The sequence below is a fragment of the Bos javanicus genome, chromosome 5 (assembly GCF_032452875.1).
Source record: "Bos javanicus breed banteng chromosome 5, ARS-OSU_banteng_1.0, whole genome shotgun sequence".
Lineage (NCBI taxonomy): Eukaryota > Metazoa > Chordata > Mammalia > Artiodactyla > Bovidae > Bos > Bos javanicus.
Window position 1 is genome coordinate 109,929,223 of NC_083872.1, and position 128,051 is coordinate 110,057,273.

The following is a 128,051-nucleotide window of genomic DNA, read 5'->3' on the forward strand; positions in this document are numbered from 1 at the left end:
CCAGCTGCTGCAGACACTGAAGGGGAGGCCCCTGGCCACTCACGACTTCCTCTTGGTGCGTTCAGCCCTGAAAGCACAGCTGCAGTGCAGCACCAACCGGAGGCCCCTGCCTCGGCTTCTCCCTCTCGCCAGAGGCTGCTCCCAGGGCGCAGGCGCCACCAACCGCAGCCTCTTTCCTGCAGGGGCCTCCTGCCATTGCCCGGGATAGCACACTCCCCCTGTGTTTTCGGGGTGTTTCTCTTCACGGGGAGGCTGGGGTCCCGGCCTGGGGCGTGGCTTAGAGACTGGCAGCTGAGGGAGCCAACCAACGTGCAGCAGAGCCATTGAAAGGCACCCGATGGTAGGGAGCCCTCCGCGCTCTGCTCGCAGACATCTGGGGCAGCCTGCTCGCCACTTCTCTTTCCTAGAAGATGGTAGGAGTTCTGCTTTGAAGACTCGAGTTTTCACTTTTGTGTAACCCAGTGTTTCCCAAGTCTGAATTTGGGCGCTGAACACCGTCCTGTGGATACTGCTGGGAAGGGCTGGAGGCCAGTCCAGCCTGTGTGCTCTTTTCCATCCAGCGAATGAGGGCTGTTCTCTGCGCCAGCCAACACTAATCGCGCAGGGCAAGGGTTTCTCCACGGGGAGGGCGTGCTGTCGGCACAGGAGAGGGAGCAAGGCCTCTGAGTCCGCATCTCCAGCTCCTCACCATCAGGAGCCTCCTGTCGGATCTGCTCGATGTGACCACCATCCCACCTCTGGGCCTGCAGACACCCTGATCTCAGGCTCCTGGCTTCCTTCCTGTTCGCCTCCCTACACTCTGGGCAGGAGTCTGCCTAAACACTTAAATGATGCCTCGGAAAGATAATCTCTCCTTGGAATGTTCTTATAAGAAGAATGTTATTCTTTTACATGAGACAAAACCCTGCTCCCTGTAGCATGCCCCTAGGGTCCCAGAAACTCCCTCTAGGAGCATGTGTTCCCCAGGCCGTGGAAGGGTTGTTGTGGGCCTGGGCGCCAGCGTGACTGCCAGCTGGGAGCCTGGGAGCTCTGGCTGGCTGTGTGACTTTGAAGAAGGTGCTTCCCTCTGTGGCCTTTAGGTTCCTTGTTTGAAAAGGTGGGAGGGACCCAGTGAGCTGTAAGGCCCCTCTGAAGAATCCTTGGGCCAAAGGGCCCCCCGGCTGTCGACTTGCAGTGACCACAGGGACAAGATCTGTTCAGTCTTTTAGACCACCCTTCCCTGATCCAGTCTATCCATCCAGCTGTCCGTCTGTCCATCCCGCCAAGTACCTCCTGAACAGCCCTGTCCTCAGACCCCTGAGCCAGGAGCATGGCCACCAGAAGCTGGAGGTGGACGGGAGGTGCTCCACGAGCTTGCATCTGTCTGAGGGGCCAGCAGGGGTGCTCTACTCAGAGGAGAGGACCCTTTGCCTCCACCACCTGTTGCATCATCCTCAAATACAGGGTGTCAATCTAGACAGGTCCAGAGCCTCTGGAGCCCTCGGGCTGGGAGAGAGGGACACAAGAAAGTGTTCTCTGTCTCCTCAAGGATGACCCCCACCTCCACCCCAGGAGCAGTGGGACTTCCCAGGCCTCGAAGCCACACTTCCACTTCTGTTTGTGCCGCTGGAGGCAGCTGCTTTCCTAAGAGCAAGCACAGGACACTGCTCATCCCTTCATAGCAGCCAAGAGAGACAGAGGCCGCCACTCACCCAGAGAGCGTGTTTCTGCTGTTCCTGATGCCCCTGCCCCCATCCTCCACAGGCCTCCTGGCAGGGTTCCAGGCCAGCAAGGTAGATAAGAGGGGAGCCGGCCTAACCTGGTGCTGCCTGAGGCCTGGAGCAAGCAGTCCCTCCCTCCAGCCCCGTGAAAATAAGAGGGCACATGTTAGGGCCCAAGTGTGACCAGCAGTCCTGGGAAGTGACCACCCTGACTGCACATTACCACCCTCCTCGCCCCCCCGGCAGGTGCTGTCCCCCAGGGCCAGGGTTGAGGGCACACGCTCTCCAGGGCTGTCAGGACTGTGGTGTGTCCCTGCCCCAGCTCCACCCAGGATTTCCTGGTAAGTCCTTTTGGCTTGAGGGCGTTTTTGGAGCCACAGAAATGACTGCCACCCGCCTAGCTGCTTCAGGCAGAAGCCTCCACATGAAGGGCAGCACCAATCCGGCCACAAACACTTTGTCAAGTGTCTAAAAGGGGATGTTTTTGCTCGGTTCTGCGGCCCCACCGCTGACCCCTGCTACCACCACCTCGACGCCAGCCGCTGGCCTCCCTGCCCACATCCTGCTGGAGCTTCAGCAGTGGGCGCTTCCCAGGCCGTTGCAGGTTTTTGCAGACAATCTGCACTGAAGCTGCTGGGCCTCCTGAAGCAGCCACGGGGATTAAGGTGGGAGGCGGGGGCGGGCAGGGCCCAGCATTTCTGGAGTCCAGGCAGTGCCATCTGGCGCAGCAGAGCAAGTGGCTGTTTTGGAGCCTGTCAGATTTGCTTCCTAACTTGGCTTCTACCATTTAGCCGGCCAGAGACGTGGGCCAGGAGCCTGGGTCTACTCACCTATAAAACCCCACGATCCCAACCTCACTGGAGAAGGTGCTAGAGTATCTGACAATAAGTGCCATTGTCCCCATGTAGCAGGACACAGAGGGCAAGGGGCAGCTGAGGCAGGAATGGGGGTTAAAGGATCTTTCCGTTCCTGACTTTGCAGGCTGAATAATAAACAGGGTCAGGCACTGTCTTAAGCATTTTACATATCAATTTATTTAACACAACACCCTATCAGGTAGATGCTATTGTTATCCTCAAGTGAGCAAGTGAACTGCCTCAGCTCAGGTCACCCTGCTAGTGAGAGGCTGAGCCCAGCTAGCCAGCTCTGTCTACACCAGTAAGCTCTGCTCCTGCTGTCTCTTTGGGCTGGAAATAAATGTCCATTGATGCAATGTCTTCACTTGCCATTCACGTTAACTGTTTGTTGAGCTCCTGTGACTGTGGCACATTGTTCAGCCCCTGAATTCAGCGTGACCCAGACAAGACGCAGGCCCTCATCGGGAGGACACTCAGCAAGTCATTGGCTGGTGACCTCTTTGGTCCCACATATGCAGTTCTAAAACTATGATCTCAACATTCACTGATTGAGATCTCTGTGTCTGAAAGTCTCTGATGACAACATCCTTCAAAGGAACAGCTTATGCTCCAACTACAAGGGCTTCAAACCTTTATATGAGTGTTGATGATCTGAGTGTGCTCAGGCTTAATTATATCCTAAAATATACCCCTTACCCAGCTAAAAGGTATGGCAGTGCCACCCAGGCTGGACACAGAGGAGCCAGGTGCCCTTCCTGCAAAGGCTCTTGGGTTTGGTTGGAGGGAAGTCTGAAGCCCAGAGGGGCGGCCCAGAGTTCAGGTGGCCTGATTATGTGGCTCAGTTGTCTCCACAGCAGCTGCTGCTACAGTCCACATGGACTGAACCCTCCTTAAGCTGGAGCTGGGGGCTCAGGCTCAGGCAAAACTAGGAAGGACAGAGGTACAAGCCAGGACTTGCCCTCAAGGCCCTTCAGAACAGCTGGGGAAGTGATCAAGTCCAGGCCAGTATGGTCTGGGCCAAAGGCAAGGCTGGAACAGGGTGGGGACCCCACGTAGCCTGGAAATTTCCCAGATGCCAGGACAGTGGCACCTGGTGTCACGTTGCTGCCTCAGGAGTCTTCTGTTTCCTAATTCTGCACACAGCTGGTTGCGACAATTGCAGAGACAGGGGAAACTGAGTCACCATGAAGTCCAGTGGCGAAGGTGGAGAGGCTAGAACTAGAACCCAGACATTGCAAAAAGCAGCCCCACATCTTAAGAAGCCAAGTCTACATTGGACCCTGATGTCTCTTTCCATCAAGGCATTCATCAAGCCCCGCCTTCCTCAAGAATCCCCTCCTGGGGGGCCTTCCAGCTGGGAGAAGGGAAGTGGGCAAGGAAACCTAGCCTGGGATTGATCCCGTCATCCTGGCCTGGGCCTTTGATCCAACAACCTCCCAACTTCTGGCCAGGATTCCACATTCAGCTTCCCTTTGCAGCCCCTCCACACCCCGCTAGGGCCTGCCTGCTCTCCCTTCGAAGAGTGGAGGGGCAGCCAGTGTCCAGCGCACGCCCACTGTGTGCCAGGGCCCATGCTGGGCACTGGGAATGTGTTAAGATGTCCAAATCGGAGGCTCTACTCTAGAAGTCCCCAGTCTGCCGACTCATACACAGCAGTAGGTGCTCGAGTAACCCTCAAAGTGAACTGGAGCTCTAACGAGGCAAAGAGCAGTGAGTGAACCAGGACTCTATCTCAGGCCCCCCCGCCCCCCACCCTCGGAGCTCCTGATGCCCAAGGGGTGCAGAGGTTCAGAGTAAGGAGAGCCTGCTGCTACTGCTGCTAAGTCGCTTCAGTCGTGTCTGACCCTGTGCGACCCCATAGACAGCAGCCCATCAGGCTCTCCCGTCCCTGGGATTCTCCAGGCAAGAACATTGGAGTGGGTTGCCATTTCCTCCTCCAATGCATGAAAATGAAAAGTGAAAGTGAAGTCGCTCAGTCATGTCCGACTCTTAGCGACCCCATGGACTGTAGCCTACCAGGCTCCTCTGTTCATGGGATTTTCCAGGCAAGAGTACTGGAGTGGGTTGCCATTGCCTTCTCCGAAGGAGAGCCTACTGTTTCCCAAAGACTCTCATCTTGAGTTTACTAGCAGTTATGGAGCATCTCCCTGGAGAAGGACACGGCAACCCACTCCAGTATTCTTGCCTGGAGAATCTCATGGACAGAGGAGCCTGGTGGGCTACAGTCCATTGGGTTGCAAACAGTTGGACACGACTGAAAAGTGACTGAGCACGCACGCATGGAGCATCTACTATATGTCCAAGTCTGTTTTGGGTGGAGGCTCAAAGAAATAACTACTACTGAGTTTGGGGAGGTCAGAGCATCAGCCACATCACTGCCTCACAAGAAGTTAGGGCAGGGACTGAGGAAGTCCTCCCAGTGAAGGGATTTCATAGATGGAGAAAACTCCATGTGAGGCCAGAAGAGAGCAGGGTGGTAGGGAGCTGCTCTGGGAAGGTCTGCCATGGCTGAAGGAAGGTGAGTACCCCCATGAAAGGGGTGATGCGAGCAGAAACGAGTGCTACAGGAGCAGGCAGGGGTATCTCGTCCACTCTTCCAGGTGGGCAGGGTCGGGACAGCTGCCCACAGGCCTTTAGAGGCAGTGAGGCCAGAGTTCCAGGGACTTGTCCCAAGGCACACTGGCAGCCAGGTGGCCCAGGACGCCAAAGCAGCCAGCCAATCATCTTCCAGCAGGGCCGAGGAGGCTGACCTTTGGCTCCAGGTGGCCAGGGGGTCCTTTGGGAAATGAGGGGCAGGACAGCATCCTTCTGGGAAGCCCGGATGGACCTGTTCTTGGCCTCTGACTCCTAAGTATGGAAGCCTGTGTCTCCTTTAAGAGGGTGCTGAGGTTATTTATACCTTGGCCCGCAGGCCAGTGGGTGGGGCAGGAACCCAGGAAGCCAAGCCGGGCAGGCGCTGTGGCTGGAACGGGCTTACCTGCTTCCCGCCACCGGGGCTGGGCGGGGCGGAGCGGGGAGGAGGGGCCGCGCACACAACCTGTGAATCGCCGGACGGCCGGCGGACCCACACTCGCCGGCACCGGCGCAGGGCGAGGCGGGGGCTGCAGGGGCCCGGAAGACGCGAAAAGAGCGAGAAAACAAACTTGGGAGAGAGGAGTGACCTGGGGGCCGGGGGCGGAGTCGCCAGCGGGGGAGGAGAGAGCGAGCCGCAGCGAGAGCGCGGCTGGCCCAGGAAGCGAGGAGCGCCGCCCACCCATCCGGGGCGAGAGAGGCGCCGCGGGCCGAGGCAGGCTGGGCCGGGGGCTGCCCGGCCCTCGACCCCCACCGTGACCCCGCGGCCTCCAGCCTGCCCCCAAGATGATGAAGAGGCAGCTGCATCGCATGCGGCAGCTGGCCCACACGGGCAGCCTGGGACGGTGAGTGTCAACTCCTTCCTCCCAGCCCCATCCTCACCCTGGCAGGACCCTGGGGAGGCCAAGGACAGCTGGACAGCCACCTTAAGACTGGCCACCTCTCCTCCTTCCCCGGAAAGCCACCCCCACCTCCAAAGCAGGAGGAGCAGGCCCTGGCCTTTGGGGCAGGGGAACCCCCAGCTCTCATTGGAGGGTGGGTGGAGGATCAAGGATATTGGGCCTTCTCTGTCTCTAGGAGCCCCCGAGTGGATGGTCCTCCCCCACCTCACTTGTCCCCTCTGTACAATGGGGGTGTTAACCATCCCTGGTTGCCTGGGGGAGGTGATGGTCGCTTAGGGACCCAGACCTCGGGGGAGCAGAAGACACGGGGTCCAGGCAGCGATGGAAGGAGGGGCTTGCCCTTGTCGTGCCCCTCACCTCTTCCTGCCACCGCCAGCCCCAAGGCCTCCTGCTTCTCTGTCTTGCTTCTGCTTTTCGTAGCCTCAGGTGGAAACATCCCCAAGTCCACAAACCTCTGGGCTGGTGGGGTGGAGGCCGGAAATGTAGGGAGCTCCCGGAGCCTGCCTTCTCTCCTCTTACCCCTGCGCTGGGCCCAGGGAAGGGGTCTAGGTGTCCACAGACCCCCACCTATGCAAGCGTGGGCAGCTAGACCACCTTTCTCTGAGCCTCAGTGTCCACCCATGTCCTGGGCCCCTGCCGGCCACCACAGTCCAGAATCCTGTGTGACCAGCAGCTTGGGAGTCTGAGCTTGCACACTTCCCGTTCTTGGGGCCAGCCCAACCCTCCTTTCCCTGGGTCAGCAGAAGACAGAGACTCCTGAAGTCACCACTTCAGTTTCGTCCGCCCTGTCTCAGGACACAGCCCTGGGTGGAGGAGGAAAAGGCCCAGTATCCCATTCCCGCCCCCACGGAATGTGTTCCGACTGGGATTGAGCGGGCGGGCCACCCAGGGCGGCCTGACTGGGAGGGGCATTGGGAGGAACTGGGGTTCAGGTGCCCTGATTGGGGAGGAGCAGCAGGAGGAGGCAGGGGGTTTCCTAACTTGGTCCTGCTCAGCAGAAGCTCTCTCCCCACCACAGCACCCCGGAGACTGCAGAGTTCCTGGGTGAGGACCTGCAGCAGGTACGTGCCTGGGCCGGCAGCGGGTGGCAGGGCAGGTCCGTACAGGCTGTCCGTGGAGGCCCGGGCGGGGATGCCAGTGGGGGCCCTGAGTTGAGTCATTCCCACGCTGTTGGCCATGGGGTCCCCAGGAGTAGCGAGAGAAAGATAGTTTCTGCTCTGGGGGAGAAGAAGGCAGTGGGGCATGGGGGATGACAACCCCCCATGATCTACAGATTATAGATCTATAGATAGGTTATAGGTTATAACCCCCGGACCCCCTCCCAGGTGGAGCAGCGGCTGGAGCCAGCTAAGCGAGCAGCCCACAATGTCCACAAACGGCTGCAGGCCTGTCTGCAGGGCCAGAGCGGGGCGGACATGGACAAACGGGTGGTAAGTGGGGATCCCAGGGAGGAGGGGCCTGGGCAGGACATCTCGGTCCAGTGGGACAGTGAGGTCGGGGCTGGGGTCTCCCTGCTAGTCTGAGTCTCTGGCACCAAGGGGGTGGAGGTTGCTCCGTCCCAAGGCCCTTCCGGACCCTCATTCATGAGGTCCTATTTCTTCCCCTCCCCTTCTTGACCCCGCCCCCTCAGCGCCAATCCTCTGCACCAAAGCCAGGCCCCTGACCACCTGAACGTCTCTGTCCAGTCAGCACCCAGAGCAGGTGCTTTCAACTCAGCAGCCTGTGAGGGCTTCCTGAAGGAAGCGGCATTTGAACTGGATTTTGTGTTACTCACTAGTATTAATCTGCAGCCAGTATTTATGGACTGATTACGGCTAGTCTGTTGCTAAGATATGTCTATGCCTTGCCTCATTGAATGCTGACAACAGCCGTGGGAGGAGGCTGCCTTTATTAGCACTGTCTGCAGCAGGAAATGGAGATGGAGAGGTAGAGTGACTCGTTCAAGGTCACACAGCTAGTACGTGGCAAAACCGAAATTTGAATTCTGGTCTCCCTGACCTAAACTGGTGCTCTCCACAATACTAGCTAGGGACATGGGAGGCATGTTTTATAATCAGACAACCGTTCAGGACGGCCAGAGCAATAGGGAGCCACAGGGGGTTTTGAATTCCTCAGAAGCTAGGTCAGCTACAGAGGCCCTGCGGCAGGGGTAAGGGTCTACTCCAAGGCTGTCTTCCTGGCTCCCCACTCTCCCTCTAACTGTGCACGGACCTCAGGCAAGCTCCATGCACCCTGTTTTTAGTGTTCCATTCAGTGAAGGTCTTTCCTTTCTGCCCATTCAAGTGGCTTCTGGGAGAGGGCAAGGGGGCCTCGGATGGGTCGGGACTCTGTGCATGGTCACGCCGAGATGTCACCTCCACTGTGCCTTGTCTTATCTCGCTTCTACTCTCACCTGTGACCGTGGCCCTCCTGGGTTCCTGCCACTCGTGTCCAAGCCCAAGGCCTTGTTGGGGTTCTACCACCAAGAGACTGGCCATGTGCTCAGACCAGTGGGGTGGGGAAGGGTTGAGGGAAGCCCAGCAGGCAGATGTGCACACCCATGCTCATGGCCACCCCTGCCCCTCCCTGCAGAAGAAGCTTCCCCTCATGGCTCTGTCCACCACGATGGCCGAGAGTTTTAAGGAGTTGGACCCCGATTCCAGCATGGGGTGAGCATGGACAGGGCCCTCAGCCCTCACCTGGAGATGCCGAGGAGGGATCTGGGCTGGGAGAGGGTCCCGATCAGAGAGGGCACCCACTGTGGAAGGATGACCAGGCTGGGAAGAAGGCCTGGGCTGGGAACAGTGTCCAGAGGTCAGTGAGGGCAGCCAGGCCTGGGAGGGCATTGGGCTCGGTGAAGATGAAGGAGAGACAGAACAGACAGGAGGTTGGGACTTCCCTGATAGTCCAGTAGTTAAGACTCCATACTGCCCATGCAGGAGATGCGGGTTCGATCCCTGGTCTGAGAACTAAGATCCTGTCATGCACATAGTCAAAGGAACTTTGGAAAAAAGAAGAGACAGGAGGTGATAGGGAGGGAGGAGGCCCTCAGTCTCTCCAGAGAGGGGGTGAGGGGCTGTGGGAGCCCGGGCCCACTGGGTGCTATGTCCACAGGAAGGCCCTGGAGATGAGCTGTGCCATTCAGAACCAGCTGGCCCGCATCCTGGCCGAGTTTGAGATGACTCTGGAGAGGGATGTACTGCAACCGCTCAACCGGCTGAGCGAGGTGACCCCCCCCCACCTTCTGCCCCCAGCTCCCCCAGCCCCCACCTCTGCAGCCCGCTGACCCCCACCCCCACCTCCTACCCACGCCTACCCCCAGGAGGAGCTGCCAGCCATCCTCAAGCACAAGAAAAGCCTGCAGAAGCTGGTGTCTGACTGGAACACGCTCAAGAGCAGGTGGGAGCCACAGCCTCTAGGGGGGTGGTTCACACCTAGGTCAGCCCATGGATGTGGCCACAGAGCTTCGAGACCCCTGCCCCACTAGGAGGATGCTGCAGGGTTCTTAGGGGTATAGTGTGTGTGCTTGTGCACACACCTGGGGCTTAGGAAGACCTATGGTAATGGTGCATACGACGGGGCCTCTGTGCACATGCTTGTGCCAGCTGGAGGTAACCCCAAAACCTGGGAGAGCCATCAACAACCCTCCAAGAACCCTGGAGGGCCCCCACCCTCCACTCTGGAGGTGGATGGCTAGGATCACCGAGCCCGCCACCAGGGGAGCGCCCCAAAGCACTGCCCACGCCAAGCCGAGACCCCAGACCTGTGCCACCCTGGGATTTATGTCTATCAACCCCCAGAATCCTATGGGGTCAGGTCGATGGAGGGGCACTTGGCTCTGGACATGCCATGGGGACAGTGACCACCCCACCTTGGGACGATCCTCAGGCTCAGTCAGGCAGCTAAGAACTCCGGCAGCGGTCAGGGCCTGGGCGGTGGCCCGGGCAGCCACACCGCCACAGCCAACAAGGTGGAGACGCTGAAGGAGGAGGAGGAGGAGCTGAAGAGGAAGGTGGAGCAGTGCAAGGTGAGGGGCACTGGCGGCTTCCTGGGGGCAGGGGTGGCGGGGGTGGGCGCCGTCCCTACTGCACAGGCCACGTGGCTAGGAAGCAGCCGAGCCAGGATTTGAATCCGGGCTGCCAGGCTCCAGGGTCTGTGTACTCAGCCGTTACCTGGTAGCTGCTTCTGTCTGTATCATACCCGTAACACCTGGGCAGGAGGGACGGGGAGGAGGGCGGGAGGGGAGAATCTTGGCGTGTCGGCTGAGTGAATGAATGAAGGGTGAGTGAATGAAAGAGTGGTGAGTGATACAGAGCACTGGGTTGAGGATATGTGGACACAGAGGAGAGGAACAGAAGAGCCCCTCAAGAGCTTGGAGGGGTTCCCGTGGGCTGGCCCAGGAGCAAACCCTGGCAGAGTGAGAGCAGAGTGGACTCCGGCCCTCCCATACCACTTGGGCAGACCTCTCCCCGCTCCAAGCCTCCCAGCAGGCCGCAGCCTCCCTGGTGCAAGCCCTGCTCTGTTTGTCCCCAAGGACGAGTACTTGGCCGACCTGTACCACTTTGCCACTAAGGAGGACACCTATGCCAACTACTTCATCCACGTGAGTCCAAGAGCGGGCTCCACCACCCGGAGCTCGGGGGCCACTGAGGTCCCCTGCGAGGTGGTGGGAGGGAAGGGTCTGCGTGTGGCCCTGGGGGAGACTCAACTGCCCTCACTTTCCGCCCCCGGGGGGTGCCCCCTTGTCCCCACAGCTCATGGAGATTCAGGCCGATTACCATCGCAAGTCTCTGAGCTCGCTGGACACAGCCCTGGCTGAGCTAAGGGAGAACCACAGCCAAACAGGTGGGGACCTGACCCCCACCCCTGTCCCCCACCCTGCTCAGGGCCTGTTAAGAAGCTTGCACTCCATCCCGAAAGGCACTGGGGAGCCCGGGACGAGTTCTGTCCAGGGGAGGGCTCAATGAGATTTGTGATGGAGAGAGTGCTCTGGCAGCTGCAGGCAGGATAGAATTAAGAGGCAGGATGGAGACCTGTTAGGAGGCAGAAGGGAAGTGACGGAGGCCCGGGCTGGGGTGGAGGCAGTGGAGGTGGGCGGATTGGAGACATGTGTGGGATGGTTTCAGGATGTGTCCTGTGGGTGGTCAGGAGGGAGGTGGAAGCCCCCTGACCTGGCTGCTCAGAGGTGGGAGGACCCCGGGCCGCTGATCTGTCTCGTCCCTGCAGACCCCTCCCCCTCGATGACGGCCGCCCCCTTCTCCAGGGTGTATGGGGTGCCTCTGGGAATCCACCTGCGAGAGCTGGGCCGGGACATCGCCCTGCCCATCGAGGCGTGCGTCATGATGCTGCTCTCTGAGGGCATGAAGGAAGAGGTGGGGCTCGCTGGGGCAGGTGGGGCAGGAGCACGGGCCTCTCATCCGGTCCCACCCCTCCCACCCATGCCTGTGCTGGGGTGTAATCCCACCATTAGTGCCCAGGTGCCAAGAGAAGGCGTGGCCTCCTGCGGTTGAACTGATGCCACCTCCCCCTTAGTGATGCTCACGTGGACCAGGCCCTGTGCTATCAACCCTTTGTACTCCTTGCTCCGTTGCATTACCCCAGGAAACCTTGCAGGGAGCTCTCCATTTTTGCAAGCCTCACCTCTTGCAAAATCGGCTCCATTTTGCAAGAGGTAGACAGAGGCCAGTGGGTAGGTGTGCCCAGTGGCAGGTGAGAAGGTTGGTGGAGAAGCTGCGGAAGCCACGTGAGGCACGGCCCATGCTGCCCTCATCCATCCTGTGCACCTCGGTCCTGCTAGCACATCGGCTGCTTTCCTGAGGACAGGCCTTTAGGAGGTGGATCACACTTCAAAGACAGACCTAGGCTTCGGGACAGTCCTGCGGGGCCTCTTGTCTCTCCTCCACTCCTGTCCAGACTCCAGTCTCCTCATGACTTTTCCCAGCTCCTCCCAGGCTTCTCGTTTTGCTCAGAATCCTAGACCTTGAGAGTCGAGAGGAGCCATGGACACGGTGGTATTCACTCTGCCCACCAGCCCCGAAGCCCCCCTTCCCCTGGGCTCATGAGTGGGCCAGGGCCTCCCAGGCAGGGGGTCCTTCCCCCACCCTGACCCCTCCATGGCCCCCACCCTGACCCCTCCGTGACCCCCACTCGCCTCCTCTCGCCCCTCAGGGCCTCTTCCGTCTGGCCGCCGGAGCATCAGTGCTGAAGCGCCTCAAGCAGACCATGGCCTCAGACCCCCGCAGCCTGCAGGAGTTCTGCTCTGACCCCCACGCTGTGGCAGGTACCTGCACCGAGGAGCCCTGGGTGGAGGGCCTTCCCCCAGGGCCCTAGCCTGAAGCTGCCTGAAACGGTCCCACAGTAGTTTAGCTTAAGGCCTGATACTCTGCCAAGAAGACACTTGAGGAGGCATAGGGGTCCTGAACATGGGGTCCATTGTCAGCCCCCCCAAACGTGTACGTTTTTCTGGGGACAAGATCACTAGTCTTCATCGATTTCTCAACAGCTTGTGACCCAAAGAAACGATTCAGTTCAGTTCAGTCGCTCAGTCATGTCCGATTCCTGTGACCCCATAGACTGCAGCACGCCAGGCCTCCCTATCCATTGCCAACTCCCGGAGTTTACTCTAACTCATGTCCACTGAGTCGGTGATGCCATCCAACCATCTCATCCTCTGTTGTCCCCTTCTCCTGCCTTCAGTCTTTCCCAGCATCAGGGTCTTTTCAAATGAGTCAGTTCTCCGCATCAGGTGGCCAAAGTATTGGACACCTAGACATGTTAATATGAACAAGAGCTACAGGTTCCTAACATGGAGAGAGCCAGGCACTGGGGGTAAAGGTGGCGGCCCTGGTAGCTGAGTCTAATTCCCTGCCAACATTCCAGGTGCCCTTAAGTCCTACCTGCGGGAGCTGCCAGAGCCCCTGATGACCTTTGACCTCTATGACGATTGGATGAGGGCAGCCAGGTGAGGATGAGGGGCATGTGCTGGGGAGGACTAGGCTGCAGATAGGCCGCCCAGGACAGCTCACCCGGTCTTTCCTCCTCCCCAGCCTGAAGGAGCCGGGAGCCCGACTGGAGGCCCTCCAGGAGGTGTGCAGCCGTCTGCCCCACGAGAACCTCAGCAACCTCAGGTAAGCACCCAGCCCACCCCCCACCCTACCACCCCCACCACCCCCTCTGCCCTGGCCTCCCCAGCCAAAGCCCAGCTGGCCCTTCAGGGCCCTGGGCTGGAGTCCTCCCACCTTGTACTAGGCAGTATTTCTGAAAATACCTCTTTGATGTATTAGCCATGTGTTTCTAATACTAGACGTTGAACTGAATATATAGCTTGAACCCTGAAGCCATTCCACCCAGTGGCTTTAGATCACTCCTCTGCCACTCTGTGGTCCCCAGCTAGCAATTTAACTCTCTGTGCCTTGGCGCCCTCACGTGGAAGACATGGAACATAACAGTCCCAGTCCTGTAGGGCGGCTGGGGGGTTCGCAACTTAGTGCCCGCCATGGAGGTGGCGTTCAGTAGGTCAGCTAATGTAACTAGTGAAAAAAATGTTTAAATGTCCCATGTGGTGTCTTTGGTGCTCTTTGGAAACCCTGGGCTGGGAAGGTCTCAGGTCTTGGGGGCATCCATGGGTATTCATGGCCTAAGATATCCGGCCGCTGGTCCAAACCTCCTTCCCACCCCCCAGGTATCTGATGAAGTTCCTAGCGCAGCTGGCCGAGGAGCAGGAGGTGAACAAGATGACACCCAGCAACATTGCCATTGTCCTGGGTCCCAACCTGCTGTGGCCCCCTGAGAAAGACGGGTGAGGGTCTGTGGGTTAGGGGAAGGTGGCAGTCTTGCCCCCTATTTCAACATCTGCTTATTTTCCCCCTGGGCCCCAGTTTCTCCATCCTTGGAATGGGTTGAGCAGCTTCTATTGTCGAGGCTGCTATGAGGATCATGGGATCATGGACCCCACAGGGCTTCAAAGATAGACATTCTGGGTAACGGCTTTAATGGGATGCTTGGTGGCCTGTTGCAGGAGCCAGAAATCTGGTTCCAGCCTCACCCCTCCAACCTTCCAGGGATGAACCTTATAAAGTCACTCTGGACCTTCATTTCTTTATTTGTAAGTTGGAGAGAAACTAGACAGACATTGAGAATTTTTGCTTTGGGCATTTGATGAGCTAATAAATAGAGAAATGTGTTATAAACTGTAAAATGAGATGATATGTGAGGGGTTGTAATTCACCTGGCCACGGATGACAGAAGGATTGATCCTTGTGTCCCCAGCACCCAGCACAGGCCCAGGGAGCTGGGGTCACTAGACTTTGCTAAATGATGACTCACTTTGGCTCTCTTTTTGTCCCAGGGACCTGGCCCAGCTGGACGCAGCCTCGGTCTCATCCATCCAGGTGGTAGGCGTGGTCGAGGCTCTGATACAGAACACTGACACCCTCTTTCCTGGAGGTAAAACTCCTGTCTTTATGAACGATCCACCCAACTTGGTGCCCTCCAGACTCAGTTTCAGTCCCTGGTAGCCCCGCAAACTCACCAGGAGGCCTGGAGGAAATGGCTTCTCCCCGCTAGCCTCAGTTTCTCATCTGTAAAATGGGGATGATTGTGCCTGCTTTGTGGGATTGCCGTGAGGCCCACCTGGGAGTGGGAAGGTGAAACACAGCCTAGATAATGTCAGGAGAAAGGGAAAGTGGTCCTGACGCCTGGTGAGGCGGGGAGGCCGGTGGAAGCTCTGAAAGTTCATACCTGCGCCCTCTGTCTGCAGATATCAACTTCAACGTGTCGGGCCTGTTCTCAGCACCTGCCCCCCAGGACAAGGTCAGCGACAGGCCGGCTTCTGAGGAGCTTCCATCGATTCCCACACCTACCCCGGCCACTGTCCCGGCTCTCGGTCTGGCCCCTGCCCCGGCCTCAGTGGCTACCAAGGAAAGGTAAGGACTGATAGGTATGAAGGGCCCCTCCCTGGCCCCAAGATGCCCAGCCAGAGGCACTATCTCTCAGGGCATCCAAGAGCATTTTAGGAAATTTATTATATTTTCCTCCAAATACCAGATTTCCCAGTTGGGAGTGGGTGGGACTCAGGCATATTCTTCTCAGCTTCTGATATGTTCCCTGCTGTGTTCTATAGCTCTTTACTGAGCACCTACTCTGTGCCAGGCACTGATTCAGGCCCTGGAGATTTAGGGAACTGAGCATTTTGGAATTTGTAAATACTGTACTTTCCAGCCTTCTCTTTGATCCTTTAAACTGAAAGAAGGGCTGCGTGGTACCATACCGTCTCCTTAGCTAGTGGGTGTTGTTCAGTTATCATAGACTGCTGGGGCCCAGAACATGAATTTCCTTAGATGAAGAAGACAGACACATGCTGCCCTTAGGGCTTACATTCCACAGGGTGGGAGACAGAATCAACCAGAACACCAATATAATGTCAGCCAGTTATGTGTGCTATGAAGAACAGAAGAACAGGGCTGGGTGGTTGAGTAGGGAACAGGGATCAAGAAAGTGGGGGTCAGGAAGGGCCTCCCCAAGGAGTAGCCAATAAAGCAGAGCCAGGAATGAGCCATGGCTTCCTCCTCTGCTTCTCATCCGCTCTGTGGCTTCTAGTGGTCGAAACATCCCATAAAGATCCCATGGAGGCTGGGACTTCCCTAGTAGTCCAGTGGTTAAGAATCCACCTTGAAATGCATGGGACATGGGTTCAATCCCTGGTCAGGGAACTAAGATCCCACATGCCACAGACTGAGCCTGTGAGCCACAACTCGAGAGTCTGTGCACCACCACGAAAGACCCCGAGTGCCACAACTAAGATCCGACCCAGCCAAATTAATTACTTTTAAAAGCAGGTCGCATGGAGGCTGAGAGCTGAGACTTTCTGCCCCCATCCTGGCCACGTGGGGGACCATGGACACTCACAGTAGCACACGGCAGCCAGGGCTCAGTGGACGCAAACTCTGGCCAATGCTAGAGGGTCTTGTCAGACCCCAGGCCCGGCCACAAGGTGGTGGGGAACAGCTCCAGGAGGACCCAGACTCAGCCTGTTGGCTGGGAGTCTCCCCGGATGCCTGGAGACCTCTGGGAGATGCCATGGCTGACCCTGACCCTCTCCTTCCCTTGCAGGGCAGAGTCCGAGGCACCCCACAGACCAACCTCCCCCAAGGTCAGTCGGAGCCCCCCGGAGGCAGCCGCCCCAGCAGAGGAGACGGCTCGGAGGAGTGAGTTGGCCGTGGGAGGAGAAGGGGCAGAGGGTGGGCAGGGAGAGGGATCAATAATCCCATACTGCCCCATGTTTTCAGACACCCAGGGGAGGCATGGAATCCAGGGGGCTAAGGGCCTGGGTTTGCTGCCTGACACTCTGGGATCAGATTCCAGCTCTGTGACCTTGGACAGGCGACTTCCCCTGTCTGTGCCTCAGCTTCTTCCTCTGTATAATGGGACAATAACCGCATCTACCATGAAGCTATTTAGATAATTAAATAGGGCTGCCTAGCCCATACTCAGCACCCAGTAAATGCTCCATAAAAGTCAGTGACTGTGAGTGTTGAGGGCAGTGGAGTCCAGTCCCTCAGGAAGCCCTGGAATCACGAAGTACAGAGGGAGGTGGGGTCTTCAAAGCACAGTGAATGAAGGGGTGGCAGTGGTGGTGGTTAGGTGGTCTCTTTCTGTGCCTCTTTGGTACAATTACATGTTGAAGTGGCCTAAAGTCAGGCAGGTGAGAAGGTCAAGGGTTCAAGTGGAGAATCTGCCAGGGTGACTAGGACACTTGAAAGGCCCAGCCCAGGAGGCGCTAGAGTTTTCCACCTGGATGGAGCAGGAAGCTCTGGACCGGCCAGAGCTGGCAGGTCGCACAGGGACCTTCTTACAGGAGGGGGCGTCTAGCTACTTCTCCTGGAAGGGGTGGGGACAGATGGGATGTTAGCTCACCAGAGGACAAGATAAAGGACTGTCACCTGGGCTTATCCTCATGGCAGCCCTGGGAAGTCAAAGCTGTCACCCCATCTCAGCAATGAAGCAACTGAGGCTCCAGGGGCCAAATCCCCCAGTGGGTGGAGGCAGAGCTTGGAGCAGAGCCCAGCTGTCCTGGCCCCACCCAGGCCCTCGGCTGCCTTGTGAGGCTGGACCGTGCAGACGACTCCGAGGTGGAGCAGCCCTAGTGGGCTTCTGAGCAGGGGGTGAGAAGGACCCAGCTGGCCGGTGGGACAGGTGGCATTTCTTTATTCAAGAAATATGTATTGAGTGCCTACTCTGTGCCACCCATGTGCTGTGCCAGCCAGCTGGACGGAAGATGGCCTCACTTAGTTTGCGTTCTAGTCAGGGAGACAAGAAGTAAGGGAGCAAAATTGAAACTGACAAGATCACTTCAGAGAACATGAAGTCCCCCATGAAGAAAATGTGACTGGAAGATATGACAGTAACTGGGGCCAGGTCAGGGAGGGGCCCTCGAGCTGAGGACAAATGTGGACAGAGGCCTGAATGGTGAGCAGCCCGTGTGGACCCTGTTCCCGGCAGAAGGGACAGCAGATAAAAGTTCTTGCGGTGGCATCAAGCTTGGGGGTTTGCCCCAGGCAGTACAGACACCTAACCACCCCTTTCCTTCCTCCACAGCCAAGCGCCCAGCACCCGCCAGGCCCACCATGCCGCCCCCCCAGGTCTCCGGCACCCGCAGCTCCCCTCCAGCACCACTGCCGCCCCCTGGCTCTGGCAGCCCTGTGACCCCTCGGGCTCTGCCCCGCCGTCTGGTTGGCAGCAGCCTCCGGGCCCCCACGGTGCCACCCCCGTTGCCTCCCACTGCCCCCCAGCCTGCCCGGCGTCAGAGCCGCCACTCACCAGCTTCCCCCAGCCCGGCCTCCCCAGGTCTGGCCTCTCTCAGCCCAGTCACTCTGAGCTCACCTACACGTGTGGACCTGGGGGCGGCCACTGAGGAGGGAGAGGGCCCTGAGGCTGCAGGCAGGGCCCCCACTGCCCCAGTCATCCCCCCTCAGGCCCGGCCCAGGAGCCTCGCCTCAGAGACCAACTGAGCCCACAGCTCCTCCCCGACACCCCTCAGCACCCCTTCCCTCCCGCCTCGTCCTCCCAGGACACAGCCCTCACCCCTCCCAATTAGGCGGGAGCCTCCAGCCTTTGCCTAAAGTGCCTTGGTGCCCGCTGGGTCGGCCCCCACGGCAAGAAGGACTCAGGACAGTCCTCCACTTCCAGACCTTTTCCTCTTGGATCACCCTGGGCCTCAGGGGCCCCTCAGCCACCTCTCTGCTCTCTGGCAGGATCCCAGGGGAGCTGCCAGAAGGAAGCAGAGGCTTGCCTGCTCCCACAGGACTTTTTTTTTTCTCTTGCCAACATTTTTTTTTTTGTAAGGCTAGCAAATAAATTATTTTGGACAAAACTGGAGCAGCTACCCAAATGATAGTTTTCTTTTCTATCCTTGAAATAAAGAAGCCACTTTGATAAAAGGGGGAAAAAGTTACTTATTCTTTGCCTTTTTTTTTTTTTGTCTTATCTGAAATAGTAACAGCCAACATTTTTAGCGCTTACTCTTTGCTACACGTTGTACTTTTCTATGCATGAGTTCCATTTAATCCACTTTCAGGGAAGTAAATCCCATTACCTCTTACAGGTGAGGAGACTGAAACTCAGAAAGTGACCAAGGTCACATGGCGAGTGAGACATGGACCTGGCCCACATCTGCTTGATTCCAGAATCTGTCCCTCACATCCTGAGCAATTGGAGTTTCCTTTTCTTCAAATGTGAAATCACTTTAACAGCTTTCACCACAGAAATGTTGTTGTGAGGATGAAATGAGACGCTTGTAAAGACCAAAGCACTGCCCTTGCACACAGAAGTAAGTGTGCAAGGGCAGTGTGAGTGATGGCTGCCGTCGCTGTGTTCCCCCACCTGTGGTCTCTGTTCCCAGGGAAGGCTCCCCGGGGAGCAAGGATGAACTGTCTTCAAACATTCTCTGACCATACTCTGTACCAGACTCTGAGCGAGGTCCCCACTCAGCCCTAGGCCCAGGGAGCTCCTGGGGAAGGGCAGGAGAACTGACAGAATCATGTATCATGGGAGTTTCCTGGTCCAGTGGTTAGGACTCCTATTTCACTGCCAAGGGTGCAGGTTCAATCCCTGGTCGGGGAACTAAGATCCTGCAAGCTGTGTGACAGGGGGGAAAAAAAAAGGTCAGGAGCAAAAGCCCAGGGCAATGAGAAGCAGAAAATATAAGCCCCAGAGGCCGAGGGTGTGCCTTTTCTCAGGTCTTTGAAGCTCCAGTTGCTCCTGGGGGTCAGACCAGTCTTCAGAGTCTTCTCAGAGGTTGGCAGACAACCTTAGATTTGGGACACATGCCTCACCAAGTAGGCACCAAGCTGCCTCTAGCCCAGTGTCTCTACATTCTGGCCTCACAGTAGAATCCCTGGGTGGTTAAAAAACAAATCAAAAAAGTCAGGACTCACCCAAAGGAATTAAAATCAGAATTTCTGGGGTCCTATCACACGTTTTAAAAAACGTTTATCGAAGTATACACTTAAGATCCACACATCTTACTGTATATAAATTATATAATTTTAAAAATCTGTTTCCTTGGGAACTCTACTGCGCAGACAGGGTGGAAAACCACTGGTCCAGGCCAAGGGCTCCAGCGTCTCAGGGGACACCCTGTGCCTCTCTCCCCAATCACAACCACACTGCATCCCAGAACTTCTTCCCAGGACTCCGCTCGAAACTGGAGTGTCTAGGGTTAGGAAGGCAGTGAGATTTGACCCAAAGATAACATCTCCTTTAATATTTGTTTTCCTCCTAGCAACCATCTGTCTTAAGCTTGTGATTGGCTGGGGAACGAGGAACGGGCCTTGTTGTTCCATTCGTAACTCCTTATTGGTCAAAAAGGTCAGTCCCTCTCCCGGCAGGCCGCTGAAGCTCTGCGGCTACTGGTCCAGAGGAGCTGAGAGGCGGGACAAAGGACCAGGCTAGGTCTTCATTGGTCCCCCTTCCCTTGGTGGAGCTCGAGATTCTACCCTTTTCGCCAGGCTCCTGTAGCTCCCAGCCCCGCCGCCGCTCCTCTCCGAGACTCTCCCTCCCATTGGCTGCAGGTCAGGCCGTGGCCCCGCCCCCTAGCCCTTCAGGCGCGCCGATTGGCCGCTGCCCGCGACAGGCCTTCTGCGGGCGAGCGCGCTGTGCCCGCGGGAAGAGAGCGGCGCGGCTCCGGTGTGCGGGCAGCCAGCCGGCTGCATGGCGCGCTGCGAGCGGCTGCGCGGCGCGGCCCTGCGCGACGTGGTGGGCCGGGCGCAGGGGGTCCTGTTCGACTGCGACGGGGTGCTGTGGAACGGCGAGCGCGCAGTGCCGGGCGCCCCCGAGCTCCTGGAGAGACTGGCTCAGGCTGGCAAGGCGGCGCTCTTCGTGAGCAACAACAGCCGGCGCGCGCGGCCCGAGCTGGCCCTCCGCTTCGCGCGTCTTGGCTTCGGGGGGCTGCGCTCCGAGCAGCTCTTCAGCTCCGCGCTGTGCGCCGCGCGCTTGCTGCGCCAGCGCCTGCTCGGACCTCCGGACACTCAGGGCGCGGTGTTCGTGCTGGGCGGTGAAGGGCTGCGGGCCGAGCTGCGCGCCGCCGGGCTGCGCCTGGCGGGGGACCCCAGCGAGGACCCGGGCGCGGCCCCGCGCGTGCGCGCCGTGCTTGTGGGCTACGACGAGCACTTCTCCTTCGCCAAGCTGAGCGAGGCCTGCGCGCACTTGCGCGACCCCGACTGCCTGCTGGTAGCCACCGACCGCGACCCGTGGCACCCTCTCAGCGACGGCAGCCGGACCCCCGGTGAGCGCGGGGAAACAGCTGGCGGGGGGGGGGCGGGGGGGGGCGGCCTGCGCTTTCAGCTCCATGCCTGGGGGTGAAGGCTGGGGAAGGGGCGTCTCCAGGCGATAGGAGGGGTACTGGAGGGATGTACGGGCGGTTCCCACCCAGCAACAGCCCAGCATGTCTTCATGGCGACATCTGGTATTTCTTGCAGCTTTCTTGCAGCTGCCACCCTGTGAGGGGCAGAAGTAGGGTCCGGTTGGACAGATGAGGACACTGTGGCTCGGGGAGTCACAGGTGCAATCCAGGGCCCTGACTCCCAACCCTAGCCTTCCTGAACCAGCCTGCATGACTCCTGTCATTTTCCCCACCCGCCATCGGAGTGAGGTGGGAGAGTTGGGGACAAAGCCTGCTCCCCTGCCCCGAGGGTTGGAACAGGCGTTTCTGGCGGCAGATTGAAGGCAGGTGTGCGGAGAGAACGGGCGGTGGATGGAGTTTGACCTGAGTTCCAGCTGCAGGGCTCTGTAATCTTGTTAAATTACATAACCGTGGAGCATCTCCTCCTTGGGGGTAAAATGGGAATACTAACCATGTCAGTTTAAGTTTCGCTGAGGAGAGAGTGATCAGGGCAAATGCTTGCTCTGTAATAGGTGCTCAGATGATGTAAATTGTATCTGAGCCCTCTCCTGTTACAGAGCTTTATGAAGCACCTTGGTGTGTTATTTAGTTTCAGAATTATTCTGGAGATGGAAGTTATTGTTCCATTTCCAAGTTAAAGCAACTGAGGCTAAGAGAAGGGACATGAGCTACCCAAAAGCAAGAAGACCTGAACTTGGCACTTGAGACCACCTTATCCCCAGCCTCTAAACCCCACCCCTGCCATCCAGGGCACTCTTTGCTGCTGTCATTTAGGAATTTCACATCTGCAGAGGAGGCAGGAGCAAAGGAGGCTCCTATATCTTGGAGGGTTCGCATTAGACAAGAGCAGAGGGTAGCAAAGGCTAACCGACAGCAGGGACAACCCGTCAGTCGGCTGAGGGAGGGACAGATCTCCATCACTTTCTCCCTGCTGGCCACTGACTGTATTGATTCCAGATCCTAGGAGGGCAGGGTGAAACTGATGGAGTAGACAGAGTATTTTGATGGGTGACAGGGAGGGCCTAGAGCTGAGGAGACCTGGGAAGGCTTCCTGGAGGAGGCATCTTGCAGGACAGGGCTCTCAGGAATGGAACAGGGCTTGGGCCATGGCAGAATCAGTTCCAAGCTGGGAATCTTAATAGTTCTAGGCCTATCTTGGCTTTGCCGCAGACCTACTTGCTGCATGACCACTTCAGTGTCCCCATAAATCCAAGGGGAGAGCGCTGCTCAGGGCTCCCAGCTGCCAGTGGCTCCTGCCTGCCTGAGGCCGTGCTGTGAAAAGTGAGTTTCTCCAGAAGCCTCACAGCTCAGGTGAAGGCTGTGGGTTCCGAAGCTCGCCCAAGGGCTCAGGAGAGATGGTGTGGAGCTGCTGGGGAGAGACCAGGCCCTGCCCAGGTGTGCCCCTTGAATCTCAGCACCCACTTGGCTTTGCCCACCAGCTCTGCTGGTCATTCCCACAGCCAAGAGGGGGAGACAGAGCTCAGCAAATACACCACTGCTGTCCTGTTTGAATCGTGCAGCTTTGTAAGAGGAATAACATTTTAAGTAAAGACCCCAGTATGCATAAAATCTGAAATAATGTGAATTTCACCCCAGTTCCCCCTCCCATCCCTATGGGTCCGCTTAATTGTGTGTTTATCTTGTTACCACGTGGCAGTCACTTGAGTCGGCAAATAGAAAGGCCTGCTGTCTTAGGAATACGTCACCAGCAGAATATTCAGGACTCTTGGATGACAGGATGTGGAGAAAACTGGGATATGAAGGTCTGAGGGCAGAGTTGCGTTCAGACTCCCCTGCTGGGATGTTTGCTCCCCCAGAATATGATCTCAGTTTCCTTCACTGCTCTATCCCTGGTGCCTGGCACATAGTTGGGCCTCAGTAATACTGGCTGAGTGAGGTGGGACACGAGGGGCCAAGAGTGATAGGCTCAGACCTGGTAGGAAAGGAAGACGCTGACAGAGCGATGGTCCTGGAGCCGAGACAATCCCTTTGGGATGACTCAGTTGAGCCCTTTCCATTCTGGAAGGAATTCCTAAACAAAGGGTAAATGGCTTTTCCTTCTGACTGAGTTCTTAGGAAACCGTGTGGGCAAGTTCTAGGTCAGAAGTCAGGGAGACCTGCCCCACTGGGTCACTCTGGGCCGGCTCTGCCTTGATCCCAGGGAAGTTCCTCCTCCTCATCTCGGGGCTGCAAGGCTGAAGACACTTGCTGTTTGTGCACCTTCTGTGCCTTTGGCTTAATCATGTTGAATGTCATTCATTGTGAGAAGGGAGACAGGAGGCCCGGAGTGTTTGGAGTCAGACCAGTGGTATACTGATAAATCTTTAAGAACCGGAAGAGCCTTGATTTACACTTTTGCCAGTTTCTGTGGTGGTAGTACTCTCCCTGGTGGCCGAGTTCAGCCTACCAACATGAGGTCACTTCCCATCGTGGGCTTGGGAAGGAAAGTAAGTCCACACCATTCTGTAATATTTCCATCATTGCAGATATAAATAACCTCAAGAGCATAGATAATGGTAAAATAATTAGGCAGCGATGAGTTTTGAGAATTTATTACCTTTGTTTTAAACATTTTATTTAAGTTCATATGAGTTGACTTTAAACAGTGGCTTTGTTTAACTACCAGCTCACAGAATTCCTGAAAAGGAAACATTCAGCACTCTGGAGCCAGTACAGGCCGGCCCTCGTGTGTCTGAGTCAGACTTACTTGAATGCATATCCTTTATCTGCCACTTCCTAAGCTGTGCAACCCTGGACAAGTTACTTAACAACACTGAACATCGTCTGTAAAATGGGTATTCACGAGCTCCTGCACAACCCCTGGTACTTTAGAATGTGCTTAGTAAATTGTGATCATCATCATCATCTGTTCCAGGACATTAGTGTGAAGGTAGAACATTCTGGCACAAAGACATACCGCTGGGACGGGCACAGTGGACTCATTGTATGGGGCAGGATGGTACTGGGCTGAGAATCAGAACCGTCCTTTTCTCAACAGCCCTCCTATTGTTCAATACTTGGGTGCATTCCACAATTCTGCTTATTATAGTTACTGCAGCCACGGACATCTTCAAGCATGTAGCTTTTGTCTCCAGTTTGAATTCTCGCCTTGTGATCACTCCCAGCGGAGGCAGACTGGGTCAGAGGTGCAAACATTTCTGTGCCCTGCTGTGTTCCAAAAGAGCTGGTGCCAGTTTCCGACAGAACACATTCTTGTCGCAATAACCACAACTGCTGTTGGTTAAGTGCTTTTCCATTTCCAAAGCACTTGCCCCTGTGGTGCCCACAGCACCTCTTTGAAGGCAGGCATCACTTGGACCCCCCTTTCCAGTGAGTCCAAGGAAACTCAGAGAGATTGGCTTGCCCAGAGATGTACGGCTGCCAGGGTGAAATAGTGAACCACAGGCAGGACTGACTGAGCCAGGCCTGGTTATGTGCAGTGGCTCCATATTCGAGATGGGAAAACTGAGGCACAGGGAGGTTAATAGCTTGCCCAAGAAAAGTGGAGACGGAATGTGAATGCAGGCAGCTGGTTGCAGAATCTATGCCCTTAAGGCCCACACTAAGACTGGGAAGCAGGCGGCCTTTTCACTCATTTCAGCCTGATTTAACCCCCGTGCCAAGCTGCCTCTGAGGATTCCAGTTCCCAGGCCTGGATGGATGCCTTCCCCGCTGCCTCCCGCACTGACCAAGTGTCCATGTCCCTGCAGGCACCGGGAGCTTGGCTGCTGCTGTGGAGACAGCCTCGGGCCGCCAGGCCCTGGTGGTGGGCAAGCCCAGCCCCTACATGTTCGAGTGCATCACAGAGCACTTCAGCGTGGACCCCGGCCGCACGCTGATGGTGGGCGACCGCCTGGAGACTGACATCCTCTTCGGCCACCGCTGTGGTATGACCACCGTGCTCACGCTCACAGGCGTCTCCAGCCTGGAGGAGGCCCAGGCCTACCTGGCGGCCGGCCAGCACGACCTCGTGCCCCATTACTACGTGGAGAGCATCGCGGACTTGATGGAGGGGTTGGAGGACTGACCCACTGATGCAAGCGCAGCCACAACCCTCCCTTAGCCTGTTCCCGTAGGTGGAGGTGATGGGCCAAGAGCTGCATTAAGGGCTACCGGCTCCCGCACCCCAGTTTCTACCCGGGTGGGACTGGAACCCAGGGAAGGAGTCAAGGTCCCCACACCCACTCCCAGCAGTGGCTGGGCACTCTTTGCTATCCCAGAAGCTGCCCCCTCCCCTCTTACTGGTTCACCCCGGCCTGACCCAGCCAGGTAGCCTTATATCCTGCCCTGTGACCTCCCCTTGTTTCAGTCTGGGCCCTGCTGCCTTGTGATCTCCCCAACCCTGAGCACTTCCGCCCTGGGGCCGCTAGAGCTTTTCCTGGGTCCTGGCGTGGGGTGCCTGTTGACCAATCAGAGGTCTAGGTAACCAGGAATCATTATTGCCCTGAGCCCTGAATGGACCAATCAGAAGGCTAAGTGATAGTGATGCATTGCTGTTGGGTCCTGAGTGGACCAGTTGGGAGCCTAAGTGACAGTGACCTTCTCAGTTCCTAGGTCCTGGGTAGACCAATCAGGACCCCAGCTAGTAATTAGCCATTAGTCTCTTGGATCCTAAATAGAACAATCTAGAAGTCTGAGAGACAGTGGCCTCTCGACTATCTGGGTCTGACTGGACCAGCCAGGGGTCCAGATTTCTGTTCATAAATAAGGGTCCAAGTGCTGAAGACACCGCTGCTCCACAAAGGGGGCCCTTAGTGACTCTGGAGGCTTCTGTAGTGAGGGCCCCACCCCTCCCTGATCACGGTATCAGACCAGTGCTGATGGTGGCCACAGCTTGGGAGTGGGGCTTTTGTGCCCCCGCCTTGCTATCAGTGTTTGCTGTGCCACCTCTCCCGTGCCCACCCCAGTTATTTATTATCGTGTGCCACTGATGGTGGGGGTGGGGGCTGAGCCTCCCCCCGCCACCTCCACCCCTGTTGTAACTGGTCCTCCCGTACTTAATAAAGTGCGAGTAGGAGTGTCTGTGGGTTCAAGTCTGTGTCCAGGGTGGGATGGGGGGAAGAGCCCCTGCCTGAGCCTGTTCTCCCCAAAACTGGCCCATTCCCTCTGTGAAATGATCCACCCCAGTTCCAGCGTGTTCTCTGTGTAGAGTGGTACCTTAGCTTAATAGCACTTTATGCCTCACCGAGTCTTTTTTTAAAAACATTTTTGGCCATGCCACATAGCATGTGGAATCTAGTTCCCCAACCAGGGGTTGAACCTCCGCCCCCTGCACTGGAAGTGCAGAGTCTTAACCACTGGACCACCAGGAAGGGTCCTCCTCACTGAGTCTTTATATAATATGTTTCAGTCCTTCAGGAAATCCAGCAAGCTTGCATTACTCATTCCACTTTACTCCTTGCGGAACGAGGATCAAAAAGGTGATGTTAGCTTACACAAGGGCACACACCTAGAAAGTGTGACCCCCTGAGTGGGGCCGAAACTTGTGTTGACTCTGGGAGGCTGCAGCCCCGCTTTGTAGAGACTGAAGGGGGAGACAGGTCCTCGCCCTCCTCCAGGAGCTCAGGAGAGATACAGTGCACACCCCTCCACTGGATTTCAGGCATCCTTCACACCTGGGCTGCTGCTGTGACTGCCCTGCTGGCCTTGAGCTTCCCCAGGGCCTCCTGCAGAGCAGGTGCCCAGCTGGAAGCTGGTTGATGGGCAGGCCTGACTCACTGATGCACTTGTCACTTGAGCTTGCACAAGCCCCTGCCTGCTCAGCCTGTTTCCTCATCTGTAAAGTGAGGGATGGGACTCCGAGGTCTGGAAAATTCTCTTCAGTGTGGTTCTTGGGAAGATGGAGTGCTTGACTGAGTCTGGCTGCATCAGGAGGTAAGAGCAAATGTGCTTTTCTGGTGACTTTTGGTTAAGGCATAAAGGAGTTTATTGGCTGCCCCATGAAGTGGTCCAACACCCTCCAGGTGCATCTCTCTCATCCTGTCACTCTTACGGGCTTTGGATGTGGAAGTGGTTGCAGCCATTATGTGATCACAAGGCATGGCCTGGTATATTTCTCTGCTCTGTGACTCTGCTTCAGAAAAATGGGAAGCACTTGGGGGTATTTTCCCTAGACCTCTAAAAGTTGCAAACCATCAGAAAAAGTCTAAGAACAGCACAATGAATACCATATGGTCTTCACTAGATTTCTAGCTAATATTTCAGGCAACCGATGACACCAATTGACGAAACAACTCCTTCACATTATACCTCCTGATTTCAATAGGTTCCTAGTTTTGCCTCACCCCACCTCCACCCCTGCCTGTTGACTACTTTCTTGGTGAACAGAAACCTGAGAGGTACTTTCTGTTGTTCCTGCCATAATTTTTCCCTCTGGGAGTGGCTTTGAGTTAGGGGCCAAAGCTTAGACTTGCTGAAATAAATCTGAGCTTAGTCTAGCATCAGAGTCCCACAGAGCACTCCCTTTTGATTTCATTTTATCTATTACAGATAATCATAACTACAGGTCTGTGAATTTTACTTTTTTCGCAATTCCTTATGCATCCATTTAGCCAACTCCCCAGGACTTGGAGCCATGTCTAAATTCCACTGGTAACATTTACCTTTATTAAATTTTTTTTCAGAATGCACATAATTTTTTTGCTTTTTGCCAAGCTGCGTGGCTGGCAGGACCTTAGTTACTCAGTCAGGGACTGAACCCAGGTCCTGGGCCATGAAATTGTGCGTCCTAACCACTGCAGCACCAGAGAATTCTCCTAGGCCTACCTTTAGAGGCAATGCAGCACTGCTGCTCGGACCATGGGTGACCACGTGACCACCTAGGACTCAAAGGTTCCTCACCCCTGCCCTTTCATACTTTCTCTTTTCAACCCACACATTTCTATGAGCCACGGCCTTTGTAGCAAATCCCACTTCTCTGACACACACTGAAAGGGGAAACTGTTTACCCACAGGATACAGTACTTTTGACGCCACAATGTGCGAGGTTTCTACATCAAGCAATTCTCCAGTTTTCTGCGAATACCACCTGGGTGTCCTACAACCTAATTCAATTTCGACACTACCTGGAGTCAGTGCAGACCCCACAGGTTAAGGGCTCAGCCCCCCTAGACTTTCCCCTACTTCAGTGCCAGGCCCAAATGCCAGGTCGTTACCTGTACTCTGATCCACTGGCTATAAATCAGAGGTTCCCACAACCCCCTTCTCAGGTTTGATCATTTGTTACAACGGTTCACAAAACTCAGGGAAACTATGATTATGGGTTTATTCTACAATAAAGGATACGACAAAGCATACCAGTGAACAGCAAGATGAAGACATACACAGGGCGAGGCCCTGGAGGGTACTAAGAGAAGAGTTGCTGTCCCAGTGGGCTTAGGCTGTGCCACCCTGCCAACATGTGGGCGTGTTCACCAACCTGGGTGATCTCCAAACTGTGTAGCTTGGGGATTCCTATGGAGGGGGTTTATCACGTTGGCATGATAGATCATTAGTCTCTAGCTCCTCTCCCCTTCTTGGAAGATGGGTGGCAGAGCCGAAAGTTCCAAGCTTCTGATCACTGCTTGATCTTTCTGGTGACCAGCCCCCACCTTGAAGCCATCCAAGTGCCCACCAAGAGTTACCTCATCAGAACAAAAAATGCTCCTATCACTCAGGAAATGCCACAGGATTTAGAAGCTCTATGTCAGGAACCAGGGTCATAAACCAGATACACATTTCTTACTATGTCACACTCCCTCAGTTATTTATTTTTTATGTTTTGACTGCACCAGCTCTTACTTGCGGCATGCAGGATCTTAAGTTCAGCATGTGAACTCTTAGTTGTGGCACGTGGGATCTAGTTCCCTGACCAGGGATAGAACCCAGGCTCCCGGCATTGGGAGTGCAGAGTCTTAGCCACTGGACCACCAGGAAAGTCCCTAATTTATAAAAGTTTCAAACCAACAGAAAAGGTGTAAGTGAAAGTGAAGTCACTCAGTCGTGTCCAGCTCTTCGAGACCCCATGGACTGCAGCCTACCAGGCTCCTCCGTCCATGGGATTTTCCAGGCGAGAGTACTGGAGTGGGGTGCCATTGCTTCTCCTAGAAAAGGTGTAAGAATGGCACAATGAACACTCATGCCCTTCATCTACATTCCCAGTTGTTTTCTATTTGTCCAATTTGCTTAGTTGCTCTGTATGTATACTGACATTTTTAAACTGGCTTGTTTGAGAGTATGTTACAGGTATGTTACAGGTATGAAGACTGCTGCTGCTGCTGCTGCTGCTAAGTCGCTTCAGTCGTGTCCGACTCTGTGTGACCCCATAGATGGCAGCCCACCAGGCTCCCCCGTCCCTGAGATTCTCCAGGCAAGAACATTGGCGTGGGTTGCCATTTCCTTCTCCAATGCATGAAAGTGAAAAGTGAAAGTGAAGTCGCTCAGTCGTGCCCGACTCTTAGCGACCCCATGGACTGCAGCCTACCAGGCTCCTCTGTCCATGGGATTTTCCAGGCAAGAATACTGGAGTGGGGTGCCATTGCCTTCTCCAGGTATGAAGACAGTTCATCTCAAATCGTTTACACTGTCTGTCCTAAAAGCAGGGGCTAACCGTGGATTGTGGTTGTGCAGAAGAGTGAGGACTGTCTATCTGGCCATAATCCATGATCATACAGGAACCCAGATCTTTTATGATTTCATTGAGCCACTGAATCAATCTGCTATGGAAACCTCCTAGCTCCAGACTGCTTGGTATGTGAATTTTTCTTAATTTTAAAGCAGTTTTTCTTGAGTTTTCTGTTACTTGCAGCCCCAAACTCTCCTGATACACAGGTCCCAAGCACATTATAGAAAACATTAAAATGCATCCACAGCCCCCATTAAATATATTTATGGGGGGGGTACTATACATATCTCCAAGGATTTTTATACTTTCATTTTAGACATTATTTAGCTATGGGGATCTAATGTAAGAGTGACCAATCTCTAGGAAGGCTTGGACATGCTTTTGAAGAAGAAAATTCCACCCACAAAATTGCTTTCAAAGGCAATAGTTTTTATGACTAGCAAGGGTTAGGTTTGACCAAAGTAAACATTTATTAACTTCAGTTCTGCAGTCTTAGTATTTGGGGGCCAACACATTTTTTTTCCTTCAAGTCTCAAATATTTTCTAAGCTCTTAAAAAGCTCTTAGCTTCCTCTGAGTCTATAATTATGTCACCCCCCTCCCCACGTACACACACATACCAGAGAACCATTAAAAAAAAATAAAGACTCATGCCTGAGCCCTGGAGGATAATGAAGGACAGGGTCTGGACCTCACCTAGACCTCATGAGAGGAGTGGTGATTCTCCAAAGGCAAGCTGGGGCCTGTGTTCAGAGAGGGACAAACACTAGGTGGGAAGGCAAAGTGACAGAGGCCCCTGTGTTTGGGGAGACGGCTGGCTGAGCACATGCAGCAGCGCAAGCAAAGGCAGGGAGGTGAGAAAGGATGAGCAGGTAAATGAGGAGGTGGGCTCCAGCACAATCTGCTTGGGAAAGTATCTGAAGTTGGGGGCATCCTCCCACTAGTCCTTTCCGACCCTTCATGGAACAGGGGGAAAAGATCACTTCTGAGGTCCAAGAATCCCAGCATCACACTGTTCTTCCCTTGGCTCAGCAGATGAAAGCACTGCAGCCCAAGCTCCCCGTGTGACCCTGGCCAAATGGCCACCCTCCCTGGGTGGTCTCCACATTATTAAATGAAGGAGCTCTGGAGCTGGCTCTGGCCACGCCCACCCTCCCCAGCTGGGCCGGCCAGGCTGCCTGGGGGTGCAGAGGGTACCTCAGGGGGTCTGGTAGCCCTCCCCACCACGGCCAGCTGGAGGAACCACAGCCTTCCTGGGGGCTGGGTGGGAGCCGGCAGCCTGGGAAGAGCCATGCTGGCCTGGATCTCATGTCTGGACAAGCTCAACTCATTTCTCACAGCAGCAGCCAAGGTCCAGCCCGTAGGGCCAGCCTGCAGGATGGAGGAATTCCAGACAGCTGGCTGCCTCCACTGCAGTGAGGCACAGGAGAGTCTCTGGGTGGGGAGGGGCTTGGCTTTGAGGAGTGCAGGAGAGAAAGCTGACTTTCAGACCCTCTCACCTCACTCCTATAACCCTCCAGGCAGATGGGTAACATCCCCACTTTCCAGGCCTGGATACAGGTTCAGGGAGGACAAGGATCTTGGCTGGAGTTACAGCCCGGTAGCCCCCAAATCAGGACTTGCCCCTCCTCTCCGATTCTGATGTCAGCTTGGCTTCAGGGCCCCAGAGCAGCTTCCCTGTGCAGAAGTTCGACCCAGGTGGCTGCTTCAGGAGGGAGGTGAAGATGAAATGAGATAATGGATGAAAGCAAGGCGCCGGGCACAGGGCCTGACAGATAAGTGCCGCCACCAGCAGAAGGCCCTGAGACTGTGTGTGTGGGGGGTTTAATGCAGCTTGTCCTTGCCCTCCACCTCCAGAAAAACACGGTCCTTCTTATTTATAGGGGACACTGGACTCTGTAGAGACTCCCCACCAGAGCCTGGGGATGGGGGGACTACCTAGGGATGACGTGGGGGTGAGAGGGTGGCCTCCCAGAAGTGTTGACCCAGGAAGGTGCACTCAGTCTGGAAGAAGATAAAAGAAGACAGCAAAAACCTTCTGAGACTCTATGAACAAAAGAATCATCTATTAAGGATATACAACAGACCTGAACTCTACCTTGCGCTAAGCTTGTGCAAGAGAGCAGGCCTGCTCATGCCCAATTCACAGACAGGCCAACCGAGGCAATCAGGCAGGCCAAATGCCACAGAGGACTAAAGCAGCCCTCATCCAACAACATACACTTCCTGGTGCCAAACTCCATCTTCCAGGATGTGGGGGAAATGAAGGAGCAGCTCCTGAGGCTCTAAGAGCCCCACCACTGGGGAGTAGCCAGCCAGGCCCACCTGATGGCCGTCACAGCAGGGACTGCATCTGAAGCATCTCTGGCTTTGGTCCAGGGCTCCTCCTGAAATACCCTCATTCCTTGTCCAGGCAGAGAGGATGTCTGTGGGCCTCAGAGGGCAAGCGCAGAGGAGAGGCAGTGGAACTGGGCACCACCCACCCCTCCCTAATGCGGAGGTTTGGAGGAAGGCCCTGGAGGAAAAAGGGAAGCACTTTTGCTGGTTGGTTTCTGAGGCAGCTGGCTTGGTCTAGGAGGAGGGGTGAGGGGCTCACAGGGGGTGCCACCCCAACCTCTCTGGGCCTGCCTTTCAGCCCCGTGCCCTCACCCCTCCTCCTGTGCCAATGTGGGCCTCAGTCTCTGGAGGAAGATGGGGGATGGGGAGGCAGCGAGCTCGGGGCAGGGCCTCTAGATGTGAGTCACCCGTGGTCCACATCTTCTTAGCTCTTCAGTGCTGGTGATTTCAGAAGGGGGACACTGATGTGAAGGAGGTCCTGTTGATACCTCTCTTAGCAAGCCCCCAACCCCACCCACCCAGGGCTCCCCATGCTCCTCTCCCTACTTGGTTTCTGAATGTGAGGTGAGCACCCCTTGAACCCACCCTCAAGTCTGTTGCTACAGTGATTTTTCCTGCAGTCTAAATCTGGCCTCACTACTCAATCTTCATGTAACTTTCTGTGGCCTCCCCAGCACCCTCAGATCAAACAATGCCCACACCCCTCCGTGAGGCCCTTCATGATCCAGTACCATTGGCCTCCCAGCCTCATAACCCCATCTTTCCCCAGCACCCCCCTAAACTCCAGCCACGCCCAGATGCTCACAGTTGCCCAGATGCTCACGGTTCCCCAGACGTGTGCTGTCTCATTTCTGTGCCCATGCTGGAATGCCAGTCCCTGTTTCTTCACCCATCCTTGAAGATCGACCTTCTAGGACTTCCCTGGCAGTCCAGTGGTTAAGACTCTGCCCTTCCACTGCAGTTGGCACACGTTCAATCCTTGGTCAGGGAACTAAGATCCCGCATGCCATGTGGGGTGGCCAAAAAAAGAAAAGACCCACATTCTTCCCATTCTGGACCACCCCACCACAGTGCTTGCTCATGACTTCTCTCAGAGCCAGCATTGTGCTACTTCTTAATTAGGTTCACAGTCAAATTCTGCCCCCAACAGAGAGCTACTTGAGAGCAGGTACTGAGGGCTTCATCTTTGAATCCTCTGAGGCCAGCTCAGGGCCAGGCACATAATAGGTGCTCAGTAAAATACCTGCTAAACGGATGGGGAAAAGAAGTTGTGCCTGGCGTCAGAGGGAGAAAGAATGGAGGCGGGTGCACAGACCGGGGACCCCAGCCTTTTATGGCCTGGCTCACCCTGGGCCTCCTTCCAGGCTTGACCCTCTTGGACAGGCCAGAAGCTGTTAGGCAGGGGCTCCTGGAGGATCTGCAGCAGGGCCCTCGGGAGGGCCAAAGCCTGCGGCCTGAGTCCCGAGCCTGGGCGGCAGCCTCAACCCTGACACCAGCCCAGTCTTTCTTTAGCGCTAGTGAAGAGCAGAGCAGCAGCCGCAATCCCTGTTTCCGGGGGAGGCAGGGCTTGGTTAATGGGTCCTGCGCCCTCTGCAGAGGCGCCCAGAGCGGGCCACGCCCTTGCCCCTGCCAAGGAACAGAGCCTCTCGAATCTCAGATCTAATTCTCGAGGGACCCTGCACCCCTTCAGCTGCCTTCTCTGGGTATCCCCCCAGCTCAGCCAGCTAGCCCTGGCCCTCTTCCAGCTAACTCTTGGACCTAATTCATCCTCAAACTATTTTCCACTGGCTTCCCCCAATCCTTGCCACAGCACAATTTTGGGAAGGGGTTGGAGAATTGGGAGGTGGAGCCTGGGCCTTGTGGGAGTGGCTAAGAAGGAATGGGGGGGGCATCTCCACTCCGATTGGTCATCTCTGCTCCACAACGGGCTTCAAAATTCCATTCACTCCGCCTCCTGTGGCCCCCATCCCCTTCCTGAGTTACAATTGGCTCAGCATCCAGGGGGCGGGACTCACCGGGGTCTGGTCCACTTAAAAGGGTGGGAGCGGCCCAAAGCTCATTTCTCCTGCAGAGTCTTCAGACAGCTGGTGCCGAAGTTTCAGGAACATCCTCCTCTCTCCAATCATGGCTTGTGTGAGTATGGGGACCCCCCCAACCCTAAGGCCCAGAGATGGTCTGGGGGCTCAGCCAGGGAGAGCGAGGGTAGATCAGGATCTGGGTTCTAATTCCCGTGGTGCGGCCTTGAACAAGTGTCTTTTCTGGGCCTCAGTGGCCGTGTCTGTAAAATGAGGGTAGGGCCACAGTCCCCCAAGGCCTTCTCTGGCTTAAGAAATTTCTGGATTCCCCCAGAGTCTGATAGCAGAATTATTTCCGCCAAGGTCTGACTTTTCTGCAGCTCTCTTGAGAAGTGGGAGTGGAAAGGGTGTGGCCGACTGGACATGGGGGCGGGAGGAGCATTTTCTTAGTGCCCAGGACACTGTCCCTTCCCCCTCCTCCACCTAATAGAAACTGCTCTCCCTTCCCCCCCTGCAGCTGTCCCCAGTCCCTGGGCCAGGGCAGAGTCACCCTGTGCTCCAGAGAGCTCTGAAAAGTCGCCAGGATCTGAGCCACGCTGCCTGGGGGTAGCCTGCATAGGTTAGCCCGCTGCAGTGAGTGATTCTGTCCAAGGTGGTCAGATGAAGGTTGGGGGAGAGTGCGCTACAACCCTTTCCTCCAGGCTAGGAGGGGTGTGTATGTGTGATAAGGGATATCAAGGAGCAAGCTAGAATATTCTGCAGGCCCCGAGGGACAGGATTCAAGTTTCTGGCAGGAGGAACCACTCACACCAGTTAAGCTTTGCACTTGAATTGTTAACCCTGAACCAGCCAGGATGCAGGCTCCTACCCCGGGGCCCATTCTCCCTTCTTAGAGGGGTCTAACTGTGCTCCTTAGGGGACTCCCCTCCAGCCCCTGTCCCTCTCTGCACAGAGGGGCTTGAAGGGGATGGTGGACACCGCCCAGCTCCAGGCCTCTTCCTCTCCAGCAGATGTACAGACAGCCTCACTTACCCTCCTTTGCCCCCCAACTCGCAGAGACCCATGTGGAGGCGGGCTCTCTCCATCTATTCAGCGAGGCAGGCAATGGAGCAGACAGCACTCCACCTCCCAGGCTAGACATTGCATCTAAAATCCCCAGGCTAAATCGCAGAAACTTCTAGATCCTGTCTTCTTAGAATCTCAGTCATGTTACAGACAAGAAATTGACTCAGCTGGGAGTAGGGACTTGCCCAGAACCACACAAAGAAGGAGAGCCTAGAACTTGCAGCCGGGTTCCTCAGGCTTCAGGTCGGCCTGGTCAGAGCACCCTAAAAAGGGGACGACCCCACCCCTTCATCCCCACCCACACCTCTAGACGCCCCATCCCGACCCCGCCATTGCGTCCTCTAACCCTTCTGGGCGGGGTCTCGTCTGGCAGGGTCTGGTCGCCAGCAACCTGAATCTCAAACCTGGGGAGTGCCTCAGAGTGCGGGGCGAGGTGGCCGCAGACGCCAAGAGGTGAGGGGGATGAGGGCTGGGGCGGCGGGCGGCGGGCGGCAGGGGCGGCGGGCGGCAGGGGCGGCGGGCGGCAGGGGCGGCGGGCGGCAGGGGCGGCGGGCGGCAGGGGCGGCGGGCGGCAGGGGCGGGGGCTCAGCTCGAGGGAGGAGCCGGGCCCGGCCCCTCCCTCCCGCGGGGGCAGGTTTCAGGTCCGCGGCCGCTGAGGCAGTGTCTTCTGGATGAGTCACTTCTTCCGCGGGGTCTGGACGCCCCTACCATTGTCGCACCCTTAAACTGAACCAGCTGCGGCCTCGTCATCTACCTCGGCTGGCCTTCCTCTCGCCCCTTGCTGTGGGCGGGGCCTGAGGGGGCGGAGAGAAGGGATGAAAGGGCGTCACCCTTGCTGCCCGCCTTCGAGATCCGTTTTTTTTTTCTTTCACTCCTTCCTGAACTCATCATTCATTCGGCCAGCTGGCCTAGTTTCTCCGGAGTCTTGTGACCTTGGGTCAGTCAACCCCCCCGCCTTGAGCCTTATTTGTTAATCAGTTCGTGGAGGGGGAAGTTGCTGTGTGAAAGTGCAGTGCTGGATCTCTCGGTGACGATGATGACCAGCTGACCGTATTAAAAGAGCCGCAGGTTTCACGCGTACCACTTGTGCCATTCTTTCCAAACCCTCAGAGGTAGGCATTGCTGTTAGCTCCACTCAGCAAATGTATTATTGTTATTCGTTCATGAGCCCCGCAGTTATTGAGCACCTACCTGCTGTGTGTCACGCATCGTGCTGGGCACCAGGGCTACAGATAGACAAGACGGCCAGGACAGTTGCCTTCCCAGAGGACGCCATCTGGAGGGAGTCTCTGACCTTGATCAAAGGGGCTGGGACACAAATTCATGTCTGCAAGAGTCCTGGCTGTCAGCACAGCAAGACCCTTAAGAGATCCTCTTGGTGCAGCCTCCGCTGTGTAGATATGGATACTGAGATCCAGAGAGGGGCAGGGACTTGCTCAGGGGCGCACAGCAAGGAGGAGGCAGGGACACAGCTGGAATCCAGGTTTCCTGCTTCTCGCAGTGAGTTCCGCCAGCGAGGTGCATTCACACGGACTGGGTGGCACAGACTAGAGGGCCTGAGGGGGCTATGGCCGGTGGGGGTGGCCTCAAGCCCACCTGTTACCCTCTAGCTTCTTGCTGAACCTGGGCAAAGACGACAACAACCTGTGCCTCCACTTCAACCCTCGTTTCAACGCGCATGGGGACGTCAACACCATCGTGTGTAACAGCAAGGACGCTGGGGCCTGGGGGGCCGAGCAGAGGGAATCTGCCTTCCCCTTCCAGCCTGGAAGTGTCGTGGAGGTGGGCTGGGGTCTGGGGGCGGCGGGGGATCAGGGCACTGGGTGGGCTGGGGCAGAGCTGGGTTGAGTGGCTAGAAATCTAGGGCCCAACCCTCCAACCTCGCTCCCCCTTCCTCTACCTTCCCATCTCCCTGCCCTTCCCTCACCAGTTGGGTGATCCTCGGTGAGCAATATCCCCTTCTCCCAACCTCAGGGCCTCACCCATGAAGCAGGGCTGTTGTCAGGGCCGAGTGAGGAAAGAGCTCTGCGAGGGCCTAGGACCTGCATGCTGCAGCTGTGGCCATGGAGTCAAGGGTCTCTGTGGGGTCCACATGCTCACTGCCTTTCTGCACCCCTAGGTATGCATCTCCTTCAACCAGACGGACCTAACCATCAAGCTGCCTGATGGATACGAATTCAAGTTCCCCAACCGCCTCAACCTGGAGGCCATCAACTACCTGTCTGCAGGTGGTGACTTCAAGATCAAATGTGTGGCCTTTGAGTGACATATGGGCCAGCCAGCCCATGGCCCCCAATAAAGGCAGCTGCCTGTGCTCCCCCTGATCTAGCCTCCTGTGTGTGTGGGTGTGGAAGAGGAGGGTTCCACCAACTGCCCCAAGCCCTGTCTCTGCCCTTTCCTTCACTTTCATTCACTACCTTGATGCATACCTTTTTGGGGGGTGGGGCTGCGCTATGTGGCTCGTGGAATCTGAGTTCCCTGACCAGGGATGGAACCCAGGCCCATGGCAGTGAAAGCATCTAACCATTGGACCCGACAGGGAACTCCCTTGATGTTATACCTCTTAAGTGGGCTTCCAATCCACTCCATTATTCTTGCCTGGAAAATCCCGTGGGCAGAGGAACCTGGCAGACTACAGTCCATAGGGTCGCAAAGAGTCAAACACAACTGAAGTGCAGGCATACCTCTTACGTGCCACTGACATCTTCTTCCCCTGGGTCCCCTGGGCTGAACAGAAAGCTCGGTACCCAGTAGAGAGCTCAATACTAAATAAGCCCCAGTCACTACCCTCAAACAGTTGCCAACTCAGTGGACCCCAGCACGCAGTAGATGCTCAAAAGGTATTGAATAAATGAAAACAGGGAGAGTCAAGAACAGGCTGATTCATGCCATGGTATCTGGAGCAGCACAGAGGGAGGTAGAGGGAAGAATACCTGGGGCCCCTCATTTGTTTTCATGAGCTAGGAAGCTGTCCGATTTCAGACAGGGAAAAGCTGTGTGCCCTTCTGGGCCTTAATTGACCTCACTGAGCCTGTTTAATTCATGCATATAACGGGGAGGATAGCACGGAGCCTCTCATGGGATTGCTGTGAGGATGAGGTGAGGTATGTGAAGGAGGACAAGCATAGGGCTGGCACATGACAACCACGCAGTGGGTAGAATATCCGTCCCTGCCCTACTATCGCTTGAGATCTTATCCCCTGAATCTGAAGGGGAGGAAACAGGCTCCGGGTGGTGACTCCCTGGTCTGTACCAGGCCCAGCTGAGCCTTCTGGGCCTCCCCAATCACCCCAGCTTTGTGGTGCCTGGCCACACCCCTGAATGCTGGAGTGTAAGGGCAACCAGGGTGCCAGTCTGGAAACTCAGGACCCTTAACCCAACAATGGGAAGATGGGCTTGGGCGATGGCCCTGGCACCACCTGCTGGCCCATTTCTGATAGGAGGAATGGGGGAGAGGGGATGCTAGCCCCTGCAGAGAGCCTAGAAATAGAGGCAGGTGGGCCTCCTGCTGCACACAGCCTCTTCTTCCCTGCAGAGCAGAGGATTGCAGGGGACTCACACAGCTCTCCACGAGCCCCTCTGCTGGTTTCCAGAGGATGTGCTTTCCAAGGCCAGCCAGGCTGTGTTACTCTGGAGGGCAAGGCTTCACCCAGCTCCATCATGCTCATTTGTCACAAGAGATGGGACATGAGCTGACTGCTGGGCAACCCTGCACACTGACCACGCCTCTGCCCCCTTTCCTTTCTGCTCCCTCCTGTAGGGCTCCTACCTCCCTGGGAAACAGCCCCTGGGAACTGAGCCAGTGTTCCCAAAAGGCTTAGAATCAGAACCCCAGCAGGCAACCCCCAAACCCCAGGGAAGCCTCCTGAGGTGTGTGTGGGGTGGGAGCTTGGCTAATTTCAGTCTCCAGAACAGCTAGCATCAGCTGTGAAACACTGGATAGGTCTCTTTCCCCCAGCCTTAGTTTTCTCACCTGTAAAATGCGGGCTGTTATTTTCAACTGGCCCCTTTGGGTGGATCACTCCCATCTCAGTGGGTCCGCTGCAGGATACATCTCTATGTGGGCCTCGGAGGATGGAGAACACAGGCTGGGAGCTGCCTTGAGCCACACCCAATCTCCAGGCTCTCTTGGGGCACCCAAGTGGCCACCCAGAGAGAGACAGCTTTGGAAGTCTGGCTGTGGGTGGGGCGCCCTCTGCTGGACATCGGAGAAAGTGTCTTCTTGACTGCCTTTTTCTCGCCCTACTTACTCTCCCTACACTGGCTGAACACACAATATACCAGGACTGGGACTACAACCAGGCAGAGGAAAGCTCCTGGGGCAGATTAGGAGAGAGATCACTGACTGTGGAGGAAAGAAACTCGGCTTGGAGTCAGATAGACCTGTGTTCAAACCCCAGTTCCATCACTGTGTGCCCTTGGACCAGTTACATAACTCCTCTGAACCTGTTTCCTCACCTATCAAATTGCATTAATACTAGAATCCACCTTGTGTGACTGTTGCAAGGATTAGCTGAGATAATGTGGAGAACTGCATTGTGCCTAGCACATAGTAGGGGCTCGGTAAACATTGGTTCCCTTCACCTCTTTTCAGACCCCGTGTGTCCCAAGAGCCTATGAAACTGGGTCCAGAGAAACAATAAGTAGAGTTCTGTCTTTAGATGACAGGGCTCTGCCCTCAGCACCTGCTCTTCTTGTCTGTGTGACCTTGGGTAAGTGACCACACCTCTCTCAGCCTCATTAAAATGGGACTCATATCTCAAAAAAGATAATCATTTAGGGACCATGGCGATCCAGTGGTCCACACTTTCACTCTAGGGGACATCTTGGGTTGGAGGACTAAAGATCCCACATGCTACATGGCACAGCCAAAAAAAAAGATAATCGTGCAAAGAACTAAATGGCAGCTGCTGTTAATTCTTTGGCTTATTACCTTCATCATCATTTCTATTAAGAAAATGTGCCATCTCTTGCTGTGCCTGAACATAAAAATATGCTCAATGAACATAAAAATAATTTCAAGGAGAAAGTGATCCTAAAGGGAAGTGTGTTAAGACTGTGAGCTAACTGCAGCAAAGGGCTCTCAAGCTTTTGGAGTCTGGGTGGGGTTGCCAGTCCCACATCTATTTCCCTGGAGTAAAGGGGACCTGGAACTCCCAGGGAAGAGTTTGGAACAACGGCACCTGCCCGGGGTGGCGTGATTCACTCTGCGCTGGGAACTTTCGCAGATGTGGCCTCTTTGAGCCCCTCGTGGGCTGGCAGCTCCAACTGGATGGGCTGCGAGGGCCGACTGCACAGAGATTCCCCACAGAGCAGCTGTCTTCTTACTCTGCACCTGACCGTACGTTCCAGGAGGGCAGAACCACTCCACACACAGGGCAGCAATCGGGGGTGACGCTGCACACCACTTAAGAACGAGCTGACTTTAAGTTACTTCCCCTGAGCCTCCACGGAAGGCCGCTCGCCGGGCATCTTGCTGGGGGTAAGGCGGGGCGCAACACTGCAGCCAAGGCAATGCTTCTACCCAGTCGGGTGCCAAGGATGGCAAGCGGCTTGGCCACTAGTGGCGGTGCAGGGCCAGAGAGACAGTTGTTCATCACCTTGTTCAGCTGCGGGGAGTGGGGAGCGTAGGGGCGGGGGCAGAGATCCCGCCTGTTATACACGAAATAGAGAGGGACGGGAGGAACGCAGGGCGGCCCCTTTAAAAGGCGGGGTCCGGCGAGCGGAACGGCAGAGCGTCGCTGCGGAGCACTTCCGGGAGGCTGCCCGTTCTACAGCCGGAAGTGTCTTTGGTGCGCGGAATCCGCGCCGCCGGAGAGTTCCTGCTATGGGCCGCAACAAGAAGAAGAAGCGAGATGGTGACGACCGGCGGCAGCGGCTCATCCTGAGCTTCGACGAGGAGAAGCGGCGGTGAGTGCCAAGGCTGAGCGGATCTCGTTCGGGCCGCCGGGCAAGGCCGAGGCCGGGTATGTCCGCACACGCTCACGCGGAGGGCCCTTCCGGTCCCGCCCTCTCGGCGTGGTGCGGCGCCCTGGCTGGTGGAAGCCGCGGCTCTGGGCCCCCTCAGCCCGGAGGGATGGAATCGCCCGCCCCGCCCTCGCGTCGCTTCTTTGCTCCCCAAGCCGCCTTGTGATGCTGTGTGCGCGGCCCGAGAGCGGGCTTCACCCTCCCCAGCCTGGCGGTCTCGCTCGCAGTTGTGTTGTTCAGACTATGAGTCCTGTCGGACTCTCTGCGATCCCATGGACTCACAGTAGACTCAGCTGTTTTGGATGAAAATGATTAGTGAATGAATCATTAGTGAAAATCATTAGTGAATGAATTAGTGGTCTAGCACCACTCAGAGTGCCACCGGGACCTATGGTAGTGGGTCAGCGAAAAGCCTGGTGTTGGGCTCCAGAACAGATAGGAATGGTGCGGCCAGACCTAGGAAGATGAGAGGGACTGAGATAAGATGGAGCGTGGGGAAGGAAGTGCTGGGGCATCGTCAGGAAACTCAGGGAGGCATCAACAAGACCTACAGACGAGTCGAGGGGCAGAGTCCTGGGGAAATGGGTGTTGGTCCAATGGACAGTTTGTGGAGGTCTGGGTGAGGGTGGTCTTGAAAGCCCCACTTGAAGCGGCCTAATTCACTGAGGAATAGAGTTTGCCAGTGAAGAAGGGACCCTCACCTGCTCTAGGTTCAAAGGCTCTCAGCCTATGTCCACCACCTGGCCCTATTGCTGGCAACTAAGAGCCCAGGAGGGTAGTGAGTGGGGAAAGAGGCAGCATCTCCCTCTCTTTCCCTAACCTTACACTCTCTGACCCCCTTGGGCAAGTCATCTTACCTTTCTCTGCCTCAGTGTCTCCCATCTGTAAATTGGGAATGGGTGCCTGATTGAGGACAGGGGAAAAGGGGGTGACAGAGGATGAGACGGTTAGATGACATCATTGACTCAATGGATCTGAGTTTGAGCAAAGTCCAGGAGATAGTGAAGGACAGGTCATGCTGCAGTCCATGGGGTCACAAAGAGTCAGGCGTGACTGAGCAACTGAACAACAATAACCACCCAATATGCATGCTGTTAAGATTACATGAGTTAACACGTTTACATTTTTGGAATGGTGCTTAGCACATGGTGAGTGCAGTATTAGCTTTTTTCCCCACCTTTTCCTGGAGTGAGCCCTTCTTCCCTTGTGTCTTGTTTCTCTTGCCTCTTTGCTGTAGGGAGTACCTGACAGGCTTCCACAAGAGGAAGGTAGAGCGGAAGAAGGCAGCCATTGAGGAGATCAAGCAGCGCCTGAAGGAGGAGCAGAAGAAGCTCCGGGAAGAGGTGCAGAGGGAGAGGGCAGCAGAGTGTCTCTGACTCCCAGGGACTCTGCAGCCTCCCTGGCCCGAATAGCGGCACCTGCAGGGCTGAGGGGAGGGGGCGGGCAGGCCTGGCGTGCAGTTTATGCAGATAGAGATGCCGTGGTCCAGGTGTGGGGAAGGTTCAGGGTAAGATCTCTTGATCTTTCCCTCCAAGCCATGGTCTTACTCATCCTGGAGGGGAGCAGTGTCTGGGCTGAGAGGCCATACTCACATGTTGCCTTCCCTTCGGTTTCAGCGCCACCAGGAATACTTGAAGATGCTGGCAGAGAGAGAGGAGGCTCTGGGTAAGTCCAGTCCTTGACCTGACCTGGAGAATAGCCAGTCGGTTGAGTTTGTTTATCCCTTGGTGGGTGGAAGGGAAGGGGTACAAGGACTGCAGAGAAGCTGACATCCCTAGCTTTAGGGATCTTGGTGGTGCCCTAGGAGCCAGGGGTGTCCTCAGGTACCTCTAAATGTCAGTGGATCAGAGACCAGGAGGAGACCCAGACCTCTTGGCAAATGGATCCTGAGCAGAAAGCCCAGTTTCTGAGGCCTGGAGGGACTGGGGGTGGCAGCAGCTCCTGGGGTCCTGGTGGGGGCCAGGTGGTCTGGGGTGTCCCTGGAGCATGAAGGGAGGAGTTGGGTCATTTCCAGCACTTGTCTGCAGGCCAGGCTCTGGAGCCAGTGACTTCCTGGGTGCCACTCTATAGAGTAGAGGGGGCCATTACATTCCAGGGCTGGAGTCGGGTGGGGTGTGTGCTGGAGCCTGCTTGCTTGTGTCCTGGGCTGAGGCCTGGTCCTGTACCCACCCTGCACAGAGGAGGCTGACGAGTTAGACCGGCTGGTGACAGCAAAGACAGAGTCGGTGCAGTACGACCACCCCAACCACACAGTCACCGTGACCACCATCAGCGACCTGGACCTCTCAGGGGCACGGCTGCTCGGCCTGCCCACGCCTGAGGTGGGGCTCCCTCCCAGCCTGGGGGAAGAAGGGACACAGGGTCAGCCTGGCTTATCAAGCGGGTCAGTAAGCGCTGGTCCATGTCAAGGATTCCAGTACAAGGGGCTCTTTGCTCTGGGTAACCCTCCAGGGCCTGGACCAAAGCCCTGAACCCTGGGGCTTCAGAGGTCAGCTCTACCATGAGCAGCTGTGGGAGCTTGGGCAGGTTTCTCTGCCTCGCCTGCTTCTTCCTTTCACCAGTACACTGGGGGTCACTGATGATAGCAGCTGCCTTGCTGGGTCGCTGTGAGGATAAGGGTGGTCTGTCCACTAGAAGCCCTCGAGAGCGGCTGGTTGTGCTTGCTACCCCTGCAAGACACGTCTCTCTGCTCTGACCTGTGAGGTGTGAGTCATAGCAAGTTCCGACCAGCATTAAAAAAAAAAAAAAAGGAAACAATATCAAAAGTATCAGAAAGCATCCCAGCAGGTGTTGTCTTAGGAAACCTATGTTTCAGTTAAGCTTGTGTCTGGGTTGTGTAGGGATTTATGCACATGTATGTGTATAGTTTGGAGAAGGAAATGGCAACCCACTCCAGTATTCTTGCCTGGAAAATCACATGGATGGAGGAGCCTGGCGGGCTACACCCCATAGAGTCGCAGAGAGTTGAACGTGACTGAGTGACTAACACACACACGTGTATAGTTAGTTACCACGTAAACCACATCCCCTTGCGTGGGTTATAGTGTCTTTAAGTTCTAGAGCCACTGCTTTATTATATCCTTTCTGAGCTCACACTCGCTTTGTGTTTGATGCTTATTCTTCTGTTGTGAAAGTTGCTCAGTCGTGTCTGACTCTTTGAGACCCCATGGACTATAGCCTGCCAGGCTCCTCTGTCCATGAGATTCTCTAGGCAAGAATACTGGAGTGGGTAGCCATTCCCTTCTCCAGGGGATCTTCCCAACCCAGGAATTGAACCCAGGTCTCCCGCATTGCAGGCAGATTCTTTACCGTCTGAGCCACCAGGGAAGCCCTTTCTTCTGTCTGGTCTGATGCAAAGACCAGTCTTGTCTCCATTTTAGAATTCTTCCATTTGCGAGTGTTGGAGTGTGCCCACTGTGGGCCGTGGTGGTGGAGGACTTCAGAACCCAGCTCTGCCCCATGTCATTCCTGCTTCAGGGCACATGTGGCCTTTCGCCACCTAGAGCCACCTTCTGAGCCCCGAGCAGGCGTGGGAGGCAGCAGAGTGGTGACTGTTCAGGAGGCTCAGGCCTGTTGATCCGCCACTCCTGTTCTGTGCTTCTTTAGCAAGGGGCTGGGTCTGGGCCTGAGGAGGAGGTGTCATCCATGGAGAAGCCGACCAGAGCCTTACCCAGGAAGTCCAGGGACCCTCTGCTGTCCCAGCGGTGAGCCCTGGCCTGTCCTCTCCTGTGAGCCTGTTCCTGTGGCTGGTGGTGTGACAGTCACCTCCCGCTGGCCCATGGTGGGTGGTGTAGGGCAGAGTGCCTGGGGTAAAGGACCTTTGTCGCTGTGAGCTGAGGAGCTGGCAGGCCCTCTGGGACAGAGCATGCTGCCTGTAGAATGGCATTTGGGGCCTGTCCTGACTTCCCCTGCATGAGCTGGGCTGTCAGGCACCCCCCGACCCACCCTTCCACCCATACCTTATTCCCCAGGGTAAACTGAGGCCCAGGCCTCACCAGCATTCCTCCCATAGGATCTCCTCTCTCACGGCCTCACTGCATGCACACAGTCGCAAGAAGGTCAAGAAGAAACGTCTTCGCCGGGCCCAGGACACCACCAAGAAGCCCCCGAGCGCCACTCGTACCAGCAAGACACGGCGCCGCCGGCTGACAGGCAAAGCCCGGCACAGCGGGGAGTGAGCTCGGAGACCCTGGCCAGGCACCAGCCTTGTCAGCAAGGACCTGTCCTGTCTCAGCTGGGCTGTCTCATAACCCAGCCTGCACCCAGGCAATGACTACAGCCCAAGCTTGGGAGGCCAGCACCCCTCCAGCCTGGGGTTTGGACTCCAGAAGGTGCGGGCAGCTGAGAGCCGGCCTCCCCCAGGAGGAGCCTCCGGGGGCCAAGTGTGGGGCGTCTGGCCAAATGTGAACCTCCCTGGACCTTCATCAGATTTGTGAAACTAAGCACACGTGTGGTTGGTTTGTCCCTGACCCTGATGCCGCACACCAAGGGCAGGCATCTGGGGACGTGGGTCACCCTCGCTGTCCAGCAGTTCTCCCTCTGGGTATGTAAAAGTGGTGCTAGGCCTGGGCCCCCTGATGGGCTGAAGCCCGGCGCCACCCCTGGCAGACACAGAGTCTGCCTGCAGCCCTGGAACGCCGGCCCGTGGGTGAGCAGGGATAGCCTCTGCCTTTTCCCAGCTGGGAGTTGGGCTTGTGCCTCCCCTTGGCCGTGCTGGTCTCCTCAGCTGACATCGAAGGAGTGGAGATGGGGGGTCCTGGAGTATTCTCACCCCCAAACGTGGGCAGCTTCTGTAGGCTTCCAGCAGCTCCCAGACAGCCCAACAAAAAAAGAGTGATTAGTCGTTTGTAAAGAAAATCTCTCTCCTCACTGAAAGCGTGGCTGGCGGGTGCTTGGTGAGGGCTGCCGATTCTTTACACTTCTTCCAGGTGCGGCTTCAGAGCCGATGGAAACCAGCCTTGTTGCAGCAGGTGAATGACCTGTGTCACTCACACTCCCCGCTCTAATGACGGACCTGGGCTGGTGGCAGGGTGTAGGTCCGCCTGCCGCAGGTGGGTGTGGTGCGAGGGTGGGCAGCCGGAGCACCTGTTCTGGAGATTCAGACCCTGCTTGCGCTGACTGGTTCCTGTGGCTGTGGACCAGGGCCCAGGAATTTCGGGTGCTGCCCTGATTCGGGGAGCCGTGCCCAGCCCTGACACCAGGACTGCAGAGGGGTGAAGGGTGAGCTCTCGGCCCCTGTGAAGCTGGTGGGCTATTGAGTGTGTGTGAAGGGAATGCAGGTTCCACCCCTGCACTCGGGGGCTCCTGGAGCCAAGGGGGCAGGGATCTGGGGTCTGCAGGGCAGGCCTTCCCCTTCATTCACCGTGGAGGGCCTGCTGGACACAGTCCTGGCCCTGCATTGGGCAGGCGCTCTCCCATCACCATCAAAACCCACCATCTGGGGCTTCCCTGGTGGCTCAGGGGTAAAGAATCCACCTGCCAGTGCTGGGGACATACGTTCGATTCCTGGTCCGGGAAGATCACACATGCCACAGAGCAACTAGGCCTGTGTGCCACAACTGCTGAGCCCCTGCTCTAGAGCCTGCTTGCTGCAACTAAAAAGCCTGCGCAGCAGTGAAGACCCAGTAGAGCCAAAAAAACCCACCCCATCTGGTGCTGGCTGTGCATATCTGAAGGCCACACCTGGCCGTGGGAATGTGAAGCTCAGGGTTTATGGCTGGGAGGCCCTGTGACCTGGCTTCTCTGGCTCCTTCCACCTGATCTCCCTGCTGCCTTCCTGTTGTCCTCCCCATGTGGCTTAGGGTGGGGCCACTCGCCTCACTTGGCTGCCTCCATCCATGGCAGATGGTAGGGTCTGTTACTGGGCCATCTAGATGGTTCTGGTACTTGACCCAGGGCAGTGAGTCTCCTGACGCCCTCATGAGCAGGAGCAGAGATGAGCCCGGGGTCTGCACACGTGGCCGGGCTGGGATTTGAGTCATAGTTCTACTGCTGGCCCACTGTGTGAGCCCACTGCTGCTGACCTCCTGGAACTGTTACCCCACATGTAAAGTGTCATAAGACACCTACCTCGCAGGCCTGCCCGGAGGCTGAAGTGAGGCCACGTGCATGAACCACTTCCCACGGCTCCTGACATTTTGGGTGCACCTTCCGTGTGCACAGCTGCTTCTCACACACCTGACCATGCTCTCCGTCCCCAGTGCCATAGGGTCTTTTCACAACTTAAAATCTATATTTGTAACGTTGATCTGTATTAAATTCTCATCTGTCTCTCTCCCACCTGTGCCCTTTTTTCATCCAGCAGACCAAGAAAGTTGAATCATGGTAATCTTTGTCAATCCTAAGATCAAAAGTGCTGGAGTGAGAACCCTCTGGAGAACTTTCCATGTTCTACCTGAATTCTTCCTGTCACTGTCCATCCGTCAGGCCCTGCGGTTTGGGGCCTTTAGGAGCTTAATCAGGAAAGATTAGATTTAGCTACATATAATGTGAAACAAGATTTTAAAATAACTGGCTTATATAAAGCTAGAGTTTTCAGGTTAACAGAAATGGAAGGCAGCGAGCCTGAAGCTGAGAGGGCAGGCTTTTAGCTTTTCGTTTTGTGTCGTTTTAAACACAGGTTCTACCTCGTGGTCCAAGATGGCTGCCTGAGCCTCAGCCATCGTATCTGCCTCTCAGTTACAGAAAGGAAGAAGGAATGAAAGTCAGGTCCCTCCTTTTAGAAACACATGATGCTGGTGCTATTACGCAGGCAGCAAAGGCTTTAGGGCAGGAGGAAGAAGGAACTTCTACCTGTCAGGAAGGCTGAGGAGCGTGGCTTGTTCTGGAGAACCATGTACCCATCTAGGAATTGGGGAGTGTGTTGCGGATGAGGGAATTGGTATTTGGGTGCAAGCAGCAGATTCTCCCACAGGAGCCAGAAATGTTAAAGGGCTGTCTGGAGGGGATCCAACCGTGGAACTAAAGCCATAGCAGAGGCTTATCCGTTCCTGTTACTACACAAGTTTCCTGATGGGTCAGGCCTGTGCTAGTAAAACAAAGCCATGGCCATAGTTACTGGGAGCCAGGCCTCAGCTCAGTAGTAGGCTCTGGTTTTGGGGTAGCCTGATTCTCCCTGGGAGCTTAGGGTGAGGAGGCCAGGTGGAGCCGCCCTGTGGGTCTGGAACTGAGGAGGAGAGGGACTGGATGTCAGGCAAGCCTTAGCTTCCTGTTCCAAAATCCTCTGGATCCTGGGACTTCTCTGGAGGTCCAGTGGCTAAGGCTCCGTGACCCCAATTCAGGGGGCCCAGTTTCAATCCCTGGTCAGGGAACGAGATTCTGCATGCTGCAACCAAAACCCCGTGCAGCCAACTAAATAAATATGAAAAAAAAAATCCCCTTGACCTTGATGTTCCCTAGACTTGAGCTGTTGCCCTCCCTTTGGCTATGTGGATGGTTCTGGGGAGAGGTTCCCAATTCATCCTAGTGTGGGGAGCTCACTCCCTGCGCTCGTGAGCAGGTCCATCTTAGCAAAGTCCTGTTCTGAACAAGCATCTGCCTCCTTCAGACGCTATAGAAGCCCTCCCTTTAGGTGCTCACAGGCTACCCTCAGCCTGCCCTGCTCTCCTTGGCTCTCAGTTGCCTCCTCTGGGAAGCCTTCCCGACCCCTGGGAATCAGTCATTTCTTCATCTGGGCTCCAGGTACACTTTGTGTTTCTTCCTTTTAAACACTGATCATGTTCTCACTAGGTTCCCTCTCTCCCCCGGCCAGGCCCTGAGCAGAGTGGGAAGTTTGTGTCGGTCATTTCTGTGTGTCTACCCCCACACAGGACTGGAGCCCCTAGGTTTTCAGCCAGTTCTGGCTAGATTACACTGAAGTCAGTCCCCCTCCCCACCAGTGTTCTCATATAATCCTTGAAATAATCTTTCTGAGAATGTTCTTGGCCCTAGTGCCATGCTTGCCTGTCTGCAAGTTTCTAAATCTAGTTTTTGCACCTCACCACAATCATCTCCCTCAGGCCTTTGCTGAAACCTTCCCTGTCCAGTGAACTTTGCTGTCTCCCTTCCCTCTTAGTCACCATGACTGGCAAATAATCAGCTGAAGGAGGATAGGAAACAAATTTATCAAGCGCCTCCAATGTGCTAGTGACATTATCAACTCACAACAGTATTGTGTCGTGGGTACTAGCTCCATTTGACAGATGAGAAGACTGAGTCTCAGATTAAGTACATCAAAAGTTACTGTTAGAACTAATAAGACATGACCCTCAGACATCTCATGGGAGAGACAGACACATGGAGTTCACCCTGGAGGTCAGGGTTTGATGTATAGGCCCAGGGGTGGGGCACAGAACAGTGAAGAGGTGACGTTGACATGAGTCTTGAAAGATGGTTTGGCCAGGTGGGTGGGAGAGGGGATGGGCAGGCAGGCAGAGAGCCCTTGGGGAGCAGAGGTTGGGGAGGGGTGGTCAGAGGAGAGGAGAAATCTGCAGAGGCCTGAAGGGACCAGAACCTTAAGGGTCTCAGGTGTTGAGCTAAGGATCTGGACCCTTATCCGGTGGCCAGCAGGAGTCCCTGAGTTGGGGGGGCAGGGGTTTAGCCTGAGGAGAGTCAAAGTCAGGGATTCATTTGAGAGCAATCTCCCTGATGGCATGGTCAGGGAACACTGAGGGTGTGAGAAAGACTGGAACCAAGTATTTACTGAGCACCATTAAGGAAGTGCTTAGTAAAGTATTACATGCTTCAGTTCAGTTCACTCGCTCAGTCGCGTCCAACTCTGCGACCCCAGGAATTGCAGCACGCCAGGCCTCCCTGTCCATCACCAACTCCTGGAGTTCACTCAGACTCACGTCTATCGAGTCAGTGATGCCATCCAGCCATCTCATCCTCTGTCATCCCCTTCTCCTCCTGCCCCCAATCCCTCCCAGCATCAGAGTCTTTTCCAATGAGTCAACTCTTCACATGAGGTGGCCAAAGTACTGGAGTTTCAGCTTTAGCATCATTCCTTCCAAAGAAATCCCAAAGGCTGATCTCCTTCAGAATGGAGTGGTTGGATCTCCTTTGCAGTCCAAGGGACTCTCAAGAGTCTTCTCCAACACCATAGTTCAAAAGCATCAATTCTTTGGTGCTCAGCTTTCTTCACAGTCTAACTCTCACATCCATACACAACCACTGGAAAAACCATAGCCTTGACTAGATGGACCTTTGTTGGCAAAGTAATGTCTCTGCTTTTGAATATGCTATCTAGGTTGGTCATAACTTTTCTTCCAAGGAGTAAGCATCTTTTAATTTCATGGCCGCAGTCACCATCTGCAGTGATTTTGGAGCCCCCCAAAATAAAGTCTGACATTGTTTCCACTGTTTCCCCATCTATTTCCCATGAAGTGATGGGACCAGATGCCATAATCTTAGTTTTCTGAATGTTGAGCTTTAAGCCAACTTTTTACTCTCATCAAGAGGCTCTTTAGTTCCTCTTCACTTTCTGCCATAAGGGTGGTGTCATCTGCATAATCTGAGGTTATTGATATTTCTCCCAGCAATCTTGATTCCAGCTTGTGCTTCTTCCAGCCCAGCATTTCTTACATGCTTAGCACTGAGCAAAACAGGGTGGTCCCTGCCCTCCAGGGACTTACATTCCCTGAACTGTATCTATGGGGATGGAGAGGAGGAGACTTGAAGAGAGATAATAACATTTATTGAGGTACTCACTGTTTACCAGTCCCTCTTTACCTGGTTTAACTCACTGAGTTCTCATGGTAACCCCACAGGGTAGGCAATTCCACTGAGCCCATTTTGCAGGTGAGGCGGATTTAGGTGACCCTCACCCCACCCTGATGTGTGCCAGGACATGCCTTTAGCTGAATTCTAACTATTCACTGTCTCTCTGAGCTGGGATTTAAGCTGTAGGTGGTCTCTGGCTGGGCACATGTACATCTCCAGGGAAAGACCCAGAACATAAGTATGCCCAAGTCGTGGGTCCTTCCTCACATAGGTGATACTCTACTTACATACACTAACACTGCCAGACTGGCTGAAGAAGGCCTGAGAAATGGATCTTACCTCCAGGGGGCGCCACTCACGAGGTCGACAATGTGAAAGACATCCTAGGAACAACGGGAGTCATGCCCAAGATCCTGACAGAGGGAGCCCTCCCTCAAGTATAGGATGACCAGGGAGGGCGTCCTGCAGGGGGTGGCATTTAAATCATCACTTCTTGTTGTTGTTTAGTCGTTAGGTCGTGTCCGACTCGTTTGAGACCCCATGGACTGTAACCCACCAGGCTCCTCTGTCCATGAGATTTCCCAGGCAAGAATATTGGAGTGGGTTGCCATTTCTTTCTCCAGGGGATCTTCCCAACCCAGGAATTGAACCCATGTCTCCTGCATTGCCCACTCCATCCTGAGCCAGGATCACCTGTTCAGGGGATCTTTACCGCTGAGACGTCAGGGAAGTCCTGAGTCATTGCTGCTGCTGCTGCTAAGTCACTTCAGTTGTGTCTGACTCTGTGCGACCCCATAGACGGCAGCCCACCAGGCTTCGCCATCCCTGGGATTCTCTAGGCAAGAACACTGGAGTGGGTTGCCATTTCCTTCTCCAATGCATGAAAGTGAAAAGTGAAAGTGAAGTCGCTCAGTCGTATCCGACTCTTCACGACCCCATGGTCTGCAGCCTACTAGGCTGCTCTGTCCATGGATGACAATCTGTGATTTACCATTCCAGAGACACTGCATGAAAGAGAAGTCCTGAGGATTCATTTGGTTACTCACACAGTGTTTAAAAGCAATTTGACTTAGCCATATTTTAAAAATTTGAGGTTTCATCTAAATGTTCAGATTTTCAGCTTCTCCAGTAAAAACAAGCCTGGTGGCTTTGAATCACCACTTACTTCACAGGGTAGCCTTAGGCTGGAGCCTGCCCTGATGACCCCTTCAGAGATTCATGCCTTCCTGCCCATGCTCAGTTGGGTCACAGCCCCCTTCATCTCTATCTTGCCTGCCGAGACCACGTGATTCTCCAACAGGCTGATGAGCCAGGAGGCCTGGGATGACCATTCCTGCTTGAATAGTGAGGAAACTGAGGCTCAGAGGGATAGAAGGGATTAGAACTGTCACTTACTGTTCTACTTCCCCAGATCTCTGAAGAGGTTATCTTGGCCCAGGGGAATGGTGTGAACAGAGGGGTGGAGGCGAGCAGGCACAGACACTTTAGGGATCTGAAAGAGGAATGGGAGACTGGGGCGAAATGGTGACAAGAGGTGATGCTGTCTGGCTGAGACACCATCATGCCCTGAGCCACCCCACAGAACTCAGAGTGTTTTTAGACCAGGCACTGTCATCGAGGAGCTGAGTCGGAGTTTCCCATCTATATAATGGGGCTGTAGCTGGCCTTCCCATATCAGGGCTGAAACTACCACTGTCCCCTACAGGAGGGGGCTTCCTCAAACAGCCCCCTTCACTCCTCCCGACACACCCTTGGCTCCCCAGCCCCTCCTCCTGCCTCCTTCAGGACCCTGACTGCTGCCCGACCCCCCACGGTTTCCCCTGCCTTGGAGAAGTACAACCAGGCAGGCTCCAGAGATGCAGAGAGCCCCTCAGAACAGCCCACCAGCCCTGCCCCCTGATTCTCCCCCTCACCCCCTTATTCTTTCCACTCCAGCCTTGCTGCTTCTGTCCCCGCAGCCTGAAATACTCTTCCCTGGGACCTGCAGGCTCACTCTGCCTTGTCTTCTCCAGGTCTTAGCTAAAAGGTCACCATCTCAGAGCGGCCTTCCACGACCACCTTATCTAAGAAGTGATGCCCTGGGTGGGAGGGAAGTTCAAGAGGGAGGAGATGTGTCTGATTCGTGATGTATGGCAGAAACCAATACAACACTATAAAGCAATTATCCTCCAGTTAAAAAAAAAAAAGGATAAAAATAAAAGTCTTCCCCCAAAAAAGAAGTGACTCCCTCCCCACACCAGCCACTTCCACCCCCACCCCCACCCAGCTTCATTTTTCTCCTTAGCACTACCACCAGCCAGTACACTCCATGTATTGCTTATTTATCTTGTTTGAGATCTGTTTGTCTCCACTAGAATGTAAGTGCCCTGAAAACAGGAGATTTGCTCTTTTGTGCACTGATGAGTCCTCAGCATATACAACTGACAACGCAGGGGCTCCGTAAGTATTGAACGAATTGAAGTGTCGGTAGTGCCACCCTGAGTTGGGTCCTGATTTTACTGCTTGATGGTGGGTAGAGGGCCATACCTGAGCTTCAAACTCAAACCAAGCAACCACCTCACCCCCAGCTCAGAGAGATCAAGTAACTGTCTCAAGGTCACACAGCCAAGAAGTGCTAAAGGCCGACTACTCCCTGTTTTGCTTACAGTAATTGGGGTTGAGGAGAAAGATCATTATCCTTGTTATGAGATGTGCTTTCCACTTACTCCATCCTGAGCCAGGATGACCTGTTCAGAGGTCCGTCTCTCCCAATAGACAGTGGGTGTGCCCTTTCAGAAGGAGCCACCCTTTGTTCACATTACCATTTCCCTGGTGCCCAGCACAGGCCTGGCATGTACCAGGTACCTGTAAGTGTCTGAAAGAATTAATGACTGAAGATGCTCTGTAGTGACCAGCAGAGTCCAGACACACCAGGATTTTAGTCTTGGCTCTGCCACTTACTAGCTGGGTGACGCTGATGAGATAGTTAATTTCTCTGATCCTAGTTGCTGTGAAATGAGGACCTTGGCACTGAATCCTTCAGGTTACTACATCCTCACAGATGTAAAGATTTTGGAACAGGAGCTGGCACACAGTTCAGGGTGTCAGCTTAAAAAAGAAGGCATATTTTTTAAAAAAGGAGGAGCTGGGCATTTTATGAGTGAGCGCCACATCAATGGAAGTGTGCAAATGAATGTGCAAATAGTTGAAAACTCCTGGGCTTTTCATTTTGTCCTCAACAGTTACTATTTCCATTTTATAGATTAGAAAATTGAGGCACAGAGAGATTAAGTCTCTAGCCCAAGGTATGGGCTAAAGCCAGACTAGGGAACTGCGGCGGGAATGAACCGAAGGGAAAGAGATTAGAAAGATCCAGACTTGCCAGTGCCAGCCGCCCCTAGAGCCTCCTGGGAACCTTGACGCGGCTGTTCAGGCTAAACGTGCGGCGGGTCCCGCACTCGGAGACTTCTGGGCGCCGCCCGCCTCCGCCCCGCCTTCTCCCCGCCCCTTGCCCTCGGGTTGTCCAATCCCACACTCTTCATGTAAATGAAGCACCTAGGGAGAACCTATGCGAGAGCGGCAGAGGCGTGGTCTTCGCCCACCTCCCGGGCAACGTTCTGATTCATTGTTAAAATAGAGAGGCTGTGACCCTTGGCACCCCACCCCGGCACCCACTGTGTGTGGAAACCCGAGCCGACGTTAGTACCGCGAGCGGAAAGGTGAGAAGGGAGGGGAGGCTAGTGAGGAAAGGTAGAGGAGTGAGGGACACGGGGAGGGACTGTCTGACTAGCTGGATGGAGAGAGGTCCAGGGATCCATTCTCCGGGTGGGGCATGCATGTCCGCTGAAGGTTTCTCATTGTATCCACATCTAAAGTGCATTTTAGAGAAGGGTTCTTAATTGGTTGGGGGTGGGAGGAGGAAGCAGGATCGGTGAAGGGCACGTGTAGCTGAGCACCCCACACTCGCCCGCAGGGAAATAAGCAGCGTTCTCGTCTGAGGCTCCTTTATGTGGCGGGATCAGGAAGGAACCGCCCAGACTGGGCAAGACCGATGCGTTCCCCCCACCCCCCACCACTGGGAGCAGGGAAGGACAAGGAGAGATAACGGCCCTGGGTGGATTAGAGTCCCCGGGGCTACCGAAGGGCCAGTGGGTGCTCCCTAGCCCCCTCAGTACCCATCTACTTCCCCAGGTCTGATGGTCAAGGAGCCAGGAATCTTCTCCCTGGTTGCCCCAGGGGAGGATGTGAAATCCCCCAGGTCTCCGCTGAGATTGGCAACTAAGGCCAGATCCCCTGGGACACTTTGGAGGAAACTTGACAGGTATGAGCTGCTGACCAGGGGGCAGGTAAAGTGCATGTGTGCTTGGGGATATGGATTACTCTCATTCCACCCTCCTTGATGGGGGTGAGAAGAGCATCTTCAAGTCACACTCTTCTAGTGGGGCTCCCCTGCCCACCCCACCCCCCCAGGGCATGGGGTTGGAGCCCTCAGTGGAGCCCAACAGGGAAAGCCCGGTGCTCCTCACAACTCCAGGGTTTCTGTTTGGCTGAGCTCTGCCAGACTTGCTGTGTGACCTTATGTTGTCCACTTTCATCCATGATTTTGTCCTCAACTCTGAAAATACCTGGCTGGCCACTTGCCTCTCTTCCCAGGGTTTCCCAGGGGATCTGTGTGAGTGGACATTGTGATCCAGTGTCCCTCATGCCCACCTCTGAGAGTGCAGGGAGACACACAGCCTGGGTTTGAATCCAGTTCAGCCACTGAGACTTTAAGTGAGTTATGGAATCTCTGTGAGACTTAGCTGCCTCATCTGAAATTGGCATTCATTTTATCTACAATGCATGTTAACTGTAAGTCAAGGGCACCGAAACTTCGGGGTGCATAGGAATCACCTAGGAGACTTGTATAAAATGCATTGTATAAATGCCTTGTGTAAGTGTCTTATCTCCAGAGATGGAAGGAACTGGGAATATGCATTTTATAAGCAGCTCAGCTGAGTCTAACGCAGGGTCCTCAAAATACACTTCAAGCAACACTGCAGTAATGAGTAGAAATCACATGTCAAATGCTTGGCAGAGTGCCTGGTGCTTAGGAGGTGCTTAATGAGTGTTTGTTGAGTGAATAAACGAACAGATGAAAGAATTGATGGATAACCTCATTTCCTTGGTCCTTGGCTGTCTGGGATTAAACCGGGGCTGGAGTTCAGGTCAGCTGGTTTTTGCCTCCCCCTGCCATTCTTCCCAGGCCCCACCATCGAACTGAAGGAGCTGCCTTGGCCTGACTCAACTGATATGGAGGGGGTGGCTGGAAATGCCCCCTGTGAACACTTTGAAGCTGATGTGTTGGCCCAGAGCTGCTGTCAGGACTGCTGCCACCCTGAGGAGGCCCACAGAGCAAGGCACCAGGTGGGTAGGCTTCCTGGAGTGGTTGGGGTGGTTTGGGACAAGGGAGTCTATGATGTGGGTGCTTGGCCGGGCTACTAACTTGCAGCTGAGCCCAGACACTGACCTTCCTTGTGGTCAGAACCTCAGTTTCCCCAGTCTGTACAATGAGGTGGTAGAACCACGTTCATGTTTCCCAAATGCCAGTCATTCTCCTCCTGCTCTTACCATTTTTTGCCAAGCCTCATATAACCTATTTCTTGCTGTGTTGTCGCTTCAGTTGTGTCTGACTCTTTGCAACTGTGGACTGTAGTTCGCCAGGCTCTTCTGTGCATGGGGATTTTCCAGGCAAGAATACTGGAGTGGGTTGCCATGCTCTCCTGTAGGGGATCTTCCTGACCCAGGAATCAAGTCTGCGTCTTTTATGTCTCCTGCGTTGGCAGGCGTGTTCTTTACCACTAACGCTACCCGGGAAGCCCATTACTTGTGGTATTATTCTTTAAATCCATGCCCTTTTTTAAACTTATACTAAAACAAAAGTTTACATCACCACCACAAATAGAAAACTAGGATCATGTCCTTCATATAGAAGGTTAAAAGGAAAGAAAGGAAAAGGAAAAAGAAAGTCAGAAATGTCATTAAATTCTAACCAGGAAGTATTGTTATAGGCTAAAGGCTCTGAGCTTGGGACTTCCCCAGCAGTCTTGTGGTTAAGACTCTGTGCTTCCACTGCAGAGGGTGCTGGTTTGATCTCTGGTCGGGGAACTAAGATCCCACATGCCAAGTAGGGTGACCAAAAATTTTTTAAAAAAAGGGGTTCTGAGCCTGGGTCCTGCTGTCTGTCTATTAAAAGGGAGACTGGTAGGTGTTAGGCATTATAGATATCCCATACCCACTGAGGGCTTTCTCCTTGAAGGTACTGGAGGAGTGAAAGGGGAGGCATTTTCTCACTTTGTGATGGATGAAGTTTTAGGCTCAGCCCTGGTCTGTGTAAACCTGGGGCTAAAAGAAGCATGGGACCGTGACTCTTCAAGAGTGTTTGCTGCTGACCTCCTAATGACTCTGCCATTCCCAGTGCCCCTCTTGAGCCTGGTGGCCATCTCCATGCAAGCGTTAGGCTCTGAGAAGTGGTCATTATAAGGGAATTGCTATTCCGCTTTGGAGCCAGGCAGACCAGAGTCCCAGTCCTGGTTTGCCATTTGTGTCACCATGAGTCACTGACCTCTCTGGTTTCACTCTCCTGATGGGTAAGGTGGGGCAACAAATGCTCTCCCTCAGGGCATCCAGCCCTCGTAGCCCGAGTCATGTGTGGCTAATTCAGTACACACTAGCTTCCTTTCTTCCATCTTCCCAACCAGAAAAATAAACCTGGGAGATTCTTTTCTACCTGTCCTGATACTGCCAAAAATAGCTCCCCAGCCCTCAGCCCCAAGTTCAGGAAGCAGATGCTTGAAAGCCCTCTGAGTCCATCTCCCCTGCAGATGACCTTCTCCCAGTGGGTGGGGGGATGGCAAACTTGGAACAGAAGGAACCTGGGTTCAGACACGTCAAGTGCTAGTCTCAGTCCCACTCCTTCCCAGATGAAACCATGGGCCACCTTGTGTGTTCACATGTGTTGAAGAGGTGCTTTTTTCCTTCTTTTTCTTTTTTAATTTTATGGATGTACCACATGGTATGTGGGATCTTAGTTCCCTGACCAGGAATCAAACCCTTGCCTCCTGCAGTGAAAGCATGGAGTCTTAACCACTGTACTGCCAGGGAAGTCCTGCAGAGGTGCTGAAAATGTGTCAGGCATTATGCTAGATTTGGGGAAACAGTGCTAAATAGAACAGACAGAGTTTCTGGTTCATGAGGTTTGTAGTCAAGCAAGAGAAATGGAGACAAAGTAATCAGGCAAATAATTCATTATGGTTGAGATAAATGTTGTAAAGGAAGAGCAAGTGGCATGAGGATAAATGGTGGGGTACTGGGGAGTGTTACTCCAAGTGAATCATATTTTAGCCGCCTGCTGAGGACTATGAGGGCATGGCCAGCAAAGTTGGGGGAAGAGGAGGGAAACAGTGTGTGCAAAGGCCCTGAGGCAAAAAGTAGGAGGCACACTTGAGAAGGGAGAGAAGCCAAGGATGGAGAATGGAGTGCGGAGCTGGTCTCATCAGCCTTGTGGGGACGTTAGACTTTTCCCTGAGAGGCATGGGGAACCACTAAAGATTTTAAACACGGGAGCGATGTGATCAGATTTGCATTTTCAAAAGTCACTATGACTGCAGGACAGCAGAGAGTGTGAGTGAACCAGGTGACCAAAGAGGAAAAGTGCGATTACTCATATCAGAGATGACAGAGATTTGGGGATGGAGACAAATGGACACATTTCAAAACTAACTGAATAGGAGCATGTAAAGGATTTGGTCACTGAGTAACGTGAGGGGCCAGAGCATGGCTGACTGCTAAGTTTTTTTTCCTGGGGCAGGGTTCCTGGGATAAGAGGTTTGTTTGGAGTTGTTTGGGGTGGTGAGTGCGAGGTGCCTGGGGGACACAGTGAGGATGAGGGGGGTTTACTTACTATAACGAGCTCAGGAACCAGACTCAGAGGAAGATAGAGGCTTTCGAGTCATCAGGATCTAGCACTGATGAAAGCCCTGCTCACAGATGAACAGGTTCAAACATGTGGAGTCACGAAATCTGTGGTTAAAAAAGCACCCCCGGCATGGATGGAGCTGTGCATTTCCCAGCGGGATCCTTAATTACACTGCGGAGCAAACTCATCCCTGAGGGGACTGATACATGTATCACTTGGGGTTAGAGCCAGTTCTGATGTCTTCACCTATGTTAGAAAATGCAGGGACTCCCCTGAAAGTCCAATCGTTAAGACACCAAGCTTCCAAGGCAGGAGGCATGGGGTCTGATCCCTGGTGGGGAACTAAAGATCCCATATGCCATGGGGCATGGCCAAAAATAGATACATTAAAAAAAAATTGAGTTTTTTTTTTTTTTTTAAAGGAAATGCAGAAATGGCCCCAGGCCCCAGAGCAACCCTTTCCCAGAAGCTTACTTCAGCTCCCCTAGGCTCCTAGGCTCTGGATGCATCTCTGCTCTGCTCTCAGCTGAGTCTCCCTGGGTGGGAGGTGCAGGAGGGCTTATCCCTGGGAATCACACAGTCTTGACCAGGTCATGGCCAGGTTCTGGATGGAGGGGTGAGGGGCTGAATGGGAGGGTCTTGCTGTACGTCAGACTCCACACATTCCTTTTCAATGCATCTATTCTTAAGTGTATTTAACATATCCTTGATTTAACGCTAATAAAATTCCATTGAATGTTTTTACATTGTTTATGATATTTAATATGTACAGACCAGGCAGTGTTATAAGCCTTTTACTCATATTAACTGATATAATTCTTGTAACACCCCTAGGAGGGTCCATTAATTACCTCCACTTTATAGATGAGCAAACCAGGCTCAGAGAGGGAAGTCACTAGGCCGAGGTCACTCAGCTGGGAAGTGGAGGCGCCAGGATTGGGCCTGATGTCGGTCTGAGGCCAGAGCCCGTGCCGACCCGCCAGACAGGAAATCAGAGCTGGGGACTAGCTGCTGGGCCTACTCGTGTGGGTGAGGGGTAGTGATGGGGCTGGAGGTAAAAGCAGGGAGCAGGTACCATGACAAACTGGGGGTCCTGGTGGCCCCAGCTGGGCTGGGACCCCTTGACGATTCCCCGAGAGCCGCTCCCTCTTCATTCACGTGGCAAGGTCCCCAGGGCAGCCAAGGCGCCAGGCTGGGCTGCAGTTCTGACACCTCCCGCCACCGGGCGCTGATCAGAATCTGGCTCCGGGGCAGGGGGTGAAACTGAACCCAGCCGGGCGTTCTCTGGCTCAGCTTGGCTCAGCAGACACTCCAGCCCACTCCTTGGCACTGCCCAGGTCCCCGAGGGGTGGCCTCCCTGGAAGCTGGAGACTCTGTGCCCACCCTGGGGCTGTGGCCTCCGCCCTGGTTCTGGGCTCCAGGGTCCCCAGGGAGCCCGTGCCCAGGCCCCCCCGCCCGCCCCTGCTCTCAGGTGAGCCGTGAGGATCGGGTTCCTGCGGTTTCAGGTCCTGCATTGTTCTTGGCTGGGCCCCTGCTTATGAAACAATAATGAGGGGCCCCTGCTCCCGCAGCTGGGCCCTCTAAGGTTTCCGCTGCCTCTGCCGCCGCCGCCACGGCCCAGAGTCAGGGCCTGGGAGGGCGGCAGCGCGGGGGCCTGAGCCGGAGCCCCCCGGGGACAAAGGTGCTGACAGCCGACAGCCGCCACCGCCGGAGCCCGCCGCCCAGGTAACCCGAGAGGAGGCGGGGTGCAGAGTGCCACGGCCGCTGTCCCCCCTACTGAGGGAGGGCCCTGCCACCCCAGGAGATGGGGAAAAATGGGGGGGCCGTCCCAGAGGTGAGCAGCCGTTCCCCCCGGATGAACCCAGCACCTGCCTTCGCAGGTGTGGCCCTGCTCAAGGCTGCAGGCAGCGAGGAGCCGGCAGTCGGCTCAGCGGCCCCGTCCCCACTCCTGGGACCCTGACCTTCCAGCCCTGGAGCCCCAGACTCTCCTTTTGGAGGGTGTATCTCTCCTTTTCTCCAAGGTCTCCTTTCCCATCTCTTCCTCCCTTAGACATTTTCCTACATTCTCCGGTCAACTTGATCCTCCCCCTCGGTCCTCATCCATGTCTCTTGGTGACAGAAGACCCTTTGGGATCCTTTTGTGCGCTTCACATCCTCAGGCACACACTCACACATGTGTGCCAACACACAGGCTTGCTTGTGTACACAAATCAAGTGGGTATGTTGATGCATGTGTTTATATAAACAAACGTATATGCAGTCTGCAAACAGACGCACCAACGTACCCACTGGCCATGCACACGTACGTGCACACGCAAATCCTTGCACACACTGCAGGAATTTACACGAACACATACCTACATACGTGTGCACATGCACACACCCTGTACCTCTGCCAGTCCCCAGCTTGGGTCCCCAGGGGCGCTTCGAGTCTGACGGACAGCTCTCTTTGAGAAGCGGAGATCCCCGAGGAGGAGCTGTCTGGAGACTTCCACACCAGCTGGTGGGGGGAGGGGTGGCGCAGGGGGAGGGGAGCCCCCACGTGGGCCGTGAGCTGCCTCCTCTCCAACTCTGTCTTAGGAGCCTGGGAGGCCTGAGAGTGCTGAGGTGCCCTACTGCGACCTGCCCCGCCGCCGGCCTGCCCCTGAGGACTCGCTTGGCACCCCGACCTCCAGCTGCCAGTCTGTGGTGGGTCCAGGCCGTGGGCCAGAGCCTGAGAGGTGGGTAGGACCCTGGGGCCTGAGGAGGGGTTCCCGGGGTAGGATGCCCTCACCCATCCCTCCCCACACCCCTTCATGATGGCAGCCTGTGATGGCTGCTGGCGTGGGTCACATGGTGCATCCACTTGGCCTGGGCATAGGAGCAGTGGGCACGTTCCTTTCAGGGATGGAGCAGCCGTGTACCCACCCTGCATGGGCATGGCCCAGAGCCTGCTCACATTTCCTGGTTCCTTTTGCTTTAAAAGATTAAACAGTCTCACACCCAGGGGCACTTTTTATCACGCACCTACCTGACCATACACCGCTCCAGGCTGTCTCCATTCCGGGGCCTCCGTTGGACTGAAGTCCCTCTTTGGGGCCATGGTGCCTTGGAGGGCACGGCCGAGAGCCTTGAAACCTGAGTTCTAGCTTCAGCTCCCTCCCCGATGGGCTGTGGGAACTTAAAAGCAAGTTTTGGCCTCTTTTTATACCTCAGTTTCCCTGTTTTGTTTTGTTTTTTAAAGAGTTATTGAATCACATCAGCATTGTTTTGGGACTGTGTGTTCCTATTTAAAAACAAAACAGTGCTGAATTCAAATGTTTCAGAAAGTCTGGGATAAACAAATTTGAATATCTTTTTTTGCAGGACTTGTCAGAGGTTTTAGTTTGCTAGCATGCATTGTACTTTTGGGTGGGGAAGGAAGAAGTATGTAATATATTTCAAACTTATTTGATCACAGGCCTCTTTTAAGGGTCATCACCCTTTTCTATCTCACAGGCTGATCTGTGGGTCACTCTTTGGGGATAAAGCTAGCTCTAACCTACTGGCTTCTTTAAAGCAGGGCTTTCTTTACAGCCCCCTCCCTGATATCCAGACTGGTGGCCCTGTCACTTCCCCTGGAGCCCTGCTACCTCTCAAAGCCCCCCATTAGCCCAGCACTATTCTGTCTTCTTAGTCTTACCGAGCTTGGGATTCTCTCTTCTGCTCCAGGGACATGGTTAGGGCTGGGGCCACAGCCCTGAGTCACAATGCTTTTCTGCCTTTTCCTAGCTCTGTGACCTTGGCCAGTCCCTTGACTTCTGTGAGCCTCAGTTTCTTCATCTGTAAAATGGGAATCATTACACTCACTTAAAAGAGAGGCTTTTGGAGCTAAACGAGATAGGCCCTGTGAAGGGCAGAGCACAGACAGCCCTTGGTGTTAGCTTTCTCCTCCGCCCAAATATGGGCTGTGTGTGTACCTGAGCGGTGGTGGGGTGTTACTCCTTAACTCCTATTACTTTGAGGGAAAAAGTCATGAGTCTGTCTCCTCTCCCAGGGGCCCGCCAGCAGGGCTCCTGGCAGAGGGCTTCACAGCTGCCTCCAGGAGCCGGGAACCTGAGGCAGCTCCCTACCTGGAGGGCCTGGCCTCCTCCCCGTGTGGCAGCTTCAACGAGAGCCCTGACTCTGGCACCAGTGAAGCCCCTGATGATACCAGCGACTCATCATTGGTGGTGAGATGGGGGTGGGAGGCTAGGGCAAGAGCAGGTGTCAGCCCTGGGCCAGCCCTGGGATCCCACCCAAGCCTCCAGACAGGGCTGAGCCTCTCACACCAGGGAAGGGAGCCCAGGTCCTCTGCAGACTTAGCCAGCATATTGGGCTGCCCATGGAGGGGCGGGGACTCTGCAGGGCCTGCCCAGGGGGGCTGAAGATCTGGCTATGACAAGATGGAAGCAGGCATTTCAGCTCCCGGTGAATCACCAACGGGCTCCGGCTGCCAAAATCTCTCAGTTCACAGAGGCTGGGATGTTGGGTGTGGTGCCCAGAGCAAGAGTGAGACTGGCCCTGGGCCCTGCCCTGGTCACACTGCTCAGACCCATAACCAGCCCTGGCATAAATCTCCAAGGATCAGAGGAAAGAGAGCAGGCTGGGGGGCCTGGCAAGGGCAGCGAGGGCGGGGCAGGGGGGGGCGGCCATTTAGCTGGGAAAAGAGGAGACTCAGGGGAACTTCCTGGGACATTCAACCCTCAAAGGTCTGTCCTGGGCCAGAAGAGGCAAACTATCCATGAGAACATAAGGGAAAGTGAGAAGATTCAGAATAAAACATCCCAGCCTGTGGGCAATGTCTTGGAAAGTCTTACCACCCCTCTCTGAGGTAGAGACTTTTATGGCCCTGACTTGGGGCAGGAAATCTGAGTCTCAGAGAAGAGAATCGTATTACTTGAGGCCATGCATCTGGGAAGCAGTGGGGCTAGATTTTGAACACCTACTTCTATGGGCACTCTGGAATGTCTCTGGGGTGGGGCCCCTATACCAAGGCCCTGCTGTTACATGGAGTCTGACTGCCCTGGGTACGAGTCTCCTCCCATATAAACCATTTCTCAGCTGAGTGACTTTGGGCAAAGTCTTAGCGCCAGTGAACGTACCTACTGCACAGGGTCAATTGAAGATCCCAGCACAGTCTTGAGTATACAGCAGGTGCTCTTTCAATGTCAGTTCCTCTCCCTTCCTTCTACCCATCTCACGCGGGGAGTGCAGGCCCTGGGCTCTCTCTTTTTGCATTCCAAACAGACTTTCTCCTCCCCTTCTCTGGCAGGACTGGGACACTGTTGAGAGACGGGAGGAGGCCCCCAGTGGGGACAACTTCACCGTGATGATCCCACGGAAGTTGCAGGAGGTGCCAAGGGCTGACGGTGCCCGCAAGGCTCCTCCTCTCCTCACCCAGTCCCCTGTGGGAGGAGGAGACACTGCAGGCCAGAAAAAGGAGGGTAAGTACCTTTTGCCAGGCCAGGTTGGTCCTTAGGACCACAGGTGTGGTGATGGCCCGGGAACTTGGAGCCAGATAGCCAGGTTTCTGGTCACATGGGCCCCTGGGTACGTCTTATTTTGACAGCTTAGATCAATAACAGTAACAGTTCCCATATAATTATGGAGCAGACATAATGTGCCATGCAACTTGCTTTAAATACATCATCTCACAACTGGTGGGTCAGGGTCTTCAGGTTGTAAGTGACAGAAACTGACTGAGTTAACGTCTAGGGGAATGACTTCAGGTTTGGCTGGATCCAGGTGTTCAGACAGCATCAGAAATCTGGTCTCTGCTCTGCTTACTTCTGTGTGGGCTTCATTCTCAGCCATATCCTCCCCTGATGATGACAAGCTGAGCTGCAGCAGTGGCAGGCTATATCCTACCTAATTTCCAACTCCCACAGTAAAAGGGTACAGTCTTCCCTACTGATGTAGCTGTGGTCCCAGGAAGGGTTCTCCCTGGACCCAGCATGGTTCTTGTGCCCAAACTGGTGACCAGGGATGGGATCGGCCCCCTGTGCAAACCTCATGGTCTGAGAGTCAGGGAGAGGAGATGGCCTGGAGGAAATTAAGGTGATGTTTCCAGAGAAAAACAAAAGACGCTGGTCAGGCCAAGCCCACTGATGCCTGTGACACTGGTCAGCCCAGGATGCTGGGCCCTCCATCACTACTGCACTGTGTTGCTTCCGGGCCTGTGTCTTCAGCATCACGAGGATTTGGAAATGTGAGATGGGGCACCCATGTCCTAACCCCACGGGGCAGTCTGGGCTTCCCACGGCCCCTGTAGCATTCAGACATCAAACACATGAGCACTAACTGTGTGTAAGACCTTATGCTAGACACCTTGGGTGTTCAGGGGGAGATAGGCATGGTCTCTGTCCCAGAAAGCTCATCATTCAGTAAAGCAAACAGACAGGAGATCAGAAGCCCAGGACACAGGAAGAGCAGAAACAGCTGCAGAAACAGAGGCAGAGCAGAAAGAGCTTCATTCCAGCCGGGGAAGGACTCAGAGGAACGCCTTCTGGACGTGGCGCTCTAGTTGAGGAAACTGCTGAGTACAGTCTAGGAGTGTGACGCGGGAGTATCCTGGTATGCACAGCTTCAGCAAAGAGCGGGGTGTATAGTTGGGCCAAACCATGCAGGCCTCGAATCCAGCCAAGGGGTTTGGACTTTCTTCTTCTCTCTGTCTTTTTTTAAAGTGTCTCTATGTCCTTCTTTATTTTTTCTTTCTTTTTTATTTATCTGACGGTGTCGGGTCTTAGTTGCAGTACGTGGGTTCTTCATTGCATTGTCATGCAGGATCTTTCATTGTGGCACACGGACTCTAGTTGTGGCAATCAGCTTCAGGAGTTGCGACATGCAAGCTTAGTTACTCCAAGGCATGTGGGATATCAGTTGCCTGAGCAGGGATTGATCCCCCATCCCCTGCATTGAAAGGCAGATTCTTAACCATTGGATCACCAGAAAAGTCCCTGGACTTTCTCCTTTAAGTAGTAGGGAGCCATGGAAGGTTTTTGAGAAGGGGAGTGATGTCCTGAGCCTTAAAAGAGTTTCACTAGGGCAAGGATGCAAAGGATTCAGGGTGAGGCTGCAGGATGAGAAACCAGTTAAAGAGAGTATCGCAGCCACTGTAGTAATACCTGGTTCAGGCACAAATCACCAGCAGATGCTAAATTCCTGCATGAAGGGTTGTTGGGGAACAGGATATTCACATGGCCTCAAAGTATCACCCCTCAGATTACACATTGGTTATGAAGGGAATAGGCATCCTTAGGATGGGAGATCTGGCAGACACCAGCTTAACCAAGTGGTCGCTCAGCATCCTAGAATGGGGCAAATTGGCTGGGTGCCCCTGCGTGACGCACAGGGGAGGGCACAGCATCTTTTCCCAGTTTGGCTGCTAAAAAAAAAAGAATCTATCTCCTGCCTCTAATCCCAACAGAACATCAGACAAACCCAAACAGGGATATTCTGCAAACTAACTGACAGGATTCTTCATGAAAGACCAAAAAGGACTGAGGAGCTGTTCTTGAATAAAAGAGTCAGGGAAGTGAAACGCCATGTGTATCCGGGCTTGGGTCCGGGATAGGAAAATAAAGAGCTATGAAAGACATGACTGGGATATGGGGAAGTTTGAATGTGGACTGTATGTATTGTATCCATGCTGTGCTTCCTGAGCGTGAGGACAGAAGCAGACCGTCCTCACTCAGGAGGTGCACATGGAGGGGCTCTTTGGTGGCTCAGACAGTAAAGAATCTGCTTGCAGTGCAGGAGACCCAGGTTTGATCCCTGGGTCGGGAAGATCCCCTGGAGAAGGGAATGGCTACCCACTCTAGTCTTCTTGCCTGGAGAATTCCATGGACAGAGGAGCCTGGTGGGCTAAAGTCCATGGGGTCGCAAAGAATTGGATGTGACTGAGTGACTAACACTTTTCATGGATGGCTTAGAGGTGAATTGTCATGAGGTCTTTTTTAAAAACTTATTTATTTATTTGGCTACGTGGGTCTTGCAGCACAGAGGATCTTCAGTCTTCACTGCAGCACGCAGGATCCTTCAGTTGTGGCATGTGGGATCTAGTTCCCTGACCAGGGATTGAACCCGGGCCCCCTGCATTGGGAGCTCAGAGTCTTAGCCACTGGACCAACACAGAAGTCCCTCCTTACACTTTATGTGCAATCAGCAGCAGTTCTGGTCAGCACCTCCAAAACACATTCCAAAATATGTCTCCTTTTTGCCGTCTCTGCCACTGCTCCCTGATCAAACTAGGGGTTATTGCTGGAGCCTCCTTCAGTCTCCGGCTTTGCCAGGCCACTTCAGTCCATTCTCCCTCCAGCAGCTGAGCCATCTTTAAAAACATTCATCAGATCTTGTCAGCACCTCACCCCCACTGCCCTGCCCTCTCAGGCCCTGGGGAGAGGGCGTGTGGAAAGAAGTGCCTCCCCAGTGTGAATGGCCTGATCGTGGTGGGATTTTGTACTAGACATCTGCTTTCTTGCTCTTAAACACAGGGTAGGGGGGTGGGGGGGGAACCCTCACTATGTGACCTGCTTGATGAAAGGCAGTCACCGCTGTCTACCTGGTGGCAAGCTCCCAAATTGCAGCAGGAGGCCACGGCCTGGGAGGAATCAGCCAGGTGCGAGATGCTGGGAACACTTTGACATCCCTCTAGGGCTCCTCCCAGTTTGCAGACACACTGGATGGAGCAGGGTGTGCCGAGCCCTGGCTGGCTGAGGGACAAAACACAGATGCCCTGAACATCTGCCTAGTCTGCCCCGTGTGCTCAATAAAGGGGCTGCAGGAATGAAGTCAGATCCTGGTTGGGCCAGGCTCAAAGGATGCACTGGTGAGGGGAAAGGGAAGGAACTGGGCCTGGGGTGCTGACCCAGCTGTGAGCCTCTGGGAGGGGCGGGAAATTCCATCTCAGCCAGCACCCAGGCTCACTGGGAGGTAAGACTCCAGGACGAGGCAGAGCTCAGAGCTGGAAGGTGGTGGGGCAACATTACTGCTCACTTATGGTGTGCTAGGCACAGGAGGCACAGCTGTAAGTGAGAAGGTGAGGCCCCTGCCCACAGGGACCTCGGAGGCCAGCGGAGGCGGGCAGAGCCTTGCTGGCCATGGGAAATGCCTGGGTTTTATTCCAAGTGCAGTTGGGAGCCCTGAAAGTGGTTTGTGTGCTTGTTTTTAAATCTTTTAGAATAGTTGCAAAAATGGTACAGAGAATTTCGATTACACTCTTCACTCGGGTTCCTCCGGTGTTGACATCTTACATAATTATAGCCCGATTATCAAAATTAAGAAATTAACACCGATAACAATACTGTTAACTAAACTACACTGTTTTTGTTGTTTTTAATGTTTATGTGTTTATTTGGTTGTGCCGGGTCTTAGTTGCCGCACATGGAGTCTTTTAGTTGAGGCGTGTGAACTCTTAGCTACAGCACGTGGGATCTAGTTCCCTGACCAGGGATCGAACCTGGGCCCTCTGAATTGGGAGTGTGGAGTCTTAGCCACTGGACCGGCAGGGAATTCCCACTACAGACTTTCTTTGGATTCACGTTTTCCTCCACAAATGTCTCTTTTCTGTTGCAGGACCCGATCCAGAATCCCACGTTGCATTTAATCATCATGTCTTGTGAACTTTCTCCCCTCTGAGATAGCTCTCAGTCTCCTTGTAAGCCGGGGTGGTCTAGCTAGGTTTGCTTTTCGAAAGGATCTCCCTGGGTAGATGATGACCTTGTGCCCAGAGTGTACGTGTTAGAGGGCTATTGTGAAAAACGAGGGAGGCTGAGAGCGGGGAGGTGGGAAGAGGTAGATGAGAGAAGCTGGCAGATTTGGAATGTCATGGGACATCAGTCCATCAGGCAACAATAGGCAAAAAAATTTTCTCCTCGGGGGCAGTGCTATGCCAGCTTCCAGGATCCTAGTTCCCCGACCAAGGGCGGAACCCGGGCCCTGGCAGTGAAAATGCCAAGTCCCAACCACTGGGCCACCAGGGAATTCCCAACAATGAAAACTTTGTCATTCTGTGTGTGGTTCCAGTCCCCTGAAGGGTACTAGAGACTCAGGGTTCAGTAATACCAGCTCAGAGAGCTTGGAGGAGGCAGAAGTTTCAAAGTAGAAGAGGGATTCCTTTTTTGTTCTTTGGCCAAGCCATGCAGCTTGTGGGATCTCAGTTCCCCCACCAGAGACTGAACCCTGGGCCAAGGCAGTAAATTCCAGCCACTGGGCCACCAGGGAACTTCCCAGAAAAGAGGGACTCTGAAGCATGGCCTTTAATGAAGGCAGTCATGGCCCCGTCAAGATGAGGCCACAATAGCCTTTACTTCTCTTCTGAAGCACCAACCCAGGGACGTACGTGCACAGGGCTGGTGGCTACCATATGCTTGGGGACCAAGGGACTGAGGGGGTGGAGGGTGACACCACTGTCATGCTGCCCTTCATGGGGATGGGGGTTGTGAGGGTGTCCCTCCCTGAATAGGGAAGTTACACGAATCCCTTAGATCAAAGCTTCTTCAACTGTGGCGTGCGTGCAGATAGCCTAGGAATCTTATTAAAATGTGGATTCTGATGCAATGTGCCCAGTGCGGGTAGTGGTGATGAGAGTCTGCATTTCTAGCAAGCCCTTCAGGTGAGGCCATTGCTGCCTGTTCACAAAAGGAAATTTCTAGAGCTATCACACAGGAGTCTCACTGGAAGGGAGGGAGGGAGTTCTGGGAATCCAATTGCAGGAAGTAGAACAGAAATGGAAAATTGTTGGTAGCTGCTATGAGATTCAGCTCTTCCTCTCTGGGCTCACAGAGGCGGTTTTCAAAACTGCTCTTGAAGAGTTTGCTTCTTTTCTGAAGGTCACTATGTGACCTTTGGCTCTGCCACCCACCCCACTTTGACCAAGTCCGCCTGGTTTTCAATTTCAAATTCCTGACTTCAGCCTGAGAGGGGCACCTAAGCCCTCCTGCAGTCTGCTTGCTCCTAGGGGCAGAGGTGTGTGAGGACCTCCAAGAAGATGGTGTGGGGTCTGCCCCAGTCATCCATCTTAGGGGACCAGGAAAAGTAGGCTGTGGGAGCCGCCTGGACCTCTCCGCTTGCCTTGAACCTGCCTCCTCTCTCTAGGCTCTGGAGGTGGGAACCGAAGCGCCGGACAGCACTGGGCCAAGCTCCGGGGAGAAAGCGGGTACTTCTCCTTGGAGCGGTCCCGGTCGGTGCCGACCCCGGCCTCCCCCGCGACGCCACAGAGTGGTCCTCGAAGTGCCACCTCCCAGGCTTCCTCTCTCCATCGCTCTGCCCCAAGGAATGCTGTCCAGGCTGCTTCCCCACAACACGGGGCCTCCCGAGCCTCCTCTCCCCACCGAATCATCCAACGGGACAATGCCGGAACCTCATCTACTCAACAGGATGCCCCCAAGACCTCTTCCACACAGCGGGACACCCCCAGAGCAACCTCTCCTTCAAGAGTTGCCCCACGAGACAACCCCAGAACCTTGTCTTCCCAACAGGACACCCCCAAGACCTCTTCCACACAGCGGGACACCCCCAGAGCAACCTCTCCTTCAAGAGCTGCCCCACGAGACAACCTCAGAACCTTGTCCGCCCAACAGGATGCCCCCAAGACCTCTTCCACACAGCGGAACACCCCCAGAGCAACCTCTCCTTCAAGAGCTGCCCCACGAGACAACCTCAGAACCTCATCCACCCAACAGGACGCCCCCAAGACCTCTTCCACACAGCGGAACACCCCCAGAGCAACCTCTCCTTCAAGAGTTGTCCCACGAGACAACCTCAGAACCTCATCCACCCAACAGGACGCCCCCAAGACCTCTTCCACACAGCGGAACACCCCCAGAGCAACCTCTCCTTCAAGAGTTGTCCCACGAGACAACCTCAGAACCTCATCCACCCAACAGGACGCCCCCAAGACCTCTTCCACACAGCGGAACACCCCCAGAGCAACCTCTCCTTCAAGAGTTGTCCCACGAGACAACCTCAGAACCTCATCCACCCAACAGGACACCCCCAAGACCTCTTCCACACAGCAGAACACCCCCAGAGCAACCTCTCCTTCAAGAGTTGTCCCACGAGACAGCCCCAGAACCTCATCCACCCAACGAAATAATCCTTGGGTTTCCTCTCCCCCCAGAGCCACCCAACAAGACACCTCCAGAGCCTCTTACACCCAACAGGACAACCCTCAAGCTCCTGTTCCAACTTGTACTCCCCAGCAGGGCAACCCCAGACCTTCTTGTGTTCCACAGAACACACCTAGAAGCTCTTCTGCCCAAAGGGACAACCCTAAAACCTCTTGTACCCAACAGGACAATCCCCAATTCTCTTCCTCACGGCGGGGAAACCCCGGAAGCACCTCCTGTCAGGGCTGCACCCAACAAGACCATCCCAGAGCATCTTCTCCCCATCGCTCCTCTCAGCGGAACAACCCCCGGAACGCCTCTCCCCACCGTACTAACAAAGACATCCCATGGGCCTCCTTTCCCCTCCGGCCAACGCAGAGTGATGGCCCCCGATCCTCTTCCCCATCTCGCTCCAAGCAAAGTGAGGTTCCCTGGGCATCCATTGCCCTCCGGCCAACGCAGAGCGACCGGCCTCAGACCTCATCTCCTGCTAGATCAGCTCAGCGGGACTCACCCCAGTCTTCCTCTGGACCCACCCAGCACAACTCACCATTCCGGGCCACTGCCACCTCCCATAACCCAGGCCACCATGGGGCCTCCAGGACCTCCTCGCCTCTGCATCCCACTCCCCGTGGTGCACCCCAGACCTCTTCCGAGCCCCCCCAGCCTCCGTGTGCTGTGTGCATTGGGCACCGGGACGCCCCTAGGGCCTCCTCACCTCCTCGCTATTTACAGCATGACCCCTTCCCCTTCTTCCCAGACCCCCACGCATCTGAGAGTGAATCACCCCACCATGATCCCCCCTATATGCCCCCAGCCGTATGCATTGGACACCGGGATGCCCCCCGGGCTTCCTCACCCCCCCGCCACACCCAGTTTGACCCCTTCCCCTTCCTCCCAGACACATCGGATGCTGAGAACCAGTCCCCGCAGCACGACCCTCCTCAGTTCCCCCCACCTGTGTGTATCGGGTACCGTGATGCACCCCGGGCCTCCTCCCCGCCCCGCCAAGCCCCCGAACCCTCCCTCTTGTTCCCGGATCTCCCCAGAGCCAGCACAGAGAGCCTGGTCCCCTCCATGGACTCTTTGCATGAGCCTCCTGCCATCCCTGTACCGGTATGCATTGGGCACCGCGACGCACCCTCCTTCTCATCTCCACCACGCCAGCCCCCCGAGCCCTCCCTCTTCTTCCAGGACCCTCCTGGGACGAGTATGGAGAGCCTGGCCCCTTCCACCGACTCTCTGCGTGGCTCCCCAGTGCTGCCCCCTCAGGTGTGCATCGGGCACCGGGATGCCCCTCGCGCCTCCTCCCCACCCCGCCACCCGCCCAGTGACCTAGCATTCCTGGCACCCTCACCTCCTCCAGGCAGCTCGGGGGGCTCCTGGGGCTCGGCACCCCCAGGGGAGATCAGGCACAACTTGGAGAGGGAGGAGTACACCGTGCTGGCTGATCTGCCCCCCGCCAGGAGGCTGGCGCAGAGGGAGCCGGGGCCCCAGGGCAGCAACGGGGGCCGCACCCGCAGCCCTGGCCGAGCAGAGGTGGAGCGCCTCTTCGGGCAAGAGCGCAGGTGAGCCCAGGGCGGGGGCGGCCAGGTGGGCTGGGGAGGAGGCTTGGCAACAGGCCAGTGGAAAGTCCGCAGGCTTAGGTTCCAGATGAGGAAAGGGTTTAGATCCCCTGCCTGCCACTTACTGGCTGTGTGACCTTGGGCAAGGCACTCCACCTCTCTGTTTCCACGTGCTAGAGTTGTTTTTGACAATTAAATGATAATACGCATAGCCTAGTAGTTAAGAGCAAAGACCAGGGTCAGGCAGGCTGGGTTCAAATCCTGGGTCACAGCCATTCCCCAACCTATGTGATGCAGCAAAGTGATTTAACCTACTTGAGCCTCAGTTTCCTCATCTGTAAAATTGGGACTTTAATACATTAATTTAAATGAGGTCAAACTCTTCGTTGGAGAGTCACAGGTTTATTTTATTTTTTTTCCCACCTTGTGTGAGGGGGGAAGAAAAGAGTCCATGTTTTTTTTTTTTCCTGCCTTGACAAACAAAACTCATGCGTCCCATACATTTCAGAAAACAGAGATGTCAATTTAAAAGTATGGCCAGGAGACTTCCCTGGTGGTCCAGTGGCTAAGACTCTGTGCTCCCAATGCAGGGGGCCTGGGTTTGATCCCTGGTCAGGGAATCAATTCCACATGCTGCAACTAAGAGTTCTCATGCCGCAGCCACGACTTGGCACAGCCAAATAAATACATAAAAATAAATTTATTAAAAAAATATAGCCAGAGCCATATATCTTAAATAAGAGAACCCACAGGATGGCAGACTTTTTGGAAGTTCAATGTTCCTTTTCTGGGACACGGTGACAGCACCTGAAGTCCAGGCATCACACGAATCTCCTTGGTCATCGGCTTCATTTACACGGGCGTTTAAGACCCAGCAGAGCATCTGCTTTTCCACAACCTCAGGGAGGAGAAACATTTCCTCCAGATCCGGCTGAGATTTTCATCAGCAGTTCCAGCCTCATAGTCTTTAAGGGTCAGGGTCTGGAATTAATTAGTTAGGGACCCAACCCCAGTTAGGGTCAAGAGAATCAAAAACATATAGGTCTGAAAGTCTCGAAACTTTCAGTGTAGAAGTCAATAAATTACAGCGTATTTACCGAGACAAAGTTGTACAACCATCAGCACAACCTAATTATAGAACATTTCTATCACTGTAAGGAGCCGGTAATATTTTGCATCCACAATTCCTCTCTTTGTTGTCCCTTAGACAACATTTTCTCTTAGATTTGAATCTGCATGAAAAATCTTATCTCTTCTTCAGATTTCCTTTCCCATAAAGTTTTATCCATTTACTACCCAGGTGACAACCTTTGTGGGCTCCGGCCTCAGTGTAAAATACACTTTTTGTTAGTTAGTTTTTTTTTTTTTCTAGAGAAGTTTTAAGGGTCATAACAAAATTGAGTGGAAAGTACAGAGATCTCCTGTGTAGACACCGTTCCCACAGGTGCACAGCTGCCTCTACTATCAACATCCCCCACCGGGGTGGTCCATTGGTTACGAGCCATAGGCTTACACTGACGCATTATCACCCAGAGTCCATAGTTCACAGCAGGGTTTACTCTGATGATGCACATTCTGAGTTCAGACAAATGTTTAATGATATGTGTCTACCATCAGAATATTACAGAGTAGTCTCACTGCCTTGCAAACCCCCTCTGTCTTTGACCTTTTATTATGACTCTTTTTTAAAAAAGATTATTTTTTTAATCATTTGGCCATGCCTTATGGCATATGGGATCTTAGTTCCCCCACCAGGGATCAAACCCAGTCCCCTGCATTGGAAGGGTAGAGTCCTAACCACTGGACCACCAGGGAGGTTCCGTAATTCTTTTTGGTCTAATGTCAATTTGCATACGTTTGACTTTATCTGGTAACTCAGCAGGGTCTTTAAACCAAAATTGAATTTTCTTTTTTTCCTACTGTGATAACTTTTAGAGAGATAAAAGATTTGTTGCAGAAGTCTGGAATATGTTTATAGTTTGATTAACCATTTAATTGTTTTTACACAGATTCTTCATTTTATTTTGCTCCCTTTGAAGTAGATTATCTTTTTTAAAAGCTTTATTGAGGTGTGATTGATATATAAAAGTTGTATATTTAACATATATGTTTTGGTAAAGTAGATTATTTACCTTTTAACCAAGGTTTTACAACTCTACTGAGTAATTAACATTTTCCCTCTTGTATGGTATTTTTTCCAAGTAGGAAACCATTTGTCCTCTGAAGATAAAATTTGAAAACCTATTTAAGTATCCGTAAATGGCAGGCTGAAATTCATGAATGGGTGGCTATAAAGTGATACTTTTCTTTTCTCCCATTTATTCATTCAACATATTTATCCAGCATCTACTCTAAGCATCATTCTCATTGAGCCTGAAAATTTTTCCTTAAAGGGTTATGACATTAAAGCATTAGGAATTTTGGCTTGACATCTTCATTTTCTACCCTCTTAATGCCTTTGGAATCTTTTTTTTTTTTTTTAATTGAAGTATAGTTGCTTTCCAATGTGGAATCTCTTGTCTTAGAATCATATAAGCATTTCCTAGTCTCTTAAATTCAAAACAGAGCCTTCACAGAATTTGCTAGACTTGACAGCTGTTGTCCTTTAATACACTCTGCAAGTGGAAGAGCCCATCCAAGCCTTCAAAGGAAATGTATTTCCTTTGTCGCCTTCGGTGCAGCCACACCAACCCTCAGGAACAGGTAGCCCAAGGAGACACTGTTGCTTCAGCATCAGAAAGGCTGGGTCTCGGTTGAAGGCTCAGAATCTTCTTGGTCTCTCCATCCCGCATAGGGGGAACATCTCAGAAGGAATACTCATTTAACACACTGAAGTTTATATGGAAAATGCCCTCACTCGGGACAGAACACACATTTTCCTCACCAGCTGCACAGGGTCTTTGCTGCCATTCTCCCCACCTACTCAGCGTTGGGGTTTTTACTCCACAGAGGCTCCTGGTTCTAAGAGAAACTCACTCTAAGGTTCAGATCTCACAGAGCAAGGAAACTCTCTCGCTTCAAATTGGATTAAAAATCAAACCTGATTAGGCAGCCTTCAAACTCAGAAATACTCCAGAGTGGGGAACTTCAGTTCCCTGTGAGTCACATGCCAAGAAGTGCTAAAACAGCAAATTAGTTTATGGATCTGATTCTAATGACATTGACAAAAGCCATAACACAAGAACAAAGCCCAAACCCATAATTGTTTTATTCTCCAAACCTCTAGTTTCAGCCTAGTCTCCAAGCTAGAGGCAGACTGCAGAGCACAGGTCCTTGCTCAGACCTGAACAGAGATTCCTCTTCCTGTTTTGCTGGCTTGGTCAAGGTCAGCACCTGGTCATCTTTCCCAGGCTCCTCCTGGTGTGGTTTAGCCACCAGAGACAGTTTCATTTGTCAATTTAAATGAAGTCTGACTCTCAAACCCTCTTGCAATAAATATCCTAAATGTCAAGTGGAGTGGTTAGGTCTTATATATGGGAGGGGAGAGATGCGCCCAGATTCTGTTCAGTGTTCCTACACTCCAAGAGAGACGTCACGTTAAATGTTAATAGCCATGGCTACCAATTATTAAGCACGACAACTAGCTGAAACCAGGGACTTAGGGGTTATCTTTGTTGGATGTGGCGACAATGCCTAGAGTCTGGGTGTCTTAGAAATGACATTTGCATGAATGGTTTTATGTTGGCCTTTCTGGAGTTGTGGAGCAGAGGAGATATTTCATTCTTCTGATCTTGCTAAGAGTACTTTTACTGACAGCTAGAATGGCTGCAAACCTGTTAGTAGTAGGGGGAAAACAGGTGGGCCTCAGAAGTCCAAAATTTACCATATGGGCAGGAAGAAGGCAAAAAGAATGGGATATGGCGGCATATGACATTATGCATCTCTGATCGCCACCTCATGGCTTGCGGGAGATGAGGTCAGATAGCACAAGTGCCTGGAACCCAGGAAGTGCTCCATAAATGTTTGCCATTAAGATCATGTGTGCGCAGTGCTTGGCACAGTAGGTGCTGAATAAATCTTAATTCCCACAAGGACCAGTTGAGACTATGTGGGTGAGCTGTGGGCCACTCATGGGGTAGTGGCCAGAAAGGAAGCACTGAGTGAGACAGGAGGTGGTCTAGGCCAAGGTGGAGCCCCCTACTTTTGCTCACCCCTTTTCTCACTTCATCTTCACAACAGCCCCGTGAGGCAGGTGGACTACTATCCCCATTTTGCAGAAGGGGAAACTGAGGCCCTGAGAGGCTCCTTCCTCACTCCAGGCCCTTCATCTAGCTTGCAGTGGGTCCCTGAATCTGCCACTGGGGGCGGGAGTAGAGGACCTGGGGTACCGGGAGTGGGACAGCCCCAAGGGCCCTCAGAGGGGCGGCTGCGTTTGCTCATAGGAAGTCCGAGGCACCGGGGGCCTTCCAGGCCCAGGACGAGGGGCGGTCGCAGTGGCCCAGCCAAGGTCAGAGCCAACTTCTCCGAAGACAGTCCAGCCCTGGCCTCAGCAGGGAGGTGAGCACAGCCAGCCTGCTGGGAGGCCCCTCTACCCCCAAGGGGTGGGCCATTGCTTCTCCTCTCCCCCAGATGCTGGGCGGGGGTCCTGGGAGGGAGGTTCTTTATGAAAGGGTCAAAGCCCCAATCATGGGTGTCCAGCTCCTCTCTCTCCCAAAGAGTCGGCAAAAATGAGGCAGACCCCAGTTCATCCATCTTGAAGATGGCCGCTGCCCTCTTCCTTCATTAGGCATCTACCAAGTTGGGAAGTTTTCAGGGAAACTTCCCATGGGTCAGTCCAGCTCTACAGGCTGTCTCTTCCAGGGTGGGGATTTGCGTGTTTAAAGTAGCTCTTAGGTGGCAAGGCCCACCCAGGGGATGGGGTGTTGGTGGTGCAGATTCTGGCCCTGGAGAGCCCAGGTTGGAATCAGTATCTTGTGTGGAGGGGTGGTGGGGGAAACTGGAAAGTGAGCAGCTCTTCTTTTTGGAAGTGAGGAAGGTGGGTGAGAGGGAAGGGCTGACACCCTCAGGAAGGGATTTCAGGGGCCCTAGGTACTCTCTGACCTGCTTTAATCCAGCCTGCTGTGAAGAGAGAGCTTGCAACTCCCCTGAGGCCTGGCTGGGACCCCAGCTGCCTGTCCTCCTAGACAGACCCCACCCAGCCAGGGGCCTGGAGCCTCACCCACCCCTTCACCTCATCCTCAGGTAACCAAGTCCCCTGCGAAGCAGGCAGAACCAGCCCGACGTAGCCGCACAGAAGCCCCTCATCCCAGGAGCCCCGAGAGGCGGCCTGAGGGGGACCGGTGGCTCCAGGGGTCCTCGCCTCCCCTGAGGATGTCAGCCAGAACTCCTGAGAGGGAACAGCGGACACAGAGACCCCTGGAACGTGGCCGGGTGGGCCCAAGACAGCCCCTGGGAGGGTGGCGGAGTCAGGAGGAGCCACCAGGATCCCAGGGCCCGCACAGATGCCTGGAGAGAGGCTGGCACAGCCAGGAGGAGGGCCCAGGCCTGGGAGGCTGGCAAGGACTCGGGGAGTCCAGCCGGGGGGCTGCCAGAGCCCCAGAGGCAATGTGGAGGGGCCTTCCCAGGGAGTCTGAGAGCTGGAGCCTGCTGGGTGGCCTCTCTGGCCACAGGTGGCAGTCAGAGACCTGGGAGGAGCCCCTGGACAGGGGCTGGGGCAGCCTACAGGAGCTGTCCAGTCCTCACCAGCCTGTGACCCCCCCGGAGAACTCCAGGGCAGGCCCAGGGGAGTTCTCGAAATCCCAGAGGCCTGAGACATTACCAGCCATGGGCAGGGGCACCGAGGGAGCCTGCCCACACTTGCACGGCTCCGAGAGGCGACCTGAGTTTGACTGGAGGGACCTGGTGAGCCTTCTCGGGGTACCCAGGGAGGGGACGTGGAGTCGCTCGGAGGAGCCAACACTCACCTCCCATCTTCCACGGCTGGACTGGGAGGGCCTCCTGGAGCTCCTGCAGGCCCAGTTGCTCCACAAGGACCCAGCGGGACACTGGGTTGGCCCTGGCCAGGCTTCCCCAGGCACTAAGGGTACCCAGGAGCTGGAGCAAGACCGACACAGCCAGCCTGAAGGAGGAGCAGGGGCTGCCCTAGTCAATGGATATGACCCCGGGCAGTGGCCCCAGAGCTCCGCTCAGCCGTCCAGCCCCACCAGCATCTCCACCCAGTGGCCAAAGACCAAAGTGACAAGCGGACCAGAGTCCTCAGCTACGACTGGTCTGGAGGAGACGAGCCAGTTGAGGAGCAGGAGCCCTGCAGAGGACCCCAGCTCGCCACAGCGGGAGGTAAGTCAGTCTCATTTCCAAGGGACAGCCTGAAAGTCAGCCCCACCTGACACAAGTCTCCCGAACGGTCACCCCTCAGCTCCTGCACACCGTCTCCCTCCTGACCAAAACCTGTCCCTACCACCAAACTGCAGTGATAATACCCAGCCCTTTCTTTGAGCATTTACTAGGTGCTAAATCTTGATCTGAATGTTTTATGGTATTTTCCTCATTTACTCTCCGCGGCAGTCTGATGAGAAAGGCAATATTTACAGATAGGGAGTCTGAGACACAGAGAGGTTAAGCCACTGAGTGGCTTAGATCACACAGCTAGTAGGGCTTAGGGTGGGGGTGGACCGCAGGTCTGCTCTGTGCAGATCACCCTGAGGCCTCCCACAAGATGCACTGACCAGGGCCTTCTCCCCTTCTGGCCCTACGATACTTGGTTTGTGTTGCTTTCTGGTGGCCTCTACCTGGCCCTGTCTGGGACTGCACCCAATGTGGTCACGTCCCCTCCCCACGGCAGTATTCCAAGTTCCTTAAAATCCAGGACGGCTTCACTTACCCCTCTCTGGCCCCTGCAGCGCCTCTCAGGCACAGGGAAGGAGTTGTATAAATGCTTATTGGTCTAAGCTCACTGCTGAGACAGCTGCTTCAATGGGGGCCTGTATGGAAAGCAGGCCCAGTGCCTGGCACATAGTAGATGCCCACCAAGTCCCTGCCTTATCTCTTTGGCCCAGGGGCAGGGTCACAGAGTCAGTGCTGCCCCGAGCGTTTATTTGAAGATGGGAAGGGTCCTAGAGACCAGAACCCTGCAACCTGGCCTCAGCTCACCAGGGATGCAGCATATTTTAACACCCAGCTTCTCTTGGTCCTGGTCTTCAGTAGTGTGGGACCAACTGCTCCCCCGACAGGCACCACTGGGGCAATGTGGAGGTTCCTGCTCCTTTATCCAAACTCTCCTCATCTCCATGATGTGCAGCCCCATGCTGCCTCCTCCATGGACGACAGGGGAGGGTTCACGGTGTGTCAGGACCTGGGCTGGGGGCTTTACACACTTTGCCATGCGTGCCTCAGATAGATACAGTGCCCAGATGCATTCAGCGTTTGCCGTGGGTCACACATATATGTGCTTAGTTGCTCAGTTGTGTTCGACTCTTTGTGACTCCATGGACTGTAGCCTGCCAGACTCCCCTGTCCGTGTGGATTCTCCAGGCAAGAATACCGGAGTGGGTTGCCATGCCCTCCTCCAGGGGATCTTCCCGACCCAGGGATTGAAACCCAGGTCTCCCGCACTGCAGGTGGATTCTTCATTGTCTGAGCCACCAGGGAAGTTCATGTATAAGGCGAGAGAAATGGGACCAAAGTATTGACTCCAAAGCCCAAGGTTGCTTGTTTGGTTTTTTATAGCTGTTTTACAGTGTTGTGTTAATTTCTACTGTACAACAAAGTGACATAGTTATACTCTTTTTAAAAAACAAACAACTCACTTAAAAAATCATTTTTCTTTCTTTTTTTTTGGCTGTGCTGAGGCTTCGTTGCTGCACGGACTTTCCTCTAGTTGCAGAGAGTGGGGGCTAGTCCCTAGTTGCAGCGTGCAGGCTTCTCATCGCGGTGGCGTCTCTTGTGGAACATGGGCTCCAGGACATGTGGGCTTCAGTAGTTTCAGCGTGTGGGCTCAGAAGTTGTGGCTCCCGGGCTCTAGAGCACAAGCCCAGCAGTTGTGGTGCACGGGCTTAGTTGGTCTGCAGCATGTGGGATCTTCCTAGATCAGGGATCGAATCCATGTCTCCTGTGTTGGCAGTAGATTCTTTACCATTGAGCCACCAGGGAAGCCCTCCCTATATATATATATATTCATATTCTTTTCCATTCTGGCTTTTCAAAAGACATTCAATACAGTTTTTTTGTGTTATACAGTAGGACTTTATTGTTTATTCTATATATAATAACTTGCATCTGCTAATTCCAAACTCCCAATCCTTCCCTCCCCACCTCCCTCTCCCCTTGGCAACCACAAATCATGCCTGTGAGTCTGTTTGTTTTGCAGATATGTTCACTTGTGTCATACTTTAGATTTCACATATAAACGATATCATGTATTATCTGTCTTTCTCTTTCTGACCTACTTTGCCTAGCATGATAATGACTAGCTCTATCCACGTTGCTGTAAGTGGCGTTATTTCATTCTTTTTTAATGGCCGAGTAATATTCCATTTTGTGTATGTACGTGTATGTTCCTTGTTCAAGTCTCAGATAGGTGCTCTGTCCGAGATGCTTTTCCTGAATACTCACCCCACCCCTGGGCTGGTGATGTTTCCTTTCTGGGCTTGGTAGTTCTGCTACTCTTCATCGGGTCATGCTCAGTTGTTCCATTTTTCCTTAAAAAACATGAGCTCCTTGGGGGCAGGAGCTGCACCTACTTTATCTCCATACCCCCAGCCCCTAGCCCAGGGCCTGACACAAAGGAGGAGCTCAGCTCAGTGGCTGGTTGACCATGAATATATGGATGCTTGAGGGCCTACAAGAAACAGATTGGGGGTGGGTAGGTCAGTGGGTAGATGATGAATGAATGATAGATGACAGATGTGTGAAAGGGTAATGGATAAATGATATGTGCTGGACAAATGAGAAAGAGATGTCAGATGGATGACAGATGGGTGGGTGGATGGATGGATGGGTGATAAATGGAACAGATGATGGGTGCTGGATAGATATAGCATGGATGGGTAAATGTTGTAGAATATGCATGATGGATGGTGAATGAATGTCGGCAGGATGGGTAGATGGATGTTGGATGGATTAAGGAAGGATACATGGATATAGGATGGATGAATAGATGATGAGTTAATTGAGGGTGGATATATTGGGATAATAGATGTTGGATAGATGAGTAGGTAGATGATGTAGGGTAGATTTTAGATGGTGGATGAATATATGGACCAATTGATGTTGGATTCTAGATGGACGTTAGATGGATGGATGATGAATGGATGGATAAGAAGTTGGATAGATGGATAGAACCTGGGAAGGGAAATACCCTAATCGAAGCTATGTTCCTTCTTATCTCCAGTTCCAATCAAAGGAGCCTGAGGAATCAGAACAAAGCAGAGGACAAGACTCACTGACTGATCAGAAGCAGGCCGATTCGGTAGTTGGGTCACTGGGTCATGGGTGTGGGTCATAGGGAGGGGAAGGGAAGGGAAATCAGGTAGGAGGTGGGCTGAGGTCCTGAGATGAGTTCTGGAGTCATCCAGACCAAGGCTGGCTCTGTCATGGGATCACTGAGAAGAGGGGTTCTAGAGGAGCTGGGCAGCAGGGCTACCTTCTGGCTTGGAGACCTGGGTGGTTGGATGGTCCTGGGGTCAGAAGCCCAGGGCTCCACTTTCGACTTGCTAGGATGCCCTGAAAAGGTCACTGCCCTTCCCTGGGCAAATGGCAGTTTGACTCTGATGGTCTCGGAAGGCAAGGTCCTCCTGGGTCTGGAGGGCTGGCCACCCTGGGAGAAAGGGTAGGTTTCCAGGAGCTGGAGCCAGAGAGGCACTGAAGAGGGCCAGGGAGGTACAGAAGTCAGCTGGGCCTGGAGGATCTCCAGGGTCCCGGGCGGGAGAGATGTATGCAAGTGGTGGGACCCGCCAAGGCTGCTGGGAAGCCTGGCTGCAGCTGGAGCACATGCTCTGCCCCGCCCCTCCCCAGGACCTGCCAAACAGACTGTTTTCATCACCCTCAGCCTCCAGAGAGGTGAGGTCAGAGCCGAGGGCCTGGGGCAGCGGGAGGCGGGAGAGGAAGACCAGGCTGCTTGGGGCCAGCGCTTCTCTAATCCTGTTGTTCTGCTGTTTCTCATGCTGGCTCCTGAAAAGCCGGGTGTGACGGGGTGAGGGGGTGTCTGTCTGGCCTTGCTCCTAGTCTGAGCTGGGGATATTCTGCCCGACCCCTGACTGTTGGGCAGAGGAGGAAACGAGGGGCAGGGCAGTCATCCTGGATCATATAGCCCACCAGTGGCGGAGCTCAGATTAGGACCTGGGACTCAGAACCCCCTACCCAGGCCTCTCCCTGCTCCCCCCCGCAGCACCGCTTCCCAGCTCTGCCCTGATTGCCTTCGTGGCCTTGCAGAGTAGAAGCAGCATGCTCACTGCTGAGTGGGCCATCTATGAAATGGGAGGTGATGGGGACTGGTCACTAAAGGTGCTTCCAGTTCTCCCAGGGACTCCGGCAGCTTTGCTCCTCCTCTTTCTGTGTTATTTCTTCACACTTCCTGGGACCAGAGTTTTGTGAACAAAGAGGAAATAGAAATATAGTGGTCTCCCTTTAGGCTCCATGAAATGGGCCTGCCCCAGCAACCCAGAAAACCTCTCAGTCCACCCCCAGGAAGCGTAGACTGGACAGAATGACAACTGCCTCATTCATTCATTCATTCGCTTGCATACTTAGTGAGCACCTTCTATATGCCTGTGTGTGCGCCAGAGGTGAACTGGAGTGCCATCATGGAGCCTACGGTCTAGTGGTCAGGGCTGTGATGGGGATGTGGTGCAGGGTCGGGGCTGTCCTGCCCCACAGTGTCCTCTGGACATGTGCTTTGATGCTTCATGTCCCACATCCAGAGAATCTCTGGATACTGGGGACTTGGGACACCTGGGTTCTGTCCTGCCTGTGCCAGTAACCTCCTCTGTGACTTTGGGCAAATGCCTCTGCTTCACAGGGGCCTCAGTTTCCCCAACAAGTGAAGGTGAAAGTCGCTCAGTCGTGTCCAACTCTTTGAGACCCCCATGGACTATACAGTCCACTGAATTCTCCAGGCCAGAATATTGGAGTGGGTAGCCATTCCCTTCTCCAGGGGATCTTCCCAACCCAGCGATCGAACCCAGGTCTCCTGCATTGCCGGTGGATTCTTTACCAGCTGAGCCACTAGGGAATCCCCAAACAAAGATGACTCCAAAGCGGGTGCACTTGGGGGCTCTGCTGGGTATGACTGTAGATGTCTGGGACTCATTCCTTTCACAAAGGTGAGGAGAGTAGGCAGATGGGGGACTCGGGGTTAGGGGACACTTGGGTGACTCCTTGGCTCCAGAGGATTGTTGCCATGGGGAAGAGGGACCCAGAGTTTCTCCATCTTTAGATATTTCAAGAGAAGCTGGAAATATGTAGTTATGTGTTAACCTCTTGATTAACACTGGAACCTAATGCAAAATAATCTGAAAACCCTATGCGGGCTGAACACACATCTGTGGTCTGCATTCCTCTCCTGCTGGCTCCCTGGGGTCCAATTTGAGGGTGGAGAAGTGCACATTCCCAAGGGTGCTGAGCCCCCAGAGCCCTGCCAACCAATACCTCACGGGTGAACGAGTTCACAAGCTCTTTTCTCGGCAGTTCTGGGATGGAGGAAGATGGCAACTCTGGGCCTGTGAGGTGGGCGTGGCAGCATGGGCAGGGGAGGCTGTCATCAGGGACTCCCCCATCCCACCAAAGGGACCTGGGGGCCAACACTGGACCCTGTTTGACAGGCAGACAAGAGGCCAGCAGAGGGCAAGGCTGGGAGCCCACTCAAGGGCCGACTGGTGACCTCATGGCGGATGCCCGGGGACCGTCCCACGCTGTTCAATCCGTTCCTGCTGTCTCTGGGGGTCCTCAGGTGGCAAAGGGTAGGCTGGCTCCAGTGGGGTGGGAGGGGTGAGGGTGGGAGAGAGAGGGGGAGGGGAGGGAGGAGGCTGGTGTTAGGCAGAGGAAAACCAGTAGGGGCTGAGAGGGAGAGATGTGGGACCCGCACTTGAGAAAGGAGAGCTGGAAGCAGAGCCCTGAGCTCCCTTGGTCTCTGCGGTGAGGGGCCTGTCCCACCTGCAGGACTGGGCTGGGGCCGCTTTCAGCTTGCAGGGTGAAGGGTGATGGAATAATCCACACAGCTGAAGCTCCCAATCAGCATATAGGCCAAGGGCAGCCAGGCTGGGAGTGGGGGAGGGGGAGAGGGAGAGAGGGCCTGCGAGGGGCTCTGGGATTGCAAAGTGTGTCTCAGACCTGGGCCTGAGCCAGTTGCACAAACATCTGGCATTACGTAACCCATCCTCTACCCAGAGAGGGCTGTAAACACTCAGGCCTCTGGTTTGGGGTTTCCTCAAGAGCGAGGAGAGGGGAGGGGAGGCAGCTGAGATTTGCTCTCTCTGGCCCCTGCATCACGGTGGAGGGAGCAGGCCTGGCCACCTCCAGGGGCCACAGGCTGGCTTGTGGGCTCTCTTCTCTCAGTGACAGGCTGGTTCTTGTACTCTGATAAGCTGGGGGTCTAGCTCTAAGCTGGGCACATTGCTGCTGCTGCTGCTAAGTCGCTTCAGTCGTGTCTGACTCTGTGCGACCCCATAGACCCGTCCCTGGGATTCTCCAGGCAAGAACACTGGAGTGGGTTGCCATTTCCTTCTCCAATGCATGAAAGTGAAAAGTGAAAGTGAAGTTGCTCAGTCGTGTCCGACTTAGCGACCCCATGGACTGCAGCCTACCAGGCTCCTCCGTCCATGGGATTTTCCAGGCAGGAGTGCTGGAGTGGGGTGCCATTGCCTTCTCCGAAGCTGGGCACACTAGATGCTGTAATTAGACACAGTGTAAACTCAGGGAGGTGAGGTGGACTTGCCCAAGGGTGCATGGCTAGGGTTTAGAGGAACCAGCCGCTTGCTGATTTTCCTCATTTCTTGATGAGAGCATGGCTGCAGCCAAACTCACCAAGCCTCAGTTGCCACATCTGTCTAATGGGAAAATAATATATATATGCCGATGATCAGGGCTGTGGGGAGGACTGGCTCAGAGACATCAGGATGTACAGAGGTGTGAGGGGGTGGGGTGGGGGGCAGTGTCCAAACACTAACTTTCCCATCTGCTTCTTCTATTCTTTTTAGTATTTAAAAAAGATATATCTTGGCTCAGTTTATTTATTTTTGTTTATTTTTTGGCCACATGGCATGTGGGATCTTAGTTCCCCAACCAGGGATCAAACCTCTGCTCCCTGCAGGGGAAGTGTGGAGTCATAACTACTGGACCACTGGGGAAGTCCCCCATCCACTTCTTCATTTCCTCTCTGCTTCTCTATGGGGGTTAAGGCACAAGGATAACCAAGCAAACATGGTTATCTAGGCAGGGTGGTATCTTTAAGGGGCGGGAATTACCTTATCAGCCCAACTAAAGGTCACTAACACAGAGTAGTCCAGCAGGAGGGAGCAGGTAAGTCCTTGGTGGGAGAGCAGGGGAAGAGAAATGTGGAAATGGACTCTGGGATGCTGCTACTGGTGATGATAACCAGCATTTATTGTGCACCTACTATGTGCTCGGCTCTGTGTTCAGTGAGTGGTACACCTGATTGCATTGAATCCTCGCCCTTGGGTGTAACAGGTATGGTTCACATTGTCCATTTCATAGATGAAGGAATGAAACTCACTCGTTCTAGGTCACACATAGGGGAGAGCTAGGATTTGAAGCCTGCTCTAGCCAACCTCAGAGCCCACCCTGTCCCTACCACCTCCATGCATCTGTGTCTCCTTGCAGAGTCCTTGCAGCCCCTAGAGGCTCCGCAGATTTTCCCCATTGGACAGATACAGCAATTGAGGCTCAACGAACTGGCAGCTCTTCTCTCATCCAGGGGTGAGGAAAATCAGGAGCTGAGAGACAGAACTGCTAGTGGAACCACCCAGACAGTTACTCAGAGCAGCATTAAACATCTCTCAGGCTGGATAGTGAAATTAGTCCAAGGTCAAGAGCCAGGAAACCTAAGGCTTGAGTTCTGTCTCTGCTCCTAACTGGTGTGGCTTTAGGCCATTGTCTCCCTTCTCTGAGCCTCATATTGTTATCCTCAATAGAAGAATGGTCTGAAACTGGATAACCCCAAAGCTCTGTTTAAGAAGTCACTCCTGGGTCCCTAAAGCTGTACCATCCCTCTTACCAGGGCAAGTTGCAGTAAGGCAGTCATTGGTTCACTTGTGCATTCACTCACTGGACCAACATTTGTGAAAAACCTGATATGGGCTGAGGCCCTGGGCTTTACACGATATAGACGAAAACCACTCTTCCTGCCCACAGGGAGCTCACAGTTTGTAAGGACACTGACATAGAACTGGTCAGGACACAGTGTGGTCATCACTTGAGTTGTAGAGTATACAGATGCAGGGAGCTCTGGACACGGAGATTCTCAGTCTGTGCTGGGGGCACTCTGGCTTCCTTTGGACTGAGACTTGAAGGGTGAGGAGGAATTTTCCAGGCAAACAAACATTTGGAGGGAGGGGAGGGAGAGAGTGAGTGTGTGTGTGTTGGGGCATAAGAGGACAGGAAGGGAAGTGTTCCAGACACAGCACAGAACAACATGTGCCATTAGGGAGGCACAGGGGACCTGGCTTATTCTGGGACGTCCTGGTGCTTGTGCAGCCCTAGCACGTGAAATGTGTGTGTGTCTAATGATGAAGGACAGCAGGCAGGGGCCATATGATAATGAGCACTGACTGCTGGCACAAGAATGTACCTCTCAGCAGTGGAGAAGTGTTGAAGAACTCTGGGCAGGGGAGTGTTCTAATCACTGTGTTGAGGGTACTGGAAGAGAGTCTCGGGGGCCTGGAAACCAGCAAGGAGGCTGGTGCTGTCAGGTGCCCAGTGCCCATGCCACTGGGCAAGGGTGGTAGCTGAGGTCTTCTGTCCGTTCACTCACTCTCCCAAGGACCAAATAAATGCCTGAGTGAGGTATAGGGGTAGGATGAGACCACTGCTCAGCAATGCCAGAAGGCCAGTGTCTAGGAGGACTTATCCGTGGTCTCATTTCTCAGGGTGGAGAGAATTCCAGTGGGAAATGCTGGGAGAACTTCAGCTCCCTGGGCCTCCACTTCTTTAATTTGTGAAATGGGGATAGTAATTATAATCATGACAGAAATAATTTCTGAACCCCAAAGTGAGATGGCAGAATCACTGAGATGGTAATTATTCCAATCACCCTATGTCTTACCTAAGGAGAACTAACTAGGGATAAAGGGAGTGTTCTAGGTGCTTTATTTAAATAAACACTTAATCCTTACAGCAGCCTGTGAGATGATAGCATCATCTCATTTTACAGAAGGTGAAGCTGAGGCACAGAGAGGTTAAATACTTTGCTTAAGGTAACACAGGGCTTGAGTCACAATGCTCCATAAGCCATTCCATGCACTTAGCAACAAATTCCATCACAGTCCCTCCTCAGCTGTAGGCTTAGAGGAGCTCCTGCAGGCAAAGAACCTCTTAAAAACCACCAAGTGCTTTGGGAAAGAGAAACAGTCCACACCCAAGAACACCAAATGAGGTTCTTAAACAGAGAAAGACTCCCTGTGAGGAGGGGGCATTTAAATGGGAAGGCCCTTTTATTCCAGAACTCACTTTGCGCTTAGATTGTGCTAAGTTGCTTGGCTCTTTGTGACGCTATGGACTGTAACCTTTCAGGCTCCTCTACGGAATTCTCCAGGCAAGAATACTGGAGTGGGTTGCCATGCCCTCCTCCAGGGGATCGTCCCAACCCAGGGATGGAACCCGAGTCTCTTGTGTCTCCTGCATTGGCAAGCGGGTTCTTTACCACTAGCGCCCACTCTTACTTGTTAAGAACCCCCGCCTCTTCTTCCTGTGTGATCTTGAGCAAGCTGGCTCACCTCTCTGAGTCTTCATTTTCTCATTAGTAAAATGGAGGCAAGGACACCCGCTTGTCGGGTCTGTGGTTAAGGACGAAAGTCCATTACATAGGTAATGAGCCAGGCTGGGCGAGTGGGACACGCTGAGTTGGTAGTATTGGGTGCTTTGCCCGCGTCGTCACCCAATCGAGGGGCAGAGCCCTAATGGACCCATCGCTCCCGTCTGGCGCCTGGCGACTGGGTCGGGGGAACCGTTGCTGGGCGACGAGGGTGCCACACCCCGCTGCCCCCACCCCGCACTCCCGCGCAGCGGCCGGACGGAGTCACCTGCACGCTGGGCCCTTCCTTCCTCCCAGCACGCCCCCGGGGCAGAGCCCGGCCCGCCCTCCGCTGCCTCCGCCCCCTCCGCCCCCTCCGCCCCCTCCGCCCCCATCCGCCGCGCCGGGGACCGCCCCTGCTCGCCCGTCCCGTCGCAAGAGGCCCCGCCTCCGGGCCTTTCCCGCTCTCCCATTGGCCCGCCTGCGGCCCCCGCCGCTGTTTGTCCCGGCTACCCCGCCGCCCATTGGCCATTCCGGATCCTCCCAGGAAGTTTGAAAAAAAAAAAAAAAAAGTTTTATGGGCGGATGGAAGGGGCCGGGGCAGCGCCGGGGAAGGGAAGGGCCGGGAGGAGCGGCGGCTGGCGGCCGAGAGGGGCGGCGGCGGCGGCGGCGGCGGGATTCCCGCTCCGCTGAGCCCAGCCCGAGAGTCCTTTCCACCTTCCTGCCTCCTGCTCTTGCCGCCCCTGGGTGCCGACATGACGGTGAGTGCCCCCCCCGCCAGGGGTGCAGCCCTTCTGCACCCCCAGGCCGGGAGGAGAGCGACAGCCGGAGCCAGAGCCGCGCCGCTCCCCTCTGGGCAACCCCCTCCGGCCGCACGGGCCGGCTGTCCTGCCTCACCTGCCCCCGGCCTCACTTTTCCGAGCCAGGAGCCCGGTCAACCCCTACCCCGAGAAGATGGGAACTCTAGCTCTCAGGCACCACCCCCTAACTTTTGCAGGTCCAATCATGGACAGATTCGGGGTGGCCCTTTCCCCTTCTCTTCTCCAGCTCCCTTTAGTGAAAACCTGGTCTGATTCCCCCAAGTTGCGCCAGATTTTTAAGGGTCTCCCAGGGTTCTGGGTCGCGGGAGGAGCGGAGATGGGCCTAGCCCGGGTCTGGGTCTCGCCAGGGGCTGGAGAGAGGCGCTCCCTTGGTTGGAATGGGTCTCGCTGGTGCGGGTCTGGGAAGTCTGTCCGCCCGTGTGGGCGCTGGGCGCAGGTTGGCTGGGTGAAAAGAGGCCTCTGGAGCCCATCCTGGGACTTCTGAAGTAGCAGGATACCGTGCTTTCCCGGACTTGCCACTTCGCAGTGGCTCTGGGACCTTGGGTGGGGCAGGCCAGCGATTGGGAGTGAGGAACACGGTGGCAGGGATTTGTCTTTCTCTTGGGGATAAGCCATACCCAACCTCTATCAGTACTTGTACCTTAATTATCATATTGCGTCTCATAGCTGAGTTCACCGATAGCCCCGTTCCACAGTGTAATAAACTGAGGCTCGGAGAGGGGCGTCGGTGAGTTGCCAGAGGTTACCCTGAGTGTAAGGGAAGGAGTAGCCCTTTTCCAGGTCACTCTGGCCCCTTCACTGTGATGTTCTGGAAGGGAGGGGCAGGAGTGCTTTTGGTTTCTGGCAGGCGCCTTAGGGAGGCTCTGACAGCCTGGTGAGGAGAGTTGGGGGCAGTTGAGCAGCGTGGGTGTGCACAGGGCCCCTGCCTTCTAAGTGCGATGACCTGCTCACTGCCTGGACTTCCTCAGCCTCTGCACATCCTGCCACCTCTCTGCTGGCCCTTCCTGTTGTCAGCAGCCTCCCCTCCCCTGTCTGGGAGTAGAGAGGGATGTGGGGGGAGGAGCTGAGTCAGTGTCTTCCACCCCACCCCCCCATCCCCGCCTTAGGCTAGTGGAGAGTGGTTGCATTGCCTATGGGGTGCCTGCCAGGCCCTGAAACTGGGTGCTGTCACATTACCAGCTTGGATCCCTGCAGGTTGATGGTAACTCCCGGTCTAACCCATGAGGACACTGATGAGTTCACACTGTAGGTAGTGAACTTATGTGCCCTGGGTGACATGGCCCGGCCCTGGCTGAGCCAGAATTTGTAACTTGGTCTGTCCTAGTTTTGTCTCAGGATCGGATAAATGTACATAGTTGCCTTTCCTGGGGAAGCACATGCTGAACTCAGGTAAGGCTGCCAGAAGCAGCATGTGGGGGCCCATCCCAGCTGGTGGGAAGAGGCTTCCCGAGGGAAATGACTTCCTGGGACTATAGGACTTTGTCAAATGGAGAGGGATTGTGGCGGGGTGGGGTGTACAGTGTGGACCAAGGCTGGTGGCCGTATTTGGGGAATGAAATGGTGAAAACATAGAAAAAGGACTTGGGAAGGAGGGCCTCAGAGGCCAGGAAGAGCAGCTTGGGCTTGTTCAGGGGCACTGGAGAGTTATGAAAGGTTATGGAGCAGAGAGGAGGCTCGTAATGACCTTTGACAGTGTTTACCGGATTCATCTTGGCTGCTCTCAGACCTGAGCCCACTCCAGGCTAGTATCCTGCCCATTGCTTCTTCACATCCTCTTCCTCTCTCCTGGCCCCATCTCCCTGACTTCAACCTCAGAAATCTGAACGAGCAAGTGGCAACGGTGCTATGAACGTGTCAATGCTTAGAGGCTTCAGGAAGCTGGGCCTGGAGTCAGGCTCTGCTCCACCTTCTTTTGCCTTAGCTGGGTGCAGTCTTGCCCCTGGAGCCTCATCCTCAGCCGCTGCCTGGCATCAAATTATACACCTGCTCACTTGTTTATTGTCTCTCTCCAGAGTTCCACCAGGCAGGGGCTGCATCTTTTGTTCACCGCTGATTTCCTGGTGTAGAACAGGGCCTGGTTCAAAAAAATAAGAGAGAGATGAAAAGAAAGAAGGGAAGAAAGAAATTTGTATGAATGTCCCGAGTCCTAAGATCTTGTCGGGGGGTGAATAGCGCGTGTCCCTGATGGAGTTGCTTCTGGTCTAGCCTTGAGGGATAAGTGAGTGGCTTCAGGATGATCACAGATGCCACAGAGGCCCTGGGAAGTCATCTGGTGTGGTGTGTACTGGGAAAGGTGCCTCGGAGGTGGCAGTGAAGCCAGGTCTCAAGGCATGAGAAGGGGTCTGCCTGGGTGAAGGAGGTGGAGGAGGCCTTGTGTTTCAAGCAGAGGACATAGGTGTGTGTGGAGGGCCCCAGTCCTGTGTGGGGGATCAGAGAGGAAGTGTGATGACGTAAACCATGGGGCCCCCTAAGCAGGGGTGAGGCCAGGCTGAGGCTTTCGTGCTGTCCTGAGGCAGCCGGACCTTGTTCTGAAGCCGTCCCTGAGGCTTTGAGGCAGGCCTGTGACACTAGGCCTTTGGGAGCAGGTCCCCTGCCAGAGCGCGCACACAGGGGGCGGCGTCCATGGTCCAGGCTGGCTTGAGGCACAGTTGACCTGTGGTCAAAGGAGGGAGGGCTGCTGTGAGGTGCTATCAGTGCTCCGGAGGGGAAAAAAGGGGGAAAGGGAGCTTCCTGCAGGTGGAGGGAAGGTATCTGGGGCTGAGGAGCCATGTGTGAAGTTACAGGGGGCAGGGAGTTAGGTTCTCTGACCTTTTGACCCTTGGGGGCTTCCCAGGTAACTGCAGGACCTCGCCCGCCAGAAGGTTTAAAAACTCACACTGGTGGCCTTCTCTCCCCAAGGTCACCATCCCATCTCATGCCTGACAGTGTGTGGGTACCAGTGTTTCTGTGTGTAGTTTCTCTCATGGAACTTGGGGGAGGGCAGGACCCCCCCCCATCATTTGCCACATCAAACATCTGGGCTCAGGGAGGGGATGTGACTTAGGAAGGTCACTCTGCTTCCCAGGCAGCCCTCGGGGTCCCAACCTGTCATTCCTGCCCTTCCTCAGCCTCTGGAAGCCCATGACTCTCCCAGCCCCAGCTTGGCTGTCTTGATTGGCTGGGTGGTCAGCTGGTCCTTCCTGGGGAGCTCTCCCCAGGTCTGCACAGTGATGCCAGCTCTGTGGTCCATCCTAAAAAGCCTGGCTCCTCAGCTGCCAGGAGGTGGGGTGGGAACAGCCCTCAAAGCACAGGAATTTAGATCAGGGAGGTAGAGGGAGGGTGGATATTTAATCAGCAGGTTTCCCCTGGGGTCACAGCATGCCAGGCCCTGAGGCCACGGGAGGCCCCTGTCTGCACATGGATCCAGATGACTTGGTGGCCCTGAGCATGGCTATTGGTCTTCAGTCTGAGCTTAGAACCGCCCTGGGCAGCTTCTGGCCCACGTGGGGAACAGGGCGGGGAAGAAGAGAAAGCAGACAGGGCGTACACAGCCTGGGGTTTCCCAGGTCTGAGCAGAGCCCGTGTCCCTTCCGTCAGACAGGTCTGCAGGGAAGGGCATGATGCAGGGGTTGGGCCGCCAGCCTGCCGAGATCCAGGGGCCTTGGTCCCAAGGCCATGGCTGAGGGTGGCTCAGGAGGTCCAGGCTGCTGGCCCAAGCCCCTCTCAGGCCTCTTCCTCCACCGGAGGAAGAGGAAAATGGGGCTTCCTCAGAGGAAAGCGGGTCAGGGCAGGTGGCCAGGTCAGGTGGCTCCAGTTTCCAGGTTTCCAACCATTGGCACCATCCACCCCACTGAGCCATGCCACCCGCTCCCTCCACGCAACCAGACACCTTGGCCCGGTGGAGCTGTGATGCAGGTGCTGATAGGTGGGCTCAGAGCCATGGCAACAGGTGGCAGCCTCCTCCCTGCCGGCCAGCTTGGCCCACCAGCGAGCAGGAGCTGAGACAGCAGGGGGACCGGGACTTAGACGAGAGAGAGAGGTCTCCCCAGCAGGCCAGGAGGGTCTGAGGATTGGCCTGGCCAAAGAAAATGCGCAGATGAGCAGTTTTGTCCTCTAGGGGCTAGGCCGGGGGGACCTAGCTCCAGGTCCCTATGGAACATGCTACAGCTGGGAGCCCCCAGACCCCGGGGCCGTGCCCTCCTGGGCAGCACTCGGCAGGTAGGACTTGCCAGAACTGAGGTACCCTCTCCCCGGCCCTTCCAAGAGCTGGGGGCGCCCAGGGGGTCTCAGACCACACCCTGGGCCTGGCTCCATCTTTCAGGGTCTCCAGGAGACGAGGAAGGGCAGGGCTGGTTGGACCACGGGAGGGTTATTAGGTTGGGGGTGGGTAAGATCATTAGGGCATTATCTGCCTGGGCCTCATTGAGAGAAACTGGACAGTTCACTCAGCCCTGCTGATCTGGCCTGTCCTCTGACCTCTGTAAGGGTTCCTTGTTCCAGGCAGAGTTCTCTCCCCTCTCTCTCTCCCTCTCCTCCACACTCAGGTGAGGAAGCAGGCTGGCCGTGGGGGGAGCCTGGAGGTCTGTGGTGGACGGCCAGTCACCCAGCCCACCTCTCAGAGGTTGCCAGATGTTCAGGAAGGGGACCAAGGCTGCTTCAGTGGCTGGGAGCCTGCCTGGATTTGGGGGGTTATCTGGGTCCTCAACCCTCCTTCCTGGCTTCCCAGGACTCTTATAGGACTTAGAGCAGGTAGGATGAGCCCCTTTGGTTCTCGCTGGGCCTGACTCACCTGCCACCCCCTCTCCCCATAGCCCGATCTGCTAAACTTCAAGAAGGGATGGATGTCTATCTTGGATGAGCCTGGAGAGGTAGGAGGGCTGTGGTGGGGTGGGGTGAAGGGTAGGGGGTGGGCAGTGGGGTTGCTGCAGGGCCCTGTAGGGTCCTGGGGGCTGCCCAGGTGGCTGAGCAGCTTCCCTGGCCTGTCCAGCCATCTAGAGACCCTGGCTTCTGGATGGAGGGGTTAGAGGGTGAGGGCCAGAGTGGGAACCCTGAGGGGGATGTTTCTTGTCCTGCTGGAAAGAAGGCCTTGGGCTGCGGGGTGGGAGGCCAGAGGCTGCTAGTCATCTCAGTTTCATGAAGCAGCCTGCAGTATGTAAAGGTCACCAGGATGGTGGCCTCCTGGCCCTTCACGCCCTGCACCCCATTCTCTCTCCTCACCAAGAGCCCCTAGGCCCTTCCACCTCTTGACGACCCTGGCTGGGTATCTGAGGGTCTGGAGTGGAAGGGTTCACAGAGATCATCCAGCCTGAGATGTATACAGATTCCCAAAGGCTCAGCCGTGCAGCAGCTCCCCCCAGCCCTGGGGTGGGGGCTCAGAGTACATTCCTTGAAGTCTCACCAACCTGGGGCCCCAGTGAGTCACAGCTTCTTCCAGCCTCAGTGGCCTCATCTGTGAAATGGGCATGCTGGGTAGTGAGAATTCTTTCCAGGCTGGATAACAGTCACAGAGGTCAAGCACATAAAATGTTCCACAGAGCCCTCAGTGCCCCCTTGGGCCTCAGCTAATCACCCTTCCCTTTCTCTACTGTGTGCATCCTTAGAGCCAGAAGGGACAGTAGCTTTTCACCATTCTACCCTTCTGGCTGCCAGGCTGGAGGTGGAGCTGGCCTCCTGCCCACCCAGCCTGGGAGGGGACGTCTCCCTGCCCGGGTCCTGCATGCGCCCGCAGCTTGGGTCTGCATGCAGCCCGCATGCCACGGAGGGCTTGAAGCCAAAGGGAATCTCATTGTATTCCCTACCCACATGCTTTATTCCCTCTAGCCCACAACCTTCTGAACCCGCTGCCTGCTTGCCAGCCCCCTGGTGGCTGGGCTCCAGGCTCACACAAGGCCGGGCATCCCGCCAGTGACCCTTCCCAGCCTCCCCACCCAGGGTCTCTGGAGGGTAGAGATTATGAGCCCCACCCAGAACTGGCCATTACTCATTCTCTTTCACAGGGTTTTGGAATGTCCGAGCTGGAAGGGCCCTGGGAGTTCAGCCAGCCCGACCCCGTGGCGCACAGACAGGAGACAGGCCCGCAAGGGCTTTGATCTCTTCCAGGCCCAGCAGCACCTTGGGCAAACCCAGGCCTAGAACTTGGGGTGCCTGAGGCCCAGAGTTCCGGCCAGTTGCCATCCCAGGCAGTCATAGACCAAGCCTGGAAGGGCCTAAGAGATCTTTGGGCCTGAACCCCTGCCCCACTTGACAGAGGAACAGTTGTCCTGTGTGTAGCAGCTCGGGTCACTCAGAAGAACAGCGTGGTTCTAACAGAGCCAGTCTCTCAGAACAATCCCCGACACCCTAGTGCCTGACCACACGCCAGGTGCCATGAGAGACATTCCGGGGAGGGTTAGGAATTTCTGACCTCACCAGGAGGCTTAGGGACTACTTAGCCCTACTTTACAAGTCAGAAAACTGAAGCTCAGAGAGGTTGAGACACTTGACTAAAGACACACAGCTAGCAAGGGATGAAATAGCTGTCACCCAGGTCTCTTGGATGCTGAAGTCCTATTTCTCATGGGAGGCCAGTGTGGAAAGAAGTAGAAAGTATCATCCTGGCATATCCTTGAAAACTTAACCATCTTCTTGAGGAAAGAAAACCAAGTACTTGAAGTATTAACAACCAGAGCTTGGCAATGCGGGGGAGCTGCAGAGGACATGGGCTGACCCTGGCAGTGGGTGGATCTTGACTGGCATTCCAGTGAGTGGCCAGAAGCCCGGACGTGAGCTGAGCTTGGCACTTTCATATCAGGCTGTTCTGATGCCCCCACCCCTCGCCTACGTGTCCTGCCAACCTAACCCCATCTGCAGCAGAGAGAAGCATTGCAGAAAGGTGCCCACATCATAAATGTACAGATAATGCATTCTCATAGCTGCACATATACGTAACCAGCACCTAGATCAAGAAACAGAATATGACCAGCTCTCAGACACTTATCCCTGGGCCCCCTTCTGGTCCTCTCTGGGAGACTTGTCCTTGGCTGTTGGGGTGATCAATCCAGGAGTAGCATATGGAAGAAAACTCTTGAAGTCCTGGCCCCTGGCTTGCTAGGCAAATGCCCTTACCCAGGTCACAATCCCTTCCTGGACTGCACTGGGCAGGATTTGCGTATAGGAACCTTGATGATCTTGGCGGAAAGGATCAAGAGGCCTATGGAATTGTCAACAAATCAGGGAAGGGCTCTCAGAAAGAAAGGGAGGGTGTAGTTAGTGAAGAGAAGCCAACCATTTCACAGATGCTGCTCCCGAGGCTCAGAGAGGGAATGGAGGAGCTAACTACAAATGTGGATTTTGTGACTCTGCACTGTCCCCTGACCCCCACCCCTCAGCCCAGCTGATGAGGGTGCCGGGCACCTGCTGCAAGCCGAACAGTTGACCTGGAACCACCCAAGATGCCTGTGGAATGATGCACAAACACACACTCATTCCATGCCCCCGACCCTTACTCACCGCCATCTCTCCTTCGCAGTGGAAGAAGCACTGGTTTGTGTTGACCGACTCAAGCCTCAAGTACTACCGGGATTCCACCGCTGAGGAGGTGAGACAATGAAGTGGGAGGGCTCCTTCCCCCATCAGGTTCCAGGGGCCCCCTGGTAGGGGGTCAGGGGGTTCAGGGAGGGATCCCTGGAGTCCATGGACCATCATGAGCCCTCCTGCTGCAGGCGGATGAGCTGGACGGCGAGATCGACCTGCGCTCCTGCACGGACGTCACCGAGTACGCGGTGCAGCGCAACTATGGCTTCCAGATCCACGTGAGCCTGCGGGCTGCTGCGGGCGGTATCCCTGGAGGGCCCCCAGAGGAGGCGTGGGGGTGGAGTGTGGCTCACCAGACTGGCTCCCATCACTCATTTCCCCAGAGACCTTGTCCTCAGAGCCAGCGAGAAGCTCTGCTGCCAACACCGAGCTTGTCTGGGGCAATCCCAGGAATCACTGGCAAGCCGATTCGAATGTTGGAGAGACTGTGGAGGGGATGGGGCTCTTCCAAGGCTAGGAGGAGAGGGTGTGCATCCTCTGCTCACCTCCAGGCTCGAGAGGAGGGAAGGGCACCTCCCCGGGGCCCAGAGTGGGGAAGGAGCAAGGAAGCTGGCCAGGTGGCAACCTACCTGTGGGGTGGACTTGCAGACCAAAGACGCTGTCTATACCTTGTCGGCCATGACCTCGGGGATCCGGAGGAACTGGATCGAGGCTCTGAGGAAGACTGTGCGTCCCACCTCAGCCCCAGATGTCACCAAGTATGTGCTGGGCTGGACTGGGGACTTCGGGGAGGCGCTTACCATCCCCCCAGCCCTGCATCCTGAATGGGTGTCCAGTGCTCGCCTGAGGGCCCTGGGCCTCAGTTTCTCTGCCAAAAAAATAGGGAGGTGGGGGAGGGGGCAGTGGGTATCTGTGGCACTCATCCAGAAATACCTTGAGCTTTGGAGGTTGACTCATCCCACCCTGAAAGGGTGGGGAGAGGCCTCGGCTCTTTGGAGAAGTGCCGCTGAGTCAAAGGGCCCGTGAGGTGGCTGATTGTCTGTGTGCCTAGGGGGCTGTGTCTGAGCCTGTGTCAGGGAGAGGGGATGGCTACTTAGTCTGGGTGGGGGACTCACTCCCTGTGGAGGTCGCTGTGGGGAGAGGGGCGGGAGGGTTGAGTGACCTGGTGGTAGAGCCCCCACACAGTATAAACCCCAGATGTGGGACTTGCCTGGCAGTCCAGTGGTTAGGACTCTGTGCTTCCACTGCAGGGGGGCATGGGTTCTATCCCTGGTGAGGGAGCTAAAAGTCTCCCATGCCACGCAGCACACCCAAAAAGTAAATAAAAATAAATTTAAGTAAGCCTTCTTTTTAAACAAACAAAAAGCCCAGATGTCTCTGAGGGTCAAAACTCTGGCTGTTGGGCAGCAGAAACTGAAGCTTGATATTGAGGGGGCACAGAGTGTGTGTCTGCCTGCCCAGCCACACCCTGGCTGGCAACCTTAGGCCAGTTGCTGTCTGGACTGAGATTCAGATTCCTCACCTGTCACGCCAGGTGTCGTGTGAGGATATGCACAGAGGCGCTTTATAAACTCTTGCCCACTGTGCAGCTGGACTATGGTTTACTGTATAGGCTTCACTGGTATAGCAAAGAAACCCCAAACACAGGTTCATGCAAGGGAGAGGTTTATTTCTCACTCCAGCCCAGACCTGGTGGGGCGGCTGTGCAGCCCCTAGCCCCCAGCCTTGACTCTGGGCCAGAACACTGCTCACATTCTCACGGGTCCAAACCAGGAGCCAGGCCAGGGCACACCTGGTCCTTTGAAGGGTGCCGCCTCTCACTTGCACTGGGCAGAGTGGTCACATGGCCACTTGTAGCGGCAAGGGACACTTTAGTTTCTGGCCAGGTGACCACGTACCCAGTGTTGCTATGGAAAAAGTGTTGCTATGGAAGAAGTTGTTATGTGTCTCCACAGTTTGTGCCTGTGTAGCCAGAGGCCACTGTTCACCTCACCTGCAGTGCCCCTGGGCATCTCCCCTATTCCACTGAGCCTCTTGAACCCAGGGCCTTGTCTCCCACCACACCCTTAACGCTGATGCTGCCATCACCATTCACAAAGGCCTTGCACACATTCACTCATCTAGTCCTCACGTCCCTCCTGTAAGAGGCATTGTTGTCCCATATTACAGATGAGATGACTGAGGCTTAGAGAGGGCGGCCAGGTTCCCTGGAAGTGGCCGAGCTGGGATGGTTCCCAGGATCTGTTAATGATGGAGCGGTAGTTCTAACCTGCTTCCTCCACTGGGGTCTGTCCCCAGGCCCCGACGCTCGGGTCACACTCCAGAAGTGCTTGTTTTGGGACCAAGCAGGCCAGGTCCCACCTGACGTGGCTCTGCTGGCCCCCTAGGCTCTCGGACTGCAACAAGGAGAACACGCTGCACAGCTACGGCACCCCAAAGGGCTCCCTGAAGGCAGGGGAGCAGCGGGTGGGCTCTGAGGTCATCAGCCGGGGTGGCCCCCGGAAGGCAGACGGGCAGCGGCAGTTGCTGGACTACGTGGAGCTCTCCCCGCTGACTCAGGGCTCCCCACAGCGGGCCCGCACCCCAGCCCGCACCCTCGACCGCCCAGCCAAGCAGGAGGAGCTGGAGCGGGACCTGGCCCAACGCTCCGAGGAGCGACGCAAGTGGTTCGAGGCCACGGACAGCCGGGCCACGGAGACACCGGCAGGTGAGGGTCCGCGCCGGGTCCTGGGCGCCCCCCTGACCGAGGACCAGCAGAGCCGGCTCAGCGAGGAGATTGAGAAGAAGTGGCAGGAGCTGGAGAAGCTGCCCCTTCGGGAGAACAAGCGGGTGCCTCTTACTGCCCTGCTCAACCAAGGCCGCGGGGAGCGCCGGGGGGCCCCAAGCGACAGCCAGGAGGCGCTGGAGAAGGAGGTAGGCGGGCACGGCTGGCCTCTGGGAGCCTCCTCACCCCACCAGCGCCCTTAACATCCCTGCACTCATGCTGTAGCGTTAGTTCTTGCATACCTACGGGGACTGGGGAGTTCACCCCTGAGCCATGACACCAGATGCCTTGTAAACTGGACTTCTTTCCTGGACCTTGGGGATCTTTTGTTTTTGTTTGTTTTTCCCCATCTTTGTTCTGTCCTCAGCAATCCCAGAGAAGGGAAGGGGGAAGAGAAGGGAGCGACCGTTTATTGAGCACCTTCTGCATGCCAAGCCTTGTACTAGGCCCTCCTTACTTACATTGGCTCATGCAGTCCTCACCTGGTCACATGGCCGTTTCATGGTCCCATAGGGTAGACCGCCTCACTGTTTCTCTGATGGGAAACTGAGGCTCCAAGAAGTTTCCTCCCACCTGTATAATAGGTAAATATCTGTGACTGTGGTATCCTGCTCCCAACCCTGTTAAGCCTTCTTCTCTGGGCCAGCGCTCTCCTGGGTCCCTGACCTGGCCATCCAGGAAGCACCTGGAACGTCCCCCTTGCCCGTGTGTCCACACCAGGGCCACTTCATCCCGCCAGCTCCATTCTCCTTTTAAGACCCTCACTGACCTTGCCTCCCCCCATCCCCGTAGGTCCAGTCCCTTCGTGCCCAACTGGAGGCATGGCGTCTCCAAGGGGAGGCTCCTCAGGGTGCACCCAAGTCCCAGGAGGACGGCCACATACCCCCCGGCTACATCTCACAGGTAAGGCCATGGAGCTGTTGTGTTGGGGGGTGGGGATGGGTTTCTGGTTGCCGTGTTTTGAGAAAACAGCTGATATTCTGGGAGCCCTTCCTATACCAGAGTGGAACCCGGGTGAGGCCTTTGATGTGCACCATCTCACTTAATCTCCCCAGAGGGTGGACATGAGGACTGTGCCCATTTTGCAGACAAGGCCACTGAGCTATAAGAGGGTATGTGACTTGCCTGAGGTCAACTGGCCTGCAGATGTCAGAGGTGGGATTTGAACTTGGGTCCAGCTGACTGCAGAGCCCATGCGTGAGCCCCCACGTGACCTTTTGTACTTAGACTCCCTTCCTCTGTACTGCTCTGGGGAAGAGGGGCCTGATGGAGCATGGGACCCCCAGGGGGCAGGCTCCTGGAAAGTTAAAGTCACTCAGTTGTGTCTGACTCTTTGCGACCCTATGGACTATACAGTCCATGGAATTCTCTAGGCCAGAATACTTTAGTGGGTAGCCATTCCCTTCTCCAGGGGATCTTCCCAACCCAGGGATCGAACCCAGGTCTTCCACATTGCAGGCGGATTCTTTACCAACTGAGCCACCAGGGAAGGCTAGGCCCCTGGGAGTCGCTCCCTAAACACTGGAAAATCCTGCCAGGCGGAGGCCCTGAGCAAGGTGGTCTACAGGACATGAGTGCCTCCAGTGGCCCTCGGGGGACGCACGGCCTGCCTAGGACAGCGACTCTCAACAAGGGTTGATTTTGTTCCCCTGGGGACATTTTGGCCGTGTCCAGAGACACTTTTGATTGTCATGTCCGGGACAACTAGTTCTCCAGAAAAAAATACGTGTGCGTGTACACACTGTCACACTTATATATGTTTATTGTAAATTTTACTGATACAGAGCATGTTTAGTGTGCAACTTACAAATAAAAAATACGTCATGCTTCTATTGTGAATTCCATATTACAAATTGATTTTTCTCAGAGTACTGTTGTTGATTTCTCCAAATGCTCGTATCCACAGCAAACTGACAAATGAGTGTCGTTCTAACATGAATGTTGGTTGGCATTTTTTTGTGTGTGAATGAGTATGACAGCCAGATATATGCCTAAACTTTACTTGGTCAATGTCATGAGCAACTTCTTTGCTGAACTGAAAGATACTTTACTCTTGAGACTATTTGAAAGTATTCTTTTGAGGACATTTCTTGGGGTTTTGTTCTGTGTACAATGTAGCAGTCTGAGCTAGTACACATTTTGAAGTTTAATCTGTACTGTGAGCGTTAATAGCTTTTTCTCATCATTTGGTTAAGTCTGGACAATCAACAAAACAGTAAATCAAGCTCTGATTTGTAATGTTTACCAGTTTCCATGGTGTAAATATTCCTGCTATGGCTGATGTCCCTGAACAGAGTTGGGAAACTGCACCGAGCATCATGTGGCATTTCCACCCTGCAGATACAGGACATGTAAATAACCTCAGAGCATAGCTAATAATAAAATGCAGTGACATAATTAGGAGGTAATGAATCTTGAGTATCAGCTTTGTTTTTTAACACTTACTTGGTTTTGTCTGCATTGGGTGTTAGTTGCTGCTTTCAGCCTCTTCACTGCTGTGTGCCGGCTTCTCTCTTGTTGGAACGCACAGCTTAGCTGTCCCTCAGCATGTAGGATCTTAGTTCCCCTACCAGGGACCAAACCCGTGTTCCCTGCATTGGAAGGCAGATTCCCTGGATTGCCAGGGAAGTCCCTCAGCCTTGTTTTTAATGCAACTAATTATAAGTTTATATAATTTCCGATAACAGCTATGCTAAATAGCTGCACCACAGAATTCCTAAAAATTTGACAATTGCTGTTCCCCAGATAGCACACCCTTGTCTGAAGCAAAAAAAAAGAAAAAAAGACGGCTGGGGTCCCAGGCTCTGGGCAGGGAGGCCTTCTAGAGATTCCGAGGGAGCGTGGGGCTCTCAGGAAGTGTTCCTGGAGCTGGGGGTGGGAGCGGGGGCTGAGGCAGGAGGGGGTTGCCGCTGGGTATTCATCAAGGAGACGCCCACTGCCGAGCTGAGAAGCTGGGATCGCGACCCACACACCTCAGGAGGTTTGGGGTCTGGGACGCGACATCAGGAAGGTGGGGTTAGTGTGCAGGGAGTCCTAGCACCAGGAGCTAGGACGCTGCTGAAGGAGGGGGGAGGGAAGAGGGTGGGGGTGGGGAGGGGAGCTTCAGGCTGGCCCACTGCCTCGAGGAAGGCAGAGGGGAGCTGGCCAGAAGCTGGGGCCACCGTGCAAGGCCAGGGGCCATCTGGGGCTGAGTGGTTCTGGAACATTCAGCTGAAGGGAGACCAGGGCTGAGGGGAGTTGGGGGTGTATTGTGGAGGGTGAGCCTGGGGATCACCTGATGTGGGGAAGGGGAAAGGGAGGGCCCAGTTATTGTTAGGGCTCCCTCGAGGCCAGAGGAAGGTGGGGCATCTCTAGATAGAGGGGCCAGCACCACCACCTGAGGCCTCCAGGCACCTCAGAGATGCCCCCCTACCCACCCCAGAGGGCTTCAGACTGAGCTTGGTGGACCCCTTGGACACCCCAGAGGCTGCCTTTTTTGGGTGGGTCCATCCACAGTTGTTGGTCCTAGAGCAGCACTGTCTTTGACTATTAGAACCTGCATTAATTTCCCTTGCAGGAAGGTTTCTGTCACTAAAACAAAGCTGGAAAAGCACTGCTCTGACTTCTCAGGGTACAGATGGGGAAACGGAGACCCAGAGAGGAGGCGAGTCCTCCAAGCTGGCAGCAGACTTGTGTCTGCAGTCCTGGCTTCCTGGTCCCCAGGCGCCCGCTGGGCTCCCCAAGGCTGTCAGTGTTTCATCCTGTTAGATTGGGATGGGCAGGGGTAGCAGGTGGAATGGGGGGTGAGAAGGGCATAATGGGGAAACAGTCCAAGACGGGGTAGGGGAGGGTACCCAAAAAGAGGAGCTGAACCGTCTGTGTCCCCTCAGGCCCCAGGGGAGGCAGCTGGAGAGTCAGTGGACCCTAGTGAGGTGACAGCAGGGCAGGGATTCCCAAGCCTGATATCTCAGGCCAAGGGGGTGCCCCCCTTCCAGCTTGTGGGGTTTGCTACTGCAGGACAGCAGCCAGGGGGCCTGGGGCTTCAGTGCCTACTACAGTAGCGGCCACGGGCACTTTACCTACTTTGATCCACATCAGTGGTGGCAGCCATCACACTTGGGCCCTCAGAAAGGCAGGTCAGAGGGAGCAGCGCCTGGCCTTCTAGGAGCCCCTCCTCATGGGCTAGTGCCCACCTCCTGACATCAGCCTCTGGACGCCGTATTGACTGACAGATCTGCCGGCCTGATGGGGCTCTTTAAGAACAGCAATCCCATCTCCTTTAGGCTCCTGTCTCTACAGGTGGGTGATCTCTACAGTGAACGCTGACTTAGCTCAGGGAGCCTTGAGAGTTGGTCTTATGGGGTCTGTATTACAGATGAGGAGATTGAGGCTGAAAGAGGGGAACAGGCTTGTTCGGGTTCACTCCGTGGTACAGCCAGGACTAGGACCCAGTCTGTGGAACTCCCAGGGCCATGTTCCATTGCCCCACCTGAGGGGACACACAGAGGCTCAGTGAGACAGGTGTCCCCTACCCACAGCTCGGAACACCTGGATCCTGGAGACCTGGCCCTTGTCCTTCCCCAGACTGGCCCATGCAGCCCCCCAGATGTGGCTGCTGGTGTGGTGGGGGTCATCCTCCGTCCCCAGCCATGAGGTGCCCTGTGCCTTGGGGGAGGACTCAGCCTCTTATCTGCATCGGGTCTCTTATCTGTGCCTCCCGTTTCTCCCTTGGCTCTTCCCCTTCCCTTTTGAATGATCTTAAACATATATTAATCATGTAAGAAATTTGTATACATTTTCAAAAATAATTTCAAACAAATCAAAATGTTAGAAACAAATGTGTGAACTCTCCTCCCCCTACTTGCTTCCAGCCCCAGGGGTTACCTTGGTTACCTTCTAAGCATATCTGTATAGTTTTCTGTTGCAGCTGTGATGAATTGCCAGAAACATAAGTAACACAATTAATCATCTCACAGTTCTGTAGAGTAGAAGTCTAACGTGGGTCTCCCCAGGCTATTAATAAAATCCAGGCATCCATGGGATCTCGTTCCTTTCCATAGGCTCTGGGGAGGCTCCATCTCCTCACCTTTTCTAGCGTCCAGCAGTCGCCTATATTCCTTGGCTCCTGGTCCCTTCCATCATCTTCAGAACTCGTGCAGGAGAGTCCGGTCCTTCTCTCTTCCCACTGGGCTCCTGCCTTAGTCCCCTCTCCCTCTCCCTGCTCTCCTGCCTCCTCTTCCACATCCAAGGACCCTGTGATTACTTTCGGCCCAGAGGATAATCTAGGATAATCTCCCTATTTTAAGGTCAGCTGATTAGCAATCACTAGTCCCCTGGGCCATGTAAGGTAACACATTCGCTGGTTCTCGGAGTAGGGCGTGGACATCTTCGGAGGGTCATCCACTCTACTTTCCAGGGTAGCCTTCTATACCTTTTTCTGTGGCCTTATGCACAGGTACTGAGACCTACAGCTCTTAAGTGTTTTTGGTCCGCGAATGGGGTCACGCCACGTGTATCATCAGAAACCAGCTTTCATGACCTAACTTTCGAGACACCTTTCCACAGCAGTCTGCGTGGGCGGCTCTGTCTTTTAACAGCTGCCCAGATCCTTTGTAAAGTGCAATCCCATAACTTATTTAAGGGCTTTCCTGTTAGGTACTTACCTTGTTTCCATTTTTCACCTGTTACCAACCTGGCCGCAGGCGATACCCTTGTCTAAGAGTCTTTGTACATGCGTGACTTTCTGTGGGGTCATTCCTAGGAGTGGACCTGCCAGGTTAAAGGGTCATTAAAATTTGATGACACCACCAAACTGCCCTTCACACACCCGGTTGCAGCTGACTCTCCCAGCAGTGGGTATTATCAGTCATTTAAAAACTTGCCGGTCTTGTCTGCACAGCCCCATTTTGTGCTAAGTCATCAATTTCAGTTTGCTTACTCAGCATCTGCCACAAGTCAGGCCTGGCCTAGACCCCAGGGACTCTGAACTGTATCAGATCTTCTTTGTTTGGTGGAGGTGGGGGGTGGGGATTTATAATCTGGCAGAAGCAGAGCCTTTAAAAACAGGGGAGAGGCTGACCAGAGTCAGAGCTCGGAGGATATTTAAGCCAGGCTGCAGGCCAAGTGGATTACCCGGGAAGAGAAAGTTGTAAAAGAAAGTTCCAGGCAGTGGGAATAACATGAGCTAAAGCTCAGAGGTGTGAACATGCCATGAGCTGTTTTGTTTTTTTTCTTTTTTAAGTAACTATGATGTTCCTTGGTTGGGGAGGACTTAGGTTGAGACCATCAGGGTTGGCAGACACTGGAGCAGGGACTTGCTCTGCAGGATGGGAAGCCCAGAAGGGTTTGAAGCAGAATGACAGGCTGGGGGTTGTGGGTGGCGGGGAGCAGGGGCAGATACAGGCTGATGATGCCAGGGTCTTGAGGGAGAGGTGGTGAAGCCTGGACCAGGGCAGGCCTGCCCCCGAGGCTTCTTGCCTCAGGCTGGGAAAGGGGCACTACCTGGGCCATGGGGGCAGCCCCGTGATGTCCTGGCCTCCCACCTGCAGGAGGCATGCGAGCGCAGCCTGGCAGAGATGGAGTCTTCGCACCAGCAGGTGATGCAGGAGCTACAGCGGCACCACGAACGGGAGCTGCAGCGGCTGCAGCAGGAGAAGGAATGGCTCCTGGCTGAGGAGACAGCGGCCACAGCCTCGGGTGAGGACCCTGGGCAGGAACGGCACAGCAGGGCCCGGCCCCATGAGCCTCCAGGCTGTGGCTCCTCTTGACTGGAGGTCTTTAAATAAGAGATGAGGGTCTGGTGCCAAACTTGGGGTGAGGGGTCAGGAGCCCCTAGATATGGCCTCTAACCCTACTTGCAAAGGGGAAACCAAGGCAATAATTGATTTCCCCCTACACACAGAGCATGGGTTAGGGTTAGAGTCTTCTCCTCGGGCCTGTGGCTACTGGGAGGCCCACGTCAAGCCACATACACACACACACTGAGCTGCAGCGTGTGTTTGTTTTCCACAGCCAAAAACCCGTGCCATGTGCTGGGGAGAGACTGGTCAGCCGCAGACCCTGCTCTTCTATGAGTGCCGTCTCACTGGGCCAGTGGGCTGGACCCAGGGGAGAGCAAGGCAAGGTGTCGTCGGCATTTAACCAAACCCTGTTACACACACGAGCAACCTTAGTCCTTGCAGTGCCCCAGGGAGTGAACCCATTTCACAGATGAGGAAGCTGGGGCTCAGAAGTTAGCAACTTATCCCAGATGACATAGCTTGGAGGTATCAGAAGATGGAGCTGGAGCACAGAGCACTCTGACTACAAAGCCATGCTCTAAACCCTTCCCTCTGCTCTTCCAAGTCAGAAATAGGTATACCCAAGATTCTGGCCAGCTTTCCCTCTCTGTCCCCTGCAGACCTGCTGTGTGTGTCTGGCACATTCTAGACACTTCCATGGGGTTTGCAGAATAATAGAAATGATGAAAGAGGTCATGTGATTTGGAACTTGCCACCTGCCAGTGTTCAAGAACTCAAACTGAGGGCCCCTCGTCCCAAACCCTGGGGTCAGTGTGTTTTGCATTTTAGGAAGATAACCCAGGATATCCTCCCCCAGCAGGGTCTGGGTTTCACCTTGAAATCTAGCACTAAGATTTTGCAGTGAAATTTCTGTGTTGCTCTTAAGTGGGATAATAATGACCAGAAATAGCCTTGAATCTGTTCAGGTTGGGGATTGCACCAAAAGAATTATGAAACACTTGCAGTGTTCAGAGCTTTTGGATTTTGGAATTATGGATAAGACTATGAATGAGGACTTGTTTAATCCTCACAACAGCACTGTGTGAGTGTGGAAAGAGACTCAGTCCTTGGGGGCTTGCAGACTGAAAATAAACCAGTGGGGGCCAGTGTCTGAGTACTGCCTCTGTGCCAGGCATTGTTCTATTCTGCATGCTCTACGCACATCTCCCAGTAACCCATGAGGAAAGGCGTTTTTTGTTAACCTTGTTTTATAGATAAGGATTCAAGGCACAGAGGGGTTAGGTCCCTTGCACAAAATCACACAAATTTGTACCGGCCACAGAGCCAGTGTTCTTGACTATTTGGCTGGGCCAGGCAGATGGACCTTGTTAAAGAACCTTCCAGGCTCTGCAGGGAGGACTGTGTGTAGTCCTATCCAGAAATCATGAATAACAAGAGGTACTGGTGGTCAGACACTGAAATGTCTCCCCAGCAGAGTCCTTCAGACAGGTTCTGTCATCCTCCTGTGGTAGACAGGCTCAGAGAGGTTGAGCAGCTTACCCAGAGCCACTCAGTCCATGACACAGCCCAGCCCAGCACTCTTTGCTTATCACTCTCTGCCCCTGTCTCCACTCGGAGTCCTAGAGGAAGTGGAACTTGTTGCTCCTGACCCCTCCCCAATCTCCCTTCTACCTCTCTGCCCTGCTTCCAGCCATTGAAGCCATGAAGAAAGCCTACCAGGAGGAGCTGAGCCGGGAGCTGAATAAGACACGGACTCTCCAGCAAGGTCCAGATGGCCTCCGGAAGCAGCACCAGTAAGAGGGTGATGGGGCCCTGCAGCCTGGGGGCAGGGCCTCCCTCTGAGCCAGGGGGCCCAGCTGTCCACTCTGCTGGTTATGAGTGAGGGACCTGTGCTGAGACCCCTGGGCAGGGGACCATGTTAGTTTGCCCCCAGCAGAAATTCCTGTTCCAGTCATGTGGCGTAGGGAACAGAAGCGGTAGGACCCCCCACACCAGTGCGCACAACTGTTCTCAGGCCCCTTCTTGTCTATCCAGTCTCAGTCTCCACTCTCTCTTCCCCTCTTTAGTGTCCCCTAGAGCTTGGCTTAGGGTCTTCCCTAGTGGCTCAGATAGTAAAGAATCTGCTTGCAATGCTGGAGACCCGTGTTCAGTTCTTGGGTCAGGGAGATCCCCTGGGGGAGGGCATGGCAGCCCATTCCAGTATTCTTGCCTGGAGAATCCCATGGACAGAGGAGCCCTGCAGGCTACAGTCTATGGGGTCGCCAGGAGTCGCACACGACTGAGTGACTAATGCACACACACAGAGTGGGGCTACAGTAGAAGCCGGTAGGTGTCCTTCCCTGTCAGAGCACAGCTCTGGAATCCTGGGGCTACAGAGGTGTTAAGAGATGGGCTTCTCCAACCCACCCCCCTCACAGAGGAGGCACCTACAACCCAGAGAGGCTGACACACCAGTTCACAGCCCCACAGTGGGCTGAAGGCAAAACTAGGGCAAGAATCAGAAGTCCTGAGCGGCTTCAAGTCTGCATGACCTGACCCGGCTTGGCCAAGGGCCAGAGAACCCGGGCCATCCTCCCTGACTCTACCCTGGCAGGTCAGACGTGGAGGCGCTGAAGCGGGAGCTGCAGGTGCTATCAGAGCAGTACTCGCAGAAGTGCCTGGAGATTGGGGCCCTGACGCGGCAGGCCGAGGAGCGTGAGCACACGCTGCGGCGCTGCCAACAGGAGGGCCAGGAGCTGCTGCGCCACAACCAGGTGGGCCTTGGCCCCCGGGGGTGGGGGTGGGGCGTGGGCATCCTGGCCCCCCCACACTGACCATCCCCCACCCCTCCCAGGAGCTGCACACCCGCCTGTCCGAGGAGATTGACCGGCTGCGCAGTTTCATCGCCTCTCAGGGGACGGGCAACGGCTGTGGTCGCAGCAGCGAGCGGAGCTCCTGTGAGCTGGAGGTGTGCCCACATCCCCCCACCCTGTGCCAGGCCTCCTAGCTGGGGCGTGGGGCCTGGGCCTGGGGAGGGTACCCAGACAGGCTGGGTCTGTCCTGGGGAGAGGACAGGGCAGCTCGGAAGGAGGCCTGCTGTGCACCCAGCACTCCTGGGTCAGCTGGGTGAAAGCTCTCCACCTGAGTCCTATCACCTACCTGCTGTGTGACCGTGGCAAGTCACCTCACCTTTCTTAGTCCTAGTGGCTCATTTGTAAAATGGAGCTAGCCCCTCCCTTACTGAGAGAAGCCAGAATGAGAAAATGTATATGTGATCCCAGGATCACCCTTGTCTTTGGTTGTATTTAACAAAAATTTGTACACAGCTTTACTCTCTGCCTGGCATTTCTATAAACCCTTGTATCTGCTAAATCATTGAAGCTTCTAGCAGTTTTATGAAAAAGATGCTGTTGCTCTCCCCATTTTACGGTTGAGGAAACTGAGACACAGGAAGGTCAAGTACCTTGCCCAGGGTCACATGGCTTGTCAGTGTGGGAGCTGGGATTTGAACCAGGCAGCCTGGCTCCAAAGCCTTAAGCTTTTAAGTCTCCCTCACCCTGCTGAACCTGTCTCCTTCTCGGTCAGGTCAAAATAGCAGTACCTGCTCATCAAGGTTTGGGGAGGTGTTAATGAGGAAGCCCAGCCCTCTCTAGCTCACAGTAGGGCCATACTGTGGCTTCTTTCCATGATCTTTGCCCTCAAGTTGAGGGCCTGGTGCTGTGTTGTGACCACAGCAGGGGTGACCATAAGATATCCACTCACATGGTACAGATGGGCTGAGAGAGCAAGGAGAAATCAGAGAGGGCTTCCTGGACGAGTCTTCCCCCAGGGACCCTGGTGCAGGTTAGGAGCTGCCTTCTAGGGGCCTAAAGCAGAGAGAAGTCAGGCTTTGGGGTGTGGTGGGCCAGGGTAGCTCTGGACTCTGGCCCCAGATCAGCCTGGAACCTGTGACCTCAGGTGCTGCTGCGAGTGAAGGAGAACGAGCTGCAGTATCTGAAGAAGGAGGTGCAGTGCCTCCGAGATGAGCTCCAGATGATGCAGAAGGTGAGTCCTGGCCAGCTGAGGTGCCAGAGGGGTGGGGAGCCCCTGGATCCAGCTGTGCCCTCATCCTGTGATCACCTGTTCTGTGTCGGCCACTCCTGGCCTCATCAGGCCCTCCCTGTACCTCCCCCATGTAGGGGTCAGTATTCCCATTTACAGACAAAGAAACTGAGGCTAAGAAAGGGTAAGTGATTTGCTCCAGGCCACCCTTGTTTTTATTGGGTTGGCCCAAAAGTTCTTTTGGGTTTTCCCGTAACATCTTATGGAAGGGACCTGAATGAACTTTTTGGCCAACCCAGTATTTAATCAGAAAATATTTATTGAATACCTACTATGTGCTCAGCACTATACTGGGTACTGGGTGACTTGCTGTGGACCAGACCAAAATCCCTGTCCTTGTGGAGTATGCATTCCAGTGTGGAGTATGCGTTCCCAGAAACCTGTGTTTCTGGGAGCTGGGGGACTGAGATTTGGGGCCCAATCTGACCCACCCTTGGTGCCGTGTCCATGTGTCTTTGACAACTCTCTGTGTGTTGGTGGTTCTGGGAGACTCCTGGAAGGGGCCCAAACCCTGGGCCGGGCTGACCTGCCCTCCCAGCCACTCACTTGCGTGTGTGGCCTCGGACAGAAGCTTCACCACCCTGAGCCTCGGCTCTCATCTTAAATGGGATGAAAATGATGCTGAAACCTGTGTCACTGGGTGGAGCAGGGGAACCTTCTGGGGAGGCCACCTAGAGGGAGAAAACCAACCGGGGGCCTTGGAGGGGCCTGGCTGTTTGTGCCGGCAGGTGGGCAGGGCCAGGAGGGAGGGCTCCCTGCCCTCACAATGCCTCCCCGGCCCTCAGGACAAGCGCTTCACCTCGGGAAAGTACCAGGACGTGTACGTGGAGCTGAACCACATCAAGACGCGGTCGGAGCGGGAGATTGAGCAGCTGAAAGAGCACCTGCGCCTCGCCATGGCTGCCCTGCAGGAGAAGGAGGCTGTGCGCAACAGCCTGGCCGAGTAGAGGTGGGCCCCACGGGGTGGGCACTGTGGGGCGAGCAGGGGGAGGCCGTCACAGGCGCCAGGCTGGAGGTGTGACCTCAAGGCTCATCTGCACCTGAAAGCCTGCGCTGCCCCCTGAGCCAGGGCACTTCCTCCTCCCAGCCTCCATTTCCCTATCTGGATGGGGGGACAGTGACGCTGGCAACTCGGGGCCATCCCGGGGATCCATCCGACTCTCCCAGAGGCTGCTCTGTGAGCTGGAGCGCGTTTCCTTCAGAGGTGGGCCAGCCAGTTCAAGTCTGTGATTATCGGCCCTGTCCCCGCCATGTGACAGTGGAAGCTTCTTAACACAGAGCCACAGCTGCAGCCCTGCACCGTCCACGCCCCTCCTCAGGGCTGGCAGTGCCCTAACTGATCAGCCTGGCTTGGGTGGCAGATCCGGTGTGGGTGTGCCTACCTCCTCATCAGACCCAGCAGCACAGCTCGCTGGTGTGTCTGCTAATCGCCCACAGGTTCCTTCCTCTGAGCTTCACACCCCAGACATCACTGGAGGCCGTGTTCTGTCCCACTCAGTTTCACAGTCGTCCCTGACTTAGCAGGGTCTGAGACTTTTTTTTTTTTGGTTGCACTGGGTCTTAGTTATAGCATGTTGGATCTAGTTCCCTGACCAGGGATTGAACCCAGGCTCCCTCCATTGGGAGCACAGACTCTTAGCCACTGGACCACCTGGGAAATCCCTCTGAGATATTTTTATGATGCTTTTCCTCCTGCCCTGTCTACCTGGAGCTTCCTCTTTGTAACACGTCCTTGGGGACTTCCTAAGGCACTCGGGAGAGGCCACCCTGTGGGCCAGGCGCGGGGAGAAGCCCAGAGGAGCAGGTCTGGCCCAGCCTTTGGGGTTGAGAGGCTTTAGAAGGGCCTGCTGGTCACACTTCCCTGGCCTTAGCCAGATCCCCTTACTCTGTTTATTGAATTGAAATGTAGTTGATTTACAGTGTTACAGTTTGCAATGTTATTTTAGTTTCTGGTGTATAGCAGAGTGATGCAGTTATATATACTGGGTTGGCCAAAAAGTTTGCATTTTTCTGTAAGGTGTTATGAACAAACTTTTTGGCCAACCCAATAGAAATACAGATATGTTCTTTTTCAGAATTTTTTTGTTATATTTTATTATAAGATATTGAATATAGTTTCCTGTGCTATACAGTAGGACTTTATTATTTATCTATTTTATATATGGTAGTTTATATCTGCTAATCCCAAACTCCTAATTTATTCCTCCCCCACCCCTACTTCCCACTTTGGTAACCATAAGTTTGTTTTCTGTGTCTGTGAGTCTGTCTCTGTTTTGTAAATTCCACATACAAGTCATATCATATGATATTTGTCTTTCTCTATCTGACTTATTCCACTTAGTATGATAAACTCTAGTCACATCCATGTTGCTGCAAATGGCATTATTTTATTCTTTTTTATGGCTGAGTAATATTCCATTGTATTAATATATGTATACTTTATCCATTCATCTGTCGATGGACACTTAGGTTGCCTCCATGTCTTGGCTATTGTAAATAGTGCTGCTGAGAACTTTGGGGTACATGTTTTTTTTCTAATTAGCAGACTCCCCCAATCTTGTCTTCTAGGTCCTCGTGGTCCAGCCCACTGCAGACCCCCCAGTCCAAGGGGACCAATCGCCTTCCTTCTCTGCTGGACGGACGTCAGAAGCCAAGCTTTCTTCCCACCCTCTGTGGGCTCACACCCACGTGCACTCACACCCACCACACACATGCACACACACACATACACACACATAGCAACACACACACATACACATGTACACTTTCTGCGTATCTGAGCGCGCCCCTAGCACTGGGTCTTACCTTGCACCTTCTTCAGGATTTTATATGTGAAGAGATTTTTATATAGATTTTTTTTTTCCTTTTTTTCCCCCAAAAACACTTTATACGTTTTAAAAAGCAATTCCTGGTGGCACATGCCTCCAGCACCAGCCCCCACTCTGTCCCCAGCCACCTGCTTGGGCTTCTGGGCCTGTCTCCCCATCTGGGGTCTAGCGGAGGCCTGGCAGTAGCTGTGGCAGGGTGGACTCGGTGGGAGAGGCAGGGAGCCGGCCACCCTCTTCCTACCCTACCTCCCACTAACTACTTCCTGCCCTGGGGGGGACCCACTCCCTGGGACTCTGGACAGAGGGACAGATGGACAGAGGGAGCCGGCAGCTGTCCCCACAGCCCTGCCCCCTCCTGTGAGGGGGTGCTGGGCATGGATCTGTGGGAGCCGCCCCGTGCAGGCATTTCTCTCCTGCTCCATGAGCCTTCTTAACTTAATAAAATGTTCTGGCAGCTCTGGTGTCCTGGATGGCCTACACAGGGTGGGTGGCAGAGGTTGGGGGTTCTTTTTTTTTTTAATTAGAGGATAAGTACTTTACAATATTGTGATGGTTTCTGCCATATATCATCATGAATCAGCCATAGGTACATGGGGGTATATAGGTAATATCTATCCTATATATGTAGTCCGCCAGACTCCTCCATCCATGGGATTCTGTAGGCAAGAATACTGGAGTGGGTTGCCATGCCCTCCTCCGGGGGATCTTCTTGATCCAGGTATTGAACCCTTGTCTCTTACATCTCCTGCATTGGCAGGCAGGTTCTTTACTACTAGCACTACCTTGGAAGCCCACGTAGGTATATATAGAGAGAGAGAGAGAGAAAGGCATCCCATATGTCCCCTCCCTCTTGAACCCCCCTCCCACCTTCCTCCCCATCCCACCCCTCTAGGTTGTCCCAGAGCACCAGCTTTGGGTTCCCTGCATCATACAGAAGACTGTCTCTATGGTTGGGGTTTCTTAAAGTGGCTTCACCACCCATACCCTCCAGCACTCCACCCTTCCTAAAGGAGTAGCATGTGGGCTTCTGAGGGTGGGGTTGAGAATCTGGTTTCTCCACCAGGCTTTGCAGCTCCACGTGGGGTTTGCAGGCCAGCAGGAGCAGCTGTGGTACCTGGGAGCTTGTGAGAAACCCCAAGTCCAGGCTCCGCCCTGACCTCCTGAGTCAGAATCTGCACTTTAACATGCGCCCCACGCCCCGCCCAGGGATCAGGGGCATCTCATTTTGAGAAGCCCTGAGTGGGCGCTGGGCCAGCCTTGGAGGAAGGACTGGGACCTGAGGCTTTGCCCATGACTGACCTTGGTCAAGCCATGCCCCTCTCTAAGAGCCTTAATTTGCTTCTCCATCAAATGAATATTTTTCAATCCCAGTCCCATGTTGACGCTGTGCCCAGAGGTTTTGTCCAGCCTGGCAGGCTTAGGGGCGGGGAAGTAGAAGCAGTCACCCCAGGCCACCACGCTGGGGGCCTCATCTCTGTTGGCTGTTGTGTTGATCGTGGATGGCCCCACCTGGGGCTGGGAAGAGGCCCCCTTTCTGAGATGCCATCAGTCCAGCCTGGCTGTCCAATTTGCAGGGCTGTGGCGAAGGTGATGAAGACAAGGCAGCCTCACCCCCTGCGGCTATTCCCATCAACCCTTGGGGGACCTCTGTGCTGAGCACTGGGTGTGTAGAGTTGAACAAGAACTGGCCCTGCCCCCGACTGAGGCCACAAAAACAGGTCACATAGGGTTGGGTTCTAGAAGGCTGTGGGAACCCAGGGGAGGCCCCCAGCCCACAGGTGGAAGAGGATTTTGGGGGTGGTTTTGGAATATGACTTTTCTAGATGGAAAAATGAGTCCATGGAGTCACAAGAGTCAGACTCGACTGAGGGACTGAAAAACAACAAGATGAAAAAATCAGGAAGGTTTTCCAATTCCAAGGGGAAAGCATGAGCAAATGCCCAGTGAACCTCCCTAGTGTGTTCAGGGAACCCATGGGGGAGCAAGCTTGTGGGGTGTGGGGGAAATGTGCCCCATTCCCTTGTAGTGATGGGTTTAGGAATGGGCATGGGATATAGTTCCAGCCAATGAGATGGCCCAGGAAAGTCTTGACTGGGGTGGAGGGATGGAGCAGATCATCCTCAGAGGTCTTCCTTACTCTTAGGGGCACAAGGAAGGGAGGCCTCTCTCTCCTGACCTTTGGACAGTGCTGGGTGAAGTCCCCATGTTGCCACCATTTTAGCTCATTAATATGCTAAAGATGGTGGAACAGAAAGAAAGAAGAACCAGAATCCCTGAGCCATCAAATCACCCAGGCTTGGTGCTGCCTTGATTCAGGACTTCCCGTCTCATGGGATAAGAAGCATGCCGTGGGCAGCCCCAGTAACCAGATAGTTGAGTCCAGGGCCCTGCCCATCCTCACCAGGCCCTGTTGCCCCAGACCAGCCCCTCCTGGACATCATTCTAGCCCATCCCCTGCCTCCGTGACTCTCTCAGTCCAACTCGGGCTGCCCATGTGGCACCTGGGCTGTGGCAACACCCTCCCCACCAGCTCCCTCCCACCCCACCCTCTCCGCAGGCAGGGCTTCCCAGACAAACTAAAAAATCAGGCCAACCTATGAACAGGTGCCCCACCTCAGCTGTTGAAAAACAATGAGATATCCCTCCCCACCCCACCCCACTAGAATAGCTCAAATCAACAGAACTAACAATACCAAGTGTCTTGAGGATCTGAAAAATGAATTCTCACACAGGGCTGGTGGGAGTACTCTAGGTACCAGCACTATGAGAAACTGTTGGCAGTTTCTTATAAAGTTAAACGCACACCTACCTGTGACCTCGCATTTCCACTCCTGCATGTACACCCAAGAGAAATGAGTGCTGAGGTCTACAAAATGACTAGTACAATAATATTCATGTCCACCTTACTCATAGTAGCCCAAATCTGAAGACAGTACTCATGCCTGTCAACAGTAGATTGAATAAATGGTGGCATATTCATACATTAGAATACAATAGGGAAATAGAGAATTACTGCCACATGCAACCGCACAATGAGTCTTCCAGACATGATGTTAAGTGAAAGAAGACAGCCACAAAAAGGCCCACGTTGGAACTTGCCTAGTGGTCCAGGGGCTAAGACTTCAAGCTCCCAAGCAGGGGGCCCAGGTTTGACCCCTGATGAGGGAACTAGATCCCACATATTGCAACTAAAAAAAAAAAAAATAGATCCCACATGCTGCAATGAAGACAGAAGATCCTGCATGCTGCTCTAAGACTTGACGCAGTCAAATACCTTTTTTCAAAGAAGGTCCATGTTGTACAAGTCCACTTATAGAAGTTCAAGAACAGGCAAAACGTCACTATGGAGACAGTCTTCAGAACAGTGGGTTCCTCTGGGTTCCTGGTGTGGTACATGGACTAGTGGTACGCACAAGGGAGATTTCTGGGGTGCCAAAAATGTTCCGTATCTGGACCAGGGAGGTCACATGTAAAAACCTACCTCGTTGCACACAATGATTTGTGCATTTGACTACCTGAATCGTGTCTAGTTTTTTAAGAAATCCAAGTTTCTAGCAGGTGCCCAGGTGAAGCTCCTAGGAAAACCGCAATTACCTGTCACACCAGGAATTTGGCCAAAGCCACATGGTTTGGCTGCTAGGTCTGGTCTCCTCAGGCAGCCAAGCAAGTGCTGTGGAAAGAGCACAGGGCAGGGTATCAGACACACCTGTCTGGGTTCAAACCCCAATTGCTGCCTCCAGCAGACTACATGAACCTCACAAAGTCACATCCCTCTCTGGGTTTATTTCCCCATCTCTCTTTTTCCCCTTAGAACAGGGGTCCCCACCTCCTACACCATGGACCCTTTAGGAACGTGGCTGCACACCAGGAGGTGAGCGGCAGAAAAGCCAGCGAAGCTTCCATCTGTGTTTACAGCCACTCACCATCACTTGCATTACCACCTGAGCTCCTCCTGCTCAACAAACTCAGTCAGTGGAATGCACTTGAATCAACTCCCACATCCTTGGAAAAATTGTCTTCCTACAAAACTGATCCCTGTTATCAAAAAACTTAAGGACCCCTGCCCTAGGCATGCAAGCACAGTGTCTTTATTTATTTACTTAGGCAGAGTCTCTCAGCTTGTGGGATCTTAGTTCCTTGAACAGGGATGGAACCTGTGCCCCCAGGAGTGGAAGCGAGGAGTCCTAACCACTGGACCACCAGGGAAGTCCCTATTTCCCCACCCTCTTAAGTGGAGATGATAGTGCCTGCCACAGAGTTATTCAGGTATTGAATTACCAACTGTTTCAATGATCTATAAACTTAATGGTTTAGAAAGTTTTATTATTACCACACTTGGTCCTGTGGGTAGACTGGGCTCAGCTGGGCAGTTCTCTTGCTGTCTGTTCTGCAGTGGCTGTCAGTAGTGGCAGGGCTGGAGTTTCCTGAATGGTCACTGGGGTTGGCCATCGTAGATGGCTTCTTCACTCACTCATATCTGGGCTTCAGCTGGGATGGTGGTGATAGCAGAGGCCATTGGACATCTCTCTTTCTTTCTCTATGTGGTCACTTCATATGGCTAGCTTGGGCTTCCTCACGACACGGCAGTCTCCAGGCAGTCTGTAGTCTGACTTCTTACATGGTGGTTTACTTCCCTAGAGAGTTTCAAATGATGCTGGAAGCATCTACATGCCTCTTAGGACTTAGGCTTGGAAGTGCTGTGACACTGCTTCCATCACATTTGTCAAAAACAAGTCATAGGGCCAACCCAGATTCAAGGGAGGGGGACAACACCAGGGCATGAGTGCTGGGGGGTGGTTTACGGGGAGCCAGCTTTTTCCTCTGTGTTCCTGCTTCTCTACCTAACTCTCCAGCTCCTCTTTCTCAGTCTCCTTTGTGGAATTCTCTTCTGCTATCAGCCCTCTAATGCTGGGGTTCCCCAGTGTCTGACCTCAGCTCTCCTATCTTCTACACGTTCTCCTATGACAAGCTTGCTCTCTGTCTTTGATCTCTGCTACTAGCTGCTACTGCTAAGTCACTTCAGTTGTGTCCGACTCTGTGCGACCCCATAGATGGCAGCCCACCAGGCTCCCCCGTCCCTGGAATTCTCCAGGCAAGAACACTGGAGTGGGTTGCCATTTCCTTCTCCAATGCATGAAAGTGAAAAGTGAAAGTGAAGTCACTCAGTCGTGTCCGACTCTTAGCGACCCCATGGACTGCAGCCTACCAGGCTCCTCCGTCCATGGGATTTTCCAGGCGAGAGTACTGGAGTGGGTTGCCATAGTCCTCAGCTTTTGTCTGTCTCCAGTCCAGACCTTTCTCAGAAACTCCAGGCCTGGGCAGCCTCAATCTCAGGGCTGCTATCAAAGTCCTGTCTTCCCTCCAACCTACTCCTCTTCAGTTAATTACAAGAACGTGCGGTCAGCACAGAGGATGCAGCAAATCCAGCCTGGGAGGTCAAGGGAGGCTTCCTGGAGGAGGTGGCCCTGGAGCTAAGCCAGAACTAGCTAGAACGTATTCCAGGTCAAATGAATACCATGTTCAAAGGCACTAGATGGGAGAAGAAGATCTATATATATATATGGGTCACTTTGCTATACAACAGAGATTGGCACAACATTGTAAATCAATTATACTTCAATAAAAATAAATAAAAATTTAAAGGCACTTGATAGGTCTTCCCTGGTGGTCCCGTAGTTGAGAGTCTGCCTTCCCGTGCAGGGAACATGGGTTCAGTCCCTGGTTGGGAAACTAAGATCCCGTGTGCTGCATGGCGTGGTCAAAAAAAAAAAAGATACTAGATGGAAAGAAAAGTCCATTCAGGGACAGAGCAGCTGTATGTGGATTGAGGTTGGCATATATAGAGGGATCCAAAATGAGGCTGGAGGAACAAGCCAGACCTGGAATTCAAACTGCAAGGAGGGTGGGTACCATGGGTCCAAGCTCTAGCTGCATTCTTAACCCAGTGGGAAGCCATTGGGGAGTTTTAAGTGGGCACTGCCCTCGTTCAGGATGAGGATCTGGGCAAAGATGGGAGTGTGCACAACCCCTTCAGCACACGGGGTTGGTGAAGGCTCTGAGTTGGCCTTAGGGGTGGCATGTAGTGGGGGTTGGAGAGGAGAACAGGACCCCAAGGAAGAGCAGTAGGTAGGTTCCCAACAGCCCCAGGGAGTGAATGCTTTGAGAAGCGACTGGCTGACGGGCTGGGAGAAAAGGCCCATTAAGGGCCTGTTGGATTTCCTCAGGCCACAGAGAGTGGGGAGTGTGTGTGGGACGGGGGCTATGGGGAGAGGACAAAGTTTTGTCATTTCCTTACCACCTTCACTCTTTACACCTTGTCAGACTTGATTCTGCCCCTCAGCTCCAGGGACCCACAGCTCCTCTGGGAAGAGCGGGGCAATGTCGCCTCAGAAGGCACTGGTGATGCAGCCCTTCCCTTCCGCCTCCTCTGATGCCTGTGGGAGGCAGGATGAGGAGCAAGGAAGAGCTCAGGTCGGCGGCGGGGGCAGGGGAGTAAGGGGCCCAGAGAGTCCTTCAACCGTATCCTAGCTCCTAGGCAAACTTGGGCAAGTTATATAAATTTTCTGTGCCTCAGTTTCCTCATATGTAAAATGGGAATAGTAGTACATCCCTCTCAGGAATGTTGTGAAGCTCAAAAATGAGCCAAAAGATGTAACATGGTGAGAAAAGTTCCTGGGATCTAGTAAAATCCAATAAAAATGTTATTGCCGTGATTGTTATTGTTATGGGATGGTTATAAGGATTAAATGAAATGATGGAAGTACAATGCATGGCATGGGGCCCACAATTCAGTATTTCAAAAACAGGAACTATTATCTTTTATTTGTAGTCAGAGGTTAGCCGACTGCCCCTGCCCTTTGCCATTTCCAGGAGATCTGGTTGAACTTGGTCCAAACCCCAATTCCATGGCCTTCGAGAATCCAGGCCTCTTTAGCCCATCTGGCAGGTTCCCACTTATCACTTGTCAGGGCATCCTGAGACTTCTCTTTCGGGGGGTGGGGGTGGTGGCAGGGATCTGTTGCCATGACAGCCACGCCCTTCAGGGGCTCTGTGATAAATCCTCTGGAAAAGAGTCCTGCTAGTGAGCTCCAGTACTCTCACCTGGAGAATCCCATGAACAGATGAGCCTCGTAGGCTGCAGTCCATGGGGTCGCTAAGAGTCGGACACGACTGAGCGACTTCACTTTCACGCATTGGAGAAGGAAATGGCAACCCACTCCAGTGTTCTTGCCTGGAGAATCCCAGGGACAGGGGAGCCTGGTGGGCTGCCGTCTATGGGGTCGCACAGAGTCGGACACGACTAAAGTGACTTAGCAGCAGCAGCAGCGAGCTCTCACCATCTCGTCCCTGTGCCCTCTTGATCCCAACAAGTAGGGGCACCTGGCAGTCTGGGAGGAGCCCACCTGGCTGTGGGGAACTGCCTGCTCCTTCTGCTTATCTTTGTCTCCAAGCCCATGATTCGTTCTGTGTCCTCCCCTGTCCCAACAACTGGGACCTGAGTCACCCTCTTCCCTGGTCCCCAGCCTCTGGTTTTTCCCTTCCCATCCAACCCACACCAGCATGGGTTTTCTAAAACAGAGATCTCCCTTTGTGAAACCCTGCCCCGAGCCCCTGCTGTCCTTAGGATCGAGCCTTGGCACATGAGCCCCTACCCCGGCCTCCTCTCCCTGCCCCTTCAGGAACGCTGGGCTCTGGGTTTCCACTCCATAAAGGCACCTGCAGTTCTCAAGTGTGCCCACCCAGGCACCTGTCTGTCCTCACCCTTCATCTCCATCTGCACCTGCCACTTCCTGCCCCTCCCTTGGTAGGCCCCTGGCAGAGTCAGGACGCAGATTAGTCACCACTTGCCACCTCCAAGAAGCCCGCCCAGATTCCCTCACAGGGAGCTAGATGCCTGCTCTGGCTTCCACAGCCCTTCCACCTGACATGTTCTCTCCACATGGCTCACTCCGTCTGGGAGCCCCCTGAAGCTAGGGGCCAGCTCTCTCTTACTTCCGTTTCCCCAGCGCCCAGCACAGAACACTGGAGTCTCAGCTGGATTCTTGTTTGTTGATTGACTCCCTGACTGACTGACTGACTGGAAATGAATGACTACCCAGTCAGGCACCCTCCAGACAGGGCACAGACACAGCCTCAGCCTCACTCCCACGCCAAATGGCAAAGGGTGAGGTCTCCCCATAAACCAGCTGGGAAGCTCAGCAACCAGCCGGAGGCGCTGGCAGCTAATGGCAGTTTCCTTTACATGAAAGGGCCCAGGTTGTAACCGTGAGTCAGCCAGTCATCCCAGCGTCCCCTTCTGGCTTTTATGAGGGCCCCTTGGGCTCTGAGGCCCAGGGAAGGAGGAGCTCACACTGAGGGAGCATCTGCTGTGAGTGGATTTTCAGACAACACCTCTTTGATGTGTTGTCCCATTTGCAGAGCAGGAAGCTGAGGCTCAGAGAGGGGACAGGACTCACCAAGGTCAATAACTTAGTGGGTCACCTCACAGCGTGTCTGGTTCTAGAGCCCAAATCTTCTGACTCAGGCTACCTGCTGAAGAGAAAAATATCTACCTTTTGTGGAGCACTAACCGTGTGCCAGGTTCTAGAATAAGCATTTGCATTCATCGTCTCTTTTAATCCCCAGAACAGCCAGTGAGGGAGGTGCATAGTCACCTCCATTTTATTTTTTGTTTGTTTTGGGTTTTTTTGTTTTTTTCTTTAAAACAATTTTTTTCTGTTTTTGTTTTTGTGTTACCTCCATTTTATAGGTGAGGGGCAGGGACCCAGCAGCGCAGGAATCAGAGAGCTCGAGTCCAGGTCAGTGGGTTTCATAGCACAGGGGGCTTCCCAGGCTGACCCAGGTCTTCTTACTGGAAACCACCCACAGACCACATGCCTTGGGTCTCTTGCTTGGGACATAGGTTTGCCGGGAGATAGGGGTTCACCTCTGTTGGGCTAACTTGATGAGCTACCTCCACACTCCTGCCTCAGTTTCCCCAGTTATGCAGATCAAGAGAGCTTCCTCCCAAGTGGGCTAGGAAGGCTAGGGCCCCTGGAAAGGGCAGGAAGGGGCCCGCATTGTTGTCCCTTCACCATCCCACAGCTCCAGCATCACCCCATGGCAGTGAAAGTGAAAGGGTTAGCTGCTCAGTCGTGTCCGACTCTTTGCAACCCCATGGACTGTAGCCCGCCAGGCTCCTCTGTCCATGGGATTCTTCAGGCAAGAATACTGGAGTGGGTAGCCATTCCCTTCTCCAGGGCATCTTCTCAACCCAGGGATTGAACCTGAGTCTCCTGCCTTGCAGGCAGATTCTTTACCGTCTGAGCCACCAGGGAAGAGATCTGGGTTGGGGGGCTGCCAAACACGCTTTCTTCTCAAAGCTCCTGAGCTCTTGCAGTGTGGCTCCCTGCCTGGACCTCCAACCCCATTCTGAACCCCCACACCAGACCCTTCCTGGCTCTGGGCACGCTGGACCCAGCTGGCCACTCTCTCCAAGTGCCCTTGCATTTCCTTGAGATCATGGTTCACCGAGATCAATGGCCGTCTCTGTGTCTCCATCTCCGCCATCAGGGCAAGGCGTGGAGCCTGCTTCCCAAAGATGCTCATGTGGTACGGCCACCCATGGGTCCTGCCACCTCAGTGAGGCATTTCTAGCTTCAAGAGATGGGGGCAGCTGGCCAAGCGGGCGTGAAAGGTGACTCATGGTGGACACACCTCACCGGCAGTGAGACGTTGCTGCATTGTTGAGGAGGAGCCGAGGGGATCCTGCTGGGAGACCTTCACCTGGGACCCAGCCAGTGGGGACCCTCAGGACTCCAGGAGATTCTCATGTTCTCCCATTTCCGTAGGAAGACAGGCTTGGAGGTACCTCTGACTCCACACTCAGGGTCCCCCATAATCCAGGCCCCAACCTCAGGCATCCTCTCACCTCTTCGCTGATCCATTTATTAAGTCAAAGTCTGTGCCTGTACAAGGACGTTCATTGCCACACTGGGAATAGGAAGTGGTTAATAAATTCCCCACCACATGCGTCAAGCAGTTATAAAAAGCAGTGAGGGGACTTCCTTGGTGATCCAGTGGTAAAGAATCAGCCTGGAAATGCAGGGGACACAGGTTCAATCCCTGGTCTGGGAAGATTCCACACGCTGTGGGTCACCTAAGCCCATGAGCCACAACTACTGAGCCCGTGCTTGGAACCCTCGAGCCAAAACCACTGAAGCCCAGGTGCCCTAGAACCTGTGCTCTGCAAAAAGAGCGGCCACCTCAGTGAGAAGCCCAAGCTCCACAACTAGAAAGTGGCCCCCACTTGCTGCAACTAGAGAAAGCCCGGGCAGCAGCCAAGATCCAATGCGGCCAAATTAATTAATTAATTTAAAAATTGTTATTAATTTGGTGGCACTGTGCAGCATGTGGGATCTTAGTTCCCCCACCAGGGATTGAACTCGGGCCTCTGGCATTTAGAGCATGAAGTCTTAACCCCTGGACCATCAGGCAAGTCCCCAAATTAATTAATTAATTTTTTAAAAGCCGTGAGGAAGTTCTTATATGATGATGTGGAGAGATCTCCAAGATATGAAGTAAGGAAATCAACAGGCAAACCCAGGTGTGGGGTATGCCATTGTTTATGTAAAAGAAAGAGAATACAACAGGTATGATTGACGTATGTACTTAGAGATGCTTAGAACCTCTCTGGAAGGAGACACACTCATGTGCATGCACCTGGAGAGGGAAAACCCAGGGGGAATATGGCCCTGGCTGTGCAAAAGCCTGGAGCAGTGGTTGCCTTGGGAGGGGTCTGGAAGGGTGGGTGACAGGGGGAAGGGACTCTTATTTTGAAGTTGTAGGCTTTCCTGAGTTTTCCCAGGTGCAGTGATAGCTATTCCCAAATAAATAAAAGCTTAAGTAATAAAATAGGGGACTTCCATGGTGGTCCAGTGGCTAAGACTCTGCACTCCCAAAGCAGGGGGCCTGGGTTCAATCCCTGGTCAGGGAACTAGATCCCACATGCCACAACTAAAGATCCCACGTGTCGCAACTAAGACCTGGTGTATATTAAAAAAAATAAATAAAAGAGCCCCAAAGGAGTACACTACGGGAACCACAGAGCTAAAGCCAAGTCTGGGGTTCAATTTCTGGTCCAGCCAAGTACTTACTTCCTTCTCATCTGGAATGGATTGATGAACAGGATTCAGTGAGGTCATGGGGGCACCACCCCCGAGCATGCTTGGCCACAGGGCCCGTGCCCACCAAGTGGCAGCTGTCATCATTGCTGTTAATGTCTGGTCAGGCCTGTCCCAGGACCTCGGTGACACAGATGTGAAGGACACACCCTCACCCCCAATGAAGACAACACCAGGGAGGGTGGATGTTGCAACTGCCCCAGCCAGAGGAGTCAGAGTCGCCTGTAGGGAGAGGTGACACCCACGCTGAGTCTCTGGGGACTTGGGCGTCATCAGAAGACCAAGGCAGAGAAGGGCAATCCAGGCTGAGGGAGTGGGCGGGGACACCTGGAGCCACACCATGTAAACAGAGCTGTGGACGCATGCTGTCGAGAACACCTGTGCCCACGGCCACCCCATCCCCTGCACTCACATGCTGCCCCGCTCAGACACCCAGCCCGCACAGGAGTCTGCATACGCTCCAGGGCCTTGCAGGTGGGCAGCTTGGGGGCAGATTTGCTTGTGACCACAGGCAAATCACTTAACCTCTCTGGGCCTGTTTCCTCACCTCTCACCTGGGGATAATAACAGTAACTGACCTTGTAGGAATGTGGTAAGGATTAAATGAGGTAGTTCCTGTAGAGTACTGAGAACACTGTTCAACAGATATCCACTGTTGTGATTTCGAATAGGCATGTTAATAAGAATTCTAACACACTCAGTGATACATTAATATCATTACATTATGTGTTCATATTTCAGACTCTAGATGGGGGAACAGTGGAAACAGTGTCAGACTTTATTTTTCTGGGCTCCAAAATCATTGCAGATGGTGACTGCAGCCATGAAATTAAAAGACGCTTACTCCTTGGAAGGAAAGTTATGACCAACCTAGACAGCATATTCAAAAGCAGAGACATTACTTTGCCAACAAAGGTTCATCTAGTCAAGGCTATGGTTTTTCCTGTGGTCATGTATGGATGTGAGAGTTGGACTGTGAAGAAAGCTGAGTGCCGAAGAATGGATGCTTTTGAACTGTGGTGTTGGAGAAGACTCTTGAGAGTCCCTTGGACTGCAAGGAGATCCAATCAGTCCATTCAGAAGGAGATCAGCCCTGGGATTTCTTTGGAAGGAATGATGCTAAAGCTGAAACTCCAGTACTTTGGCCACCTCATGTGAAGAGTTGACTCATTGGAAAAGACTCTGATGCTGGGAGAGATTGGGGGCAAGAGGAGAAGGGGACGACAGAGGATGAGATGGCTGGATGGCATCACTGACTCGATGGACGTGAGTCTGGGTGAACTCCGGGAGTTGGTGATGGACAGGGAGGCCTTGCGTGCTGCGATTCATGGGGTCGCAAAGAGTCGGACACGACTGAGCTTCTGATCTGATCTGATTAATGTTTTACTAAATGCATGCCTAGAGGATTTATATTAACATGTATTTTATGTTCAGTTCAGTTCAGTCGCTCAGTCGTGTCCGACTCTTTGCGACCCCATGAATTGCAGCACGCCAGGCCTCCCTGTTCATCACCAACTCCCGGAGTTCACCCAAACTAGATAGCACATTGGTCCATCGAGTCAGTGATGCCATCCAGCCATCTCATCCTCTATCATCCCCTTCTCCTCCTGCCCCCAATCCCTCAAGCATCAGAGTCTTTTCCAATGAATCAACTCTTCACATGAGGTGGCTAAAGTAATGGAGTTTCAGCTTTAGCATCAGTCCTTCCAAAGAACACCTAGGACTGATCTCCTTTAGGATTGACTGGTTGGATCTCCTTGCAGTCCAAGGGACTCTCAAGAGTCTTCTCCAACACCACAGTTCAAAAGCATCAATTCTTCGGCGCTCAGCTTTCTTCACAGTCCAACTTTCACATCCATACGTGACCACTGGAAAAACCATAGCCTTGACTAGACGGACCTTTGTTGGCAAAGTAATGTCTCTACTTTTCAATATACTGTCTAGGTTGGTCATAACTTTCTTTCCAAGGAGTAAGCATCTTTTAATTTCATGGCTGCAGTCACTATCTGCAGTGATTTTGGGGCCCAAAAAAATAAAATCTGACACTGTTTCCACTGTTTCCCCACCTATTTCCCATGAAGTGATGGGACCAGATGCCATGATCTTAGTTTTCTGAATGTTGAGCTTTAAGCCAACTTTTTCACTCTCCTCTTTCACTTTCATCAAGAGGCTTTTTAGTTCCTCTTCACTTTCTGGCATAAGGGTGGTGTCATCTGCATATCTGAGGTTATTGATATTTCTCCCAGCAATCTTGATTCCAGCTTGTGCTTCTTCCAGCCCAGCGTTTCTCATGATGTACTCTGCGTATGTTAAATAAGTATTTTATGTATACATACACAAAAGCCTGTTAGCACACACATCTCATGTACGCCTATAAACATGTGCATATGTATATATACACACACCCTCAAACACACACGTGTCTGCACACAAGCATCCTTTAAAGGTGCCCACTTCACCTCCGCCTTCTCTTCCCAAGCAAAATATGCACACAGGGCAGTGAGGCAGGTGGTCTGAAAGGCTGCCCCGGCCTGAACCAAGCCAGTTCCCCAGGGCCCAGCCGCCTTCTCAGACTCACCAATAGCAGATCCAGACTGATAGGAGGCCAGGAACCACATTCCAGAGGCACTGAGTCAGAGGCTACTACTCTGAATGCAAAGAAGGCTCCAGGGTCGTGGTGCGTGTTCTCAGCCTGGGCCCCCGTAAGGGTTGGCCGCATCTGTGTTCTTGCACCCAGTACAGTGCCTGGTGTTGAGCAGAAGGCCCATCTCCTGGCGAGGGCTGACTATATGAACAAACGGCTGCCTATGGTACGAGACTGAGACTAGAGTCATCCTGGGATTATCTATTTCATCTTCATCTCCCCCCCAAACTGTGAGTGTCGAGAAGATAAAGCTCACGTCTGATTTGTCTTTATTCCCGAAACCCAGTCCAAATTCTGGTAAAGAGAGTCATCAGTGAGTGAATTAGTTAGAACATATTCAGCTGTGGGTGACCAAACAGTAATTTAAACAAGAAAGATATTTGTTTGCCTTATCTGGAAAAGTCTGAAGGAAGGATCCCAAGCTGAGCTGAGTCACAGTGTCTGGGATCCAGCTTCCTTATATACTTATATCTAGGACCTACACCCGGAGAAGGCAATGGCACCCCACTCCAGTACTCTTGCCTGGAAAATCCCATGGATGGAGGAGCCTGGTGGGCTTCAGTCCATGGGATCACTAAGAGTCAGACATGACTGAGTGACTTCACTTTCATTTTTCACTTTCATGTATTGGAGAAGGAAATGGCAACCCACTCCAGTGTTCTTGCCTGGAGAATCCCAGGGACAGGGAAGCCTGGTGGGCTGCTATCTATGGGGTCGCACAGAGTCGGACACGACTGAAGCGACTTAGCAGCAGCAGCAGCAACAGGACCTACACCCCATCTTAAACAGTGGGTCCATTCACAAATGCACCTCATTGTCCAATATGGCTGCTCTAGTTCCAGTCAACACATCTGCATCCCTGCCAGGAGGTAGGAGAAGTGAAGTGAAAAGGAAGGGGCAAAAGGCCTATGCCAGCTTTCTCTTAAGGAAGCCCTAGCACAACACTTCTATTTATATTCCTTTGGCCAGAACTTGGTCACATGGCCATTTTTAATTGTAAAAGAGGGTGGAAAAGGCAGCCTCCACTTTGGGTGGTCACATGCCCAAGCCAAACATTAGGGGACTATGTCACTGTGCTCCAAGGGGGACATGGATATTGACTCTACCATCATCAGTATTTACCAACTCAACTCCCTAAAATTCAGACAGTATGTTGGGAATTCTTTGCCAGGCTGGGAGCACATAAACTGTAGTTAAAAAAAAAAAAAAGACTCTAAAAAAAAAGGACTCTAGGTGTACCCCAGCCTGTACTGCCTGCGCAGAGAAGGGCTGGCAGTGACTTCCAGCCAGAGTTCAGAGGAGGGAGAGAGGACCACTCGATGGTTACAGGCAAGCACTTTAGAGTCCAGCATGTTTGGTATGGGCTCCAGTGCCTTTCAGCTGTGTGACCATGGTCCCGTTCCTTAACTTCTGAGACTCTCAGCTTCCTCCTCTATAAAAT

General features: G+C 54.2%; 5 protein-coding genes and 2 long non-coding RNA genes across 14 annotated transcripts; 5 read left to right on the forward strand and 2 right to left on the reverse strand.

Moving 5' to 3' along the window:
• The first annotated feature begins 5,571 nt into the window (after positions 1-5,571).
• On the forward strand, positions 5,572-18,456 carry SH3BP1 (SH3 domain binding protein 1). Its single transcript, XM_061418454.1, has 18 exons — positions 5,572-5,973; positions 7,049-7,091; positions 7,356-7,460; positions 8,602-8,678; positions 9,124-9,235; positions 9,332-9,408; positions 9,898-10,036; positions 10,544-10,612; positions 10,764-10,854; positions 11,236-11,381; positions 12,178-12,289; positions 12,889-12,970; positions 13,056-13,136; positions 13,691-13,807; positions 14,357-14,454; positions 14,768-14,933; positions 16,120-16,214; positions 17,605-18,456. Exons 1-18 carry the CDS (start codon positions 5,915-5,917, stop codon positions 18,015-18,017), a joined length of 2,082 nt encoding a protein of 693 aa, XP_061274438.1. The 5' UTR covers positions 5,572-5,914; the 3' UTR covers positions 18,018-18,456.
• A 1,698-nt stretch (positions 18,457-20,154) lies between these two features.
• On the forward strand, positions 20,155-25,930 carry PDXP (pyridoxal phosphatase). Its single transcript, XM_061418463.1, has 2 exons — positions 20,155-20,791; positions 24,619-25,930. The coding sequence occupies exons 1-2, from the start codon at positions 20,218-20,220 to the stop codon at positions 24,933-24,935; spliced, it is 891 nt and encodes a 296-aa protein (XP_061274447.1). The 5' UTR covers positions 20,155-20,217; the 3' UTR covers positions 24,936-25,930.
• LOC133248363 (uncharacterized) lies at positions 23,445-33,949 on the reverse strand. Of its 4 annotated transcripts, none has more exons than XR_009736687.1 (4): positions 33,862-33,949; positions 32,652-32,837; positions 28,193-28,989; positions 23,445-26,802 (listed from the first exon to the last, which is right to left on the reverse strand). It is a non-coding gene; the product is annotated as an uncharacterized LOC133248363 (long non-coding RNA). The 4 variants fall into 4 exon arrangements; XR_009736690.1 differs by lacking the exon at positions 33,862-33,949 and adding an exon at positions 31,835-32,284 and having other exon boundaries at positions 26,019-26,809; positions 32,652-33,735; XR_009736689.1 differs by lacking the exons at positions 23,445-26,802; positions 33,862-33,949 and adding exons at positions 31,835-32,024; positions 32,159-32,284 and having other exon boundaries at positions 28,159-28,989; positions 32,652-33,735.
• LGALS1 (galectin 1) lies at positions 33,895-37,250 on the forward strand. The gene is made up of 4 exons (XM_061418467.1): positions 33,895-33,979; positions 35,300-35,379; positions 36,537-36,708; positions 37,046-37,250. Exons 1-4 carry the CDS (start codon positions 33,971-33,973, stop codon positions 37,190-37,192), a joined length of 408 nt encoding a protein of 135 aa, XP_061274451.1. The 5' UTR covers positions 33,895-33,970; the 3' UTR covers positions 37,193-37,250.
• Positions 37,251-40,522: 3,272 nt separating this feature from the next.
• Positions 40,523-47,167, forward strand: NOL12 (nucleolar protein 12). 2 transcript variants are annotated; one of them, XM_061418464.1, is made up of 6 exons: positions 40,523-40,836; positions 42,131-42,236; positions 42,510-42,558; positions 43,072-43,214; positions 44,500-44,597; positions 44,906-47,167. In XM_061418464.1, exons 1-6 carry the CDS (start codon positions 40,754-40,756, stop codon positions 45,069-45,071), a joined length of 645 nt encoding a protein of 214 aa, XP_061274448.1. In that variant the 5' UTR covers positions 40,523-40,753; the 3' UTR covers positions 45,072-47,167. The 2 variants fall into 2 exon arrangements, with proteins under 2 accessions (XP_061274448.1, XP_061274449.1); XM_061418465.1 differs by lacking the exon at positions 40,523-40,836 and adding an exon at positions 40,899-42,041.
• A 6,954-nt stretch (positions 47,168-54,121) lies between these two features.
• Positions 54,122-113,258, forward strand: TRIOBP (TRIO and F-actin binding protein). 4 transcript variants are annotated; one of them, XM_061418453.1, is made up of 24 exons: positions 54,163-54,269; positions 54,763-54,892; positions 55,817-55,977; positions 61,109-61,248; positions 62,544-62,718; positions 63,801-63,972; positions 69,623-72,203; positions 76,583-76,697; positions 77,382-78,476; positions 81,529-81,606; positions 83,957-84,094; positions 93,713-93,769; positions 96,409-96,477; positions 96,602-96,691; positions 97,062-97,171; positions 98,801-99,326; positions 99,970-100,080; positions 105,705-105,852; positions 107,587-107,689; positions 108,490-108,649; positions 108,730-108,843; positions 109,833-109,919; positions 110,762-110,925; positions 112,545-113,258. In XM_061418453.1, the coding sequence occupies exons 3-23, from the start codon at positions 55,864-55,866 to the stop codon at positions 110,921-110,923; spliced, it is 6,345 nt and encodes a 2,114-aa protein (XP_061274437.1). In that variant the 5' UTR covers positions 54,163-54,269; positions 54,763-54,892; positions 55,817-55,863; the 3' UTR covers positions 110,924-110,925; positions 112,545-113,258. The 4 variants fall into 4 exon arrangements, with proteins under 4 accessions (XP_061274436.1, XP_061274437.1, XP_061274434.1 ...); XM_061418450.1 differs by lacking the exon at positions 83,957-84,094; XM_061418451.1 differs by lacking the exon at positions 83,957-84,094 and having other exon boundaries at positions 54,198-54,290.
• On the reverse strand, positions 79,932-81,533 carry LOC133248364 (uncharacterized). Its single transcript, XR_009736691.1, has 2 exons — positions 80,751-81,533; positions 79,932-80,247 (listed from the first exon to the last, which is right to left on the reverse strand). It is a non-coding gene; the product is annotated as an uncharacterized LOC133248364 (long non-coding RNA).
• Positions 113,259-128,051: the final 14,793 nt, after the last annotated feature.

Bases quoted from the DNA above. Each gene is read 5' to 3' on its own strand.
- SH3BP1 (XM_061418454.1), top strand. From the start codon at position 5,915: ATGATGAAGAGGCAGCTGCATCGCATGCGGCAGCTGGCCCACACGGGC. The intron at 10,855-11,235 runs GTGGGGACCTGA...TCGTCCCTGCAG, and splicing joins GGAGAACCACAGCCAAACAG to ACCCCTCCCCCTCGATGACG. The intron at 13,808-14,356 runs GTGAGGGTCTGT...TTTTTGTCCCAG, and splicing joins TGGCCCCCTGAGAAAGACGG to GGACCTGGCCCAGCTGGACG.
- PDXP (XM_061418463.1), top strand. From the start codon at position 20,218: ATGGCGCGCTGCGAGCGGCTGCGCGGCGCGGCCCTGCGCGACGTGGTG. The intron at 20,792-24,618 runs GTGAGCGCGGGG...ATGTCCCTGCAG, and splicing joins CGACGGCAGCCGGACCCCCG to GCACCGGGAGCTTGGCTGCT.
- LGALS1 (XM_061418467.1), top strand. The intron at 35,380-36,536 runs GTGAGGGGGATG...GTTACCCTCTAG, and splicing joins GTGGCCGCAGACGCCAAGAG to CTTCTTGCTGAACCTGGGCA. The intron at 36,709-37,045 runs GTGGGCTGGGGT...CTGCACCCCTAG, and splicing joins AGCCTGGAAGTGTCGTGGAG to GTATGCATCTCCTTCAACCA.
- NOL12 (XM_061418464.1), top strand. From the start codon at position 40,754: ATGGGCCGCAACAAGAAGAAGAAGCGAGATGGTGACGACCGGCGGCAG. The intron at 40,837-42,130 runs GTGAGTGCCAAG...TCTTTGCTGTAG, and splicing joins TTCGACGAGGAGAAGCGGCG to GGAGTACCTGACAGGCTTCC. The intron at 44,598-44,905 runs GTGAGCCCTGGC...TTCCTCCCATAG, and splicing joins GACCCTCTGCTGTCCCAGCG to GATCTCCTCTCTCACGGCCT.
- TRIOBP (XM_061418453.1), top strand. From the start codon at position 55,864: ATGGAGGGGGTGGCTGGAAATGCCCCCTGTGAACACTTTGAAGCTGAT. The intron at 63,973-69,622 runs GTAAGTACCTTT...TCCTCTCTCTAG, and splicing joins TGCAGGCCAGAAAAAGGAGG to GCTCTGGAGGTGGGAACCGA. The intron at 108,650-108,729 runs GTGGGCCTTGGC...CACCCCTCCCAG, and splicing joins AGCTGCTGCGCCACAACCAG to GAGCTGCACACCCGCCTGTC.